The sequence below is a fragment of the Gallinula chloropus genome (assembly GCF_964237585.1).
Source record: "Gallinula chloropus genome assembly, chromosome: 8".
Lineage (NCBI taxonomy): Eukaryota > Metazoa > Chordata > Aves > Gruiformes > Rallidae > Gallinula > Gallinula chloropus.
In genome coordinates this window covers 2776684-2920862 of record NC_140093.1, presented here as the reverse complement: position 1 = coordinate 2920862, position 144179 = coordinate 2776684, and the positions used below count along the sequence as shown (strand labels likewise).

The 144179-nt window shown below is 45.0% G+C and overlaps 2 protein-coding genes across 2 annotated transcripts; one reads left to right on the top strand and one right to left on the bottom strand.

Moving 5' to 3' along the window:
- Positions 1 to 6802: 6802 nt before the first annotated feature.
- On the top strand, positions 6803 to 21911 carry FAM168B (family with sequence similarity 168 member B; the record flags this gene model as incomplete). Its single annotated transcript, XM_084267150.1, has 6 exons — positions 6803 to 6932; positions 13561 to 13641; positions 17108 to 17191; positions 19383 to 19525; positions 20492 to 20669; positions 21799 to 21911. The coding sequence occupies exons 2-6, from the start codon at positions 13572 to 13574 to the stop codon at positions 21909 to 21911; spliced, it is 588 nt and encodes a 195-aa protein (XP_084123276.1). The 5' UTR covers positions 6803 to 6932; positions 13561 to 13571.
- Positions 21912 to 37133: 15222 nt separating this feature from the next.
- ARHGEF4 (Rho guanine nucleotide exchange factor 4) lies at positions 37134 to 134038 on the bottom strand (the record flags this gene model as incomplete). The annotated part of the gene is made up of 11 exons (XM_084267444.1): positions 37134 to 37291; positions 38132 to 38209; positions 38691 to 38934; positions 39912 to 40043; positions 40497 to 40626; positions 44653 to 44885; positions 45477 to 45656; positions 46643 to 46837; positions 49376 to 49555; positions 79686 to 79825; positions 133984 to 134038. The coding sequence occupies 11 exons, from the start codon at positions 134036 to 134038 to the stop codon at positions 37134 to 37136; spliced, it is 1725 nt and encodes a 574-aa protein (XP_084123570.1).
- Positions 134039 to 144179: the final 10141 nt, after the last annotated feature.

The following is a 144179-nucleotide window of genomic DNA, read 5'->3' as shown; positions in this document are numbered from 1 at the left end:
GCAGGTCTGTAGAGCACATGGATGATGCTTTGCTGTGAGATGCAGCTTTTTGCTGTCCTACTGAGAATTAATCCTAATTTGTCCAAGTTTTAATCATCTGGAAAATTTAATCTCTCATATAGGCAACCTTGCCTTCCTAAAATTCATAGCTGGAATTTGCTAATGTTTCTACCTTCATAAAGTACCAGTTAGTCCCTGAGAACTCCTGCATGCTGCCTGATGCATGTACACCATCCCCATCTGTCTGCACCAGTCTACTGCTCCATCCAGGACTGGTGGCCCTTGGTCTCTGCCTGCCCTTCGCTTGGGTTCCATGTAGGCTGGGGACAAGAAGTGAAAGCAGACACCAAGAGCCAGAGAAAGGGAGAACGACTGTTCCATGAGACCTGCACATCTGGTTAGTGTCAGAGGGGTATGTAAGGCTTCGCAGTGTAAGGATGCAGAGCATGTTTTTAACAAAGCCCCAGACCTCTCTGGCATCCCTTCCAAACTTTGTCCTTTCCCATTTCCACCCCATCCACCTTACATCTCCAGAACACCGCTCCAGGTGGAATTGCAAATTAAGAATACAGGTTTGGGGTTTGGCCGGAGTAAGTGGTCTGCAGTGGGATCTTGTCAGTTGTTTTCCATTAGGAGAAACTGAGACTGAAGTAGGGTACTACTTTGATTTACCCTTTTTCTTTTCCAAAGAATATACCAAGGTCTGTTTCCTTGGGCGCAGGAGGAATTGAGCAAAGACAGTTTCTTTACTGATAGTGCATAATCTCTTCCAGTTAGCAGCTGGCCAGACACGTTCGTTCTGGCTGCGACCCTAAAGCCAGCCCTCCCTACCGGCGCTTTAGCTTCCTCTGGCTCCTCCATCAAATCCTCTGGAGCTGTTACTGTCCTGGACAGACGCACGCAATGCTGTCAGTCAGTGTCAGCCTGCCTACTGCTGCACCTGGATGCAGCTGTCAGTGAAAGCCCTTCACCCACACAGCTTGCATTGCGGAGCGCTCTTGGATGCCGTCTGTTTTTTGCGTGGTGGCACTTAGTGTTCTCTTGGTCTGTTCCATACAGAAATGTATTTCCTACATATGTCCTGCATAAAATACAGCTGTTTATATGTGTGAATTCCAGAACACAGTCCTTATCCACAACAGGGCATCATTTTGAAGAAAAAGATAAAAAATCCTCCCGGGTACACCAAAGTTAACATCACTGTGCAAAGATGAGCATACTGTTAACAAGAATTGCCAGCACCAGATGTGTCTGAAACATGCTCAAAGCTTAGGAGCACTAGAAAAATATTTACATTTTTCTCTTTTCTTGCTCCCAGATTCTAGGGACAGACTTTTGAACTGAAGCAAATACTTTCTGGTGATTTCTGCTCTAGTCCTGTTTCATAGTTTCCAGTAGACTGGAATGTGGGCAACATGGGCTAGTACCTGTAAAGCTCCTAACATCTTGCTGCTTGATTTAACTCGTTCTTTGTGGTAGTGCCTAGAGAAATAAATAGAATCAGGAATCGATGGCCTTAGTGATAAATAAGATCAAATATACTTTTTCCACTTTAGTAATGAACAAACAAAAAAGGGCAAGGAAATTAGTTTTGTTTTATATATGAAAATAATTACATTATTCTTCTTTCCTTCTTCACAACAACTCTGAATTAACCCTACTTCTCTGTCTTCTGCAATTCATTGGCACCAAATAAAAAGCAAGAGGTCAGTGGCAAGGAATATAAATTGGCTTCCTTTTCTAAGTGCTATTATTCTTACTCTTGATTCTAGTAAATATAGGACAGAATTGAATGTAACATTCCCTGACACTGGGGACTGTAACATCCTCTACTGACACCAGTTTGAACGATGATAAACACTTATCTGTGGCAGGTCACTTACCCTGAGGCTGGGGGTGGGGGATTCTAACTGGTTCTATGGAAAAATTTTTCTTGTTAAATTTTTAACAAAAGAATTTGTCTGTTTTATTTGTAGAGGCTCAGGGTGACTTACAGAACTATAAAACCCGAGCAGGTGTTCGCTGTGCCAGAACAACTGCTTTTGGCCAACTGGTCTGGGGAGCCTCTCTTCTCTGCTTTTGAAACCAAGGTTGATCATACAGCGCTTTTGACAGTATTCAGCAGAACTGTAGCTGATGATTTGCATCACTAAAATAAGCCACAGCAGTAATGAATGTTTGTAAAGCCCCACTAAATGCCACAGTGCAGTGGTATTGCTTGTTAGTGCTTACTAACTGAAACAAAATACGTGCTGCCTTCCTACTGGTTCTACCTTTGAGCAACCGTATACCTCACCTACAGGACCTGTGCACGTGGTGATCAGCAGGATGCGGTGGCTTAAAATCTGCTTCAGTTTAATGGAAAATAAATCTAACCAGTAGGTTGTGGATTTTACCCTGTAGGCTTATATTGCTCTGTATCATAACAGAATGGAGTTAAGTTGATTTATGAGGCTTTGATATTTACATACATTCCAACTTCTGTTTAATTTCATGTCTGTCTTCAATGTTTTTCACTCCTGGCTTTGGGGTGTTTGTGTGGGATCATTATGAAGTCCTTATCGTGTTTTCCGTGGCCCATTTTCAATCCCCTCTATGACGGAAATAGTATTTTGTCTGGCTATTTAACTGCCTAGATTAATTACTTTCATTATATTGTGCTTCAGAACTAAGAGCCAAGCTGACTGCCTGTAAAAACCCCTGCATATCACAGAGAAAGAAATGCTGCAGCGTAGCACACTTTCCTTACGATAGCTATGCATGGAGTAGGTACGTGCTGAGTGAAAATACTTGAGATGCCCATAAAACACACTCAAAAGCAACAGTTCTGTTGGCCAATAAATCTTTTGTGTCTGAACTTGAGTTAGATCTATGCTACAGCTGGTGTCCACATGGACTGTTTCTCTCAGAGGTTGTTGTGTATCTGATGAAGATCCCTGTGAGGGACTTACATGGAAATCCTCACAGAATTAAACTCACATAAAAAGGGAATGTGTCCACTATTGAGAGAGTCAGGGATAACAGCATTCTGAGATATTTTCCTATGGTTGATGTGTCAGCAGGGTTCTGGCAGATGCCCTCAAAAAATCCCATTTGCACATTTCTCCATCCTCATACCACCCTTAGACTTGAGTTTCTTGCCCAAAGTGTTAGATCAAAAAATACACTTTTGAAGACTTCAAATGATGGAGTGAGTGGTAAGACCTACAGAGATGGCACTTTGACCTTGTGGGAAAGGCTAAGAAGGAGAAGCATGAGAAGAACTCTTGAATGGTGAAGAAAGGGGTAGGAATGGAAGGAGCCAAAACCAAGAAATCCTTGTGAATATTCTTATAGCATTTGTCAGTCTTATTGAGGGCAATCAAAACTGCCTAAAATCTGCTTTTCAGTGAAGATGCAAACTCTTAAGGGTATTTTTTAAATTACCCGCTCATTTGAGACTGATGAACAACATTGGCAAGCTCTTAAAATCTATCCCAAATTAACATGACCCTGCACACGTGTCCATTGCTTGCTCTTACTTGGATGCCATTGTTTTGCATCCTTTAGACTTTATATTATGGCTTTAATATACACCCTACAACTCCACAGCACCAAACCCCACCAAACAGAGTATGAAGACGACAGTCAGTAACCATCTTTCTATCCATCCATCCATCCATCTGTGTGTTTATATACAGAACTGGGAAATAGCTCCCCGGTGCCACACTACTGCAGTAGCTCCTCACTGCCACTGGATGGGGGCTCCCCAAGTCAGCCACCGCCTCTTCAGGCAAGCCCAAAGTACTGTACGTGCCCAGATTTCCAAAGCACTTTGGGCCATGCCAGAGGAGACAGATGGCAGCAGTGCAGAATTGGGGAGGGAAGGGGGGGGGGGGGGGGGGGGGGGGGGGGGGGTGTGTCAAATACTGCAGAGTGCTCCACAAAGCATAGGAATTCATTTTGGAGCAAAGAGCAGCTTGCTGTAGCAGTACCTTTCCCTGTAGTACCTTCATTGTCACTTCCTCATCTCTAAAAATTGAGTCCCCTCTGACAGATACATGGAAATATTTAAGACTGCATCTTCCCAAGCAATTTTTTTGTACCGTTACTGTGGCTACAGCAGTGATGACCCCTCATGCCCCAGACAGGTCTCTTTCCTCTTACCCAGATGACACTCTGAGGAGAAGTATCGCGTTGTAGTGCTGAAGGCATTATTTCTGAGTCCTAGAATCACAGAATCGTTAAGGTCAGGAAAGACCTCCAAGATCATCTAGTCCAACCATCCCCCCACCGCTCATATTACTCACTGAACCATGTCCCTAAGTACCTCAGTCCAACCTTTCCTTGAACACCCTGAGGGACGGTGACTCCACCACCTCCCTGAGCACCCTGTTCCAACGCCCAACCACTCTTTCTGAGGACAAATTTCTCCTAATAAGTTGCTGTTATCCTCATTCTGTTCTCTTTTGTAACGTAGCTGGAGTCAGTGCCCCAGCTCTCCGTTTATTGCAGTATTCCTCTGCGGCTGACCAGTGTGATTGATGAGTGTCAGTGTGTGTTTCTGGGACACGGATTACAATAAAAGGGAGACATCTGAGGATAATTAGAAAAGAGCAAGCTGTCCTGTCATAAATGTCAGCAAGCTGTGAATCAATTTGCAATTCTGCCAGAGAGAACATCATCACCTCTACAGTTCACTGCTGAAACTATGACATTGTACAAGAGAAACATCAGCAAGTCTTCAGCTCTATTAGGTTTTAAAAATCATTGCCATCTTTTTGTATTTTTTTCCAATCGTGTTTCTATGTTTGTATGCTGACAAGGGCTGCATGCCATACAACCAAGCTACAGTTAATATATTCTCAGACTGATAATTGCACAAACCAGACAGCGATTGGCTTGTCTGTGTGCTGGCAGCACGTTAAGTTTGGACTGATGCTTTGTCATCTCTTTTGTATCAGCTTTTTTGTTTGGCTGGAGCATTTCCCACACAGTGTATGGTATTACCTCGTGGCACAAGTTTAAACTTAGCATTCAGGACAGTGTGCAGAGCGCCAGCTGGCAGCAAGGGTAATACCACTACGGTGATGAGAACTACGTGCGGTGGGAGCACTGGAAATGGTATTAATCACATTGCACATCCCTAAGCAAGGGAGATTTCAGTGAAGCAGTTACCCGAGTTCTGAGGTTCCTGAGGCACCTGTAATATCATTTGTGTGGGGTGTGTGGCCAGGGCTCAACTGGTTGTACTGGAGAGCTGCTTTAAGGAAAGGTCAGGAGTCTTCTATTGCTCCCCCTTTGGGATTTCAGGAGTTGTTGGTTTGCCTGTAATATTTGTCTGTCCAGACTGGGGGTTCTTACAGCAGTGGGGCCGCTGCCAGCATCACTCTCCCCAGAAGCACAGTGACTTAACTGTCCATGTGCAAACTGGGACTAATTAACACAGCACTTGCTGTCATGCTGGCAGTCCACTCCTGGGCAGTGTTAGACACAGTGCCTGTCAAGTCCACCTCTGAAGTCACGGCAGTTTGCACAGGCTGCTCTGGGCAGAGCCTCTCTGTTCAGGCTGCTTCCAGATGCTCAGTTGTGTTGGTTGAACAGCACTGAGGATTGCCAGGGCCAGGGGCTTTTCCACGGGCACGTGCATCATTTTCTTAAGGACCAGCAGTACGAGTTCTGCATAGCTGTCACTCTGGTCTCTTCTGACACATGCTAAAAAATGTCCACTGCCTCTGGGCAAAATTCACCTACCATACCCTGCTATCTTGTCCTGTTCTCAGCAGACACTTAGTGCTTTATCCAAAGGTTAATTCTGGATCTTTTAAGAGAAGTCTGAGTGTGCACTGAGGATTAAACCAGGACCTTGAGGGCTCCAGGCAGGTCTCAGTTGGGAGGCTGGCTTCCACCATCAGTTGGGCTGAGTTAGTTAGAGCACTCCCTACGGTCTGTTTTGCCTCGGCCGGTACAGTTCAGGTGCGCAGGGAGTGCCCGCTCCGAACAACAACCACTCCGCTCACGAGGAGCTGCCGCCCCGGCCGGCTGCCGGCACCCCCGGCCGACCCCTCACGTCTCCCCGGGCGCAGTGCCGACACGGCCCCTCGGGCTGCGGGCCCGCTCGGGGTGCGCCGCTCCCTCCCTCCCTCCCTCCCTCCCTCCCCGGCAGGGCCCGCAGCTACCGGTCCTCAGCTGGGGGTGCGGGCAGGGCGCGCTGCGGGGCCCGAAGGCGGCCGATCCCCCCGAGAGCCCCGTTCGGACAGGGACCGGGGCTGCGCGGGCGCTCGGCCGGGCCTTTCCACCGGCTCGCAGGGCGCCCGACCCCGCGCAGGCAGGAGAGGTCGCCGCAGGCGGACAGACCCCTCCCCGAAGGGGAGAGCAGAGCGCTCATGGCTGCGGGGCGCACCGCCGCCGGCGGCTTCTGCGGGAGGGAGGGAAGGATGCTGCATGCCCAGGCCCGCAGCCCCCGGGGAAGGGAGCGCCGCTGGGCAGCCCTGGCCAGGAGGGAGGCGGCCGCTGCCGCTGCCGCTGCCTGACGCAGCCCCGGGCTGGCCCGGGCCGCCGCCAGCCGCGCTCGCTGCGGGCCCGGCTCCGGCAGCAGCTCGGGGGGTGGGGCAAGGGGGGAACGTGCGCACGGGCTTCCGGGCACGTGACGGCAGCTTCCGCCCCCTCAGCTAGGTGCGCGCGCCTCTCCCCCGCGGAAGTGACGCAGGCCGCTAGGTCGGTGCGCAGTTGTTCGGTGAGGCCGGGCGCGGAGGAGCCGGAGTCGCCCGGCGGCCACTGCCCCCCCCCCCTCCCCCCGCCTCCCGCGCAGGCAGCGCCCGCCCGGCCCCGCCCGCCGCCCCGCCCCGCCGCCGCCTCCCGCACCCGCGTACGAACGGACGGACGCAGGAACGCACGCACGCAGTGAGACAGCCAGCGACGGCCGGGCCGCCACCACGAAGCACCGCAGCCCGGTGAGTGTGAGGCGCCGAGGCCCGCCGCGGGTGGCGCCGGCTTCCGGAGCCGCTCCTTCCTCCCCGCCGGGCCCGTTATGTAAGGCGGACCGGGCCCGCCGCCTCTCTCGCGGCCTGCGGCGCCGGCCTTTCGGGCGGGCCGCGTCGCTTCGCGGCTGCCCCTCAGGCTTCTTCGGCGGCGGCGCCATCCCGGGCCCGGCGGGGGGCGGGCCGCGGCGGCGCGGGCAGCGCTGCGGCCGATGCCGGGGGAGAGCGCCGCGGCCGGGCGGAGCGGCGAGTAACCTACAGCGCGGCGCGGGGCCGGGGGGGTTCTCGGTAACAGGTGTCCGCGGCCTTGGAGCGGCGGCAGGTGATGGGCCGGTGGAGGGGGCAGCGCCCGCCTCGCCGCACCGGAGCGCGCAGCGGCCGCCCTGGGGCTCGTCCCTTTTGCTCTCCGTCGCTGCCGGGAGCTCGGGTTACCTGTGCGGAGTAGGTAGACTTAGAATACGCGGGGCGGCTTTGCCGCCGCTTTCTTTGCGCGGGCTGAGGGTTGCCCGGTTGGTAACTTCGTAAAAACTTGGTGCGGCGTTACGGCGCGGAGCTTTGGTGTGGCATCCAGCGGATCCGGCAGCTGGACTTCCGAATAAATAGCATCAGTAAGCCTCGCCTGCCTGCGGGAGGCTGTGCATTGCCTGCCTGTGCCTGCATCTGCCTGGTTCCCTTTGTATCTGTGAGCTGGAGGAAGGAATAAAACGCTAGCTGTCTGTAGCTTCGAGGAAGAGTTGTGAGGCAAAAAGGTAAAAGGCCTGGTGCGAGCAGTGCTTTTCTAGAACCTTTGTGGCCAAGCCATAAGCACCAGCCAAATGATGAAACCTCTGCCCTTGGAAATGTGGAGAGTTGGGTTTTACATAAGGGGAGGTATGCAGCGCTCAGCATGAGAAGAGCTGGACTTAATTTGTTCTTAAATGTTCGGTAGTGGTGGTGTGCACGTTACCTAATTTGACTAGACTTTCTGTCTGCTCTAATATGGTGTTGTTGCAAGATGTATAATTGTTAATGCCATAAAACTTCTGTGCTTGTATAACGCACGCTTCCCAACCTGTATGTTCGGGGTAGTAATTACATGCCTTAACTTTCAGGTTAAAAAGTAGGAGGAATTAAGAGGCTTCTAGAGACTATATCTCAATTTGGAACTTGTGACAGTTTCCTCTTATTTCAGAAAGGAATGGGGAATAATCCAGAAATGATCATAATGAAAAAATGTTGTGTAGGAAAAAAATTTACTAAGAAGTAGTTCTTCAGGATTTAATTGAACAGTTCATGTAATGAAGTTTTGTTCTTCCAATTTGACTTTTTTCCACATAGTTTATTAACTTCCCCTAAATTTAGCAATAGGCTTCTAAGATTCTTATTGTGAGGAACTGACAGTTTTGCTGCACTACTCTGCTGCTTTGAAATAGGAATATGCACAGGCCAAAAGTTAGACAGGAGATGCAAGGATCAGAGCTGACTTTTATCCCCTCATGCAGTAGCAAGAGTAGAAATTGTAGCCTTTCAGAAATGCTGAGGTGTTCTACAGGTAGTGGGGGGGGCTCTGAAGAAGAAACCTCTTGGCAATATTCTGGGTTTTTTGAAGAATAGTGATGCCACAAATGTACTAATGAAGTTATTTCTAAGCAGTATCTTAGTATTAATTTTTTGGTGTAAGTTTTGTTTCTGTGAGTCACATACAGAATGAAGTCTGTTGTCTCTAATATATACTCATATTGTCTCTGTCCTCTACTGATACCGGGTATGGCTAGCACTGGTGTTAACATGTGTATTGCAACAGAAAAAAACCCATAACAAACCACTAGGCAACTGGGCTTACAGGTGAGAATTGTCTCCATTCAAAAGGATTAAAAAGTCTAAACTGCTTTATTCCTTTGTAGTAAAACAAAATGCACACAAAACAGAAGGGTGATTGCAGGTGTCTCATTCTTCCTCTTTTTATGACAAGAACATCTCGTAACCTCATCAGGGGAGGAAGACTTGTGTGTGGGTGATGCTTCCAGCTTTGTGTTTTACTTTGTGTTGTTGAAGTTGTTAATTGTCCTTTTCCAGGCTGCTGTTCTGCAACCTCAGTCTGTGCTGCAGGTATCCAGTCCTGCTTCCTTCCTTGCATGGCAGCTGGTGTTGTCTTAGCCATTTGGTGATGCATCTCATCTCCCTTCAGGCCAGTAGGAAGAAAACATAGCGACCCTCTGCCCAAACACTCCAGCAAACCCCAGAGTTTGGCCAGCCACCTTAGCTGATCTGACTCTCGGGTGGGTTAGAGCCGCAGTGCTGTCCTGGCGCAGGGAGTGGGGTTGCCTGTCAGAACCATGTCAGTTGTGCATCAGCCTTGATGTCAGCCGGGTTCAGTCATAGACCACTGTAAACCTGTGCCCTGTTCTGAACAGAGGCAGTGCTTGCTTCCTGCTAGAGCTCTCTGACCTTTTTTGAGGTCTTGGAGGAAGGGAAGAAATGAAGTGCGCACTACCTGCTGATACCACTGCAGCGTGGGATGTGTTTTAGATTTTGTTTTAGATTTTATGAAGTCTTGAATGCCAGCTGATTTGAGCCCCCCTCCCCCCCCTTTTTTTTAAGTAATTGTGACAAAAGTGCCTGGTGTTTGGCCTAGGATTTGCATTAAAGGACCTGTTTTGGTGGCTGAAATTTTAACGTAATGCCACCGAGACTTTAATCGTTGTCAGTTATTTGAAGAGCAGAAGTGCCCTGAACTACTTTATTTATTACTTGGCTGTGGAAATACCTTTTTTTTTTTTTTTTTTTTACTTTACAAAGTACAGGTATTTAGGAATTGTATTTTACTTTGGTTAAGCTTTAACTGGAAATCAGATGGATAAAATCGAGAATGTCACTAAGGTGGTAATGAACTTTAAGGAATTGTATGTAAGTGGAAACTGTGTTGTCCGTACAGTTTCATAGCAAACAGCATCCTAAAAGTATGCCAGGGTGGATAGGTGTTAAGTGTTGTAATGACTTCCACTGAGCCTGCTTAAGTTCCAAGAACGAAAGCGTTAGTGGACCACAGTAGTGTGCTTTAGGCAAGGTACCTGGAGATTCTTCCCCAATTCTTGTGATGGAACTGTCATAAAATGAGCACAAGGTGTTATATGGTAGGTCTCTGATAGCATTTCTACACAAAATGGAAAATAAATAGTAAGCAGATACCTGTTACGAAGGAATGTGTGGTTTATTGTTCAATGTTTGCATTAAATCATGAGTTTTTGCATGCAAATCTTAAAATGATTTGTACAAGTCTCTCCTAGAAATGTAGCAAGAAAATCTGTGTGCAAGAAGCATATCTGATTCAGAGTGCTGGAGCTTAGCAGCGGTTGGCCTTTGTGCTCAGCTTCCTGAAATGTGGATTTAGGAGGAGGAGGATTGTGGTGGTATATGTACCAAGATGGGATTTAACAGCCTTAATCAAAACTGAGTGTGATTGTGTGGCTTTGGCAAGAAAGAAAGGTGAAGCATTTACATTTCCCAAGCATGCTGGCATGCTCTTTAATCGGAGCATCTTAAGTAAGTATGATTGCCTTCAGCTGAAAGAATTAGTTGACTGTAATTTATCTGCAGTCGACTCTGTGCAATTTATATACAGATGATGCACAGTAGACACTTATTTACATAAACATTAACATGAGAATGCTTTGGAGGGGATGCCAACAAAAAGGTTGAAAGCCAGGATTCTTTGGGTTCACTTCATACTAGTTTCCCTGGCGTTTGATGTGGACTTTAAGAGTCACAGGGAAGTTGGCTACAAGGTTCCACATTTCAATGTAACAGGTCCAAGTGAAGTCACAGCAAGAGTGGGATGGTTGCAACCACTGGGTAATACTACGTAACTATACTTTGTGCATGTTGGGTCCTTCAGAGAAGACCTGGAAATAATTATTTTTAATTATAACTGGTCAGAAGTGTCTGCATACAGAAACTGTAAGTGCTTTTGTAGGCTGGTGGATCTGTGTTTCAGTAGTGAAAGGTAGAGTGTGAAAGTAGAAGTGGTGAAAGTGCATAACCTGTTCTTTGCGTGCACCAGGTGTGGGTGCATTTGAAGTGGAAGTTGATGTCATTTCCAGTAAGAGGCAGCCTGCAGGCTCCCAGTGCCATACGGTTTTCTTTCCCCTTACTTAAGTGGGATTCCTTTCTCTTAAACTGCATTTCAAGATGGAGTCTGAGTCTGACCACTTCTGTTAATATTCTGTACCTTTTCAGCTTTGTATGGCTGTTATGTTAAGTCATTCCCCAGAGTGTACGTCCTTGTGTTCCTTTGCAGTCATTGACTACTCATAATAGTCATGTTTGGGTTTTCCAATCTACTTTACCCAATAATAGTGGAAGGTTCCTGCAGGTTTTTCAGTCCTTTTCTTTCTTCTTATTGCCATTCAAAATGGTGAGAGGGTTGCCGGGTCATCTTTCACCCTAATTGATGTAGAGGGTGCAAGGAGGAGCAGCATATCTGTAGGGATAAGGTGCAGGAGAGTGCTGTTTATACTGGAGTAGAAGGCTGTAGCCTCTTTCCTTAACATCTTTACCTTGTGGCTTGGAAATGCTGAGACCAAAGGGAAGCTCGAACCTGTTACAGGTTTCCTAAGTTTAAAGACAAAGTGTGACAAATAAACAGTGCAAGAGGAGCAAGGATGCAAGTGAGTGGGAAATGCAGAATGATACTAGGGGAACAGACTAGAAGTTTTCAAGTAGACAAGAGTCCTTACTTAGAAAGGAGACTACATGGAAGGAAGACAGGAGTCTGCAGTGTTGCTGCGGTGAAATGCTAGTCTAGTAAAATCTGCCTGTTGGTTGTGGCACAACAAAGTTAATGCTGCTGAAACTCCAACTCCACAGGACTTGGTGGAAAATAATGCTTTATACTTGAAGCTGGCTAGTTTGCTGTAGAATACTTCCGAGGGGATCCTTGTCAAACTGCTGCTTTGATACTGGCCAGGTGATTAAAACGTGCTGCTCTGGAGAACTCTCTTCATAGTAAGATATGTAAATGGCAGGTGGTTTGCTTTTTAATTTGTTCTTTGTGGATGCTGATGTCTTGCTATGTAATCAGTTATGAAGCTGGAAAAAACACAAACTATTCTATTTTAAGTTAGAGTTATTGCTAAATGGGGGGTGGGGAGGAAGTCCAAGAAACGGGTGAATCTTGTAAAGCTTTTACATTAAGTTTGAGTATTTTCTGAAACTTGATGATAAACTTGGCAGCACTTACTTTCTGATTTCCTAATTTTGCACAAATAATAGTCTGGTGTGCTGGGTGCTGCTGAAACTCCTGGCACAGAGCTGTTGGTAGCATTAGTTTAAAAAGCGAGCTGCTCAGGCTTTGTGCAGTCACTTAACATAGGTTATCAGTGTAGCTGCACTGATAAACCTAAACTCAGACTCCTGCCATGGTGTGTTCTGTAACTGAACTAGCACCTGCGTAATGATGACTTTCTGCTTTACGCATTTTACTTAGAAAATTCAGTTACACTCCTTAAGACAGTTTGTTCAAGACAGCGTCTCAAGGTGTAGAAGAGGAAGTGACTCAAATATTAGATATTAACAGTTAATAGGAAAGTCTCATTTCACAGCGTGCCCTCCTGTCTTGCTGTCAGAGGCTATTTGAGTGAAAAATGGGTGCTTGCAGGAAGAGAAGTGGTAAATCTGTGAATACATGCAGAAAATCAGATGAGTGAAGATGTTTGGGTTAAAATAAGTAGGGTTTTGAGAAAATATTAGAGAAGGAGGTGCAAACAGTACTGTGGTAAGAGGTGGTACCTGCAGGGCTTGCTTGTGAACTGTGATGCAGTTATTTGTACTTCTAGAAGCACATAGATGTACTACAAAACTTGAGATGCATCTTCAGTGCCATTTTGTTTTCCTTGGTGTTTATGTACAAGATCCATTTTAAAAAGGAATTTGTTTTTATTCCTGCTGGTGATGCTCCCTGTGATGCTCATTTTTGGCATGTGAATACATAATTCAGAAATGACTGGACCTGTCTGTCAGCTTGCTGTAGGCTCCAAAGAACTTAGCATCAAGTAAGCAGATAAATAAATGTGATCTAGCTGTCTAATACAGAAAGTCCTTTTCCAGTTAGTTGTGTAATCTTTGGGCTGTTGACAGTTGATGAATGTAGTGCTGGTAAAGTTGTGGAATCCCAGGCTTGAAATGCCAGTAGTAACAGACCATAGGTATTTGCATCTCTTGACTGCCTGCTTCAAAAAAATAAATGAGATCAAACCAAGTAGATAGATGGTGATTGATAGATGACATGGGGGAGAAGTCCAACAGATGTGAACTCCTGCAGTGTGTTAAGAATTTGTGCACTGTGGGGGAGCTCCTAGGGATGGAAATATTTGAAAGCACCATCCACGACAGGGAATGTTTCATTCCTGAGACATTTTCTAGCCAATTGAGGGTTGTGATACTTTGAAACAAACTTCTGTAGTGTTTCTCTCTTGCTTGTAGCTACGGTTTTAATGTTGCTGCTTTTTCCTGTTACTTGTTCTGATAGCTTTCCCCCATTTCCAGTTCCATTTTAGTTGCTGAGATTTAAAGCTTTCCTTCCATTTGAATAAATACTTTTTTCTTTTTCCTTCTCCCAATTCAGTCACTGAAATCATGAATCCTGTGTATAGCCCTGGATCTTCTGGGGTTCCCTATGCAAACGCCAAAGGAATTGGTTATCCAGGTAAGTAACTGTTGTTTAATGCGTTGGTTACACTGATCTCTATTTGTAATCAAGAAGAAATAGTCACTTTTGAATGGCTTCATGTATGGTAATCTATTTTGGGAATTGGGTGGGTTTTTTAAATTTAAAAAGTGACATTCCAAGAGTGATGTTAGAAATATAACAGAGCAACTTGCTCCAGTATCTCTTCCAAAGCAGCTTATTTTAGGAGCTCTAATAATTACGCCCTGCATGAAGAGGAGTCATTCTATTTCTGCTGCTAGTTGGCTGGTGCTGTTAACCTTTCTATCCTCTAGATAGAGGAGTTTGCTATCTGTTTTATGACTGCCCAAAACAGAGCATCAAAGGTGGACCAAGAAAAAAGCCAAAAATTCTTTTGAAAATGAAACGTATTTCTTGCTTTCTCTGTTTCTCATTTGGCTTCAAGTTTCTCATCAGGGCTTTTCCTCACCATCTCCTAATGTATGTGTGAACACACTTCATTTTCGCTCTCCTCATAGTTCAGAAGTTGGATAATGCAGTAATAAATTTGGAGAGAACTATCCAGGAAGGCTGAAGAAGGGGACTGCCTGCCTCTCAGGCACTGCAAGCAGTGTGCCTTGATGCAGTTTTTTTTTTGTTTTTTTCAGATACCTGTGGGGTAAGGTAATCATTCCATCGTGGGAGAGGCTGGAGGGTCTTTCACCTCAGATCTTACCTATGTGATTTAGCTGGTGTCTGTGTTGGGAGCTAAAAATCATTCTGCACCATTGATGTTTTGTTCTTTGTAGCTGTGCTGTGTTTTCCTACTGGTATTTACAGGTTCTAAATGTGTTTCCCAGCCTAGGGAATGCGCTGGAGTTCCTGTTTCCCTGGTCTGCTTTTCTCTGCTCCTTCTAAACCCTGGTGCATCAGTGCATTTTCTTTACTGTTGACCTGATTGTCTCAAACCTTCTAATACTTATTTTGACTTTTCAGGAACTTTTAACTTTTCCTTCCAACAGGTGTACTTTTCTTGTTTCTACAGTATTTATGAGGGGAAAACAAAAACTGTTGTTGCAATGTTCTTAAGCCTACTGAGTGACTGAAATGGTGCAGTAATCACTCATAAAGCTGATGCCATGTAACCATAAGTCCTCTAGGGTAGTCTTAGTCTGTGTAACGATCTTACTTGTATGGACTACAGTAATATTATTGTATGGCCAGCAGCAGTGGTTTACTAATTAATATCAGCTACAGCATAATTATTCCTGTATTGGGAACAGATTTCTTTTTCAATGCTTTCTTTTTGCTCTAAAGATCATTATGAATTATTTAAATATAACTTGATATTTTTATCTATTCACTTGCAAAACAGATTTATATTAACCAGGGTTTCATTTGTACTTCTAACCATTTAAACGTTGTGTTGAAGATCTTGCTTGCGCTGATCGAAGTGGTACCTTAATTTACAAAGGAAGATATGCTATTGTAGCTTCATAAATATGTTTAAACAGCATTTCAGCTTCTAATCTGTTATTTTGCTGATATACATATTAGGCTACATACTGAATTATGTAAGGTACTGCGTATTTGCCAGTCTTCACGTGTTTGTAAATTAGCATAACTAAAATATATGGAGTCAAAGTAGAACTGTTACAGAAGTGCCCTGATTACAAGTTAATTGCTCAAAATTCTTCCTTACAGCAGTCAGTTTACCCTTAAATTCAGCCTAGTCAGTAAGGTCTGCAGTGTTACACTGCCACAGTTTACTGAGCTGCCTGGTTCAGGCTTAAAGATTGTGGAACAAACAGAAAGTGCACTTTCTGCAATGGAAAGACTTCCATTCTAGGAGTTGAAGGGCTGTTGTGTGACCAAGTCACCCTTCTTTGCTTCTCCTAATTTAAAAGCTACAGATTCTCTGTTCAGAGTAATTGAATTTACATGGGTTGCATGGCAGTAGAAAGTAACGAGCATATCACTAGGTGGAATATATTATTTATGAAGACCCTGTTTCTAAAGCTGTTGCATATTTAATAGCTGTTTATATTATACTACACCTATTTGAGGTTGTTGGATGGGTTTGCAGTAGCAAGAATCAATGTCCAAATGATCTCACATGGATGAAAGGTCTGTTGAGAAGGTAAAGCTGCTGCTTGTCATAGTTTTTCACAAACAACTTGTTTCTTGAGCAGCTCAGAGAGTTCTACTGTGGAGCTAAACCTGTGAGGAAAGGACTCATAATATGTACAGCATGAATAATGTTGCAGATGCCTAGTCAGATTGAGTAATGTGTAAAGCTGTACTAAAGCTTTTCATTAGCCCCTCGTGAATTTGACAACTTAAGAGCTATTTACACTCTGGAAAGTTGTTCTGAATGGGATATGTTAATTTTTACCTTTGATTTTTAAGCCTGATGCTTTCTTAGTCTTATCCATGTTGGCCACCTAATAGTAGTGCTAAGAGTCTATCACTTGATGTGTTTACAGAGTGCTTTGCAAAATTGTGTTAGAATGCACAGTCCTGAGGTAAGAAACTTATTAGGAATAATTGCTAAGGACTCTGGGAGTTACAGCAAAATAGGAACCCTTCAGATTTGAGTAACTGTTTAAAACTAGGAGCTTTAAGCCTTACCATGAGTATGCAAACTAGTAATTGCCTTTTATGTGGAGAAGTTGAATTCTTTGTATGTTGATAACAAAATGTGGCAGTAACTCCTGTCTTTCTAAATACAGACATTACTCAGCTTTACTATTTGGAATAATGTTAATAAGTTCCTGGAAAAAACTAAATAGCTATGACTAATTCAGAAATTTCACTCTTATAATCTAAACAAACTTCATACCTTTCAAGTAAGGACAGCTAATGCTGGTTTTTGCCCTACCTTGGAGGCGAGTATATCACCATGTTAGTTGAGCTGTAGTAGCTGTCATGTTGCAGTGTAGAAGTGTTCACCTGTCACTAACTTGGTCAGTATTAACTGTTATTGTACAGGCCTGAAACTGATGGGCTTGTTTAACATCAGAGTGGAATAAGAAATGTGCGTGAAATGCAAGGGGCATTTTGGACTACCTGAGGTTGCTTTGTACTCTTTACTTGGGATCTCTGTGGTCTGAAGAGTAGGAGTCACTCTGAAGTTTAGGGATTTATATCTGTCAAAAAGTCCCTTTTCTTCAGACGGCTCATTTTATGTACATTGGGTCCTAAACCTCAGGGCAGGGGAGGAGGGTTGCATAGTTGCACAAAACTTCACCCATCAAACGTGGCCAACTTTGAGATTTGCAGAAACAGGAATGTAAGGGCACTTGTGACTCCTTCGCTGATCCCTTCATCTAGCATTGGGTTTCAGGTGGCTTGGGAGAAGCCCAGTGTTTTACCTGAGGGGGTGGGATTGGAGGCCGTGGGAGCTTATCTCAGTTAATAGATGTACAATGAGAATCTTTGAGAGTAAAGTCTGGATAGATTGTCCAGTCATTTTAGAAAATAACTTTGATATTCTTTCTTCTAGCTGGCTTCCCAATGGGCTATGCAGCGGCTGCTCCTGCCTATTCCCCTAATATGTATCCTGGAGCAAATCCTACCTTCCAGACAGGTATGTGTAATAGGTGTGTCAGGACAGTAACCTGAAGTTTGAAAATGGTTAGAGCCAGGAATGAGGAAAAGCTGTAGGGATTTACAGTGACACTTACACAGCGGGGTAAGTTTTACATCACTTTGAATGTGAATCATAAAGAATCATCTAATAAAGTGAAATTAGTATAATTTGAAGTCACATTGCTTTCACCTTCAGAGAAGGTGTCACAGTTGAGGTTTACCTTAGTGATCTGTGTCTGCCTTCTGTGCTCTGCTGTACATATCATCAGTGTTCCTGCTGCTGTGCTGAGGAGTAGCTGTAGGTCTTGAGCCTAGGATCGGATAACTGGAAGGTGGGTCTAAACAGGAAGGCAGAATACCTCTTGTGCAGGTGTGCCACTTCACAAAAATGAAAGGTGAAGTGCCTGTGCAGCTGTGTCAGTGGGTTTTTAGAATGAGAGTGGTCTTAGTCTGAGGATGGAGCTGTGTTCCAATAGTGATACTTCCTGTACAGCATTTTGTAGCTTTTTCAATACATGTAGCTCCCCATACTAGAAATAAGTCAATTCCTCAGCATTCTTTCAAAAACCTAGGTTCACTAAAAACAAGTGTTCAGAGTAATTGCTGTGGTAGCTTTCTTTAGTGTCTTTAAAAGAAATTAAAAAACAAAAACCAAACCCACAACAAAAACAAAAGGCCCCCCAAGCCCCTGAAACCATAGTAAACCCGTTTCTTCATTAACATAACAATTTTCAGTTTGAAAGATGCAATGAAATTGGGAAGTCAGACTTCTCCAAAAGAAAGAAGGTCATCTGCTATCACCCTGTCTGCACAGACTGGTTTTTCACTACACAAATGCCAGTGTTCTGTGCTGTTGTGTTGAAGTTGGCACATTCTAGACAGTTTTTTAAAGCCAAGCTAATCTCTATTCAGATATTCTAACTTTTTTCCTATCATCAACAAGTGTGTAGTTTTCCTTCCTTGTGTTGTCTGTACAATTCCAACTAAATAGAAATCACGTCTGTGGATGTTGTGTCTCAGCATGATGGACCTGCATGAAATCCCAAGATCTTTTTAGCTTAGCTCAGGCTGGGGCCTTGATGTATTCTGAATAGGTCATGCCTGCTGTTTACTGCCCTAGATGTCTTTACTAGTGGCACTGCTGCTAACTATTTGTATCCCCACTCTGGCCACTAAGCCATGGTGTAATCTTGGGAGTGTAGCTTGCAGCAGCAATGGTGCTTTTTATAAATCTCCTCCATGCCTCATCAAACCCTTGCTTTATTGTCCTGAGACCTTGTTTGATGAGGGCTGGAGAAATGATGGAAGAACTGTCTTCAGGCAGAGTCTGAGCCAGCAGCTGCTTTTTACCCCTGTAAAAACTGAACAGTTCCAGTATTTACAAGGCAGACTGATTTGGGGTCTTGTAAATAGGAATGCACAGTTCTTTCTGGCATCTGAAATCTTACTGTAATCTGTAAAAAAAAAAAATTCTGTAGTGATAATTATGGATATGTCTGTAATACACAAAGATTTAAAGGTACTAAAGTGCCTTTGAAGTCTGCTTTGCAGTTGCTAAGATCTCTATGGCGCTTGTGTGTTAAAGGTATAGCCTTTTGTATTTATTTTAGTCAGTTCAAAAAATGCCAGAAAATGAATATGAATAAATGTAAGCTAAAGGAGAGAGTGTGGATTGTGTCTCTTTTCTGAAAACCTGTCTTGAGCTCTTTGTGATTCTGACTTCTGAAATTGTTCTTGTGCTGTAGCACCATTCTACAGAAGGTAACTGTGGGTTAGTTAATTGTTGCTGTGTTCTGCCAGTACAGTTTGGGATGCTTTGGGAACTGGGCTGATAGTAAGACATGCCAGATGCTGCTGTGCAGGAATGCTGCCTAATCAAAGTATTCAACAGTATTAGTACAAAAGTCCAAATCTATTTTTTTTAATTCCGTATCCATAGGTTTGGAGAGCAAATAGTGCAGAAGTGCAGTCAGTGTTTCATGCTGATTTGACTCGATACTGATAGCAGTCTGAAAATAATGCTTACATAAATAACAAAACCTGTGCTGGGATATTGAGACTGGCCTACTATGGACTCTTGAGGAGATTAAGGAATTTGGAAATTAAGGAAATTGTTAGCTGTGGCATTGGAAAGCAGTCTACTGACACTTGTTTCTCGTGTTGTTAATGCAGATTTACCTTTGTTTCAGGTTATACGCCAGGCACCCCATATAAAGTATCTTGTTCACCCACTAGTGGAGCAGTGCCACCATACTCTTCATCACCGAATCCCTACCAGACTGCTGTGTACCCAGTTCGAAGTGCCTACCCACAGCAGAATCCATATGCACAGGTACACGAACAGACCCAAGTGACTGGGCAGTATTTTGTTTACCTTGTATCTGCTTGAACTCTTACCTTTACATAACATTTATTTCTTCGTGGATGGAGAGCTTTTTTTAAGCTGCCTACAGTGAGAATTCTTAATACAGTGATTACAGAGCAAGTGTGTGTGTACTTTTACGTTCTCTTGCGTGACAGTTACTCTGCACTTGCTGGTATGTATTCAGTCTTTGAAGAGGCACAGAATTTTATAGTTTTTAACGTGTGTTGGGCACTATAGCTACCAAATCCTAATTGCATTTTGTCAAAAATTGTCATAAACTTGTGCTATTTTAAAGTTATTTTTTTAAAAGGAAGCCTCTGTTGTCATTACCAAGGTTTTTGCTAGGCAAGCTGTTGAAAACTACTAGGGAGGGAGAGGATTAAGACATCTCATTAAACATGTTCTGGGGAAAAGTTGGCCCTCTCTGCTGATTTGTGGCTTCACTACATGGAGGAATTTTGCCTGGCGTGTATGCAGCAGTTGAAGGGAATTAATAACATGAAACAAGGTTTATCCAATCTGCCCAGTGTATTTGGATTTGTTAGAACTTTTGGTTCTTTAACTAAAAGAAGCTGAATAAAAATTTCTGGAAGAATAGGAGAAGTTCTATCATGGATTAATATATGAAAAGATATGAAGCAAAGGGAATGATGAATGAGCCGTTATTGTTGAAGGTACAGTCAGCACTGGAGTAGTACAGAGGTCTCTGCTTTGAACGTTTTCCTAAATGCCTTAAAGGGGGCTAAATGTTAAAAAGTTTGCCAGTGAAACACAGTGGCAATAGTTGAAATACGTGTTTTGGCTTCTGCTCTGTAAATGCATTGCTGCTTTAGAACAATGCTTTTATTTTGATACATTTATTTTAAGATCCGATTTGTCTTCCCCACCAGGTACACTGTAATCACTTAATTTACCTTTTTTCCTCTCTAACAGCAAGGCACTTATTACACACAGCCTTTATATGCAGCACCACCCCACGTAATTCATCACACCACAGTTGTGCAGCCTAATGGCATGCCGGCAACTATGTATCCTGCTCCGATTCCACCACCGAGAGGAAATGGTGTGACTATGGGGATGGTGGCTGGGACTACTATGGCAATGTCAGCAGGTATGTGAACTTAGAACCTTGTGCTCTTTTGATGAAGCTCACCTTTCAGTTTGAGGCAGAACACAGCTGCATTGCAAAATTGTGATGCCAGAGGTGTACTGGGCAGAATCATGAAATAGTTTAGATGAGAAGGGAGTTCTTCAGGTCATCTAGTCCCACTACATAGGGTTGCAGTGATACTTTGCAGTGATTGTTCAGTGATAGTTTGATTGACTCTTAAGGGTGGAGATATTGCAGCCTGTCTTCAGATAGTAGCATGATGGTAAAATAGATTTTCTTTATATCTGTATGGAATTTAATTTACTCTTGCATCATTTACTTCTCATTTTACCAACGTCAAGAGTCTGACTTCCTACTCTCAATACATTTCTCTGTGTTGAAGGCTGAGGAAAATGCTGTCTTTACTGAGAGGGGTGTTATGCTTTGTTACTCAGTGGGTGTTAACTCACAAAGTAATGTCTGCTTCACTCAAAGATGCTCAGTTCAGTCATCTAAAAAACAAGAGCCATTAAATTCTTTTTGGATTCTAGTTATCTTTGTCAAACTTATAATTTACTTTGGGGAATCTCACACAGAGAGAAGCTGTGTGTCACAAACAGCTCGCATCGGAGTTTTTGATGTGGGCAAGCTTATCCTAGGTATCTGTTGCTGCTTCTACAAAGTGCTGTAGAATAAGACTTAAGATTCTGCTCTCTCAGCCTGTTTCTGAAGCCCCTTTGTCTGTAAAAACCTATCTGCAATAATGCAAACAAGAGCTAATATAGTCTGATTTATCAGCCAAGTTATCTCTACCATCGGATATTCTTATGGCATGTAAAGCCTGCTGTGTGAAAAAGTTTTGCAGTGAATAATGCTTATGTTGCAGGGTTTCTGCTAGAGCTACTTTCAAGTAATGAGTATCTTTGTGTGCATTGGACTGAACATCCTAATGATTCCCTTGCATAAATGTGTTGAAGGAAGACTGGGGCTCAAGTGCAAAATGGTAGTTATAACTTCTAATTGGAAGATGAGCAAGCTGTAACTGTTTTAAAAATTACCTCTCCCCACCCTTTTGTTATGGTGGGTTGTTTTTTTTTTCTTCTGTACTAGAATTCGTGCTAACTGAAGAAAAATGTTCTCTTCATCCTAGGTACTTTGTTGACAACTCATTCCCCAACTCCAGTAGCTCCTCATCCAGTTACTATGCCCACATATCGGGCTCCAGGAACACCAACCTATAGTTATGTGCCCCCACAGTGGTGATCATCCTGGCAGTCAGTGTAAGTTACCGATTTAGATCGAAAGCGGTTAATTTGTCTTATAAATGACAGCATTGCAGGTTCTTCAGGGAGATTGTTCAGAAGGTAAGCAGTCTGAAGTACTTTATTGTATTTGAATAAGAATACTCAAAAATTGTTGCTTGTGCAATAGCTGTTCCCTGCAAAGGAGAAGCCTAGTGGGACTTCTTCAGAAATCATGAACCGTTTTCGTGGTTCGTGATTGTTGAATACAAAAGAATGAGCCTCATGTCTGTCTTACTAAAACACACCTGGGACTAAACACATTCAGTACTTGTGGCTCGTTGGTACCTGCTGAGTTCAGTGGTACTGTGATTCCTGAATAAAGCAGTGTGTGTGACTTGTTGTATTATTGATTAGCTAAATACGCAGGCAAGGTAAGTGTTCTGCCTTGCTCTGAGAGTGAATCTTGCTCACAAGCTGCTGAAATAAATGCACAACCTGGAGTTGGTTTCATAGGTTCACTCTGTTTCGGGTAAGTCTCAGTTCATGCTTCTTACTGTCAGTAGGGAAAAGTTCTCTCTAGTGTGGTCCAAAATTTAGATCATGGATTCCAAGAAAATGAGTTAAATTTTGAAATTGCTCTAAAGTGGGTTGGATTTGGGGGGTGTAATGTGTGTCAAACTGACACAAAGCATAGCGGTTTTGGGATCCTCACTTGTATTTCTGGTTTTTTAACATAAATTGAGAACAGCTTCATTTGAAATAAAGGACTTGTGAGACCAATTCAGGAAGAAGTCTTCACTTTTAGTGCATTGAGTGTCTTCCAAAGTTAGCTTTGTTCTAGCTTTTTCTGGATCTGTTTCAGCAGTTAGGTGTCCAGCATTCTCGGATTACAGGTGTAATCACTAACTCCCTTTGTGATTGCAATGCAGTGTTGCTGCCATTACTACATTTTTCACTTTGCTTTGATGCCACCTATCAGCCTGCAGATCTGCAGCTTCACATACAACATTTCATCCAAGAGTGTCATATTACACAAGTATAAAAAAATGAGGTTTGCTGTTTCTATATGCAGGACTGCTGATAAAGGGTGTTTTATGCAGAATTTAATTAATATTGCACCTTCTCCTTAAGATAAAACTGCTGGTGACAACACAAAGCTGGAATGGATGCAACAGGGGAAAAGCGATGTAGTGAGTTTTTAATGTAGAAACCTGCAGATTTTGGTGTGAGGGGAGCGTCACGTCATGCCTGGTGTCTGCAGCCTGTGCATATCCACGTGGTGCGTGCACTGATAGGATGCTTTGCCACAGCCCAACAGTATTTCACGTAATTGAGACTATTTTCTACTTCTCTTTTTTCTATGCCCCTCTTAATGTAGGTTTGAAGATGGGAGATATGCAATCAAGAAATTGAGGTTTAAAAGTTGGTGCTGAAGCCCTCATGCCTCCTACCAGGACTTTTCTTCTGAATGCTTTCAACACTTGGCTAAACACTACTAATTCCTGATCACTGAAGATTTTCCAGTGCTGCATATCTTACATCTTGGAACTCCAGCAGTTAGTCTTAAAGCAAATCCTGTTTTGTGGACTGTCTTGCAATTTTTTAGCTAATTATAATGATAAAAAGGGAGTATAAATTTATTCTGATCCATATCTAGTTGAATGCATGTTAAAACACAAAAACAAAGCTTGCTCAATCTACCTGCAGTGACTGATGCAAAAACCATCATATGCAAATCCAAAGGAACCGAAAAGTATTTTACAACTTGTATCACTAATGCACTGTTGTAACGTATGCAGGGTCTTAAAGGGTAGAATCATAAAAGTGAATTTCTTTATAGAAAACCATAATATACATTAGGTAAGTGCTTCAGCCTTTTCAGGTTGACGGAGTCGCCAGTTTAAAAGGGGCGTATTTTTATTTAAGTGATGTATTTCTTTTCCAATTCAACTACTAAATTGGAGTGACTGGAAAATGAGTCAGGCTGTAGAAATCCCACACGCAATTAGTTTACTTCATACCTTTTCATTTTCATTATATGGATTCAGTGTTACACAGATGTTCTTAAGGATCAGAATGAAATGACAGAGGTAATGCTGTGTGTGCCAGTAAATAACGCAAACTTCCTTGAGGCAAAACTGGCTCTTAGGAATAGTAGGAGGTAATATCACCTGTGTAAGGAATTGCATGTCCTGGGGAGATATATATCCAGTGCTATCTTTCATGTGATGCAAGATGTGTCAAAGTGAGACTGCCACACAGACTGATAGAGAAACACTTTCCTTTAGTTCTCAGTTCAGGAAATCTGTGCTGTTTTTCCTAAAGATTGTTGTAGTCAGTTGAAAATGTATGTGCAGTTGATCCAGCTTGCTTTCCTGAAACTTAAGAACCGCTAGGGCTTTGTACAACAAACAGGAGGAGTTCAGCTGCATGTTCTTCTGAGGAAAGCTTGTGTGCCTGATGAGTATGTTAAAGGGGAACAAATTATTTCAACATGATTTCTTTATTAGCTACTTGCAGTATGGACTATGGAGTTGCTGTAGTAGGGCTGCCAGAGTATAGAGGTTTCAATTAGCTATTTTTTTTTCTCCTGAAAATATTTGTAACTGAACTAGGAGCCGTTTCTTGGTTACAGCATTTTGCTGTGTTCTCTTAGGTTTTGTTTGGATTTTTTTTTTTTTAAATTGCACTTGGAAGCATGTGAAATAAGACTGACTGCAGATTGGCATTTCATTGCAATGAGTTATTTCTGGTATTCTTTCTTGTAACTTCAATTTTTAAAAAGTACCTCAAAGCAAATGCTATGGGGATAAAGGGCTAGCCTAAGAACCCATTTGTATACCAAAATTGTTACAGGAGAGGTTTTAAATTTTTAAATTTGAATATTGCACATAAAATCAAGGTATTTCCTGAACCTGCAAGGCTTAAGATTCCAGAAAGATGCAATTTTCTTCTTTTTTGCATACATTCTGCCTGCAATAAATTACGCAGTAAATGGTTATAAAATGTTGTTCCCTTTTAAGCGTTTACACAGAGGTATATCAGGCTGTATCGTTCATGTAGGTTAACTTCCATTCAGAAGTAAATCCAAGTTGTGTATCTAGTTATGCTTTGTTTCGGGTGTTCTGCTCCTGTACAGACTGGGCAGCCGCTTCAGGAGAAGCGTCTGCTGGTTGAGTGCTGCCGTTCAGTACCCTGCCCTGGTGGGAGGCTTATGTCCCTCCGCAGCCACACCTGTGCCCCTGGGTGGTTTGAGCCTTCAGTGACTATTTTTTACCGTAAGCACTCTCCATGTTTTGTACTTCCTTTCCCCCTCCCCCCCCCCCTTTTTTTTTTTAAATAAAGTTTAGGTTTATTTTGCATGAATTGCTGTCAGTGGATGACCCCCCTTCTTTCTAATGCCTTGAACATAATGATGTTGTTGGAATTAGTACTTTAAACTTACTCATGAGCACTTACTGCAGCTTAGGGATTTCTGGATGTTTTTCTGTGGAGCAGAAAATGACCCCAGCAGAACTCCTCTGACTCTGTGCTGCTTCGTTCACGTCTGTTTAAGCATTGCGTTTGTATAGTACATCTGCAGCTTTGATTAGCCAGGGGTGCTGGAGAGCACAGTGGACAGTACCACAGGCCACTAGTCATTTTTAGCTACTAGAGAGTGATGTTTGGTTGTCTTAGCATGACTTTCACAAAGAGCTGAGGTATGAAACAGTGCTGTGTTGGGGAGAAGCTGTAAAGAACAAGCTCAAAGCTTTGCTGTCTCCTGTCTCGTTACCCAATAAACTAAAGCTTTGAAAATCGTAGGAGAGAATTTTGAATGCTGCAATAGATAACTAGCTAAGGAATGAATATTACTTCCTATATGTTTGCTCTAACTTCAGATTCCTGAATTTCATCTTGGAATTGGTCTCTGTATAATACTCCAGAACATTCAGGCAGTCTCACTTACTCGAGCACTTTTTTTTCTAAGTTGCATTATGGGATTCATCCACGAGGGGGAAACTGTACCTTTTGTAGGTACACCACACCTTCCAGTTCAGATCAGTTACAATGTACTGGGAGGGTGGAGCATGTCTCCAGTAGTTGATATGGAAAGTAACCAAAAGCACAGTGCAGGGGGACGGGGGCGGGGGGGAATACGTGTATATATAACTATCTTATTGGTATTTTGTTGAAAATAGTAGAAAGCATGGATATAAAACTGCGGTGGGGGAAACTGTACATCATTAAATAGGCGTTTACACAGTGAGGGTCTTATGAAACATTCTCTCCTGCTTTTTATATAACATTCCCTATTTAGAATTCCTTTATAAATAAATACGCAGTATGTGTTTGCACTAGAGCTCCTCAGCAAATGAAAAGCGCTAGTGCAGTAGAGACATTTCAGATCAAGCTTCTCTTTAAAAAAAATTTAAAAACCAACAAAAAAAAAAACCACAACCAAACAAAAAAACTTTTATGGCAGCTTTATATGATTAAAAAAATGTACTACTTTAAACCTGGAACTGAAAATAACTGTTGCAGCAATAACAAAGAGAAGTCCAAGAAATAATTTTTTTTAATTCAAATTTCAAGTGTTGAGTTTAGATAAAGTATTTTTAAAAAACTGAGGTATTCCCTATGTCAGCTGATAAAAGTGTCTTCTAAATGTAGCAGCAGCAAAAGAAAAATGGCTAATAATTGGCACGAAAAAATTGTAGCCTTAGTGGTGTGGTGGTTTCTAATGAAATGATGGGAAGGAAGACACAGAACCTACTACTAGATCTTGCTTATGCCTGTTGTAAACCATCTCCTGTTTGAAGTTTCTAGGAGACGTGCAGGAATGCTGTTCCAGAACGCTTCTTTTTGAGTGTACTATGCAAGTTAAATGCTTAGATGCAGTGGTAGATGGAAAAATCCTTTATTTTAGTTGAAGTCCTTCCTTGTATTGCTTCATCCACTGAAAAAATATCCCAAAACAACACAAAACACCACCACCACCACATCTTAGTGTTGTCTGAGAATAGTTCATGGTACAGAGTTGTATACCAGGGTACTCAACGTTGACTACTCTTCATGGAGTGTTCTGGCTTCACTGCTGCTTGGGTAGTAAGGCCACACAAGGTGTAGGAGCAAGGGGTGGTCAGAACTGACTGGCTTCCTGGTGCTGAAGCACAGTATTACATGCCATCCGTTTGGGTTTAGAACATACTTCTTGAATAGACAAGCACAGCGATCCAATACCGCTTAACTGTAGGCCTAAACTCATACCAGAGAGTAGTCAATACCACGTGTGTGAAATGGCCTGTCTTAGGAACACGAGCAATAGTGATGCTTCAGCTGGAGCTTGTGGGAAGGAGGACGGATGCTGTGGCCTCTGCGCGGTAATCCGTGGTTGCTCAGGACGAGGTTTGCGCTTCAGCGGTAGGAAACAGGCAGGTCCGTGTCCAGCCTTCTCCAACCGGTGTCACTGGCCACCCTGGGCATGTGCAGAGGGTCACAAGCAACCTGTCACTCCTTGGGTCATGCTGTTTGTGAACATCTGTCCGAGAGACAGAGATTTAAGCTCATTCGGATTGTTCTGGTCAAGAAGCATCAGCTTTCTAGTCCTGAACGCTACCAATGCTGAGCTTCCTGCCAGAGACCCTCGGATTGGACAGGGTAGGGATGCCAGTTAATAGGAACAGCTGCAGCAAAGGTAGGGTAGTTCTGTGCATCGAGCCTCGCCAAGAATCGAGTTTGTTCTGAGATCTCTGGAGTAGGGGGGGCTCCTTGAGCAGCCCGTGTACGCCTCTGTCTGGGGGAGTTGAGAGAAAAGTAAGGTGCATTGTAGAAAGAAGAGGGAAGAGGAGCAGTGCTTATCTGGGGACAAGGAAACCTTTTCTTGTGTGGGTTGAATAGAACTGAAACATCTGAATTCCACAGGTAGTGAGGGTCCATTTGTGATTAAACAAAATATTGTTAACAGCTGATGGGCTCTGAAGTTTCAACACCGAGAAAGTGAACGTGACTTTACTAAACTGTTGTGACTTTTGGGCACTTAGCAGGCAAACTGGGAAAGCTTTTTAGCTGGCTGCTGTACAGACTTGTTTTAAGTAGAATGGATTTGTTAGTGGGTTTTTTTATTGTAATGCTATTATTGGCTGCCCTCCTGTCTACGATTTGAAAAAGTGAGTGCATGCGATGGAAGTACAAGAGGCCCCAGTAATAGTTCTCCATGTTTATTATGAATAGACACAGGTTTCCTTTTTTTGACTTTTTTTTAAAAAACTGTCTTAAGAACAGTTGTATTGGTACTTTTTTTTTCAAGTTTAGGTCAATGTTGTCTTCCAGAATAAGTTTTAAGGCATCACTCACTCCTGCATTGAACTATCGCATCAACACCAAGAGTGGAGATTCCATTCTGAGCCAGTTCAATTGTGAAAATTCATACTTTTTTTATTTTTTATGCAATTCAATGAGTAGATGAGCTCAGATTTAAATTCTTAAAAGCACGTTTATTGTAACAAGAATTGTTATGTATTAATACTTCAGTTTTCAATAAAGATTGACTTGTGTTGCTTATCGTGTTTTTTTTCCTGCCGTCTTTGGTGACACCTTGTAGAAAAGATTCTGTGGCTGGGCAGCAGCCCCGTGTTTAAACTCTTTCAGCTAATGAAATGTGAAGATTGTTTGAAGCAAAGCAAAACATTTGAGTTGGTTTCTTCATGGCTAACAGACTTAGTAGAGGCTTCCCAGGGGGGAGTGAGCTGCTCCAAGTTACCCTGCCTAAGAGTCTGGTAAAGGTAGTGCAACCCTGCCTCATCCCTCTGAGGTATTTCCTGGGCTTTGTGGTTTCATTTTTTTATAGCTTAAAACAAGGAAAAATGGCACAGATGTAAACTATCACGGTGTTTTAGCACTTACTTGGTAGCAAATCAGTGCTGTTTCAGAGGTGACAGGCCTGGGCAGAAAGCTGTTACAAATCAGCGTCTTGAGTGTTCCTCTGAAGGAATAGAATTGAGTAGGTGTGAGGTGTCGGTGGTGTTTCCTATTTCTTTAGAGTGTGGGTGGGTGCAAGTGGCACTAATGTTAAAATGAAACTATCTATATTGGGAGGAACATAACTGTTTGAACTAACCAGCGATTTTCATTTCTTGTAGGTCTCCAAAAATAACAATAACTTACCTGGTAACGTTCCTGTGAAAGGCAGCGCATGTGGAAGAGGAAGGTGTAATGTCAGTAACTGTATTGATCCCCAGGGATAGTGTTTGGGTTCTGAGATTATTGCTACAGGTCTTGTGGGGTTGGGTTTTTTGTTCAGTCAAATAGTTGAGCTTCTGAAACAGTATTCAAGCACTAGCAATCCCATGAACAGGTATTGGTTCAGTGCATTTTACCTCAGGCTAATTGCTGGGCAGTTGTCCTGGGATCTCTTACTTTACAGGGAGATAGGTTTGGGGGTGGTTCTGCAGATCACTGGAGCTGGTAGAAGTTCAAACCAGTGGATTGCTGGAATCTGGGAGGATATAAAGGGAAATACCTTTTAATGATGCTGATCATTATTGAACTGGGGGGATTCCAGTGTAGCTGTTCTTGTGGTCTGTTGTGAACAATTGCTCTGTACTGTATCTGGCACTCACAGCAACACAGTACTGAATTTGTTTAAGTCTGTACGTGGTGTTTGTTTCTTGTTTTAAAATGTAACTGGAGAACTACCACAATGGTGAGTCAGTAACATGGTGATTTCTTTACCCTCTTGTGGTTCCTTTTGCAGTGACACTGGGATGCACGTTACTCTCCCACTTTGTGATGAGTGGCTGTTAGTTCTTGGCTGTGAAGGATAGATGTGTTGATTAAGAACTCCCTTGGTTAGTGATTGTTGGAAATAAGGCAAGTAACTAATTATGGACAAAAAGAAAGTTTGCTTTTTCTAACATCTTGTTCTAGGTTCTAAACTCCATGGCTTGCTGCAGGCAAAGTAACAGAAATAGTTCTGTTGGTGAACTTCCCTGGAATCAGGAGTGATGTGCTGATTATTACTTACCTGGGAGGTTTTCTTTGTGGGAACTGTGTGTCATACTGCTGGGGTAGAGGGTGCTACTGCATCACATGGATAAAATGTCTGATTTGTATGGGGAAGCTAAACAATCGCCTGGATTTTACTTCAAAATTCCTTAGGCTATTAGCTATCCTGTCACAGTCATCCAGAGTTGAAGGGGGTCCATGGGACTACTTTAAAATCAAATTTTAAAAAAATAATTGTAGAGCAGTAAGAGGTCTCTGGTAGCTGCAGGAAGTTGTTTTGTCTGTGTTGTGGAGAGAGTGGCAGACCCAAAGGGAAGGCTGAGCCTCATGAGTACAGGTAGTCACAGCTAACGACCTCAGTGGGCTCAGAGCTACTTCACATGTGAACTTGAGAAGACTGAGCAGCCCAACCATCAGCTTAGACTGGTGTGGCTGGACCTTCACTTTTGTGGTTGTTAATCTGTTTTGTAGTGTTCTGCAGTGCTTGTTCCTGTGAGACAGAAGGTAAACTGCATCGACAAGGTGATGCTTCAGAGAGGGAGGGGACACACCCCCTGCAGTTTTGCTCTTGCCAGCCTTACTGGAAGAGTTGTGATTGCGTGAACTTCGTGGTTGATGCCAAATGCTGTTCCCTCTTTTGGTGCTGATGTGGCTGGTGCTGGGGTAAGGTTTTCCTTGTGGTGGGATTTAGGTGGTGAGTGTATTGTTGCTGGAGGGTAAAGCAGAAAAATACCAAACCCAGGTAAAGGATGTGCAGGCAGGCTGTTGCCCTGAGGAGAAGGGGGGTGGACAGATAGAAGGAACTTCAGAGCAGAATACTGCTACACCCTCCATTTGATTATGGCTGATGTAAAGGCTTATTTTGTACACTCAGTAGTTAATGTTCTATGGGAGGATTACAGGATTAGACAAGAGTAAAGTTGATAGTGTGTTTATTTCCTATCTCACAAATGGACATGTAAACAATCGCACACAAAGGTATACAAGTCGGGGTTAAGGATCACAGGTATTTCATTTGCACAGGCTGTAAAACAGGCTGCTGCTTTGGTAGCAAAGTTGTGCAAAAGAAAAGCTCACTGCGTGCAGAGAGGAGTGGTGTTACAGGAGGGAAAATGTCAGGAGTGTCACAGGAAAAGAACCAGCAGCCTGAATTTTTCTTAAAACCACCAGCACTGCCAAAGCCACGGGACTTCAGTAATGTAGGTTGCTGCTGTTGTTAAGGAAATGTGGGAGACAGGGTGAGAACCAAAGTGTGGTGCAAGGTGTTAATCCCCAGGCAAGCAGGGTGGGATTGCTGTGAGCCGGGAAGGAGCATCCCTTGGCCTGAAGCTGTGTGTCTCTGAACAGCAAGTCAGGGGAGACCCAGGTCACTGCTGTTCTTGAGCTCCTGGTCAGCCCTCCTCTGACACCCCACCCAGATCTGCGTAGTGCTCGGTGGAAAGACTCAGGGGTGTGTTCTGGCTTCTGCCATGTCAGGTTTGTGACAGCCTCCTTGGGTTAGCCTAGCTCTGAAATGGGATGTGGAGTTGTCTCTGCTGCTTTGAAGGCTGATTCTCTCCCCTGCGCTGCCAAACTAAAAGAACACCACAGCACCTTCGGTGAGTTGAAGTCATCTGAAAGCATTTTTTAATTGATTTCTTTCCACTACCAAAAGCTGTTAGTCTTTAACCTGTTACTTACCTGAAGACCTGACCCTACAGCTTTTAGGCTGGGAGCTCTGGGGACAGGGACGTTCTTCTGGTAGGCTGGTATAGGGCATGGGAGTTGAGACCTTATGATCCTACCAACGTGGTACTGCTACTCCTTGGTAGCAATGGCAAGTCCTGCTTGCTGTGGTACTAAATTTCAGTAGCAGCAGGTACAGGCTGAGGTTCCAGTAATTGAATGAAGTGTGAGCAGCTCTGTTCTTAAAGCTTGAGGAATTGCTGTACTACCAGATTCACTGTGCAAACAGCTGCGGCAGTGCTGTATAACCCTCACTAGCAGGTACATGGCAAAACTTGACATGAGACTCAAATGACTGAAGTTATAACAGTAAAATAAGAAATGAGCACTTGCTGGAAGCTGTAATGCCTCACAGATGCTGACAAAGTTCTTAAGCAGTCTGTGTAGCAAGTAGTACAGTACTTGTTCAGGAGACTGGTATTTAAAATCAGCGGCCAGACTGACACCATGAAGGTGTGCTTCCATCGCAGTACATCTGGAGAGGCACATGGCCTGATATTTGACATATATTGCAAAAGATGACAGGCCTTTTTATTAAGAAAAGCTAATTTTTGGCATCCCAAGAAATGTAGCACTTTCAGTCTGAAGTTGAAATGCTCTTGGAATGTCTGTTACTTGTAGGTGCCTCGGTTTTCAGATGTCCCCATCAGTGACAGGGAGACCTGGCTTTGATGTTTCCAGGACGCTGTTTGGACACCCAGCAGCAGGCAGTCTGTGTGTCATGGGGCTTCTGGGTGACAGATGGACCTGCTGGTTTTGCAGATCTGGACCCTGGGCAGCTGGAATGACCTGAGCATGTAGCAGCGAGGAGATGGACTAGGCCAGACAAACAGGATTCCTCCCCACCCCACACCCCATCAGTCCTCAGGTAACGGCCAAAACAGATCTTACTGGCTGCTCTGTGAGAGTGGCTCTGGTTCTTGCTTTGATTTAGTGCAGAGACAGTTCGTGCTGCTTTAAATGCTATCAAAAATTGCAGCATAGGCATTTTTCTAACACATACACCCACCTTTTCTGAGTCACTTATTCCAAACTAATGGTTTAAAGGAGAGAATTGGGTTTTTTTGTCAGAGCTGAAACTCAGATTGTTTAGCAGCCTCTGGGTCTCTTCATTTTGCTGGTACTGTCAGCACATCCTTCCGAGTCGATCACATGCTTCACATAATTTGTGTCCATCTTGCCCAAGTGAAATCAGGGCAGACTCTGCTCATGAAGAAACATGGCTCTTTACACAAGAAGCTTCCTAGACAGATAGGTACAGAGGGGGGGGAAAGACACAGCCAAAACCCCTAAAAACCCCCAAGCAACCAAATCCAAACCACCCCAGATCAAATCTTCTTGTCCTTTTTGTGTAACTCGGTTCAGAAGTACTGTTGTTGGTAGTTAGCTGCTGCTATCCAGCTGTTCAGACTCATGTTGGGACCTTCAGTTGATTTCATGTGAAAACCTGCATTTCTGGCCATGCAGAAGGTTCCTTTCCAGAGGAGGAGGAGCAGGTGCTGCTTTTTCATGCTTCGCATGGACTCTTCTTGTGAATCTGGTAAGATTGTGTTGTCTGTTGTGCTCAGAACACAAGCTGTACTTGACCTGTTTTTCACATCCCAGAAACCCCTGTTACAGGTTCTAGATAGATGATGGCCTTGTACACAGATGCTTTCTGTCCTACACACACGTCATCCCTGGTAACTGTGTAATACAAAGGACTCCGTCCAAAATCCAGATGCCAGGGTGAAGAGGAGGGGATGGGGTGCTGGTTAGTCTCTTACCACTGTCTAACACACGTACATTTTACCACTTAATCTGTGACTTGGGGGACGAGGTACATTTTGTGTGTCTAATAATTTAAACCCAGCGATGTGGTACAGTTTGCTCAGGAAATAGCTTTTGTGGCTAAAGAATTGGGAAGTAAAGGATGGCGTGTCCTCCTCAGCATTACAAAGCGGTGTGTTGGCATGCCACTGCCTGGGTAGGTGTGCTGAGCAAAGTGAGTCTGATTCTTACCTGTTGCTGCTGGAATTCCACCTACTGTGGTACGAGGATTCCACCTTTTCAGTGTGACCAGCTTGTGTACCTGATGTCAGTCTTGCATAGGGGGTCGGATCCTAGCTCCAAATGTTTCTTGCAAGACTAGAATCCCAACTGAAGACATGATAGGTGAGCAGAAATTCTGTTTCTCCCCACCAGAAACAAATAACTTCATCAGCTGGTTTGGCCAGAGAGGTCTGGTTTGGCAGTTAGAATGACTTCTATCTGTTTCTCTCTACCTCTTTTGTGTGCACTGGTCAGGCATGGCGTAAGTTCTGGACAAGAGGCCAAACTGCTCATTTAAGCAACTTGCTGCATATACACCATTCAGAGTATTGCTGCACAGGTAATTAAGAGTAGTTGCTTAAGTGTGTTTTCACGGGGAGGGCAGGGGTGGCTTTTTATTGCCCTTTAAAGCTGCTTCACTTCAGGTTACTGTGCCACCGCCACCCTGTTTCAGTACAGTAGGTCCAGATTTGGACTGGAGTGACTTCAGTGTAGACATAAAGCTGAGCGTATAAAGCAACTTGCACATTAAACCAGAAGTTGCAGCAAGGGAAACAGTGGAGGTGAGAGCTTTTTCTGAATGGGGGCAGTGAGGTATTACTGAATGGACCCAGAGAGGCGTTGGGGGAAAATCACTGTCCTTGAGCACATGCAGGTGGCAACTGGACAAGTCCATGAGCAGCCTCATGCAGCTTCACAGCAGGGCTGTTCTTGAGAGGGGTGTGGGTTTGGGGGGAACTTGTCCCACAGTCCCTTCCAGCCTCGGGTTCACTGGTCCAATCCAGCATTCCTCCCCTATGACTGCAATGCTGATAAGCTCAGAAAATTGATTATTTCTGTGCCAACAGATGTTTCTTCCTGGCCAATCAAAACAAACATGGACAGGGGAAGGTGGGTGCAGACACTTGGGGTAAACACAAAACTCACAGTTGCCTGCTGTTACTGGGGGTGCTGGCTGTGCCTGTTTGACCCCAGTTGGGCTGGGGTGATACAGCAAGGGTAAGTTAGCAACATCCCCCTGGAGCATGGCCTTGCTGGGGTGGGGGGGGAGGCGGGGGGTGTGGAGTGGAAGCAGCACATCTTGGGCTTAAGCTTGTGCCTTAGGCAGCAGGCATAGGGTTGTGCCCCTGAAAGGTGAAGGGCTAGTGCGTGGGCAGTGGTGTGGGGGTGACTGGTGGTGTAAAAGGGCATTGGCTAACTGGTGCATTGGTGGGAACAGGGTCATTTGGTGGGTGGGTTCTTGTGGGGCTTTGGTTGGTTGGCTGGTTATTTCAGGTTGGGCAAGGCTGACCAGGGTAAGGCTGATAGTGCTGCTGTAACGCACCAGCAAGGGCTGGATATTAGTGGCGGCTGGTTTATTCTCACACACGCCCCACCTGTCTGGGCAGTGTTTGATGGCCACTCCTGCAAGGGCCCACGGGCTTGTTTTCCCAACTGCTGCATGCCAGTAAGGAATTAAAGGGGGGGGCAGTTGGGGTTTTTGTATTTAATTTTTTCACTAATGGCAGACCTGTAGCTGTGCTGATTCAGGACCCTGTGAGGTGACATCTCAAGCTTCTGCTTCCAGTAGGGTGAGCTCCATGTTCCTGTCTTGCATTGGGAGAGAGATGCACGCTTTCCATGGGCAAACATCCCTTGTGCTTCTGCATGGGGTGTGTGCGTGTGTGTCTGTCTCTGGTCACCACTCTGTAGGACTGTATTGAATGATGATGTCACAACTGGTCTTGCCTAAGAGAAGAACATGGCACTGTGTGTTCTCCCAGGAAGGACAGGGAGCAGGCTGCGGGGGTGGGCAGCCTCCAGGAGGAGCAACTATGTTCTCCTTCAAGTGTGTTTCTTGCTTCTTGGTGTTTGCTGTTACTCTTAAATTCCATATTGCTCCAAGTGGCCCTGCAGCTCTGAGGTGTCCTAGCCATGTTTTCCATGTAACTAACTAGCTGGGAGCTGGAGCCTTGCTGGTGAGCCTGTTAGTTATTAAGCTGCAAGAGCAGAATCACTATAGTGATGTTGAAGAGAAACAAGTTCACACGGATAGACATGGTGGAGACAAACACAGGCTGAGCATCACTTTTACAAGTTTCTTTATGAAATTAAATGTTGCCCCTGGTCTGGGGGAGGGAAACATAGTGCAAGAATGACTTTGTACATGCTACTGAATTCGGATATCCCTGGATGACCAGACTTTGGTCAGCTACAGCATCAACAAACACTGGCCTCTGAGCTCTGCAGTTAGTGCTCACTCTCACTAGCTGGGTGTTGGAATGAGCAGGTGGCTTGCTTCCTAAGCTAGGGAATTCAGTCAGTATGGCTTCTAACTCTGGCTATGGTAAGGCAAATCGTTCCTTCTGCTAACCAAGGTTTAAATTACTTATTTTTGGCCACAGTTTGAAACTTGGGTACTTCAAGTGAGGCTCTCAATGCCAAACTTAGGCCTCTTCAAAGTGGCTTCCCACTTTTTTTTAAAGGTCTCAAAAACCTGTAGTGACACCCTGGGAGTTTGCATAACAATTGTGGGTTTTAGGCTTTCAGAGTTGAGTTGCAGACTCTGAGTTCTGGAGCTGGGTTTGCAAATATTGACCTTTCTTATTAAAGAAAAAAAAAAAACCAAACCCAAAAAACAGACAAAACAGGCATCAAGTTAACAACATCTGACAAGAACAATTACAGACTTACAAAATACACAGTTCTGATTTTTACCATAAATAAACACATTACAAACAATGAGCATTTTCATTGGCCAGGAAATATGGCAGAATGACAGGCGAGGAGCTAAGGAATTGAGTATGGTATTAATTAGGCACATTTTTTTTTCTCTAACTTTAAAGTAACTCAAACCCACTAGAGAGATTCTTGAACTTTACTCATGCTGCAGGTTGATTGGCACAGTTCAATGTACGATAGTTCTTCAGTGGTGGTGAACCAGAGGAAAGGAGGTCACAGTGCGGTACTCACTGCTGTCTCGTCTGAGTGCCTGCGGAGGCTGACCCAGGTGGGTAGACGGGTGTAGGAGGATCATGTCTCTGAGAAACGTGGGGCGTGGGGGCGGGCCGGGAGCAGAGGGGGTCATTCCTCCGTGGAAACGCATCGTGTCAGCGACTGGAGTGCTGCTCTGAGCACGTCAGTGGACACGGCGCTGGCAGGCGGATCAGCTGCCAGACAGCGGGAGGGGTCACGGCGGGAAGGAGTGAGTCAAAGTACAGCCGACAGGACAGGTCTTTTCAGTCTGTCGGGCTCCCTCCTGTGAGCTCTTCCTGGAAGCTGCCTCCGGGGCGCTGTGCAAGCCTGGCTCCATGGCACCGCACAAATGCAGGTGTGTGAGCACACACCCGTGTCTCACCTCGGAGCCAGTGCGGTCAGTCTGCGAAATAAATAGGGAAGGCAGGAGCACGTGTGCCATCCTCTGTAAACAAAGGATTGGAAGAACCTGGGCTCCACCTCCCAGGACTGACGGATAAAGTGCTTTCTCAGAAGGGGTTCAGGCACAAACACGGGGCTGCCCTTACTTCCGGAAGGGCGTCAGCCTGCTGATGTTCTGCCAGAAGTTCGAGGGCTTGCGCTTGGGCTCTGCCAGCATGAAGACTTGCTGCTGAGGGAGTGTGGTAGGCAGAGTTGGATGCTTCTGACGCATCAGAAAGTCATAGTATGGCCTGGTGACGGCTGTGATGAGGAGGAGATGGGGAAGCATGTTAGTTGAGCACAGCTCCCTGGCCCAGTCCCTGACAAAGCTGCAGGGGGGTGAATTGTGTTTGTCTTTCTATTCCCCTCAGTTTCAGCACTGCCTTTTAGGATTGGAGATGACACTGTCCCAGAAGTGTGAAGCGTAACTGGCAGGGAGCCTGGCAGCAGGGCTGGAAAGCTGCAGCGTCTCCTCAGTGACAAACTTAGCTGGTGCCCGTGGGTGCTTTGAGACACCGCTGATGCCATGTGCCTCTGTCACCTGTTACAGCTTCCTGCACTGGATGGCTGAATGGTAGTGGCCAGTGCCTGCAGGCAGGGCTGGCTTATGGGATTCCGTGCACGGAACCACTTTGTCATGCCATCGTACCTGGATTTAAATAGTCAGCCAAAATCCTGGGCACAGCAGCCTGGGCAGGGCTGGCCCCGCTGCAGGGACCTTTATGACCCTCTCTGCATCAGTGGGATTACGACAAAATTAATGTTGCCTTTCCATAAAGGGCTTGCTGCACAGCTTGGAGAGCCCAGCTTCTAGGGCAAGGCTGTGAATGAGCCTTTGACCAGAAGCTGCCTGTGTGTATGTAAGTGGTTTGTGGCGTAGTGCTCAGCAGCTGGGCACAAAGCGCCTGGCCTGTGGTTAGGGCTGGGGCCTGAGACTGCTAGGAGCTGTGCTGCAGATAGATTGTCACCTCAGAGCTCACCCCTGGCTTTTGCCAGAGTTTAATGCCACCTCACTGGCACTATTCCTGTATTCTGTGTAGAACCAGGGCCCACCCCCGGCTCCCAGGTCTAGCAGCATTTACCTGCGTGGCTGTGACTCACCCTTAGGCTTCCCAGTGTGGTGCTGCTTGCTGGCATTCAGCATCGCCTGCTTTTTCTGCACCTCTGTGATTGAAAAGCCTTGAAGATAAAACAGAGTTTGTCAACAGCAGGTTGTCATTTTGTATCTCACAGGAAGACACCAGCCTAGGCAGTGTGGGAAATGCAGGGGTAGGAAGATGCCTGAGATGAGAGGTCACAAGCTAAAATTACTCCCAAAGCTGGAAGGGGCACACACTGCTCCCCCAGCCTGTGCTGCACTGCACAGCTCCTTCCCACCTCTCATGCAAGGCTTACTGCCTGCCCTCCACCCCCTCCCTGCCCTGGCTTTGCTCCAGACTAGCTGGGGTTCAATGCGTGGATCGCATGTCTGAATTAAGCAGGATTTGGGCAAAGTGATGAAAACCCTCTTTCACAATGAAAACTCCTGACTGAACATGTTCTGTATAGTTATTGCCAAGTTGTGGGCTCACACTGTACTGCAGAGTAACTGCAGCTGCCTGTGTGAGGTACTGACGAGCGAAGGGAAAAGCCTGCTGCCTCTCCGGCTCGCTTCCCGTACCTGTCTCCTGGTCGAGCTGCACCTGTCTCCTTTCGTTCTCAAAGGCCTTCAGCCAGCGCTGCTTCTGCTCGGGCTTCTTCGCGCAGAACAGGTGCGTTTCCTCCGTGTCGCGGCACTGCAACTTGAACGCGTTTTTCACGCTGATGTTGAAGTCCTTGTCTTTCCCATCCTCTACATCCAGGATCTCCATATCATCCATGTTGATCCGACTCTTATAATACAAGATGTCTCGACGCAGAAGGTCCTGTAAGAGTGATTACACAGACACATACAGATGTTCTGTCCCTGCCTGTGATAGGATGGAGCATTTACTCTTCCAGTCCTGTATGGAAAACCTGACAGTGGATTTGAATCTACAGCACAGCAGAGTATGGAGCTGTCGATGAGCTGACACCATTGGCAGTGAGGGGAATAGCTGCTTCTAGGGGTGGGGTCAGGAAGGGCATCACCTGCTGTGGGCTATCAGCTGCCCCAAAGAGCTCTGAACAAGAAGCAAGCCTGTGTTGTTAGACCAAGGCCTCATTAAGCCAGAGTCAGAAAATGGTGTTTGAATCCTACAGTGACAATTAGAAAGCTATATAAGAAGAAATCCTAATTGGCTTTTAGGCTTTTTTGTGTTGCCACATAAATTTGAGAGCAGGGCTAAACCAGTGAGGGTCTCACAGCTGAGTTACCTGTGGCTGCCTCTTTCCCATGGGTTATGCAGAAGGGGTATGGTCAGGTCTGAAATCCTGGAAAATTAACTGAAGTCTGGAAGATCATTTGCTTTATGAAGTAAGGTTTGTTTTATAACTTAGGCTATGAAAAATAGCACAGGATGTACTTCTAGCCTTACGTGATGTTCATATTGTCTTACTGACAGGGCCCACAACTCATCATCGAAGCTGAATGACATTCTAATTTCATGTGACAGTTGGAGAAAACATATTTAAATGAAAATGTTTGAGTTGTGTAAAATAGTTGCATGTGCCAGAAGCAGTGCAGCACTTTCCTCTCTTGCTGTAAGAGCCAGGCCATAGTTCTGTGGCTTACTGCTACAGCCAGGAGCACAGGCCACACCAGGATGGCAGAGAAAAGGCTGCAACTACTGCACATAAAAAAAAGGTCTCTGTGCCAGAAGCACGTATGTACGATGCCAGGAAGTGTTCAGCAAACAAAGGCATTCACTGAAATTCTGTAGCAGTGTAATACTTGGCATTTGTGCGTGGCTGGTGTGGTTACCTTCTTGCAGCAAACAAGCTGGTGGTCAAAGAGGAAGAACATCCTCTGTTGGCTCTTGGCCTGAGGGTGGGAGATTTTGGTTAATTCCCCAGAGTAGATGAGTTCTGAGCTTCTGACTAGGACATCTTCACCCTGAGAACAGTACAAAGAACAGGTTGGGCACAGCCATGTGACAAGGGGAGAAGCCAGCCAGTTGTGTTCTGGTCCAGTGCTGTGGTTTGGCTTGAGGATGAAAACAGTGTTGATAACACACGGCTTTTTAGTTGGTACCAAGCAGACATGGGCTTTTCACCTTCTCATACTGTTCTGCCAGTGGGCAGGGGGAAGGAGCCCAAGACATTGGGACGGGACACTGCCAGGCCAGCTGACCCCAGCTAGCCAAAGGTACACTGCATACTGTATGCTGTCATGCCCCAGAGGTAAGGGGGAGGTTGCCTGGGAGGTGGGGTTGGCTCAGGCATTAGCTGGGCATTGCCTCCAGGTGATGAGACATTGGGCTGCGCATCACTGGGTTGGTATATTCAGTTGATGACATCATTATTGCTTTTTACATCATACAGGTCATGGAGAAGGGAAGTCTCTTACCTCCCAGTCCTCTATTGAACTCTGCCACTGAGCAATTTTGTCGATGTTCTCCAGCCGCCGCTTCCTCTCATTGATGAGCCGAGCAACATTCTTCATGGCGTTTAAGGCGGCTTCCACGTCTTTAAAATCCCTGGGGTAGGGCAGAGGTGTTAGCCCCACAAACTGACCGGTGTGTCGTGTACCCAGGCTCCAAAGGAGCCCAGTCCAGCATGGCCTGGGCTGGGGAGCAGAAGTGCTGACTGCCACTTGAGTTCCCCCAGATGGTTTGTACTGGAAGTTATAGGTACGTGTGTCTGTGGGCAGCTTACAGCCTTGTACCAAATTCCAGCCAAATTTGTGGCAGGGAGGGGGTAAGCAAATAAATTCAGCCACAGAGGTGGAACTACGAGTTGCTGGAAGATCCTCCAGGACTTTCCAAGCCTTGGGATCTTTTCCCACAACATAATACCATAGATTCTGCACGCTGTATTTTTCTTACAAGGACTGATGCTGTCAGGCTTAGGCAAGGCAGGTCAGTAGTAACTGGCTTCTATTCGGATAGGAGCCAATGTTTAGTGTGGAACGATAGGACAGAAGCTGGGCTACCCTCCTCCGCACAGCACCTGCTGCCATCAGCCACCTCTGCTGAGTGTGGCATGGCTGGAAAGGAGCTGTTGTTCTGCACAACCTGTTTCTAACACAAGTTTCAAACACCTCTGCACTGCACTGAGGAGTTTTCTGTTAAGAGGTCAGCTTCAGAGCAGCATCACGCTTACAGAGCACGCGTAAACCCACTCTGAGAAATAGCAGTGCTGTAAGTAGGAAGGCTAAAAGCTTTATTTTTTTCATGCTTGATTTCTGTAGCTAATAATTTCACATGCTTAAGTGACAGAGTTACTTCAGCTGAGGGCAGTGCCTGCCCCCTGAAATGAGCAATGGATTTGGAGGATTTTGAGCTAGTGCGGATAAGGCACTAAGAGTGTGGGGCTTGACTGCTGTAGGCCAGAGCTTCCCACTGGGCAGAATTCATGCCCACTGCTCAGCCCTGTCAGTCACAGGGACATTGGGAAATATTCTACCAGTGCTTCGGGGAGAAAGTTTCCAACACCATGCTCACCAGAAGCATTTAACGCAGAACTGTGTGTGTGTGTGCATGCTGGTGTGTGCGCGCACGGGTGTGTGGGTGCGCGTACGGGTGTGGGTGTGGGGGTGCGCGTGCGGGTGTTTGGGTGCGCGTGCGGGTGGGTGGGTGTGGGGGTGCGCGTGCGGGTTTGTGTGCGCGCGGGTTGTGGGAGCGCGTACGGGTTTGTGCGCGCGCGGGTGGGTGGGTGGGTGTGCGCGGGTTTTTGCGCGTGCGGGTGTGGGTGCGCGTACGGGTGAGTGGTTGTGCGCACGCGGGTTTGTGCGCGTGCGGGTTGTGGGTGCGCGTACGGGCGAGTGGGTGTGCGCACGCGGGTTTGTGCGCGTGCGGGTGTGTGGGTGCGCGTACGGGTTTGTGCGCGTGCGGGTGGGTGGGTGTGCGTACGCGGGTTTGTGCGTGTGCGGGTGGGTGTGCGCACGCGGGTTTGTGCGCGTGCGGGTGGGTGTGTGTGGGTGCGCGTACGGGAGTGTGCGCGCACGGGAGTGTGGGTGCGCGTGCGGGTGGGTGGGTGTGCGCACGCGGGTTTGTGCGCGCGCGGGTGCGTGTGCGCACGCGGGTTTGTGCGCGTGCGGGTTGTGGGTGCGCGTACGGGCGAGTGGGTGTGCGCACGCGGGTTTGTGCGCGTGCGGGTTGTGGGTGCGCGTACGGGCGAGTGGGTGTGCGCAGCCGGGTTTGTGCGCGTGCGGGTGTGTGGGTGCGCGTACGGGTTTGTGCGCGCGCGGGTGGGTGGGTGTGCGCACGCGGGTTTGTGCGCGTGCGGGTGGGTGTGTGTGTGGGTGCGCGTACGGGAGTGTGGGTGCGCGTGCGGGTGCGTGCGCGTACGGGCGAGTGGGTGTGCGCACACGGGTTTGTGCGCGTGCTGGGTGTGTGGGTGCGCGTACAGGTTTGTGCGCGCGCGGGTTGGTGGGTGTGCGCACGCGGGTTTGTGCGCGTGCGGGTGTGTGGGTGCGCGTACAGGTTTGTGCGCGCGCGGGTTGGTATGTGTGCGCGCGCGGGTTTGTGCGCGTGCGGGTGTGTGGGTGCGCGTACGGGTGAGTGGGTGTGCGCACACGGGTTTGTGCGCGTGCGGGTGTGTGGGTGCGCGTACGGGTTTGTGCGCGTGCGGGTGGGTGGGTGTGCGCACGCGGGTTTGTGCGCGCGCGGGTGGGTGTGCGCACGCGGGTTTGTGCGCGTGCGGGTTGTGGGTGCGCGTACGGGCGAGTGGGTGTGCGCACGCGGGTTTGTGCGCGTGCGGGTTGTGGGTGCGCGTACGGGCGAGTGGGTGTGCGCACGCGGGTTTGTGCGCGTGCGGGTTGTGGGAGCGCGTACGGGTTTGTGCGCGCGCGGGTGGGTGGGTGTGCGCGGGTTTGTGCGCGCGCGGGTTTGTGCGCGTGCGGGTTGTGGGTGCGCGTACGGGTTTGTGCGCGCGCGGGTGGGTGTGCGCACGCGGGTTTGTGCGCGTGCGGGTGTGTGGGTGCGCGTACGGGTGAGTGGTTGTGCGCACGCGGGTTTGTGCGCGTGCGGGTGTGGGTGCGCGTACGGGTGAGTGGGTGTGCGCACACGGGTTTGTGCGCGTGCGGGTGTGTGGGTGCGCGTACGGGTTTGTGCGCGTGCGGGTGGGTGGGTGTGCGTACGCGGGTTTGTGCGCGTGCGGGTGGGTGTGTGTGGGTGCGCGTACGGGAGTGTGCGCGCACGGGAGTGTGGGTGCGCGTGCGGGTGGGTGGGTGTGCGCACGCGGGTTTGTGCGCGCGCGGGTGGGCGCACGCGGGTTTGTGCGGGTGCGCGTACGGGCGAGTGGGTGTGCGCGCGCGGGTGTGTGGGTGCGCGTACGGGCGAGTGGGTGTGCGCGCGCGGGTGGGTGGGTGTGCGCGCGCGGGTTTGTGCGCGTGCGGGTGGGTGTGTGTGTGGGTGCGCGTACGGGAGTGTGGGTGCGCGTACGGGAGTGTGCGCGCACGGGAGTGTGGGTGCGCGTGCGGGTGGGTGTGCGCACGCGGGTTTGTGCGCGCGCGGGTGGGCGCACGCGGGTTTGTGCGGGTGCGCGTACGGGCGAGTGGGTGTGCGCGCGCGGGTGTGTGGGTGCGCGTACGGGCGAGTGGGTGTGCGCCCGCGGGTGTGTGGGTGCGCGTACGGGTTTGTGCGCGCGCGGGTGGGTGGGTGTGCGCACGCGGGTTTGTGCGCGTGCGGGTGGGTGTGTGTGTGGGTGCGCGTACGGGAGTGTGGGTGCGCGTACGGGAGTGTGCGCGCACGGGAGTGTGGGTGCGCGTGCGGGTGGGTGTGCGCATGCGGGTTTGTGCGCGTGCGGGTGGGTGTGTGTGTGGGTGCGCGTACGGGTGGGTGCGCGTACGGGCGAGTGGGTGTGCGCACACGGGTTTGTGCGCGCGCAGGTTGGTGGGTGTGCGCACGCGGGTTTGTGCGCGGGTGTGTGGGTGCGCGTACGGGTGAGTGGGTGTGCGCACGCGGGTTTGTGCGCGTACGGGTGAGTGGGTGTGCGCACGCGGGTTTGTGCGCGTGCGGGTGTGGGTGCGCGTACGGGTGAGTGGGTGTGCGCACGCGGGTTTGTGCGCGCGCGTGCGGGTGGGTGCGCATGCGGGTGGGTGCGCGTGCGGTTGTGTGGGCGCGCGCGTGGGTGTGTGGGCGCACGCGGGTGGGTATGAGTGCATGCACGCGGGGTGTGGGTGTGTGGGTGCTTGCATGTGGGTGTGCGCGCGTGCTGGTGTGTGTGTGCAGGCGTTCTGGTGTGTGCGTGAGCATGCTGGTGGGTGTGTGCGTGCATGCTCGTGGGTGTGTGTGCTGGGGTGTGTGTGTGCTGGTATCACAGATATGTGGGCCAAATACACAAGAAAAGCACCATTATGAGGTGGCCTTTGCAACTCCAGGTCTAACACAGACAGGGAGCTGCAATGGAAAAATACCTTTTTTCCTTTCCTGCTTTGTACAAGGTGACACAGAAGTGTTGTGGCATCAGCTGCTTTTGGCACGCTGCCCTCCATGTTTGATTCTGCCCAAGTCCGCTTCCGCAAGACCAGTCTCGTCCCCTGTCCCCCTCCACTGACCTACCTGTGCTGGGGGTTGGTGTATTTGAGCAGCTCTGCCAGTTGCAGTGGGTATTTGCAGATTTTCTGCACCGGAGTCAGCAGAAACCCGTCCAGAGAGATGTCGATCATCTTCTGCAGCAGGCGGCAGGCTTCGAAGAAGTAGACGTACTTGTTCACCTTGGTGAGGCGGGACAGCTCCATGCAGGCGTTGGGGTGGTTGTTGCAGTACTCAGAGTATATCTGGAACTCGGTTTGCTGCAGGGGAAGTGAAGGGATTTACTGTCTGTGTTTGTTTGTTAGGTGCTGGCCTGGCTCCAGCTGCTTCCGTGCATTCACCTGTGGGTGCTACTCCTGTATCACTGGGGGCTGCTTGGCCATTTGTGTTTTCCCCAGGCTTGGAAGCCACGGGCCTAAAGCTGGGGCTGGGCAGGGTGTGTAATGAGTTACAGTACAGGCAGCTTATCTGGGAGACGGGGCCATGACCTGGAATTCCAGCCTGTGGGCTTACTGACCAGATCAGCAGCTGCTGATCCTGTACTGACCTGAAGATACCAGAGCTGTAAACAAGGGTCCAGCTCAAGACTTTGGAATCAAGCTACATTCTCTGCAGTAGCACAGTCTGGCAGGGAACATGGTGCGCAGAACCCCAGGCACTTCCAAAATGGTCTTTCCACAGCCACAAGAGCTGGAGGATGTTTGGTTGGGAGGTAATGAGGAGGGGGGTGATGATTACTTTGGTTGGGTGGGATTCTTTAACAAGAGCTTCAGTTCTAACAGATTGATCTCTAATTCCTCTGGCTTAATCCATGCTCAGCTACCCCTTCCCATGAAGTCAAAGTTACTTACATATTCCAAGAAGCAGGAGCCAACCTCACTCAAATGTGGGTGGTCTTTGTTGAATTTCTTCTCTAGTGCTTTAACGAATTTCTTCTGGCACCTGTAGATGTCCTCAATGTTCCCAAAGATTGTCTTCAGCTGATCTTCTGTAAACATGTCAGCTCTTTTGCGGCACTGCTTAATGTAACCCTGGGAGGAAACCAAATTGGAAAGCTTCCTGGGTGTTTGCTCCATTTTGGTTATCAACAGAAAATACCACAGACTGTAGTCAGGTGGTCATGTACCTGTACCCTTTTCCTCCACAGCTCACCCTGTTTTAGCTATTATTCCTTCTAATGTGACCAAAACCATGATGGAAATAGAATCTAAGCCACATTTATGTCACTGGCTGAAACGATACTGTAATCCACACTTGCAGGTGTCCCAGAGGAGCTTGGTCTCCTGTTAGAGACACCTTTATCTGTCTGCAGGGTGTTCTGACCCCAGCACTGCTCCACTGACAGATTCGGGCCAATTAAATCCAGTTGTGGATCTGTTTTGGATGCTCACATTTGGAAATGCCTGTCTGATCCAGGGAGATGGAGAGCAAAAAAACCACAGAGGGCACTCCGGGAGGGAAAGGCTGGTTCCTTGTGCTGCTTTGCCCCAGCAGCTCTCCCGGGAGGCTTTTTTGTGTCAGTGGAGAACTGCAGTCATGCAAACCTCTGACCCATCATCTTCATTTACCCCAGAGTGTCTTTTCCATAAGAGGTGTCTCAACACTCAGCATATTTGCAGGTGAAAGCCCTAATTGGCTGAATGTTCCCCAGTTGTTTTTATCTGAGCATGACTTGCCTGAAGGCTGGAGCTGCAGCCTGTATTACTGCAGAACACGTGTTAAAGAGGACAGCAATGCTAGACCTTTAGTTGTCTATGGCTTGGGAAATTCAATTAATTCCATTTAATCAGAGCCCAAGCGGGTGCTCCAAATACAGAGGCATTTGGGATATCGCTGTAATGAATTGTCTTCTGGTTTCTGAGCATGCAACACCATTCAGCAGAGGAGATGGCAATGGAAAAACAGTCTCATTTTTCAGAAAAGGAAAGTTTCCTGCTTAGGGTTGCTCGCTGGGCAAGAATGAGCCACACAGCCTTCACGTAAGGTCTTACAGTCATGTCCCCCTTTATTCCCTTACCTCACAAATGTCCTTCAGATGCTTGATGTAGTCTCTTTCTGTGCTTATGATCTCATTGATGACATTGGTCCTCATTTGATCTTTGGTGGTCTGCCCCATCCCAAAGCGTCGGGTGCCACTGCTGGAGTCGTCCTCTTTGCCACCCTCTACTTTCAGGGGATAATCTTCCATGGGCTCATCCTGGTTTACTCGGAGCTGTGCCAGACACACAAGATGTTCACCATTTGCATTGCTAAGCATGACTCCTCCAAGGAAAAGGAGTTTGGGACAATTGGCTGGCAGACAAAGATTGCACTAGGATAAGGTGTGAGGAGGGCTGCTACATGTGTATTACTTGTAGGCATCTCTTCCCCCACCACCACCCCCCGCCTCAGAGAAGCTATGGACAGACAGGCAGTTTGGGGAGGGTATTTTCAAGCCACAGCAGCCCCTGCTGTGTGACATGGGTGGTTTTTAGCAGGCATCTCTTGTAGACAGAAGTCCAGGAAGCTTACACACAAAATCAGGACAAGAAATGGTTTATCAAGTGAAATCTGCTTAGGGCCTTGCCAGGGGTGCGAGGGGTGGGGAGAACCAGTGAATAACTGGGGTTTTGTATAGCGTTACTGTTCTCACACAAATAACAGATGGCCTCTCAGCATCTGCTTCCCCAAGATTATTTAAAGATAATTTATTGTTAATATACAGGCAGATACAGATGCCAGCAGGCATATATATGTGTGGTAGGGAATGGCATTACATTACAAGGCTGTGTGGTTCCTCTGCAGTGCCCATCAGATGGCAGCACAGCATGAGCAGAGGAAGATCAGCGTTCTGGAGGCAACACCATCCCACCAAGGCTGTGTTGCCAGCAGTACCCGAGTACCTCAGTCACTAGCAGGCAGCTATCAGTGCATTTCACTCAGAAGCTTATTTTAATGTAGTAGCATCATAGCTCTTAGAGTGCTCATGGGAATACTTTGTACACAGTAGAAAGAATGACAAACACTGGAGTTGCCTGTGTACAACACCACAGAACTGCTTTAAACTTTTAATGCAGTTTCTTGTAGGCAGGCTCACTCACCACTCGATACATAAATCTACCTACAACCCAGAGCACAACCATCCCTTGTCAGCGTAGGAACAGACTACATTTACTCACCGTTCACGGCTGGGGAAGCCCTCAGGACGTGGCATCCTGGTTTTCCTTCACTGTGAGCAGAACTTTGGCTAGTCTGAAACTCAGACCTTGGCCTGAAACTTGTGTGGAGTAACCCAAGTCCCCAGGCGTACCAGCCAAGTGATAATTAGCCAAAAATCTTCACTGAGATGCTTGAGTAAGTGCTGTAATTACTCTGCTAAACGAACCTGTCACGCTGCATCCCTAATGGCTAGCAGTCCTCAGCCTTCCTCTGAAATGCTATTGCAGGTTTGTGCCAGCCAGCACAAGAAGTCAACTTATCAGTAACACGAAGGAAAAAAATATTCCTGTGTTTTGACTGCAAAAAAAACAGTTCCACTCCCCACCAGTGCCGAGAGCTTGGCCCTAGTAATCTTCCTGGCAAAAACCTCCCCTGTCTGTAACAACTACCCAGCACGACTGTCCCCTGCAATCTCTAATGGCATTGCAAAACTTTTACAGCACTACCTGCCCCACTTCTTGGAGGACTCTTGCTGCAGACAGATCACCTCATGTCACCTCCTCTGGTGCCTCACCTGGTTTTGGGTCACTTGTGATCTGAAGTGACCCGGATCAAGAGCTAAAGGGCTGAGAATCTCTGCCCTCAGGCACTGCTTTGCAGCCCCAGGAGCCTGCCCTGAGAGGGTGAGTGCACAGCAACGTTCCAGCCCAAGGACTGGAAAAAAGCCTTGCTCCTCACAGCAGGAAAGAGCACGCAGCAGTTACCCAGACTCTTGCTTTACCCCCGACCTGCACAGAGACTTCAGATGCATTTCACAATACTCTGTTGGGAACCAGTTCGGCCTCTGCCATGCACAGCCGGGAGTGGCTGGGCTGCTGTACAGAGCTATTTCTATATGCCTTTGTAGCTGGCACCTGGGGAGAGTCTTGGCCCACAAGTATTAGCATTTTATGTCTCCCTCCTCATCAGTTGCCCCACATGACCTCCAAGACATATCTGGTGGGTTTTCTGTCTGTTTTTAAATGCCTGGAATACAGTGCTGGGCCGCAGCCTGCTTGGAAAACACCAGGGCTAAGAGAAGGTGCATGCATGAGTCACAGTCCCCACGTTGGGATGTGGCATTGCACTGGACCCAGCACCAGATGGAGAAAGCTAAATTTGGTGCCATGGTCATGTACCCTGTCTGAAGTGGACACTGGAGAGGAAACCTCTGCCAGCTGCACCTGGGATTCTTCTAGGAGTGTTTGTTGCTCGGTCCTGACAGGGATCTGTGTGCTTGGGCACAAAAATTTGTATATGGGTAAGGAGGAGCCCAGGCTGCAAACTACCATGCAGGCAGCTCCCCAGTTGGACAGCTCAGCTCCTGAGACTGGAACTGAACCACCCTTGTGCTGATTTACTCATGTCAGTAGGGACCTTCTGCACACTGGTGGCAGCTCAGCCAGGAGAGCCTGGTGTACCATAGCCATGTGTAGAGGAATAGTGACAAGACATGTTGAACCAACTATATTTAGCAGTGAAAGTGCTCAGGAGTTACTACAGAACACTAAATCTGGAGAAAAAGAAACACTTGATGCTAATAGAAAGCCATAAAGAAACATCAAGCTCTTACCCGTACAAAGCTGGCTGGAAACCAGCCTTCGCTGTCCAGAATCCTCCCCCACCACCACTCCTTGTTGGTAGCATCCATCACTTCAATGACATCACCGGCCTTGAATCCCAGCTCTTGGTCATCCATGGTGACATGGTCCCAGAGGGCTTCTGCATACACCACACTGCCATCACTGATGAGCTGCAGACAGAACAAGTCAAACCGTAAGCTCCCCTCAAAAAAGCAGTGCAGTCACCCAGTGTGGCTGCAGCTTTCACCCCACTGCTGCTGAACCAAACAAGTGTTGATAGGGCAACATAAAAGGAGTTGGTGCTAGTCTGGCAGCTGCTCCAACTGACCTTGCCCTCAACAACCTTTACTCAGAATCACTGGGCCATGGTACACGTAAAGAACATAAATTTGGTGACTCCCTCAGCCAGCAAACAAGGCTCAGGGACACAACACTGGTGGAGGATGCTCCTGTGCTGCCAGTCCAGCCCTGCTTTGGAAAGCCTTGACATAAAACCTTGAGCATCATTGTTTGAAGACATACTTCAGAACAGAAAGCATTCTGAGGCCTCAGAGGTAGCCTAGGATGCACAGAATCTTAAGTCCTTAAGGTGGTTACACTTAGCACTTAAGCTGCTTAAATTAAGTCACCCAGAGAGTTTAAGTAATTACGCCTGGGGACAATGGTTGTTCACCCCATGTCCCGCAGAGGGCCTGCTCCAGGAAAAAAAGATCACCAACAACTAAAACATCCAACCCAACCCAACCCAAACAACAACCCACATGGCTAGAGGCTGTGAGTGGGTTCGTGAGCACAGTCATGATTGTGTCCACACCTGCCTAGTGCCATCCTGAACCATTCTTAGCTATGGTGCTGCAGTGCATCAGTAGGCTGGTCCTGCTGGCTGCTACAACAGAAGCGCCTGCCTGGTGCCACAGGTTTGTTGTGTCAGAGTCTCCTCTGAATTTCAACACCTGCAGAGTCCATGCAGAGGCTTCTCAGAGCCCAAGCATAACTGGATTTCTCTGAACCCCAAGGATTTCCCCAAGAAGGTAGCAGGTGTACTGGAGTCCTGCTCCAGTTCTGGAATGGCAGTGAAGCCCTGTCTTTCTTCAGGAAAACAGTGCAATGATAAATTTTGGGAAGACAACAGAAAGAGCAGTCTATGCAGGAGGAAAGACAAGGTGCACAAACCCCACTCGCCATGGTACAGCCATGCTGGGTCACACACTTATCTGTTGCTCTAGCTTATTGTTTTGCTGCTCCCCCCAGAAGAAAGATGCATACAGGAAAAGGATGGAAGGATCTGCAGTAAATCAGGAGAGAGTTGGAGGCATTTGAAAGAAAACTCGGAATATGCCTTTGGGTAGCCAGTGCCCCTTCTCTGAACCAGGCACAGCCCAGCGCCGTGGTTTTGCTGTGATAAAACAAACTGGATGATGGGGAAGGAGAGGATGAGAGGTTCCCACACAGCCAGTGTGTTGGCACCCCCATGCCGCCTCACAGCGTCCTTGCTGCCAGATTCTGCTCTCCAGAGAGGTGAGCAGTCGCTGTGCCGAGGTCCAGCAAGCAGGAAACGTTAAGGGACATGCTGCCATCGCACAGCCGGCCAGTGGCACCATAGAAAAACCAGCCAAGAGTCTGTAACGGTGTCTCACTTTTCTAAGCCTGGACAGCAAGGACAGGCTTTGATCCCAAGGTGAGAAGTAGCACCATTAGTCTGAGGAAACCAACCACCAAGAGACAGTGATGAATGCCCCACACAGCAGAGGCAGCTGCACCCAGCCAGTGGCAGGTATGTGTCCAAACAAGCTGTGGAGGGAAAGGGTGTTTGACTTGAGAACGAACACCTATGGCTGGTCGCGCTTTTTGTGCACAGTTCACTTACCAGGCACGCTGCACACAGTGCAACAAGCCTGAAGCATACCTGGCACCATGAACAAACCCCCTGTTCAGATTTCTTAAAAACCGGTAGGTCCCATGAGGCTTCCAGACACCCAAGCAGCGTTAGCTTTCTCCCGTAAGGCAGCCATGACCGGAACAGGGAAGAGAAGACGTAGATCAGCTATCGGATGTCAGGTACCGAACAACAGCTGGGCTGGGGATGACAGTGGATGTTCACTACTCCGGGCAACGAGCTCTGCTGCTGCTCTGAGCAACCAGCCGGTGCAGGACACATCCCTCTCTGCTAGCAGTGACTGTGCAGGGCACAGGCTGAGCCCAGCTTCTCCTCCTCAGGGCGAGCAGAGCAGCAATGGAGTGATGGGATGACTGGACAGGAGCCTGTTCATGCTGATCTCACACACTGTTGGGGAGGCACCTGAGCTCAGGTAAGCCAAAGTCATGCGGAGCTGCTGTTGTACCACGCTGAGTTATGTAGCCCTCTGGGGAAGGGCCGGCTGTTGCTTGGGAAACAGGCATATGCTACTAAATCTTTGGGAAGAGTGGCATTCAGTGGGCTTTTCAACATCCAGATTGTGACCAGCATATAAAGACCGTGACTGTTTAGGAGATGCAGCAGCAGCAGAGCACTGATGATGGGAAGGTATTAATAACTTACAGTGCCAGGCTGTCAGATCTCTGTGTCTCAATGAGAAGACAAGAGACCAAGCCTGATCTGGCATTAACAGCACGTTAGGGCTGATACGCCCAGCTCACAAGGGGTCAGGGCCACCTGGTTCTTTTCAGAGGCACCAAAAGCCACGTGGCTGACTAATCCTCAGCTAATATCACCTGCCCACTAATATTAATATCTTAGTAACTAAGATCTTAATGTTTCTCTATTCAGCAACAGAGATTCTGTGAACCAGAATTTGCCAAACGCAGCAAGGCACATCTCCGGCCTGGCCAAACAGGCACAGGGAAGTGGACAAGCCACTACCAGACAGTTGTTGTGCAACTGGGGCAATACCCCAAATACAGGCCAGGATTTGGTTAGCTCACACAACATTTGTAGGGAGGAATGATACATAGGGAATAAAGAAACAGATAAAGAGGGGAAAAAATATTTTAAATACACTTTGGATTGTCTCAGCTAATTTATGGAGCAGCACATGCAAGACCTCCCTGACCATGGGCTGACAGCTCTGCCCAGACTCCTTGGCACTGCTTCGGTCTGTGCTGGTGCACTGGGGACAGGGGCAGAGGAGCAGGCACCAAGGCTGGAAGGTGTTTAATGATCATCTCACTCAGCGCTCAGTTTTCTGTCAGCCCTCACTCTGCACCACTCTGAACCTTACACTATTTTTTCAATTGTATCTGGCCCCAATTCCTTGGCTGATACAAAAATACCAAATCTACCCAGTGTCATGATCCTTCTCCCAGAGCAAACACTGGAGGGTTGCTCTGAACCTGGACTGACACTTTCATGGCACAGAAGCACCTACGGTACGGTGCATCACCGCCGCAAGCAGAGCTGCTCCAGCTGGGCAGCGCGTGCTGCAGCAGCATCTCAGAGGAGCATCCTGTTACTGGGGAAAAAAAGGGTCAGGACTCTCACTCCCTATCCCAGGAAGGATAAAACACACCCACAGCTAAAAAGGTGTTTTACAAACCGTGCTAGAGCCTGGCAACCAAACAGCTGTATGGTGAGAGCTGCTTATCCGCCAGGGAAGAGAAGCATGTATTAAAGGGAATGCTCACTATTTCCAAGCACAACAGCTCCTAGGTTCAAAAGGCACACCTTACCACAGGCTTTGAAGGTCTTTGCAATCAAAGCAAGGTCTGAAAAACAGCTATTCGTTTGAAAAACAGCACATTTAGGTGCTAGCTTTGTCCTGTCAAGGTCAACTCAGTACAAGTTCCTGAAGAGCCCCAAACCAGCCTCCAGCCAAGAAACATTAGAAGACAGAGAAGGCAAACCCAGGCACCCCACAGCTGCTTTAGCTCCTGCAGCTGGCAGCAGTAAAAACAAACAAAATTTGGCTATTTTTTCTTTGTTTATAACAATCTTGAAGTTTATAGACAGCAGTGTTTGCAACCCAAAGGCAGTACCAACACCGGTGCTCTGAAACTGAAAACTGCAGCTGCATTCCCTGTAGCCCAGCTACGGCCTCGCCACTCACTCAGGCACAGCAGATGCCAAGGGAAAACGGTGCTGGTGCAGATTGCCCAATGTGTGAGGGAAAGATGAGGGGGGGGAAGGATCGCTGCATTACTGCCCCAAGCAATGCCTATGCACAGGCTGCCAAACAGGAGACACAGCCAGGGCTCCTGCATATAGCTGCCCCAAATTAAGTCCAATACACATGGACAAACAGACGCAGCCTGCCAAGGGCCACATCTGTGGGTTGTTTGCACTCCAGCTACTCGGCCCCTGCTTGTCTCTGGCTGGACACCTTGATATAATTACCTCATATGTCCTGGTCTTGTTCTGACAGGAGCTCCAGGCAATATTAACAGAGATAAAAGATCTCGACAACTTACAGAAGGAGGGATGAAGATGCCTTTAGGAAATATTTATCTTTGAGCTACTGGGTTCTATTTGAATAAAATTTGGATGGCTTTCTGTTGATAATTTCAAGTATGCTGGAGCTGAAAAACGAACCCAGGAGCAAAAGATACCAGGAACAGGGCAGGTAGGGGAGAAGGTGCCAATAAAACAGAATTTACTTTGCAGCTCTGTGTCCCTAAAATAGGCACGATCCATGAAGGGCACCTGAACCCAGGCTCTCCCTGGGGAACTGAAATGGTTGATGAGAAGCCTGTACCCATTGCTCGGCCCCCTCAGAACTTGTCTGTTACACGCTGAAGCTGGTCTGGGTCAGCACATCAAACATCTGAGCCCTGCAGCAGTCCTGACCCCAGGACAGTTTGCTCTTGCTTCCTCTCAAAACTTTTAGTTTCACCATTTAATGATGGAAAACAGAGATTAAATTGATCTCACAGAGCTTCTGTCATCCCAACAGCAGGCACTGAGTCTGAATGAGTTATCTTGGTTGTCTTTATGAAGCATCTCATCTCCCCTTTGTGGAAAGAGACGGGCACCCCAGGAAAGGGCTCCTCTTAGGCATCTAAGCACGATGAATTAACTGAGTGCCTGAGAGTCCTGTCTCCCTTCACTGCCAGGGAGGAATTTGGGCTAGCTAAGACATGCTGTCTGGCTGCAGGGTGCCAGAACCACTGACACAACACCACAGCCACACCAAACACTTCACTGCTTCTTGCCACTCCACTGTCTACACGTTTCATGGTGACACAAGCCCACATGGGCAGTGGGCTTCAGAAGCACGTCCCTGCACACCATGCCCCCATGGAAGCCAGGCCATCGGCATTCGTTGCCCTTCTGCCTACTGTGCCAGCTGCATGTCTTCTCACCACAGATTTAGGATAGTGGAGAACTCTCAGGCATTTAGCAAACACTGCAAATCTCCATTCAAAGTGTTCTAATTTGACAATGATTCTCCTTAACAAATCTGAGATGTCAGTCAACCAAGATCCTAATCCAGTATGCTACACTGGTATTCCAGAGTGCTGCTTTTTAAATTGGTGCCTCTAGTCAAACTCCTCATGTGACATCCAGTACAGCTGCCTCCATTTACCAAACATTCAAAAATTGTCATCACATTTATTTGCTAAGAACTATTTTCCACACAACCATTCTGACTGGCATTAATTACATTATTCCTTTTTATTTATATCATCTTAGTCTTGATTCCCCCTCTGAAGCCATTTAAACAGATGGGAAGAGGAGGAGGGTCCCCCCCGCAGCAGGCAAGGAGAAGCTTTGAAAGCTCCTTTATCAAGTGCTAAGGAGGAGGGCAGCAGCCCATGTAGAAAGCAGAGGTGGCAGAGCTGTGCTCCCATGTCACCTCAGCCTGCGTGTGAAGAGCGCAGCCTGAGCGCGCGTGCTGGGTGCATGTCCGGCTGAGCCCAGCTCCATGTGGTTTTTCAAACTCCAGAGTGATGCAGGAAGTTCTCAGTTCCTCCCCTGCAAGACGGGAGCTGGTTGTTACTATAATGCAAACCACATCAACTGAATTTGGCTTTAGACCAGTTTGCTTTTGGCTGAAACAGGCCAGGAAAGTCCTTACGGAAAAGTGGGGCTAGCTACCTGTAGCTGAGTAAGACACCTACTGATCCAACTCCTATCAGTGCCCTCAGCACCCCAACCATCACTCCCCCATGACCTCTATATGTCAAGGGAGTTGGTTAATTTTGGGAACTAACATTCTTAGGTGTTGGCATAAAGAAACAAGAGGAGCAAAGCCCTTCTCAAGCCTGTCAGTACTCTGCAAAAGGGTTTTTTGTACCACGTTTTATAATTACACTATGCAGTGGCTGGCAGTGCATAGAGTAAGTAAAGCTGTACAAGAGCTTTCATTTTAACCTTTCATACCAATATCCTTATTTAAGCCTAGGTCTGTAAGATGGTTATTTCCTGGTATATGTGGAATACATTTTCCCTCTAAACAAGCTGGCGCAGTGCTGAACGACAGGGTGACAGAATGTCAAATGAAATGTAACAGCAGCAATACCCAACACTAATGGCTGCTGAAATGAGCTGCTCCTCAGGAATGTCTCTGCAGACAGAGGTAAGCAAACATCGGCCTGCCCCACGAGGGCCAGAGAGGCTGAATGTCAGGAGCGGCTCGGGAAGAAAGCAGGAAGGGGAGAATTAGACAAGGCACAAGAAGCAGTATGAATCAAAAGCAGCCAGAGTTTCTAGGCCAGTAGAAGCTAAACAGACCTTGAAACTACAATAGAGAAAGGTGGGTGGAGGCTGGCCATGAGATGAAGGCTTACAAAATGGCTATGGGTAACGCAGGGCCAGTGGGTGCCCAGGGAAACTGCCAGGCAGTTCAGTACAAAAGCAGTACTTTTTCCCTGTGGCGCATAATTAAGCTGTGCTACAGGATGCAACAAAGCAAAACACATAGATGATTTAAAGAGATAAAGGAAATGCATGTCCTTCAAGGCCATTTAAACACATCACATCTGGATATAGGCCACTGGGGATCCTAACCACACCTGGGAAGACACACAAGGGCCACAAGAGCCAGGCCACACTCGCATCTATTCCTGAGCAGTTACCCCAGGTCACAGGCACAAGTGGCTGCCCCTGTGGAGCTGGTCTTAGGACTTCAGGGTAGTACAAAACACAAAAGAAATGCAGACAATTCATATTATCCACAAGTATTTCTAGGAAATGGCAAGCCCCAAAAATGTTAACTTGACAGGGACAGGTATGTTCCCTGAGGCTCAGCAACACTCTCCTTCAGGTAGAAAATTAGCACTTGCCATCACAGTAATTACAAAGCCATTAGGACATCATCTGGGGCAGGGCTGTCATCCTCCTGGCCGGGACTCCTCCGGCAGAGGTAAGTGTAGCACTTCACACAGCTTCAATGTAACAGACCCCACACACTTCATCCTCCCCATGCAACTGTCAGTAGGCACATGGAGGAAGGTCAGTCCTCCTGGAGTAGCCATTCATCCCTACCACACAGATGTCCAACTCCTGGTCTTTTTCCCCCCATAAAAGGGAGAATGAAAGCATACGCAGGGAAACCTGGCTGTCCAGGCATGGTTTGGGAGGCTTTCAGGGAGAAAGAGCCCCTGGACACAGGTTACAGGGGTAACATGCTGCATCCTCACTCAAAAATGTTCAGAAAGGCCTTTAAAATTAAGAGCTCAAAGGACCCCAAAAACTCCTTAGTGCTCAAAGCCAGAGAACTTAAGTCATTCCAAAGCTCTAAATCAGCTTAAACAGCTTAAACTCATTTAAGGCCTTAAAGTGTTTTAAGCATTTTAAACCCATCTAAAGCCTTAAAGTGGCTTAAGGAGCTTGAAATACTCTAAGGCTTAAAAGTGGTTTAAGTATCTTTAACTTTTGGCTAACCCACCCCTCACACCTCTCCCAGTTGTGTGGCACCCATTACACCGGGATAAGGTAGGATCCAAGTGCCAAAGTCCTATTTACCCCAAACAGCCCAGATCTCAGCCAGAACCACCCATTTTACCGCCCTTCCCAGCTATTCCAGGGTGCTTTGGGAGCACTGAGCCCCTCTCCCCTGGCTCAGCCCAAACACCATGTCCCGTGGCTGGCAGCTCTGACCGCAGCGGCTGGAGGCAGGTGCACACACATCTACTCGGAGGTTTGTAACAGGGCTGGGGGGGCTAATGCCATAACTACACCTGGAAATCAGCCAAGCATTTGCACTCTTGCCCTATTTTCTTCGGTTTCAGACTGGAAAGGAGTGAGGCCTGGGGCTGGACTATCAGGTTTGAACAAGACCTTGACCTTGGGCCAACACAGCTACGAAGTTTCTAAGTTCCAGTTCCAGTTCTAGATGAAAAGTGTGTTGGGCAGTCTGACTCTTCACCTCACCAGCACTGTGAAGTCTACGTTCACTGCAGAATGAGAAGCATACCTGGTTAACACAGCTTTTACTTTTTCTGATGCCTTGACTTCAACTGTGCAACCCAGGGATGGCAATAGCCCAGGATGTTTCTGTTAGATTGTTCTCACATGGAAGAGTGATGGTTGATGTATCTTTTTTACATTACCATTTCTCAAGCACCCAAACAGAAATTATTTTCTTTAGAAAATTTTACTTTACATTATGTTAGCATATTTTTATGCCACTGATGCTACCAGCTCACCCCATTCCCCTCCTGGTGCTGCCTGATGCATTACCCTTCCTCTATGCACTCCTACCAGCACATCCCCTTGGGACATTCCCCATCCTTTTCCCTCTGTGCAGGACAGCTCCTGATCCCATTGCCTCTCCCATGACTGAATTTTGAGATTTTTTTTCTTTCTACCTTCTTTTTTCTTCTTCTTTCACCATTATTTCTTTGGACAAGTGAGGAGTACACCATACAGATCCCCCAGGACAACGTATACCCAACAGTTCAGCTGCAGCTGATCTCACAAAGGGATTTATTGAGGATAAATTTTGAATCCAGGCTCTTTGCAGAAGAAAAGGAAAGGGAACCATGCAGTGCCCAGAGCTCTCTGCTTGCTGTTGACTGTTGCTGTTCCCTTCCCCCCAAAGATACAGCAAGTTAGAGAATCAGTTATAGCTTGAAGGAAAATTAATCTAAATTTGTTTTACAAATAAGGTTAAAGAAAACATTGTAGAGCAGATACAAACTGTGTTGCTAGCAAACCGCTCTGAATCATCAAAAGGTCAGCATCTCATGGGCTCGCAGCGGGCAGCAAGCCAGAAATACAGCACATGGTTTTCCTTTTCAAGTGTGTACATGATTTAATTTTAATGGCACATACTGCAGAGAACACGCTCAAATGACTTTTATTGCTCCTATCTCCTATAAAATATCTCCCTTGGATTAACAGCACTGTGCCACAGTCTGTACAGCACTGGTAGGTGCTGGTGGACATGCTGGGCCAACAGAGATTGCTTAGCAGTTTCCATGACCTGGCTCTCAAAGACAGTCTCCCTGCCTCCAAAAAAGCACACACAGCTGAGTTCCTGCTTCCTTTCCTCACCTTCTGCAGAAACTCTGCAAGTTTTTGGTGACCCAAGACTGAGGAATTCTACCCCACCACTACCATGTTTCCAGTGATCACGTGCTGGGGACCCAGTGCAGAGATGCTGGTTTAGATCCCTTATTCACTGAACTACTGAACTCAGAATTGCTGTCTGCCCTTTTCTTTGAAAATGGGGCAGACAAAAATCTGAATATCAGCTACAGAGAAAGAAAAGAACAAAAGACCTTGGTAACATCTCACTGTCAGGCAAAGGAGGCTGACTAGCCTTTGTTTTTGGGTAGTGTGTGTAAATATAAAAATGAGTCATTTCTTTTGTAGTCCCTACAGAAGGTTCTCCAAGCTAAGTTCACTTAAAAACAAAATTAAAACACCAGCCTTTTCATATGGCGAGCGTACTGTGCTAGGTGAAGCAGACTGATTCAAGAAGCAGCAGGTTGCTTGGATCTTCTGAGACCCTGCATTATTATGCTTCTGAATACATACATTTTAATCATTTGTCTCAAGTCCACGTCATCTGGATGAAGAGACCTAATGGCCTGAACAAGCTAAAGCCTCAAACCACAACCACCTTCCTGTTGCCAAGACCACACTGCAAACAAGCCCTCTAAGTATGGGGCAACTGAAGCACCTGCTGATCCTGCTGCAGAACATGGCTCTGTCAGTCCAAATAGGAAAAGTTCAACACATCTCCTGTTCCCCACAGGTCCTCATTTTAATCACCTCGACCTCCTGCACAACTGTAGTGGCCACAGGCTTTTCAGTATGACAAAGCAGTCTTGCCAAAGCAGCTCCATGCAGAGCACATTCCGGTAAATCAGGCAGCAACGGGGTACTGCAGTCCCCGGCTCTCCTCTCTCATGTCTAGTGGGAATCTTCTCACTACATAATTAGATAGCGCTTCCTAGAATCTAGTATAACAAGCCCTGGCTCCTGGGCGCTACGGGTGTGAACTGGGATACTAAAAATACTGAGTCATGACTTCTTAATCTCCTGCTGGAACGATTTCATTTGGTGAGGTGAGGAAAGCTGTGTTAGGCTGCTGCTGAGAGGTCCTGGTGTGGCTCTCAGACTCACATGTGACGCCTATATGCAGCGTTTGCATTGCCTTACAGAGATTGCCTCAACTCTGCAGACCTCAACTTGCCAAGGCTGGACAAGATCAGGATTCAAAACAACCAGGAGCAGTCAAATCCAGCTCTGCTATTCAGTCCCAAGTCACATTTCCACAAAGACTACAGACACTGGGCCTATCAATAACATTCACAGTGGTCACTGGAACTGGCACAGTTTAGCAGGAGACAACATTATTCTGTTGGTCGCCTAAATGGGTGTGACACTTAACAAGCACAAGATTTCTAACTATGGATACTGTGGGGGTTTGGTCCATGCCCTGTGTCACCTTGGCTTCACCAGCAGCCTGCCCAGGACAGGAACTGCTGCAGGAAGGGGTGGGGGGGGGGTTGGGGTGTTGAAGGCAGACCCTGTTTCCCCGTTCCCACTGGTGGAGACTTCAATTGTTCTGCCACCAAGGGACAGCAGGGACTCAGGTACCTGAGGTGAAACTGTGACTTTCTGGAGGAAACAGCATGCTGGAAGGGACTGCACTACAGTGTCCCTCCCTGGAGGAAGAAGGGGAAGATGTGGGACCTCAGTGCTGCAGTGGGATGCATCAGTGCAGAGCCCTGCACCAGGCCCCTTGTTCCTTGTTCAGCTCATCTGCTGCAAGGAAGAGCAAACTCCCAAACTTCCCTCTTTGTGGTCCTCTATACCTGACCAACTCCTCAGCTTAAAGATTCAGCAACATCCCCTTGGTAGTGAGTGAAGCATTTTTCTTTCAGCGTTACCAGCAGAGCTGAGCTATCAGTTTTACCCAGCACCAAGGCAGAAGGCTTGCACATGTGCAACAGGCTGGGGAATGACACTCTGGGCCTTCAGCAGGGCCACCCTATCGCCTCAAGTCCCGTTTCCACCACTGCCAAGCACAGACACAGAGAGGGTGCACTATACATGTCAACCACAGTCATACCTGGAGTAATCTCAGCCAAAGAACAAAGATTCAAATATGACATCATTTTATTCCAGAGTTCCCAGCACATGCTGTAGTTAACAAGCCCAGTGACATGGCATAAATAACATGTACTCATCCCCTCTCAAAATTTTTCTTCACCCTGTGTTATGGGATTTCTCCTGTGAGGTTTTTGGGTTATCTTTTCTTTAAATCAGAACACTGGGAGCATTAATTAAAAGTAATTGTTGATGGTATCTTCCTAAATACTTACTGTGTTTCTTATCTGGCCAGCTCATGCCTTAGATTCCAAGAATAAATCACAATGATAGCAGATATCACATATCACCACAGAAATGAGTTTGGCCTGGGAGAACAAATTAAGAGGAGATAGAATCTAAAACTCAGATATCCCTTTGGAAATGATGTTTTGGTCTCCTGTTTGTAGATGCTCTTTGTAAAGCAGCAGCAGAGCAAAGCTCTTGCCTGTTAAATGTTCTAGTGAGCTTGCCCTGCACAGAGGCAACACAAACCACCCATGCTGAGCTCCTTACAGACAAGTTTTAGACACTAGAAAGCCAATGTGAGGTCGGACACTCTGCCTCCAGTGCAGCATACAGCCCCATGCCCTCAGCTTCACAGCACCAAGCAGCACCCTGAGCTTGGCCACGCATCCAGAGTACACCTGCACAGCACTGGCAGCACAGGGAAGAGAGCAGAGGTGCAGGTCTTACTCTGCACCCCAGGGAGGAGAAGTCCAGCTGCCACAAAAAGGCCTGGCTGACACAACCTGGTCCACAGCAGGAACAGAGAGCACAGCGGGCTCCCCAAGCACTTTGCAGAGGAGCAGTGACTGTGTGGCTCTCTCTTTCTGGGCCATGCTGTTCCCTCCCTGGGGCTGTGGCCCAAATGCCATGGCAAAGCCCAATGCTCAGATGGCTGTGGGGTAGGCAATCACAGCCTCCCTGCAGAGCACCCATCTCTCGTGTCAAATAAGTACACTGAAAGCAAAGGAAAAAAGCCAACTTGGTTGACAGAAATGCCAAGAAATGCCAAAGGCCTGTCCTTCCCCTCTGTTCTATCGCCATCCTGCACATGATTCAAGGATCCTTCACCAGCTTTACTTTTCCTGGTCTTTCTCAGCCATTGCAGTGTCTTCAGCCAAGACTGGAGGCAGGTTTGAACGAGTCACAACTAATACCATACCCATTAACACTTACATTTCTACCGCAGCTGCCAGCTGAAGGTATACGGCTGTAGCTGAAGTTGAGGAAGGAGAAGAACATTGGGTTCCCCATAACAAACTCAACACAGCTGCTTCAGGATTCGTTATGTATCAAACAGATAAGCAGTGAGAAAGGTAAAATTCACCTAACACTGAACCATTAAGAGGAAAAGTGTTCCCAGGCTCTCAGCAACTGACGTTAGTACCTGCAACAGGCAGCGTTACAACACACCTCTCCAAGGAGCACTCTGTAATCCTGCCATTTGTATTATCAACATTTTTAAATGCAAGAAAAATTACTTTTGTACCAACTACTCTGGTACAAAGATGGTGAAATTGCCCCATACAAGGGTGATGCACATTTCCCCATGTAGGGTAGCGGGAGGCAATTTCACCAGGGGCTGCATCACCTTTTTTCATAATACTCTTCTCTTACAGGTGGTCCCTCACTGTCCTGGACTCTCCACAGCCCTTGAAGAAAACAGTTCTTTGCCTTACTACTGCTGCAGCATGCAGGTCTCCTCCTTCTGGGGAAGTCTTGGGTTTTTAACTGCGACATTTCCCAGCAAGGAGCTGCGCTGTGACAAGCAATGTGGCAGCTCTGCACCTCAGAAGCTTTAACTGCCCAGACTCACGTTATTCCCAAGACATTTTCTCTCTAGCGTGAGGCCGTGAGCATCTTGGGGCCCTGGCTCAGCTGTTCACAAGACACTCCTCCACCTCCCATGACACACGCTGGCTGCTTCTGCACAAGCTTCCATGCCTCAAAGAGGCAACAGCAAATGGCTCTGGCTCCCAGAGACCCGGCTGCTGTAGCTGGGCAGAGCAAAGGGAATTTCTCAGAAATAAGGATGCTACACCCGGTACGGTGTAGATGTGGAAAAGGTAGGCCAGAGAGAGAAGGGAAAGAGGAGTTTGCAGCACTGGGGGAGCACTTGCCTGCTCACAGCAGGACTGTGCCTGCCTCGGAGCCCATCATCACCAGGGTTTGTTCTGAATGCCTTTCGAACCCCGCAGACCTTTAAGCAGCAGCTGGAATAAAGCATCTCCAGACTGAGCAAGCAGCAGCTAGCAGAAAGCAAATTACTTCAATCACCACAAGACCAGCCTTCAGCTACCAAATTAGTTTTGCAGAGCACTAAATATAAAGAAGTTGTTCCTAGAAAACTTCCTGCAGCACCTTTCTGGGCAGTGTGTAACAGGCAGCCACAGTCCACAGCTACAGTCCAGTTCAGTGGCCAAAGCCACCCAAGGAGCATTTCAGTGACATGACACTGAACTAAGCAGGAGCACGAGTCTCTCTATGACTCTCAGTTCAGCCTTGGTGGGCAGACACTTGTGCTCAGTCCACCAGTAGCCCTGCATGGCTTAAGCATAGAGCCAAACACTTGGGTTACGAACAGAGTTGACCTACCAGATACTCTCCAGAGCAACTTGCGTACGTGCAGACCCGGTGCACAACCACAGCTCTCATCTACTGTCAGACATGGTTTGTACCTTTTCAAGATAGAGAAAGGTGAGAGAGCAGTAACTGACAGCCTGACCACACTGCAGGGGCAGCCATGATGCTGAGGCCTGTTAGTGCTCCCACTGCTGTAGAGAGCAAAACACTCACCAACTAGATGAGGGGCGAGAGCTTCTGAATGCTCAAGCACTTTCAGAGCCTGCTCAAACCTTGTACATGATCTGGCCTCACAAGCAGCTGCCAAAAGCTTTCCATCACTAATACCTAAGACCCCAAAAATGTACTTTGGTTTCCCAGCGGTCACTTGAAGACTGAGCTATAGTTTCACTTGTCCTTTCCAATAAACAATCTTTTTTCCACCTTATGCCATAAAGTTCTGAGTCCAGCTGTAATTAAGACCAGACAAAAAGTTCAGAGGGGAGAGAAAGGAGATTTGTTTGAAAGTCAGTGCTGTATACTGAGGCTTGGGTTAGTTTGTTTGGGTTTTTTTAAATGGTAACTTCAGAAAGCAATGTATGCTGGATGATGCCAGTGACTGTTTATTACAGTGCCTGGCTAACAGAATTAATAGCCTGTTTTTAGTTTTTTTAGTAATTGGAAACTGTTCATGCACGTAAGAGTTTCCCATGAAAGTGCAGAGCGCTGGGGCTTGCTGCTGCCCCACATCCAGCATGGCAGGAGACTCTCCTCTCACAGGGAGAAGGATGTTCCATGCTCAGATGTAACAGAAAGGAGCTCAGCAAGTGCCAATTTCATTTCTTTGTGTGCTAAAGTGACATGGCTTATACAGAACAATAATGTAATACACACAATCACATAAATAACTGGTACAGAATACATCACTCAGGTTGACAGAGACAACATCACTGCCCGGCCTTCCTTGACATCAGATCAGACTCAAGAAGCCATAAGCATTTGGGTCTGAAAGGACTGCAGAAACTTCAACCAACAGCACCAGAAAATGGGCTGCCCTCATGAAAGCTGTACTTGAACTGCAGATTACCTAACACACAAAATGAAGGATCCTGCTGAATTTTAAGGGCTTGGATATTGTGCAGAGTCTCCAGCACAAATGCAAGCAGCGTCATTAAGAACAGAGCACTGTGGCTTCTTTTCCAGTCAGTCTTCCTCCAGGAATCGGTCTCCTTCAGTGCCATCAAGTAGAGGGTCGCTCCACTGAGGTCCCAGTGCCCAGACCTGGAAGTGCTGTGGCACACAGGGTCGCCAACAGAAAGTCATCGAGGTGAGCAGGCCTGAAGCGAGCACACTGCTTCGCTGCCCTTCCCTCCTAACAGGCCTACAGGAGTGCTCCTTCAGTCGCTTCCCCGCTCTGCAAGGCTACTGCTGGCCAGGGAGAAGCACGTGGCCTGCAAGCAGCATCCTGTGCTGTGGCTCTGCCAGCCATTTTAATATACGTAGTGGATAAGCACTGAGATTTAATAAAGGAAACAGGATAAAAGCCAACAAAACACTCCTTCCACACTGCTGCAGTGTTTATTCAGTCCGAATTCCTGATGCATGCTATTGATCAATCACTGACTAATTGGGCATTACTCATGCCACCGCACAGCGCAGTGTTCACCGTGGCAGAGCAGCGGAGGCATTACGGGGTTCAGCTGTTTACAGCAGGTGTTTACATGTAGCAGGTCCTTGTGTAAGGGCTTGTTACAGGATGATTGTCCCTCTGCGAACAAATCAGCAGCACTTTGGGCTTCTCCAGGGCTGGGAAGTGCTACGTACAGGCACAGTATTGTCATCCTCAGGAACTGAGGCAGATTAGTGCCACGGAGAGCGGTTATGATTAAGCAGGTTTAGGTCTGTTACCTCCTTCCCTTTCTCTGGTTTAACGGTGATCCAAACCGCAAGGCACAGGTGATGACAGGAAGAGAGTCAGGGGAGCAGGGTGGGGAAGGTGACGATTAAAAAAACAAAGGGGGGATACTCTGAGACACACAGTTACCGTAACAGCAGACAAGCAGACCAGAGGCAGACAACGACAAGCTGACCTGCTGATTTGTCTCCCAGTCCTGGAAACCCCCATGCACCACACCACTACCGGCAGTCCTCCTTCAGTGAAATGCCAAAAGAAACATCAGCACCACGTTGACAATGATGAGGAAGAGCAGGATGACAAAGACCACTACCCGCTGTGTCTCCGGGTTCATGTTGCAGCGGAGGAAGGTGTGAAGCGCGCTCCATTTGTGCCTGCTCCGGTCGGGGACCTTTGCCATGGCTTCAGCCCCCGGGAAAAAAAAACGAAAAAGAAAAAAAAAGCAAAAAACGCAGCAGGCTTCTTAAGTGCCCACTGCACAGCCCACAGCGGGGGCACGCATGGGGCAGAGCCTCGCGAACAAAAGCTGGCTTGCAGCTCTCAAAAGCAGAAGTCTAAATGGCTCGACACAGCCATCGCTGGTCCCGCACAGCACGTGTGCCAAAACGCCCCCTCCCCACCCCCTATCTCCGGGGGCCGCTCAGCAGCACAGCCGTGCCTTCCCACGCCGTCTTTGCCGAAGGACCCGCCGCCATCGCTTCAGCAGCAGGAAGACATTGAATTCCTGCTCGCCGAGAGCCGGAGCTGCAGCCCGGCTGCGATCCGGGCTGCCAGGGAGCGGCGCGGCGATTTGCTGGGCGCCGTCTCCAGGATACGCGCGGCCCGTAGCAACGCGGCGAGCGCCGGCCCGGCCGCCGTGCGCAGGACAGGCTTTGAAGGAGGGGCAGGAGCGGATTAGGAGGCTGCCGCTTTAAATCCTTCCACCCGCGCTAAAAGCGTGCCGCCAGCAGCAGCGACGACGGCTGCCAGGAGGCAAATCCCGCCGCCCGTGCGGCAGCGCCGGGGCGCGGAGGGCGCACGCACAGCTCCCCGCACGCCGAGCAGCAACAAGCTGCTGGGTGCCTGCGAGAAGGTGGGGTGCGGAGGGGGGCGGGGGGCGGCCCTCTGACTGGGGGGCCAGGAGAAGCAGCTCGACCCTGTTAACCACTTCTGGCAGGTTGTCTCTGCCAACACCTCCCTGGGGCTGAGGCACGGAACCCCCAAACCTCTGCCACCAGCAAACCTCTCCTCAGCCCTGCAGAACCCTGAGGGTGCTTTTACAAACGCTGGACTGTGAAGTTCACCGAGCACCGAGATGCCTGGGGTACACTCACAGATACTCCCGCCTAAGCACAGCTCCCACCAACATCTGATGGGGATGAAAAGACTCCTCCTTGGAAAGGTCAGGGGCAGATCTTGGAGATCCCCTTTCACAGGCAGACTCTTTGACTATAGTTGCAGCCTGTCTCTTGCCTCTAGCCAGCAAAGAGGAGCCCAACTTTAACTCAACAGCCAACTCTCAGAAAGGAAGAGAACACAGAATTCAGGACCTTCATTGGCAGGAAGTAGTTCTACATCTTCCAGTTCTCACCTGGTCACATCACATACCCCATCATGAAACTGAGACACATGAATCCATCAATCCAGCCCCTGGGCTAGGTGACAGACCAGCTAGTGCATGGAGCTGAGTGCAAAGAGGATGACTCTGCACTTTAATCAATAGTTTCAAACATGAAAAAAATATCCCAAACCACAATATGCAGACACACACACACACGTTCCCAGAAGCAGGAACCAGAGGTCATGGCTCCCCCCTTACACATTCTGACTGCTAAACACCCATGGTAGCATCCATCTCCAGGAAGGGTGATGAGGGAGCAGCCCCAGATGTGAGTACCAACAGAATCCCTGAGATGCTGTCACCATCAAGACAATGCATATAAAAAGCCCTGTCTTTCTGCAGATGTTAGTACATCAATGCCCATAATGTGTCTTGAAAATCTGTGTATCTCCTGTATGTGTCCTGGAGGACAGCAGGTGAGAGATTTAGAAGGGAAAAGGTTTAAGAGCTATAGCCTGGCTGGGTACTTTCTTTTGTATTTTCCCCAAATTGTGCTAACCTCAGCAGGGGTTACATAGAAAGCACAAAGCAGCCAAACAACTTCCACTGTCTCCTTATGCTACTGTAATGCTTAAGTTAGCTGTCTTTTTTAGGCATTCCAGAACTCAAGTACAGAATTACTTCAGTTTGCTGATTTCTGAACTTACAGATCTTGCAAATCTCCTTGATCTAGCCTAAATAGAGAACAAGGGGAATAATGCACAGGATGGAGCAGAACTACTCATATGGAGCAAACTACTGGGAACCACAAGCTGCCCCAGATCCCAGATGTTTTTGCATTTTTGGCCTGCATTCACTTAATGGTTTCAAAAGCCCAATTCTCCCTGCCATGTGCACCACAGTATAATACTTAGGTCCCTACGCCTGCAGGCTGCCATTTAATGGAAGTTCTTTAAGTCCACAGTTGGCTCAGCATCGCATTGTTCGACTCTGGAGCAAATACCTGACTTTGAAGGCTTTTCATGAACAGACTGAGTTTGGGCATAAACCACTGAATGGTATTTAGGAGAGATACAGATCTTCAGGAGGAGCTACTCATGGCAAATAGGAAGGACAATCACATACACTTCTTTGAAACCTGCACAGCAAGTACCATCTTCTCTAGTCACTTAGTTACACTGAAGAGAAATAGATAAACTCCAGTGATCCACCAAGATACATGCTGGTGAGTCAGGCTGGCAGAGGTATATTATTGGTGCCACAGGATATCGGGCAATTTCTAAACCCCATGATGATGTAATTCTCCAGTGAACTCCTAAAATCTTTGCCACTTGGGAACATGCTCAAGCAACTGAAAGTGAAGGCACAGAAAATTTGACTGACACCTTAACAGGAAAAGTAGTTTACTTCTTGGGCATTGCTCTGAGACTGTTTGGAAGGAGAAGTTGGGAGGAAACTGATACCGTGATGAGAATACAGAAAAAGAGAGATGCAGAACTGGAACGGACGGTGCATTTTCACCTAACATTGTTGGAGCTGATTCCAAGACAAACATCCTAAGCCAAGCTATGTTCCTTTACAAAGTGCCCTCCTGCACTACACTGCCTGGGCACACACAACATGTTTACCTTGTGTACATCTTGTGTACACAATGAATGATAAGATCCAGCCACCCTTCTGATCCCCACAGTGAATAAGCAAGCATGAGTAGAAACTGATCTCCACAAGGACAAGAATAGCAGAGTGACTCTAGATGTGACCTGGCTTTTGTTTTCGCCCCCACACAGTGAATCCCCTGACATGGTCCTTACAGAGCCTCTGCAACTCAAAGTGCTTTGCAGTGCAGGTGGTGGGGGGGGTGCTCTCCAGCTACTGCTGCACGCTGCTGAACACCACGTGGCATTTATGGACAGAAAGCAAGCCTTGTTCTTATTCCTCACTGATCAGATGTGCTGTAGGTGGCATCAGCAAGAGATTAAATAACTGTATGTTTTACCTTGCGGCTTGTAATAGAGCGCGATTTAGTTTCTATAACTATCACCCAGGGAGCATATTCCAAGTAAGTGTTGCACAATCTTCATCGGAATCTAATTTGCAATTGTAATAATTTACTTCCAATCCTTCCTCTAAGAGCCATCTTCAGCCAGGGCTGCACCAAGGGAAGAACACTGCCACTCGATCGAATGGCACAAGTGGTGGGCACGGAGCAGCCTCTAAGGCCTGATGGCTTCTAAAGCCACACTGCAGTCACAGGAGATGGTTAGTGACCAAACCTTTAGAGAGGAGTTATTCAAGCACCCCCCAGTCTAATATTAGATAAAGCAGAAAGACACCTCCCTTTACTTTTCATCAAAAGGATAGTGTTTATTGTTGAGCCCTTTCTCATCACCTTGCCTGTACATGCAGCGTATGGTGCCTAAGCCTAGGAGACTGTTTCAGATGTCAGCGTTAGGAGTCCAGGAATATACAAACCCACTTGCTGCCAAATGAAAAGAGCATTTCAATATTGTAGCAGCAACTGAAAGGCACACACATAACCGTGAAAAATTAATAGCTGTAATGAAAAGCACAGGCACTTCAGCAGAATGGGCAAATAACTGACCGAGGAGATGACAAGCGGGGAAGTTATATCCAGTGCTCGGGAAAAGCCAAGACGGGTGTCCTGGGAGCCACCTGCACCTTTCCCCTCCCTCAGGAGGGCAGAACTGGAGAGCAAGACCAAGCAGTAGGCTGGATTCCACGTGAAAGCACATTTTCAGGACTTCCTATGTTTGACTTAGCAGAAACAGGGTTGCCCTTGCTACAAGACACACAATGCAATTCAACTCCACTTAAAAGCCAAGGACGTGTTGGTATTGTAAGCACAAATAAACTGTGCTCTAAACATCTCTAGAGGGAAAAAGAACACTCTTACTGGGTCATTTATCAACAGCCCCTCTCCAGCTAGGTGAAGAATGTGTTAAAATACTAACAAGTAGCAAAGGCAGGAGAAGCAGCACTAGAATTGAGCCTGGATTAGACCCACCTGATACACAACCATGTACTTTTTGGTCCAGCCATGCTGCCTCATTCTCTGCAAAGGGCACAGAGCATAGACAAAGCAGTCAGCTCTGCAATGGGTTTGCCTCTCTTCAACAGGGCTTTACCTACCATACAAACCCAGCACAGGCAAATACTAACTTCCTTGCAGGTTTTCCTAAGATGTTCCTACATTGGATATCGTCTGAGGTGGTGTTACTCTTTTTACACCAGTTGGCATCACTGGCTGTTCAGATGCTATATATACAGAGCTACAGAGGAAGAGAACATATTCAGCGCACACAGAAACCTTCAAGAGTTCAACAGCTGCAGGAATGACTTTTACTTTGATCTATATGACTGCTTCCCCCCCACCCTTTAACCTTTCTTTGACAGAAAAATCACCGAATTGTTACTGCCCTTTCATAACACAGAGCTGTTGAAAAGCTACTATTACAAGTTTATTCTTTAATAGAATAACCCCAAATAACACCGGGGCAACTGACTGATTTCAAATGCATCTTTCAAACCCAGGCTCTGAGTGGACGTTCAATGGACAAATTTTGTATTCAGTTTTCAGTTCAGCAGCTGAAAACAAGGACTGAGAATGAAATGGTGAGGGGCAAGCATTGGAAATCAATCCACAAAAAACCAACTTTCCTTAACTCCCAAATATCCCACCAGTGCACTTTCCCCTGCATCCAAACTAAGCAACTACCAGCCCTGCCATGCTTTGACCTGACCCTCGGCAGCAGCCACAGCTAACACCTCCCACAAGGATGGAATTCACTACCCAGCCACAGCCAGCAAGCATCAGAACAAGCACAGCTTCCTACACTGTGTGTGGCCATGTATTTCTAAAATGGAAAGCTGTCTGTCAGAGGGCCCCAGTTTGCTCTGAATGTTACAGTGTGTAACGCTGTGTTACTAGAGCACAGTTACTCCCACTGCCTGTTTCTCTAGCTAGTACTGCATGGTTCAAGCCCACACAGCTTTCACAGCCAGTGCTTCCCTGGATAGTTTACTTGTGCAATACTGCCAAAATGTTACAAGTTGTTCTCTTGCTTGAGCACTGAGATTCAAGAGATAATTATCAATGGAAAGAAATTCAGCCTGACAGTTTCTTTGTGCAATGCACAGATTAAGATGTGGCCGCATTGTGTGCTGCAAGAAAAGCAGCCGTTTAAACGGGCCACCCTGACAACCAGAAGAAAAAGAAGGGACAGACTCTTCTTAGCAACCAGGCTTTTGCTTCCAGACTCTACTAACGCTAAAAAATCTCCCAAAATTCTCCTAAAGCAAGTTTTATTTTCAAGAACAGCAACAATAAGTATTAACACATTCGAAGCATCTGGGAATTACTGTCATGGCCTAGAGCTCTGGGTGTCAGCAGAACGGTGTTGCTGCTGCGAGCCACGTACCGACACAACACATCCCACGCGCCTCTGAGCTGAGGCAAGGGAGCTTCCAGCATCACACGCAGATGATGACACATTTCCAGGGTGGGTTGGGATAACACAGAAAGACAAGGAATGGGCTTCATTTGGGCACTATGTGGGCTGGAAGAGAGAAAGAAGGGAGAAACAGAGGCAGGGAAATACTCTGGGGAGAAGTCAGGGAAAGGAGAGAGGGAACAGGAACGTGTAGAGCTGTGGGAGCTGAAGCAGCCAAGCTCGGAGGAAGCTGCAGTGAAGCCAGTGAAAATAGATAAAGCAGGTGAGAGGAAGGGGATGAGTAACAGGGCAAGGTGAGTGACAACAGGAATGTGGTGACTAACACGGGCTAGAGGAAGATGCATAATGCACAGAGGTGAAAAAACCCTGAAAGATAATCCCTGTCAGAGTTTTTAAGAGAGGTGGCTGGAGGGGGGAGGAACAGGAGAAACCTTTATTTTTCAGTAGTTTCTAGACCATAAGACTCCTTTCCTTCCAACTACAGAGTTTTCAAGAAAGCCATGTGGTTTGGGGCTGGCTGGCATGTTCTGTAGAGCCCCTAGTTCAGCCAGCAGGCCAGAAAAAAAGCACGCTCTGAAAAATGAGTCTTGATGGGCTGTTGCCCAAAAGCCTGTCCCATAAACCAAGAAATTAGTAACAATTAAGATACAGCTCATAAGCAGACTTGGTAGGAGGCTTCCAAGATGACCAGCAAGGCCAGGATGGGAACTTTACAGCCCTGACAGTAAACGAACGAGGCGCCGTTCTGCTTTACTAGCGAGGCCTCCGTTAGGGACAGAGGAATGTGCAAAACAGAACAGTCAGTCTGCACCGGGCTGCTCGAGAAGCCTGCCTGCTTTTGCCAGTGCCAGTCAGCCAGAAGAAGGCTCCTCTCTGAAGATTACAGATAAAACTGGCTGGAAGTGAGATTGGAAAAAAATAAAATAACCCCATCGGCATCTTTCTAGGTCACTGCTCTCTACAACTGCACGTGCCCCTCAGCCCACAGCTTCAAGGAAGAAACTGCACTTGATGTTCGGCTGTGGGAAAGCAGCACAGCTCTACTCCTGTCCTCCCCGGCGCTCATCACAGCCCTCGACACGACCCCATGCAAATCTGCCTGACAAGTACGTGGCTCCCGGAGGTGTGCCAGCCAGGCCCTGCTGCCAGGGACAAAGGCTGCTCTGTCCGCCTGCCTGCGTGTGCCGGGGGTGGGAGGACCGGGGTTAATGCAAGTAACATTTCCTCCTTTTGCTGCAGGGGGTGGGCGTAGGGCTGCCCTGCGCCGGAGCAGTGGCTCTCCCCAGGCATGCTGAGGGCACGGAGCGAGGGCTGGCCCCGGGAGCCCCAGAGGGATGGGGGAATCTTTCCATGAGCCTCAGGAAAAGTGGGCTTGGCACTTGAGCAGCTTGTTTATTCTCGCTGATCTTTCTTCCCTCTACATGTCCCACAGTTTTGCTGCTTTTATCAGAATGGTAATATAAAACCTCAAGGAATATGCCAATGCCTTCACTGCATTGAAGTGTGGCTCAATTTGCTGCTAACTCAGCTCCCAGTTTTCTGAGTGTAGGACAAGGGACCTTGGGCACTTGACAGGGCTGAAGCTAACTGAGAAGATCTTTTTAGGGATTAACAGTGCTCTCTGAAGGGCCAGAAAAGTCAGGATGGATTTTATTTTTCCGCCACAGGGTTCAAATGTCTTCTGGGGATTAGGGGGAAAAAAAACAACTTTGCAGAGAGGAGCTAGCTTAAATCAGGGTTTGGAGAGAAGAAAATGAATCCAAGAAATGTTCTGTTATCAAAACCATGCTGAGAGGAACCTGAGGCACAAGTAAAGTATAAAACCAGATATATTCACTCCTCTGTCTCTATACAAACACTTAAACCTGGAATAACCTCTACACTAACCTTTACCCAGCATTCCTACTTTGTCACATTCCTTCTTTATCCCCTTCTCTCAGCAAATCTTCGTACTCCAACATCCACTTTGTTACTGTGCTGTTATCCATCAGAGGTGTTTATTGAACTAGCAAAGTGGGGCACGGACATCCCAAAGACTATTTTTAAAATAAAGACATTGGCAGAGTGAATTGTAACAGCAAGATTCTGCAGAGCAGACTTGGTTTTGCACACCATCAGGCTACCATTTCAAGCAGGAGTAATCAATCACAGTTTAATTTATGCTACACTTCTTGTAGCATCTTGTGGCAAGTCAGATCTTGGCATGGGTGCAAATACTGCAGTGCTTCTCATGCTCTTATTACCACAGAACAGCGGTGGGGAGTTGAAAGCAAGGCTCCCACTTCACATGTGAATGGTGAAACTGCTCATCCGCACAGGTTGTCCCTGGCTGGCATTGCACAGGGTCTGATCAGGGAGCTCCACAGTCAGGTCCTGCAGGCAACACTGGTTGAAAGTGGCAGATTAGAAAGCCTGTGATAGGTGCATGTGAGGTGCAGGTAGGGACAAGCAGAACTTCAGAGGTTTAGTGCCTGCCTGCCACCCTAACTCAAGTGCATCAGAACAAGGACTTGAAGATCTCAGTGGCGCCATGGTAGGGGGCCCTTGTGTGCTAGAAGTGGCAGGCAGGAAGCCAAGACCATCTCCAAATGTAACCCTTAACCCTACAGGATGCAATGCCACTGGTATGGATTAAAAGAGCTCTCTTCCTGAGATGCCGAAGTATTGGAAGTTGGTTGCAGCCTTTACCATAAAAAGACTACCACCTCTAGACATGCCATGTTTTCTTTAAGCAGTGGAGAGCATCAGACAGAGTTCCAGGATACACTGGATAGAAGACAGGCAGACTTTGACATGATTCAGCACAAGTAACTTCAGGAGCTAAAACATTGTTGGAACATTTTTTCTCCAAGGGGAAAACTGTTGGTGGAGCCAAGCCTCCCTCTACACCCCAGTATCTGGGAATATATATAACTCCAGCAAACACAGGCATTATTCAGAGTCCCCTAATGCTCACAGGCTACCATTAGCAAGCGTTACCAGCTGTTAGTCTTTACAATTTAACAGCTAGCAGGGCTGATATAAGGACTCCAATGCTGTCACCCTGTCTCCTGTTATTTCCTTTGAGTGATGTATTTAGATGTTTTGCAACCACAAATGAAAGTTTGGGCAGTACCTTCCTCCTTTAAACACGTCAGGGTGTGTGTGGGTATACACCTGTGTCCACAAAGAGGTGAAACTCAGAGACTACCTCCCCTGCTCTGCTTCTTCAGTTTAGCTCCTCCAAGAGGTTATGTCCATTCAAAGACTGGCCCCATAACCCAGTCACGCCCTTACATGTCTGCAGGGGCTCTTCTACTGTGACACCTCAGTTCTTTTTTTTAGGAATTAAAACTATGACAGACACCATTCTTGACATATAGTATTCTTGCCCCAAGAACTAAGCTAAGCCTGAGGGGTTTTTGTTTGTTCCTAATGAGTATCAGAGCTGTTTAGGGAAACCATGGGTCTAGTAAAAAAGGTTATATGTTTTATAGAAATGCTTCTGTGGGGGTTGAATGCCTGCTGGTGATCTGTGTGTATGCTGCAGACTGTATCCTAGATGGTACAGAAGCTACCTTACACATAGGTGTAGGAACAAGCATTTGGATTGCTAAGGGCTCGCTGCATGACCACAAGCACGAAAGCTTATCTCATTTCTCACCCCTTTCCAAAAATCCCCAATATCCACTTGCAAGGTAGTCTGATGCCGATGACCTACAATGCTGAGAGTTACACTGGCTTCCATCACCCACCCTCTCTTCATCTTCAGCCTGCTGAGGGAGGATCCCTTGTGCAGGGGATGACCAAGTCCTAACGCTGACAAGGGCATGAGAAAGTGGCTCAGAGCAGCCAAAACTGCCATGGTAGAAAGAAAAAAATATGGCTCTGGTGGCCCCTGGGACCACTTAGCTCCTGATCCTGATGTTTGATGAGGCATAATTGCTATAGAGTATTTGAATACATTGTTTTGCTCTTAACTCATTGCAAAAAGCCTTCCGAAATGACCTTAGAAGTTTGTAGACCTGAGAACTGTAAAAACTAAAAATCCATGAGGCAGTAAAGGAAGTTACAGTTCTGACTCCATGCTCTGAACATTTGTATCTGAGCCCTGTACAAAGTTACGCAAGCACTTGGGATCCAGTAAAGATTTATGTCCATCAGGGAACATTATTTCTTGTCCTTGACAGCACCAAGCTTCACACAGTACACTGCAAATCAATCACGGTTGCTGCTTCTGGACCAGAGTTGTCAACCTTGGTTGCAAAAATATGTAAAACACAAAAGCAGGAATTGAGCCCATCGGGCAAATGAAAGGGGGGTAATATCTGTTAACTGGTTTCTATTTGCTTTAGGATCAGTATACCCACATTAAGATATAAAAGCAGTAATAAATCTCCACTCCCAGATTACATAGGAATGTTATTTATTGCTTCCATATGATCAATAATTCTAATTCTGTTTTCAGTTTGGAAGTCTGTTGTGACCACAGCTTATTCAACCTCTTCTGTACTCTTAAAAAGGAGGATGACAACATTTCCCAGCATTTTTTCCTGTCTTTTGAAATTTGTCCTCAGTACACATGAGATTTCTATTAACTGGAGTGTAGAGAGATAATGTGAAAAATGCCATCAAGGTTATTACTCATGTTTAACAAAATTAAAATATGTTGCTCTAATTTCATCTGCATTAACATTTTATGAGTTTTATAGTGGTTGTTTTTTTTTTTTTAAAAAAAAAACCAGAAACCTCACACCAAACAAACCAGTTTACATGCCCGTCCTGGTTAAAATTGGCCGTGCTTGGAGGAGCACTGGGTGAGCCTAGAGCAGCTTCCCCATGAGTAATCAAAGAGTTTAGAACAAGAATAATGCCCCAGTTGAACTGCTCAGTAAGACAGAGAGGACTGCTACTGTATCTGCTCCCTTTGGTATGTGGCACATATTGTTTATGCCACTCCCTGAACATTTTTCTATATAAATTACTCTTAAATCCAAAGCATGTGTGTTGGAACTAATTAGTTCAATTGCATCCCGTCAACAAGCACTGGCTGGCACAAACTTCTGAACATACTACAGTATTGTCACTGTGAAACACAAGGCGATGGTGTCACATGTCTGAGTAAAAAATCCCGTCCCACTGAAACCAGAGCCGGGCATTTCCTCGGGAACAAGTCTTCACATACCAGATTCCAAACTTATCAAACACAGAGCCGTAAGAGATAAGGGAAAAAAACTCCCAACCACCAAACAGGGAGTCTTGCTGATACTTCCCAAATGTTTAGTGCTCTGCTTGCACAAGGTGTGGCTAGAACTGTGCATCCAGGGCTGTGAGGAGCCAAACACTCCCCATGTTGAACTGCAATAGCATTTCTTCCAAAGCAGAACAACATGTGGGCCCTTTGCGCTGTGGGACAGCAACCCCCCTCTGTACACATCAGATATCTCCAAGCAAACAGGCCTAAGCCTACCTGCCCAGGCCAATTACTTGATAAGCACTATAGTTTTCCTCATTATCACCATGAGCACTTGAGGGCTGGGCAGGCAGGCGTTTCATATGCCTAATCCCTCATGTTCTTGACTTCAGTGTACATATAACTCATTTCATGAGGCTTGTCCTGTATGTAGTATTTCTGCACTGGCAGGACAGAACCACAATGCATTTCCAGTAGAGATTTTTCTCTTACCACATTTTACCTAATCATACTGTGGAAGCAAAAAGAAACAAGGATATGTACTTTGTGTTTTTTCCAGATAAAGAAAACTCCACCAAGTGCAATCTAAACACAAAATTCCCATTTCAAAAGCAGCAAGAATGCATTTGAAAAAATGTCAAACAGATGCCCCAGGAAAAGGACTTCACCTGCCTCTCTTCTCATCCCAAACCCTTATTATTACTTTTTGATTGATCTTCCTTGGCTCTTTCACACTCTCACGCTGATCTGAAGTGGGTTCTATATAACCTTCCCAGCTTTATTTTATCCCTCTAGACTTCCTGCCAATAGATTATTCTAGTTTTATGAAAAGTTTCTTTTTTATTTCACAACCATTTCCTCTCAATCCAAAATGAGCTGAAACTCAGTGGTTGGGTGTTTTGGTTTTTAATGTGACACTTGGTCTGCCAAATGCCTTTAAAATGTATTTCAACCTCTGTTTATTTGAAAGTTGCTTCTTCCAAGAAGGCTAAGAATAATGCAGTTACCATAGTTTCCTTATCCCCAAATAAAATGCAATTTGGAATACAATAAAACAAAGACAAGGCTACTCACAAAATGTGACTAAATGTTTGGATGTTGATACCATTGCCCTACATCACTACTAGCACTACTATGGAAAATACTCAAGATTAATCAATACCCAGCTTTTGGTCCAGCAGGGAAGAGGACGATAAGCCTGTCTGATTGCCAGCTATTGGAGATATTTCCATTCCAACACTTAAGAAGTCTGTTCATGGAAAATCCCTACCTCACAGATTTAGTATTTCATCTCAGACTCTGTATTTTGCTGTACTTCAGGAAGTGGTTGTGTAGGAAAGCACTTTGTCAAGGCTCACTGAAGCTAAGTGATGGATTAATTACCCATAGGAACCAGTTGAGAAAGTAAATAATGTACTGCCTGTTCTTGCAGTTTTGCTGACCCCTAAACAGGCAAGTTTCCAGAGAACAAGCCAAAAATAATCTCTTTTCTTTCAGTCAAGTGGCAAACAAAACCCCCTCTACACTTCAAAGACTATACAGGTTACACCTGCTTTGGATACGTCCATGTCCTTTCTTGATTACAAGTTAAATGACGGAATTTTACTCTAAGAAAACAAACTTTTAGGGAAAGAAAGAAAAAGTAATTGCTTTCAGTAATAACTAATAATGAAAGAGAAAACCACAACATGCATGATGGACATACAGACCCACTGCCGAATTATTTTTCTTTTCTGAATCTAAAGAGTTGGAAATATTTTCTTTTAAAAAGTAAAATAATGTGCTTTTTCCTTTAAAAAGGAAGCAAAAATCCCAAAGATGTTCTATTTGATGAGACGCACTAAGATGCCTTACCAAGGCAGCCACCTGAATGGGAGGGAAGCAGATTCTTCCTCCCGCACCCTCAATGCACACTGTGGGACTGACGCCTGTCTTGACTAGGACTCCCACAAACATGCCAGGTAAAGGCAGGAGAATGCAACTCTAGATTTTTCTGGCCTTTTATTAATGTTTGCTTACCAGTGACCACATCCCAAAACAGCTGAGGTTATGTCAAAAAGCTCTAATCATGGCTTGATAGCCCAAGGATGTAAACAAGAAGGAAAGGAAATATAGCAAGTCTCTTCCTTGACTTAGGGCAGTAGTCAGGGATTCTGAGCAGCAGGAGCAGGAAAACAGCTAGAAGAGCATTTGCTTCTGCTATTTTGGAAAAAAAGCTGTTCTCCACACTGCGCAGCTCTCTGGGGCTTTTGCAGACCCTAGAAGTACATACCAACCATACAGGCACAGAGCTTCACTCAACACAGCTTCAGTTATAGCTTAGTCACAAGAAAATACAATACATCTTTTATCCTTCCATCTTTTTGCCTTGCATCTTGTGAAGGTCATATAATGTTAACAGAGTATAGGGGGAAGGAGAAAGAAGATGTAAGAATGCAAGAGATCACTCATATGGTGAACATGCACCACTCTTCCAATGAAAAAGCTTATTAGTTTACTCCACTGAAAAATCATTCTAACAGGATGCCAGTTCTAATGCATTAGACAAAGTCATTGTACTTTGGAAGAAAAACCATCTTAAATCCTGTTAATATGTTGCTCATCACATCAGCTAAATTAAGTAGCACATTTTTAAATTGCTGATCTAAGCTAATCAGCATCAGCACTATAAAAGAAAACAGCTAAAAGCACTGAGGAAAAAAGGCATAGCTTTCACAGCCTTAGAGCTAATTCACTGGGGAGCAGGGAAAAGCAGTGAAGACCAAGCCTACATTAAACTTTGCACCCTTCTCATCTACCGAGAAAACAGTATGCAGACCAGGTTTGTTCAGCATTTCTTTTGGCCTGACCAGGCTGCTCATTAATAGTTTTAAACTTCCTGTCCAAAAAACCTACGAATTACCTGCTCAGGACCTGTGGCTCTGCATTACCCTGCATCGTTGTTCTGTCATTACCCAGTGTCCTGGTTCTGGCCAGGCCAGAGTTAACCACCCCAACCAGGATACCCAGTTTTAAGTGGTACCCACAGTAAATGACATTTGAAGCCTCATCCACTTTGTCATTATCAGTTTGGTTGTTGTTCTCTCTTACAGCTCACCACAAGATCTAGCATCCTCCCTTATCCCACCTGTCAGAAACCAAACAGCACAATACCTCATTGATGGCAAGCTGCTCTCCGCCTCCCCCAGGGTGGCCATAGCGATGGTTGGAGCTCCGGAAGTCTTCATACAGGTCCTCCTCGCTTCCCACATCATCTGTTAGAGCTGTCTTATCCAGTGCCCCATCAGTGATCACTGCAACAATAAGAAGAACAAATTGGTATAGACCACAAGATCCTTAGCAGCCCTGTGTCAATTATATGAGCTTGGCTGGAGTGAGGGACAGCGTAACACAGCCTAAAGGAAGAAAAGACAAGGAAAGTACAAAGGCAATTTCAGGACACAATTCCAGCCTATCCCATGGCCTTTTTTCTCCATTCAGGTTTTGTTACCATAAATGATTTGGCCTTTTTCTAGACTGGAAAGTATGATTTTGAAAAAAATCAACATGTAGCAAAGAAAAGAGCAAGTAAGAGTAAGAAAAAAGGTACAGGGCAGATATGACACAAACACTTCGTTCTGTGTTTGCTGTGCTGACAGAAAACTTGACTAGGTAACAAGCTCGTGTCTGCTAGTTCACACCTTGATGATTATCATTTAACAAGAATAACAGACAAAGGAAACTCAGTCTTTTTTGACAAGAATTCACCTTCCTCTTTGTCCACACATTTATTTAATTTGAAAACTTTTTTGGTTTGGTTTGGGTTTTTTGCCTATGAGGGTGTTTGCTACAGAAGTATCCGTTATTAGCACAGGAAGACCTTTCTGCTCAGCACAGCCCCAAACAAGCTGCAGGTAACAAAGGGTTACCAATCTGTAGTTAGAAAAAGCATTCAAATCTCAAGATAAAAGCATAAGCCTGAGAGAAATAAAAATATCATGTTTATGCTCCTTGCACAGAAGAAAATAGCATTTCACTTGTTTCACAGGCAAGAACCTTTTCCCAAGGTCTCCTCAAGGTATTAAGCAAATACCCTTCAGTGGCATGTTGACCAATCACTCATTCACCCCATACACATACAGGCTACTGAGCATAAACTTTCTGTTCTCAGAATCTGTGAAAATGTCAATGATTAAAGAAAACAGTTGCTGACATATTCATGCAGATTAGCAACTGCTAGGACAACAGTTTCCATGACAAAGAGGTGGGCTTCACCAAGATTTCTATGAAGCAAGCAGCTAACACAAATACGGGGCTGAGAACAACAGCCAATTTTACTTTAACAGACTTGATGTGGCTACAGTAGTAGCCAAGAAAACACAGGTATTGCTATCAGCACTCCTGCTGACAGTATTGGCAGTCCACTTTCCACATGATGTCATATCCAAAATCTCTGCAGAACAGGTGGGGGGAAAAATCCCCCAAACAATAAAAACTTTGAACTTGATCTTGTACATCTTAGATAGGAAAAACAGAGTCTGGGGACACATCCTCCTGGTCTGAAGCCCTCCTTTCACTCCATAATGCAAGCACATCTTAGGAACCTCATTGTGTCAAGGGACCAAGAAAAAGTGCTTAAGGGTTCATTAGCTTATCAGTACCTGAAAGCAAAGCTTCCCAGCAATGCAGTGCTGACAGCACAGTGCTGTCACACATTACAGCACGACCTGCAAAGATCCTCCTCATCAATGCTTTCATTACATGTGATGTTCTGTTAAGGCTGCATCACTTGATTATTTCTAATAACAGGGAGGTGTAAATTCAGCACAGCAGCAGCTATTGGTTCGTTGCAGTAACTTGACAGCGAAATGATTTGAGTACGAGCTATTTTTGAACTAAATACCAATTGTTTGTGCTTTGAACTTGATAAATATGCAAGACATAGCAAAGATGTGTTCATTGTCTAAACCTGGAATGCCACTCAATATCGATGGCAGTTCGAGACACGGAGGTGCATGTGAGCTTCTGATTAAAGCAGAGTTTTCTGGGGAGCTGTGTACCTACCCAGCCATTCAACTCTAAGTGACACTTCACCAAAAAGAAATATAAAACTTCAAGCGTTCTCATGGCTTTGCTCTGACACATTAGGTCATTACACAGAAGTTCTCTACCGAATACCTACCAGTGTGTAGATAACATATGAAGCAGTTCTGGGGCTAAGGGCTAACCCATTAATATAAAACTCAAAACCAGCTGGAATGCCACTGATAGTATCATTTTATGCAGATTGCCTATGGTTTGCCCTTAGTTTTTTTAAAGAACATTACAATACTGCTGTTTGCTCACACACTGTCTGAATACCATTTCAGTATATTAGTACAGCAACAAAAACAAATTACAAATGTTTTTCAAGAACAAATAAAAATAAATCATTTGTAAGAAGGGAGTTAGCAGCCAATTCAAAATTTTCTTTGCATCCTTCTGATCTCATTCTTTTCCTCTATTTTATGCACAGCTCCATCGCTTTTGCCTTATGCATCACTGTTTTCACCACTAAAAGTAATTTGCAGCTTAAAAATATTCATTGACATCTTTAAAGCTTTTGGTTTTTCCTCCCCACGTTTTCCTATTTGTTCTGTGATTGGTGCTAAGATGAAAAAGCAAAAGCTCCAGGGAGATATTTATCTGTATTACTTAAAATGCTCTATACCTCTGCTAAGTGCCTTGAAAGCTGTGTTTGCTTTTACTAGAGGTCTGTTTTTCTTCTCTGAACTTACCAAGCTCATCAATTGTCTTCAGTTTCAAAACCTGCTACTGCATTTTGGACTAGTTTTCCAGGCATAAAAGTCCTCATGGATGTATTTTACCAAACCCCACAGTTCAGTCACATGAAAGTTCTCAATCCTTGAGGAAGAATGGCCCATGATAGCTGTTACACACTTTCCCCAAAGTAACTAATGTACCAGGGAAAATAAAACTAATGAAAAATAAGGATTTGCTCTGAAGCAGCTTACAGGAGAGACATGATTACAAATAAATAAATGAAACAGTAGACTGGAATGGTGACCCAATGCACTAGAAATCCATCAAGGAAGCAGGAAAATGAAGGCTTTTAATGTAGGTAGTGAGTCAACATGCGCTGCATAAACTAGGTCAAGTAGAAAAGAAGCAAGCACTACACAAAAATCTTTAAAGACAAGATAGCAGAGATTGCTGAAATAGTCTATCAGCTTCAACAGCACAGTACTAGTTGGACAGGCGGCTATTAAGCCACACAGTAGTTGACTCGAATGCCTCATGTCCACCCCCCCAAATGCTCATCTCCATTTCACAGTGAAATCTACATCTGGCTTCCCCATGTCTCTCTGAAACCACTGACCTGACCTGTCCCTGGCAATCAGGCAACACCAAAAAACAACATTCTGTCAAAAAATAACGCCAAGCATCCAATTAGCTCAAGCAGATTTCTCCATATTTTATACGGCTGCCCTGATAAATATGGCAACAAATCCCATACACAGGAACACAGGGAGGGGCTGTCACCAACATTTAGTACTACAACCGTCTGTGCAAGTATTAAAACTCTGCTTTGTACCGTTGTTAGTCCAAACCCAAGCCTGGGATTTATGTCATTAAACTACAAAAGCAGATGGATAATTCTAGCAATTAGTAGCTCATGAAAGAATGCTGCACAAACCCTTTTCTATGCATTTGAACAGAGAATAAAGTGTCAAGAGCCTGACTCTGCAAAGAAATATCTTGAGGATATGGAGCAGCAAAAGCCGTACAAAGAATGGCACTGAAAAGTCAATCTGTGCTCAGGTGTGTGAGCAGACAGTGCTGAGACAGGCTAGATCCAAGGGCAGTCACAAAAAAGGAGAAGAATTCTGTTAAAAAGTCAAACCATTGGAGCTGTTACCAGCTCTGTGGTTTCACACAGAAGAGCATCCATGCCTGCAGCGAGAGACAAGCCACACAACGGTCGCAGTACAAACCACAGCCGTACAACTCGGAGCCACCCTGGGCAGTGGCGGCCGGATGCCTCCTGGTTACAGGGAAGTGTGGACAGGCAGCCACCTGTAAGGCAGACTGTGATCAAGCCTGTCTGACACTAGAGAACAAAACAGTAGGGCTACCCTGGGATGGCCTTGATAAGTCACAGCCAGAGGATGACAGGGATTAAAAAAAATGAGAGAAACCTTGTGCTGTTCATCTACCTGGAAGGGAACCAAAAGAGGCTGGGATTAGATGATCTACTGTAAGTCACTGACTAAAAAATGAGTATTAACTGTAGTCCAGAGTTCAGTTAAGACTAACGTCACTTCGTACAGGTGACAGTGCTCACCATGTCTGAGCTCCTCTCCTCTCTCAAAAGATGGACCTGCTTTATGCATGTTAAGAGCCAAGAATTAGTGAACACAAGTTGCTGTTGGCCAAAAAAAAAATTTACTTCCACCAAAATAAATAAATACAAGAAATAATCTGCCTGCTTACTGGAGAAACACAGAATAAATTTCTAGAACGGTTTCTTCAGAGCAGCTGGGCACTACAGCCCCAAATCTAGCTGAGTCTCTTAGCAGAGATCTCTCAAAGTCACATAGGATTGTGTCTCACTGCAGTAAATTTCAGTAGCTCTCCCTTAGTGAGAAGCTCCAGCCACGTCCCTGGGTCAAAAGCCTGAACAATGACCCAGGACTGATGAAAAACGGGCTAGAGGCAATTTCCCCAAAGTTGGGTTATCTATTTTCGCTTGACTTACAGTCTACACTTTCTAGGCTTAAGGCTGGGACAGGAATGTGTGATGATTACAGACAGCTTTGAAGTCCAAGAGCACCCACAGTTTATTAAAAGCACATTAATGACAAAGGGAACAACTTCTGTTTATTTGAAGTATCTCTTTCAAGTGTGTTTTTTCAGTACCACATTCACACGTTTAATTTGTCTCTGTAGCATTTACATTTAAAATAATTCACCAAAATAACAGTAGGAGACTGATTTACACTCACAGAGTGAATTAATTCAGAGCTAACAACATCATTCCCTCTGCCTCACTGAGCAGAGGCTGCTGTGGTTGTGCACAGTGCTCACACAAAGTGCACTGTAGCTGGTGAAGGGAGTAGTCCAAGACATTTAGGATGATAAACAAGTGAAAGGGCTGCGTGGGCCCGGGAAACCAAACCCAGGCTGCCCCGGGAAACCAAGCCCAGGTGAAAAGAGCCCTTCCACCCTCCCCTTCACCCACTCTGAGCTGCTAAACCCTCATCTCACATAGGAAGAGATGCCACAGCAGTACTGCAGCTTCCATCGGCCCTGTTGTGTATTATGTGCTTCATTTATCAGCTGCTTGATATACAGAGGTCCCTATGCAGCCGCCACAGTAAAATCCATCAGAGTGATGTCATCCCACTTCTGCCCCAGCAGTGCAATTCTCCAGCTCTTTGCTGTGTTGATGGACCCTTTCACATCATTCTGCTTATGGTTGTGGGCCAGTTTAACAGGAAGAGGGAAGTCTGGAGGGGAATTGGCAACAAGGGAACAATGACCAGTTAGTATGAGCTTCATGAAGGGGAAAAAAATCCAAACAACTAAGGACATGGGCCTGCACAGACAAGCCTTAGAGGGCTACAGTTCTCACGATGGCATTTCCAAGCAGGTAATGAAACTGTGTTCAGTGAACATCTGAGGGGAAAAAGAACGAAGTATGGGGAGGAGAGGCTGAAAATATTTAAGTGGAGAAAGCAAGCTTCATCGCCTCCATTTTAAAGAAACACTAAGAAGGGAAAAGATTCAACATAACAACATTAACATTTTGGTATAATGCCACAAATGGAACTGCTGTTGTGAATGAAACAAATTCCTAATTAGCTGAGGCAAAGAGCAAATCCATGCTCAAAAACAAAAAGGACACAGCGCTTCAATGGAAGGCTGTGCACAGGGCCTCTGTGGGTCTGCTGGGTGCATCACCCAGGGTAACATTCATCAGCAATAATGCACTGAGCCACCCACTCAGGTTTCAAGAGTTTTTAAATCCTAATTAGAATCTAAATGACTTGCAGGGAGGCTTAAGGGAGTTTTCAGCTCTCTCGGGTAGCAGAGATAATTATGGGGAAGAGAGATGCGGATTATGAATGGCTCTGCAGCTCCGACTCCCACGTTACCACTTGCTATGCACTTGCAGCTTGGTCCGCTTTACCTTGGCAGACATGCGGCAGAAAGCTGCCCCCAGCCCCTTCCTTGCTTGCTGAGGGATGTTAGGAGTGAGAGAAAAAAGGGGGAGCAGTTTAACTAGATTTGAAGGAGAGTGGAAACAATGGAAAAAGCAGATAGGAAGCCACATAAATGCAGTTTCTTGATCAAAACTCTGATCCTTTGTTAAAAAGCCCCTCTCCTGTACTACAAAGTATTAATTCTCCAGCCACGTTCCCGTCACAGCTGCCGACTTGGAAAAAAGCAGCCATGTCCTCCTGCTTAACGTACTTGTTGTTTATTTGCTCAGGTCTGATTACTCATCCATACCGACCTGTTTGCTCTCGTTCTTCAGATGGATGTCTTTGGAAATGCTATTTACTTTATGTCTGAACGATGTTGAACATGATGGGGCCAATTTGAGTTCAGTCCTTTAAGCTGTACCACAATCTAAACATTCAATCAAATGGCAGCAATCAAAACCAGCAGACAAATCCCTTCAAGTCTGGAGGCATGTTCTTTACCATATCCTTGGTAGGATGTCCTGGTTGGAATATCAGGCATGTCATTTACTGCTCCCCAACAACAAGTTTTATTAATTGGTGAAGCTGCTATTTAAGGTGTGTGTGTGGGAGGTGATGATGAAGTAATCCATCATAATTTTTTGAAAGTTTCCTCTGTGGAAGACTAAAACAGTTCTGTTTCTTGTTTCTAACAGGTAACAAACACTGACATTCCAAACTCATGCTGAATTTCTACCTGTCCATTTAACTCTGCTTCTTAGCCCTGTGCCTGCTATGCCTTGAAGTAAAAGTCAAACCCAGACCAAGCTTCCCTCCCTTGAAGTGGAAAACAACAACAACAATGCTGCCCCTTCATCAGACAATTGCCTCCCAAAATACTGACAGGCTGCTGGCTGGGAGACTGTGTATCTGACACTGTCTAGTAGAGCACAATCAGAATCAATTCAGATCAACAACAACCTTGGATAAGCTTTCAGCTCACCTGCAAAAATGAAAATACTACGTCCATGTCTCCACGTCCACCCATTCTTACCCAAAAGTGCAACAACAACTGAGGAAATTGAAGCAAATGAGACAGGAAATCAGAACAATAGTTATTTACAGCTGACAACACCTACTTCAGCAAACATAGGAGGTACAAGCAACATCAAAGGGTGTTAGTGCAGCTGACAAGCCTGAAAAACGTGAATTTGAAAGGGTTTTGTCAGTAGGATTTCAGGCATTTTTTTAACATTTATTTTGAGAAAAGCATCTGCTCCAGCTTTTCAAAACCTTATAGGCACATCCCACAAGTTGGAAGATCAGCAAGCTGGCCATAAAAAAAAGCCCCACCATTCTTTGGAACGATTCCCTCCCCCCCCCCCCCCCCCCCCGACTGCCCTGCCTGATCTCAACCCTCTACATGTGCCGTCGCTCCGAACAGCCACACTGGGGCTTCTCTTGCCCTTTGCTTGCCTGTGACACTTGCCTGCAGGAACATGCAAACAGAGAAGCCACACTACGTACTGCTACCAAGGCTCACTGCTTTGCCCTTATTCCATCTGAGTTATCTGAGCCAAAGCCCTGCTTCATGCCCAAACAAACTGTGTTTTAACCTTTTTTCCCTCCTCCACAAAGCAAACAAAAAAGGCCCCGAACAATTTGGACAAAACCAATGCTTCCAGTCATCACCAGTCCTCAAATGAAGACCTTGAATAGAAAACGTGTTCCTGTATTCCCTCAGGAATTCCCTCTGCAGCTACTTTCCTGGGACCTAATTGGAGTTTTCTTACTGCAAGTGCTGTTACCTCCCAAATCTCATGCTGCTCTTGTCTGTTTTAATTATATTGATTTAGCTGTGACGTTTGCTTCACCTCTAAAACAACTTACTAAGAACACTCACAGAAGAGTGTCAGAAACCCAAGCTTTCATAGTGCCTCCTTTCTTGTACCTGTTACTTTATTAAACAAAGGAAAGAATGTAAACATGCTGTAGGAAATTCTGGTTGATTTATATCTTCAAAGGTGCTTTTATTATGTCTTTCTATCCCTGTACACCTCACAAGACCAAGAACTCAGAAGTGAAGTCTTTGCTAAAGCTTCTGTTGCCATGAAGCATACAGTTAGCTTCAATCTTAAATCACAGGCTTAGAACAAGAAAATTCCACTATATGTTAAGCTTTAACTACTGGCCTGGAAAAGGCCACACTGTAAAGAAAGGCTGAAGTTATTGTTACAAAGAATTGCCACTAGGAAGTAAAAAAAAAAATCATATCACATAAGTCTTTAAAACACTGCACCCCATCATTCCAACTTTGCATGGAAACATCAATTTCATGATGTTATTTTCATGCCAGTCAAACCTGGCACTGGATTAAAAAAGCCCTAAAAAACCCAAATGGAGTTATCTGCACTATAACTTGAACAATAAAGAAGGAAGAGTTGTCTTGAGAAGAATTTAAAACCTTTGGGAGTGCAGCCCTTCAGTTAAGACACAGCTGTTCAAGCCCAGAACCTGGACCGAGGCGGGTGGGCAAGCCCAGAGCCAGCTGGCTGACAGGACAAGTAACATGGGCACACGCTGTTTCCCGCAGAGTCAGCACTACAAGCCACTGCTTGGCTCTTCTGAAAAGCAGGCTGTTTATGGAAGTGTCTGAAGATGGGTTTAAGAGGCTGACTCCGAACACTGCATTTAAAAAATGTGACCTTTGTTTTTTCCCAGAATTCTGCATAATGCCATAAATCTCATCTTTATCTTTGTGAAGCTATCCAGGCTGACAAGTGGCTTATATCTATGACCTTGTACCACAGAAGTAATTAAAAATGAATGCCATGAGAAGACTGTCAATTGCTCTTGTGCATTATCAAATAGAAGTCTCAAGGGGCAGCAAGATTGTTTTGTTGACATTAGTTTGAATGACCAGACTTCATGTAACACTCAACAGGTCTGTTGATTTCATGCTGGGGTATAGTATTTTCATTAAACATACTGGTAAAACTGCTTTGCCTTTAGGAAATCCCTCTGTCTCTATATTTTAATCTGAGTTCTAAGAAAATCCCTGACATCAAACTACCAAATATTTCTGGAGGGAAAACAGGAAATCAAGGATTAATAATATTTAACTACAACTGCCACATCGCTGAGGGTCCGGGCTCCGTGCGGCACACACGTTTGAGTCACATGACACGACACACAGGAGGCAAGGTCAGGCTCTGAGTTAGTCAGGGTTGTTCTCTGGTGTTACTCTGAGCAGATCTGTGGGATCAGCTCTGAGCAAGTTACAGCAGAGATGACATGGCCAAGTGTAATCCAGTCTTCATATTCTGAGTAGACAAAGGCACAAGAGCATCTCCACTGGAGGATGGGTGCAGAATAGAAGGGTGCCACACCAGTTTGGAGGGACCTCATGGGCAGAGACAAGGTGGAAATTTCACACTCACTCTGAGGTTGCCTATGTACAGCTCTGTGAGGATGAACTTCACTGCCAGAGGTCAGGACTGACTGTTTTAACATCCAGTACAGCTGCATCACCTGTGTTGAAGACCAGCTCTACAAACTACTGGAAAAAGGTTGGAACACAGAGATGACCTGAATGGGGTGATGTCCTCACTGCATGGCTGGAGTGTGCTTCACACCAGTTCCACCAGTAGTCTCCACACCAGTCAGCCCTCATCACCTCGCCTCCCCAAGGCTTCCAGAATTCCCTGCCAGTGATTGATATGAAAGTGAAATAACTTCAAACCTTATACAGGCAGCAATATTCTTAGGAAATATATTTAAGAACTCAAGGACAGGCCTTGAGCCTTATACACTGCGCACTGTTCATACTGTAGTGGGAACAGGGCTGTCTACTGCAAAGCATTTGCTCCCTGGGAATCTGGAGGTACAGATGTGACATATTACTGCAGATAAAATTTAAAGAATTAAGCTCAAAATACTGAGCCCGTTGATTGATGAACCCCAATACACTTTCAAATATCATAGGGGGAAAAAATGTAAAAAGAAACTTTGCATTCAATAATTTAAGTTTCCCTGGAAACTGGTGTGAGGAGGTACTTCATTTCAGAGTGTTTTCACAACATTCAGCTCCAGGTCTGAACTGTAGCTGAACGCATCAGATGCAATCTCACCTTACAGAAAAAAAACTCTTCCAAGAAAAACACTATTCCTCTTGGAATTCATCAAACATTCAATTCAAAGCCACTATTAATCATCCCTTTAAAAGGAGATAGCATTCTGGCAAGGTCATACTGGTCAGGGTGCCTTTAACAGTTAAATTCCTTACTTAGAATGTTTACAAGGAAATAAGAATAGCAGAATTGGTAAGATCAGCATTTCAGCAGACCAGGAGCCTGAGACGCTAAGTGTGCATTTTGAACCATGAATTCAAACGACACATTACTGCTTACAGGCCATCGGATGCAACACAGAATATTTTGGAAGCTTTAGAGACTGACTGAAAGTTGAACCCGTCCCCAGCTGGAGATGGCAAAATGAAATGGCAGCAATGTATTAAAACAGACAGCAATGTGATCTCAATACTGACTAATAAAGAGCAGCGCTGATTAGCAGTGACCAAACCAAACAGGGTCGCTAATGGGGTAAGAGAAGATGAAGCCTTTCCAGAAGTCGCATTACCTAAAGTGAGTCTACCCTCCTTTTGACCAGCACACATAGTGTACAAATGCAGCTCGACCTAAGACATGTATCACAGAATCATAGACTGGTCTGGGTTGGAAGGGACCCCAAGGATCATAAAGTTGCAACCCCCTGCCACAGGCAGGGACACCAACCTCCAGGCCTGGAGCTACACAAGGTTGCCCAGGGCCCCATCCAATGGGGCCTTGAACACCCCCAGGGATGGGGCATCCACCCCCTCTCTGGGCAGCCTGTTCCAGCACCTCACCACTCTCTCTGCTGTAGAAACACAGCTGAAGGAGCCAAAACAATCTTTGCAGATCTGACACTAGCAGTGGAATTTGCAAAATCAAAACCAGCTAGAACAAGGACTGTGCCTTCCAGAGACTCTTACAAGTTCTAGTGCACAGCATTGGTCAACAAACCTGCAACTCTTTATCAATCCTTTGAACTTATAAAAACCCCCAAATAATCTTTTCACTTAAAGGCAGATGTGGCCCCTTTCGGTGATCAGCCAAAATTTAAACCATCTAATTCCACAGTGCCGCTCTTATTGTTTCCATTTACGAATTCATTTTTATTTAGATCCCATATGCCACAGGAAAATGCTTTGTTTCTGAAAAGAAATTGTACATTTACTATTTCCCAACCCTCAGCTTTTCCAAAGCTTCTCAAAAACCCCAAATAACTTGATCCACTCCCTGCTCCAGACTCCAGGCTTACAATTACAGAAGCATGTTCCAGTTTTCCAAACATCTCTGCAGCTTCAGTCTATCCAACAGACGGGCTGGGAATAAAAACAACAAATCCAAGCCCCATGTCTAGCTTCCAACAGTGCTCAACGTATAAAATTTCCTTTATCCTCAAACACACTGAAGGATGTAATGTGGTTTACCAGTTACACAATGATTTGGGCCTTCAGTGTCTAAATACCACCGTTCTTCCAATCTAAAGCAAATGGTGAAGGAATTCTTCCATTAAAACTTGCCAATTTAAAAGTTTAAATTTAAATTCACTTTATTTTCCAAAGACTTTATACCTGATGCATGTTTATGTAGGATGATCAATCTGAGTGTCCAGTTTCTCCTTTCCCTGCCAATTTAGCCAAGGTGAATTCTCTATCTTTGCAGCCAAATTTTTGCCTATGAGTTTTAGTCTCACATATCAAAATTTGATCTTTTGAACAAAGCAACCAAAATTCTCAAGGCTCAAATCCTATTGATGAGTAGTCTTAGTAGCTTTATTCCATTTTCAAATAAAGTTGCAAGGAAAAACAAAAACAACACCCAGGTTTACAAACAGATTATTTTCCCCAAAGAGAAAACTGCTACAGAGCAGGATGTGGTTGGGGTATGTTAAAAAAAAAAATAAAAAGAAAAAAGGAATGCAAAGGCTACTTATAAGTATCCATGTACTTGAAGTTGGCTGATGACATAGCCTGCATGAAGGGTAAAACCAAAATCTGTCAGTTTAGATTATATTTCTATTAAACCAAGCTGCTGGCTTATTCCTCTGTTCATCTTGAATGGTTCCATGCAGCAGCATCTTCCTTTTACATAAGGCATAGCTGTTGTCTGTGTCTTGTAGATTTAAATGATTATTTTTATTTTCACCTTTGGTGGTATTCCCCTGCACCAGAAGCCCAACTTCATCATTTCTGAGTGACAGACTATGCAATGCAGGATTATTAGATCAAAGGATACCACTGAAGTATCAATAAAAGGAGTCCCCTAGGAGACTACTGTCAAAAGATATAAATTTCTTCCTTCAGTATGAAAAAACCCTCAACAAAATACCTCTAAACCAAATTCCCAGATGATGCCCATCCAGACTGGAAAGCCATCTATCTTTGCTTTGACAGTGACCAGTACTCTCAGCACCAAAGACATTTATTTTATTTGATAAGTATGAAGTGTGCAGAGAGTGACCTGGAGAGACCAAGAGGAGGGAGAAACCAGCAGGGCAAGGCACACACTACATGCCATACTGCCATGCACACCATGGCATGTCTGAAGTGGCTCTCCCTAACATTCACTCCACCAGATTTCTCCCTGGACACTGTCACAGGAGATACTGGTCCACCGTGTCTCTGTTTTTATAAAATGCAGAGCTCAGGGACAGAGGAGAATAGAGAGGGTATTGCTGCTATATTCTAAAGGAGCTTTAAAAGAGGATTATTCTAGTGATTAAAATCAGTGAGTGAGGCACGTAGCCCATACTGGGGGTCATGGAAGTTTAGCATGCTATAAACTCATGACAAGAAATGAGGATGCATTTTAAGTTCACGAGGCCACGCGGGTGCAGCAGTGATGGATATTCCACACACAGACGGTTGGCATTTGGCACACTGCATGCAGAATGTATGGCTGAACTGCAGCACACAGGCTCAGCCTGACTTGGGGGCAATGCTGCAATGCAGTGCCTTTGTCATAGCCTAGAAAAGCAAAATGATTAACAGACCTCATGCCTTACTCTTGCTGGAGATAGCCAGTGTTGCCAGCAACTGCAGTCCCGTACAGGGTGATGGCAGGCAAACGCAAAGTGGATACATACTCTATCCATATAGGTGTGTCCCTTCCAGTCACAAACTACCCCAAAGTAAACACACAAATCTTTATAAATTTGCTTTTTGTTTATATCAGCAAACTGTGTTGACCCTCTGTTCTCCCCTTCTTTCCCCCAGTTCTGCAGTGACCAGAAAAAAACCACAAAGGATGAGGGAAACATCACCATGTAGCAACCCCCCAACCTTCACCTTCCTTAGCCTTGTAGAGTTCTAGCTTTCACCGTGTTAGACAGCAGCCCCTTCCCAGAGGCTGTCACGCAGCTGCCACAGCCATTATACACAGAGCTGATGTATATAGATCTCCTCACAATCCTGCTTCCTCGCACCTTGATTAATTACATTTCTGTCTGCCTCCTTTCCTTTCAAACGCAAACACAAAGGACAGGCTCCAAACATGGGACTTTCTTCCCCTCTCGACGCCCTTTCTGAACTCAGCAGGTGCAATTCTACTGAAGGCAGGAAACCACCATTTCTAGACTACATTCCTGGCATCTGCTTATCTTCCCTGCTGAAAACAGGGCGGATGTCATCAAAGCGTATCACAACTTAAACAATCCCCTTGACCCCAGTATCCCTTCGCCGTAAATACAGCCTGAGCTTGTCTGAACTGGAAATTGTTGTTCTTGGGAATAATCACTCCGTACACATCCCTGTCCCCAATCGATTCCAGGACACATTTTCTGAGCTGTAGGAGGTTTCAGTATTAAGCTCACAGTAACCTTACAGGTTTAAGCTCATTCTCTTCCCCAAACCGCACAGATCCCTGATTGTGTAATGCTAGAAATGCCAACAGGAAAACAATCAAAATGGGCACAACTGCTTGTCTGCCATCAGTACAGCCTGGCATTCCCCGTCAGAGGAAGGCTCAAAGCTCTCTCAGAGGTGAAAGAAAAATGCTCTCTCTGTTTGAATCTTTTAATGGTGGGGGCAAACAGAACAGATGAATTTAAAATTATTGGCAGAGACATTATGAAAAGTATTATAATTAGTATTCCCAGTCCACAGCAACAAAATAGCATCCTTTGATCTTTCCTTTCCAGATTTTGGCAGGATTTGGCAACATTCTGCAGTGGCTGGAATCACCAAAAGTATGAGCTGTCACTTAGGAACAGGCTTGAGTGACAGAAGCCAGGAACCTTTGGCACTCAGGTATTACGGTCATGGATAATCACAGGTCCAACAACTCCACCACTAATCTGCAACTTCACTTTTTAGCCAACCACAGTTTAATCCAGCTTTTTAGGAGGCAGAACAGCTTGTTACTCTTCTGAGCAATGGGTTCTGGGATCGAAAGCAAAAGCTGGGGTTGATGAAGTAATCATAGATTTTCTCAGTTTCAGAACGATGACAACTGAAGAACTGACCTGGAAATTGTGAGGAGGAGAAGGCCTCTGCACTTCCAGCGTACACAGGAATGGCTGTATATGAAATACATTTGCTACCTGTGGCCCCAGCTATTGCTAGAACATGTGAAAAGCTGACCTGTGAAATCAGTCGAACCCAGGCGAGAGCTGAGCATGGTCTGTGCGAGGATGGATTCTTGACCTAACTACCCTTTTCCTCTCCTTTTGGGGACTGGAAATAGTGTGAACCCCATCTCACCACAACTGATGCTCAACTGCATGTCCACCTTGTCCCTTACAATAATTGCAATTACATGTCCTTCTTGAATATAAATCAAAATGCAGCTTCAGGAAGAGAAGTTTTCTGTGGCTTGTTTGGGTTTGGGGTTTTTTTGGTTGGTTGTTTTTTGTTTGGTGGGGTTTTTTGGTTTTGGTTTTTAACACTTGCATCTAATTCAACCTCCTGTCAATATTTTTTCCTAGGCACAAAAGGCAACATTTTCAACAAGATCACAGAATTAGTTACCTGGAAATATGAGTTTTAGGAAGAAAAAATTCTCATGTGGAAGTTCCAGATATTTACACAGTCGAGAACACAACCCCCAAAATTATACAGTGTGCAAAGAGAGCCCAGAGCAGGCACTATCCCTAAGCCATCATAAAGGCAAGATCACACCAGGAGTTAGCAGCAAGAGAAGTGGGCATGCAGGACTGCTCAGTGGACTCACAGCTTGTCTTCCAGCAGAAAGAAAGCAGCAGCAGTTTTATCTTGTATCTGCAAGCAAAGGAGAGGAAGGGTGCAGGCTGCATCCTATTGTGACAGATCTGACTTGCCCAAAAAGGACTCACAGTGCAAAACAGTTTTCCCCCCAGTTTGACTCTGAATCATCACAATTACATCGTTTGCCTTCCCCACACTAAGGCCCATCTACAAACAGAAAATTCACTTCTGCTTTTAAGAAAAGAACTGGAAAATTTGTACTCTGCCTATACCCTTCTCCAACCATAATCCTCTCTCTGGAACACCATCAAAGTTCTTTTCCCCCCGATGACAAAAGATCCATCTCCCAACATCCAGGCAGGGCAAAATAGTTGCTGAATACACTGTTAGCACAGTGCAGCTACCCCACCATATAAGCCTCTAAGAGTATGCCACTCCTCATTCCTTTAATTGAATTTATTCCTCTTAATCCACCAGCTTTCCTCCTCAGAATCACTAGATAAACACCACAGGGAAGAGAGGATCTTTGACCAACTCAACATACTCTACCCTTGCATCATCTGTAGGCTTGTTCACAAGGCGATACCAGCAAGATACTCTGCTTGTTTTCCTGCTGGGGGAAGCATGTCCCCCAGCCCCATAGCTACAGTTAGTGTTCTGTAGGAAGGCCAGATTTCCCCTTGCTATCGCGCAACCTAATATAACTACAATCAATCTCCCCTGCAGCAAGGCACTGGGCCTTGGAAACTTTATATGAAAACACATAAATTTGTTCCAGAAACCAGTCTGAAACAATTCAATTACTGGAACAAGTCCCTTCAGTCTCTAACAGATTGTACTTTTCCAGTGAGAAGCAACAAGCAAATTTTAGCTTGTGAGAACAAGTTGTAAATTGTATTCCCATCCCTCATGAACAGCTCATAGCGACTCCTAATGAGAAGGATGTTTCGAGCCTGCTTCAGTGTTCTCTTGGTCCAGCAGCTGATTTACATCTGTTTCTATCATTCCCCAGTTATCTCTGTGCAGACCACGTCTGCAGTTGAATGCAGCTACTTAGAGCAAATACTCAACAACACAGAGATGGCCCCAGAGGCATCACAGCAGAATCTGGACCCCTCAGGCCCCGTGGGTATACAACACCATTTTTAGTAGTTGCTGACCCGTGTTAGAGAAAGAACAGGGTCAGGAAGGCAAGAAAACGCAGACGTAGCAGTGTTGCTGGAAGACAGTCAGTGCGTGAGACAAGCCACCAAAATTGTGTGTACCATTAACTACTGAGCAGTGCTGTGCTGCTGAAAACATTCCTTGATAATGTCTGGCATCTGGATTCTGTTTCCCACACACCAGGAACTGCTGATGTCAATAAAAAGGTTAAATGCTATCATATCTAAGTTAGTCACGAGCTATGGCTTTTGTTCATTTTTGGAACAGAATGGAAACTCACTGCAGAGAAGTGTCTCCAAGATGGGGTACTATGCCACCTAGAACCCCAGACTTCACCTTGCTCCTTACTTGCCTTGGGTAGTTTGAATTATCATTGGGATCACCCAAATAGCCTTTCAGTTTTACAACTGTCACAACTCAAACATCTATACAATGTGTCACTGAAAGTGGAAAGGAGAGCCTGTAAAGCCATCTTCATCCTTTACAAACATCTAAAATGTTTCTAAATACATAACAACTTAGCAAGAAATATCTTGAAACCGTAGCTGTGCCCCTAACTATGCAGAAAGGATTTAGTCCAACTTTATCCAGCGTAACAAATACTGGAACACAACCAAAGTTATTTAGTGTGTAGTAACAGAACAAAAAGATCAATGAAACCAATTACTTGAACTGCCTCTCAAAGCATAGGTGGCGGCCTGGTGTTCATTCTGACCTTGTTTACAAAAGGCAAGACTGGAATGGAACCTCAGAAAGTCTTCCTGCCAGTCCACTTGATGCAAAGCTGAATCAACAGCCACAGTAGCTTTTGAGAGAGGTTTCCCCAACCTTCTTCTCAAGATCTTCATGACTGAAACTTTATAGACTCTGCAATTAATCTTTTCACTCAAATTTACATGAAATACGGGCACTGTGTTGCTCGGCACCAGTAGGCATTGGTCCCTTCAGCAAAGTTCAGCATTATTCCTCAGAAAAGGTGACACACACCTGCTCTATAAACCCAGCACAACATGTTCTAGCACAATCCCACTCCATGATTTGGAAGCTGTCTTATTCACTGTGCCTCACTTGCTCTGCATTGACCACACAAAGAACAGTCACTGGTGTCAACTTTGGCCTGAACTTTCCACATACTCCTCTTGAGTTCCACTGAACCTGGGCATCTCTCCTTTTCTCTTGTTTACTGCAGCACAGCAGATCCTGGGAAGAGGCCTTAGTGGGTGCAGGAGACACTCCTGCCACTGAATGGGTTTTTTTTCAGTAAAAAACTAAGTAGAAAAAGCCCAGAGCCAGATCCTTGCCTTACAGAGTCACAGAGCTTGATCTGCTCTCTGTGATGCAGAAGAGCAGACAGAGTACTCCTTTCCCCTTTTACTTCTCAGTTAGCTTCACTATAAATGTGATGGCACCAATAAACATCCACAGCAAGAGCTCGTTTGCCCAAACTAATTAACTGCTGCCACCAAATCACCCTGTAGTATTTTCACTAGGAAAGCACAGCCTCTGCTGCTGTGTGACATTTCACTTTTAATGGCATTCAGTCACCAGCAAACACTCTGCAGATTTTATTATCTGCGTTGGTTAAAGTTCCCCCTCTAGATAAAACAGGGGCCCTGTCAAATGCCATCGTAGGGGCACAGGGTTAAGAAGCAGCTACTCGACTCCTGCTGCAGCAGAGGCTGGGGTCAAGGGGAGCTGCCTAAATGTTCATACCAAGGGCTTGGTACATGCTGGCTCCCCCGGCTCCCAAAGGCGAGAGGACATGGGAAGCAGGGCTTTAAGACAATCTGATGCAGCACAGCAGTTCAAGCAGTCAGCGGGGCACAGCAGGGAGGGAGGAATGCTTAGGGCAGGAATTCATGCTGAGCAGAATACTCCCACTCAGCCTCATCTCCAGCCAAGCAGAACAGGGAGCGGTTCCGTCCGAGGGAGCAGAACAGCTCTCAGCCTAGAGCCATCACTGGATTTTGAAAGCTCTTGACCGGCCAAGGTTTGGTCTGAGTGATATTCACCTGTGCAAACAAATGACAGAACACTTGCACTGGATAATGCTGTCTTGCTCCAATACATGGCTGCCCTGAAGACAGCCGTTTGCAGCTGGAGCACAACTTCTAGCCTCGCTTCAAGCACCATTAAGAAACTGGTCTGGCCAAGTCACTGTTTGTGTTTTATTCTCTCAATAAATATGCCGCTTGATTTTGCTGGGATACAGCACCATGCCCATGCTGTGGGGTGCAGACCAGACGATTCAAGAGCCTAAAGCCTCTCTGCAATACAAGCCACTTAGCTGATGCTGAGTTAGGGCCAGTTGAGAATTGTGTTTGGCTTGCACCAAAATTTTACTGCTCTCTTGAATCCTATGATGGGCAGTGCACCAGGGCAGCAAACACAACAGCTTTTTGAGTTGTACCACATCTAGCACATTGTGGCTACCAGTACAAGAAGGCTGGGCCAGCGTCAGGAATGAAGGTGTTAATTTAAGTGACCATCCCAGCTTTCAGTCACAGCACCTACATCAGGAAGCACAAGGTGATTTTAATGTTTTAATTCAAGACTGGAAGGATCAATACCCAAGTCAGCCCATGATGACCTAGCTCCAAGAAGCATGGATACATCAATTCGCTGTTTCAGCCAAGTTGATTAGCCAGGCTGTTAATCGCTGTCCCTGTCACAACCTGGTTGCCAAGATCTAACCCACACAGACATACGTGCTCATGTGTAGCTACCATGGAAGTCTCTGTTTTCATGGGTAGAAGTTAACTTCCAAGCTTTCTGTCCACATATCTTTCCAGGAAAGAAATACCAGACTCCAATAAAATTCTGGTAAATCAGGGCCCACAAATAAACCAAAATTGAATGTCACAGGCTAAACAGTGACTCCTTTGCTCACCTTAGTATATAACTCCTCTCTGCAGTTGTGCCTTGTAAACCACTGATGTGTCACAAGTGAGTAAGGGCTCAGTAGCCTGGGTAAGCAGATTCCGATTCATATTGTGCTCAGCACAGTCCAGAACAGAATCCAGCCTGTCTCCCAGCCCCAGGTCCCGGGAACATGACCTCAGTAGCTCTCTTACATTAGCTCTACATCTTTAATTTTGCTCCAGTTTTCAGTATAGCCTTGCAATCAAGTACAGTAAGTGGGGACCGTGAGCTCAGAAGATGTGGTAGTTTAGAGTTTTCTGATCTTGCTCAAGCAAGCCATGTTTTCAGAGAACTGGGAGTATGCCAGAAAAGGGTGCTCAAACTGCAGACTAATTTTTAAAAATCACTGAAGAAGACATTCCTCCATTCATATGATTTAGACCATAACCGCAGCTTTGATCTCTTCCACATTTCTCTTCAGTGAGGAGAAAGAGAAGTGATCATCAGCACAAGAACTCGGACACTTCCTGGAATTGTTGGGGTTTAATGCAAATGCATAAAATCCAGGCATTGCTAAGCTTTTTGCAATATAATCCCAAAGCTGCTTACAGGCCACTCAAAATAAAATTGGTTTTGTGTTTGCCTGGTTACAATAAACATGCAATAACCTCTCAGATGCCAGTGCCAAAGAATACGAATGTGCCTCAATGTACATGTGTTATATAAAGCAATACACTGTCATTAAAACAAAGCTCTCCAGAAGTCACGTCTTAGTCATGGTCTATAATCTTGCCTTGGAAGCCATTTTGCTGCCCATTTACTCCAAGAATACAATTACTTTTTGCTGCATGAGGTGCTCAGTATGAACATGTTCCAAAACTCTAACAGAAGGCTTTTTCCAAAACAAGCTTTGAATGGCTCCTCGTGTTCCTAGCATGCAGCGAGACTTCAGAGTCAGCCACACCACCACTCTGCTGGGCACCTTAAGGGCACACACCCTCTGCTAGGTGGGAGTACACAAGGGGCCAAACTACGATACAAGGCTGACAGTAGAAAGCAGAGACAGGCAAAGCAATTTGCTGGTAACAGCACTGAAACTGAAGCAAGACCTCGTTCTTACTCATGTAGGTTTTGCTGCACCACTAACTCACGTGTGTCATTACCCACAATCACGCTCAGACGGGACTAAACATTAATTTCTGCTAGTTCCCCTGCTGTACTCCCTGGTAAAATAGCTCTGTGAGCTCTTTAACACTGGGAGAGAGACTCAGCATCATGGCTTCTGTACACAGGCCTGAAAGCTCACTTGGTTTTGTAATCATTTTATACAACTGCTATCAGCCCTGACAGCATCCTTTCAGATTACCATGTCCCCAGACACGCAGATAGGAAAGACTTGCCTAAGGTTCTTCTACCACTCGTAAAAATATTAATAAAAATACCTAAGCAAGGGCTTGACTTCATTGCCATAGATCAAATGAAAAGGCAACTTTGCAAGAAGCCTGGCCAGAAAGATTACATTTTATTGATCTGGTTATTGTCTGATCAGGACAGCAGCAGGACTTACATTCATGGTATACAGCCCAGGCATTTAGAGATGATTTGCCCTCTTAAGGCATATTTGTCTCCACAGTCTGCTTGTCCCACACAGACTGGATGAGGCTGTGGACTGCTGCAGAAGGAAGCCCAGACAGGGGAATGGCCACACATGGTTCCCCTGAAGGAAAGAGTGCAGCAAACCCCTGAACTTACGCTTTGAAGAAAGGAAGCAAAAGCTGGGGCCATTTGGTGGTCCTCCCATTGCTGTGCCTCAGCTTTGCTGTCTTGCCAGGCAGCAGCAGCCACCCAGAATGCCTGCACACCCCCCTATATGCCCGTAAAATAGGAACGACACTAAAGCCAGCAAACTGGGTCACATACCCAGCAGTAATCACTATGGAGAAAGAAAAGAGCAAGGGAAAAGACAATGCCCAGAACCAAATGCTGGGGTGCCAGAACCACACACTTTAGTGCTTCAAAATACCCACAGAATTAGCTCTCTGTAATTCCGTCTGCACATCATCCCTTCAGCCGTACGCACACCAGGACACTCCTCTGATTTTTCCTGGGAATATGAAAGCTTTGCCAACAGTCACGTTCGGGATGTGCATCACAAGCTTCCTACTGCACACAGACATGCTGTTTGGCTAGCAGCAGGCCAGGATGTTATTGTTCTCATGGACTCATGCTGGTAAGAAGCCCTCCCTCCACCCAAACCCACAAAAAAAAAAGCCCTCTCAAAGTTAGAATTTTTATACTTCCCAGTTTTCAAATCCCTCCATCCTAGACACATCACAGATGCTGAACAAGCGTCAGAGACTCACGGACTGCAACATGGCACTCTGTGGTCCTGTACTTAGCTACAGCTTGCTCGTGTTGGAACTCCAAATGCTTGCAGTGCCCCTGGGTTTATGCAGTCCCCATTCTCATTATTTAGGCAACTTGGGACAAACCAGGAAAACAAAACATAAAAGAGAAAAATAAACCCAAACCCAACACTGAAGAAGCCTTTTCTAGTCTTACTGTAAATGCATCAAGAGACTGTGGAAACATTCCAGTTAGGAATAACAGAAAAGTATGGAGGTTTGGCTTGAAGAGACTTAATTAGCTTCATCCAGAAGAAATAGTTCAAAACAGATTGTAAGTCGCACCCACAATTTATCGTAGAAAACCTGGACTTAAAACTGCACCACCCTCGATGTGCAAATATTTGGGCTCACAAATGAATTCTCTAAGACAATTTAACCAGATGTTTTCCCTGTGGCAATCCTTGGGTATATAAAACATAAGCCTTAAATCTGTTTTAGATGCATATTGTCATTGTATATATTGGGATTCACCATCCTGTATTTGCTAATAGAAGGATGAACTCCTCTCCTACAAACTAAGGGTCCAGGAACCACAGAAAACAGAAACAGAAGACAGCGTTTGAGAGAGGAGTAGCAGATAGCTCCAGGCTGGGGCTAGGACTGAGGTGAGAAGGATTCTTAGCCTATGCTTTCTAACTGCTATTTTTCTGACATTGCTTCAGATTTTCAGTATCCCAGCTATAAAGACATTCCTCTTAAAAGTAGCATGGCAGTGAGAATAAAAAGACAGGTCTCCTTTAACAGCATGCACATCGTAAGGAAATCCAAAGCAAAGGCACTCAAATCCCAATTACGCTGTAACATTTATGCTGCAGTTAACATCATGTTATCTTGGCAGACACTAAACCCTTGTTTTAAACTTCAGCTGAACATGAAATATGGCTAAAAACTCAAGTTGATTAGTAAACTGTGAGTCACAGTTTGTGTCTCAACCAGAGAGGAATCTGTCCACGGAATCTTTGAGCCTGTAACCTGGCTGCTATAGGATGGGAATCCAAACAGATCAGTGAATGATTAGTCCAACCTCCCATGTTCACTAATAGGGATTTCTTGTTTGATGCACAAAACACAAGTGAATTCTATTCTTTTTTGGAAATCAAAGCGAAAATTAGATCCAATAATTCAAAGAAATCACCTTAACATGATGGCTGACAGATCACTAACTACCATTTTGAACACTGAGTAAAAACTACTTTTTTTTTAATTGACTCCCTAAGACAAGGGTAGTCCTGTGCTGATCTCAGCACAAGTAACCAAAGACGTGCTAGGAAGGCTGGAATTCGGTTCTCCTCCTGCACAGCTTAAGTTAACATGTAGCCTCTTCTGCCATCAGATCTGTTTAGCCTCTTTAGATGTAAGCAAATCTCAAGGAATGCAAAGAATTAGACAGGCCTATTAATATAGGGCCTAGAAGCTCAAAAATCTCAACTTCATGTTAGCTATAATTGTCAGAAAAGCATGTGAGAGAGAGGCTGCCAGGTGCTTTAATTCAAACATCTTAATTGTTCAAGGTGTTTCTGGAAGAAATTTGCCATTCTGATTGAAAATGCAATGTTAAGAGTCTCTTCAGTGCAAAAGAACCACTAAATTATGGCCATTTTAATTATTGCTTGACTTTGAACATCCCCACATCTCTAGTACTTGAGCCTTTTTTGCTCAGAAACATCTGTCTCATGGATTACCTGAGGATTCCCTTTGCTCTATGATCACAAAAGCTAACAGGAGTCTGAAAATTCCCACAAGAGCGAATTATATTTAAAGGGGACATACTCTGTGAGGAGACCTCCCACAGGTCAGAGGAAGCTGAGGTTCTTTTCAGCCATTGGCATAAAATTCAGAAAGAACAAGGTGTCCTTGTTTGAGGAAATAACCTTCAATGCCAAGGCCCAGTTCTCCTGGCACAGAGGAGGCCCCCTGTGACAAGCAGAGCAATAGGGGCTTCTCGGAAGAGAAATGCCTGTGTAACTTGAGGGTAGAGAGGGAGAAGCTATTCAACTGGAAGGACAACCCTGGCACAAGGACAAATGTGTACAAACCTGCTGTAAGGAAATTTGGGACTAGGAAGATGTTTTACTTGCAGAAGGCTTGCAACAATCCAAGCAGTAAGGTCACAGAATAGCCTCCTGACCAGCAGTGGTGAGGGCAGGACAACCCAACTGATTTAAAGACACTGCTGGGAAATAGGTTAGAGCATCCCAGGATGGTGCTGACTGAAAGAGTAAATGGAGACTGTTATTTGCAATTGTAAGATGCTGACTCAGCAAGTCCCCAATGGTTCTGTATTTGCTTTTAAAATGAATTGACAATTTAAGGATCAATCACCACTTAAAAAATCCCAAAACAAACCCAAAAAACCTCATAACCAAAGCGGCCAAGTTGGACACAGTGCCAAACTCTACTGCCTGCAATGAGATTGGTGCTGCTCTGCTGCATGTTACAGACCATTCCACGTACCTGTCAGGATGCTACCTTGTCATGCACAGGGAGAATTGTAGGGGAGCCATACGTATAGGCAGGGCAGACCAAGAGTACTCTACCAAGCACTTGGTACTGAGCTGTACCTCGGGGCTTCTTTCTGACTGCATGCAAGGCATTCAAACCCCTGTCTTGGCACCCTCAAATAATAGGTACATAAAATCCCTTATCTATCAGGTGTTATTGGACGATGTACAGGAAAGGATCATTAAACTGACAGGGAATGTGGATACTTCAGTTTGCCAGGGTATGGCTCCAGCTTCTTTAAAACTACTATTTTTATCTATACAATGCTAAATCAATAAAATGTTCTGATAACATAAGTCTTGCAGGGAAATGTACCCTAGAACTTAATAAAGATTAAAGAAATAAGACCCTGTTCTCATTTTATTTCTCTAGTCTAAATAAATTGGTCAAATTTCCTTTCTGCAGACCTCTTCACCCATCCAAGGAAAAGCTGCAGCCAGGGCTATAACTCTTGCCTGCACAGTTCTATCCTTTAACATGCCTCAGGGTACAATATTTCTGGCTGGCTAGGGGATATAAAACTGGAATCTTTTTCAGCTTTTCATGCAAGTCTGAGGCGCTGCCTGCACTACAAAATGTTGTTCCACATGGTTTTGCTGCAGCCATTTCCTGGTTTGATTGAAACCCAGCAGTTCTTTCTCGTTTCCTTCAAAGAAACACATAAGTTCCAACTTGTAAAGGATGAGTGCAAGGGGGGAAAGAGGTCCAATCTTCTATTTATCATTCTCTGTCCTCCTCCAATTGCTTTATCGCCTACACAAGGTCTCCCTGAATGCTCACTGTTGAGGGCTCCTCTTTCTGGTAGCTGGTCTTTCACTGTAGGACTCCTGGCTGAAGATCAGAGCCTACCCTAGTGAGCAGAGCAGAAAGCCAAAAAAGCAGCTTTCCTCAAACTACAGAGGAGGCATGGCTCGCTTGCTTGCCGCCTCCTCAAACTCTGGGTGGGAGGCACTGGCAAACAGAAGCACACTTGGGCTGCTGCAGGACTCCCACTTGTGGGCTGAAGCAATACTAAGCAAGCGCCTAAACAATGGAGTCTTAATTACCGCAGCTCTGCTGCCCAAACAAGGAGTGCAGTTTGAGAGCATGGCTGATAAGAGCTAGCTAACAGGCTGAAGAACAGACATCTGTAGTCTGTCAAAGAGCTAACCAAGGTCTGTACCAAATACACCCAACATACTACGTGCAGGTTGAAAAGTGCCCAAATACGGTATTCAGAAGCGTCCAACACAAACAGAACCTAGTCACAGCTTAGACTGGAGCTTCACACGTACCACTGCAGAAGTGCACCGCAGATGGTGAAAGCTTATAGAAGAAATAGAAAGAAACACAAGATAAGGAACTGACAATATATATATGATAGCAAGTCAAAGCTTAGATCTGCCCACTGAACTGAAGGGTTTCACTGTACATCATCTCGCCAAGAGCACAGTGTTATCTTTCTATCCACCATTTTTGAATATGAAACCTGCCTTACGCTGAGTTTGGAGGTGCGCCAGGCTAAACCATGATCCCCAGGACTTTAGAACAGCCAACTACAGCCAGCAGATGATAAACACCACTCTGAAATTTCAACAGGAGGACAGAAGCAAGCAGGAGAGCCAGACTCGCAAAGAAGCGGCTACTACAGATTTAATGTCTGTAGTCTGATGCCATCTCCCTCACTCCACTAGTGTGAAAGCAGTAGGTAGAGATGACAGAACTGTGAAAAAGCTTACTTTCTATTTAGAATTTCCTGGTACAATTGAACTTACAAACATACACAGTCAGTTAGGAAACACAGATGTAGAAAACTTCTTTCTGCTCCGACAATACATATGATAAACAGCCCAGCTGTGGTATGAGAGGAAAAGTCCCTCTGAACATCTGCAGGTTAATTCTGTGAAACAGCTTCTAGCTTTCCTTCCTGTCTCAGGGGAATCATTACTTATTTGCCAGGATCATACTTCTGATCCATCTCATGTACAGACCCACCACATAGAACTACACGGGTGAGAAGATGCTCTGCTAAAACTTCTCATGTATAGGAAATGTAAAGAGGTCTTTGAGGATAGAATCCTTTTGGTGGAACGAAGCATCTGTGATAGCTTCACAATAAAGACTGGATCGAAACACTAACCTAGTTTTCAATGGAGCTGAGATTTCCCTGTGAGTAGGGTGAGCATCTGTTGTGTTCTCCGCAGGAGTTAATAGAAGACAACAATATGTTCCCTGGAAAGATTTGAGATTTGCCAAGAAAAAAATATGACACACTACTTCTTCAGGTATGTTTTATAGCCCTGACCCTTGTTTGCAGGGAAATTTTTATCCTAAATTTGTAGTCAAGTTCAGAGTGTTTTAGGCATTTTGAGCTTATTGAATCACAAACCCTATGTTGAATTTTCTTCAGTCATCTTGTTCTTTGTTCACACATGCACGCGTGTACAACGCTGGCTAACCTTGTGATCTCACCATAATAAACTTCCCAAAAGTATGTGCTTCTCTAAACACACCACAGCTATGCAGCCTTCTTGTGCTAAGTTTTTGAAGATTTTTTTTTTTTAAATTCACATTGGTTTTGATCCACACTGCATTTAGCTTCAATAGCCCATTGTAGGCATTTCCTTATCACAGTAAATCTTGCAACAGGAATGCACAAACCACTGTTGTCACCATGCCTCTTTATACTGTGAAGAATTCCAGTGTTTGATTAGCTGTTAATAACATCTCAGTTGTGTATTTCTGTCTGGCAAGAAAAGATACCAACACATCCCAGAAACTGAAAACCAAAGAAGAACATCCAACAGAAACCCCCAGTGTTTTCCCAAGTTAAAAGAAAAATATTACAAGAAAACTCAAATAAGGAATTTGGGACAGACAAGATGGAATGAAATGAAATATTAATTTTTAACAAAATCCAATATCTATCTATATATATGCTTTTAATATACTGATGGTAAATATGATGCATATGTAATGGTGATAACAGGGTAGGCTTAAAATCTGTAAGAATTCTTTTATGCAAATTCCAGATCCCTGTGACCTGCTTTAAATTGGAATTTAGACCAGGAGGCTACATGCACAGAGCACTGCTGATATTCTTCAGCTGTAAAATCCTACCCACAAAACCTGCTAGGTAAGCTCTAAGTTTCCAATAATATATAAAGATCAAAACAAGAGAACATGAAAAGTTAAGGTTTTGGGTTGGGTTTTTTGGTAGAAAACATCACGATCTCAGAGATAACACATCAGCTCTTTAGGTGAAGTGGTGAATGCAAAGGCAGAGTTTGATCAATATCTGAACAGCATCGCTAGCAAAAAATGTAATGGTGCTGCAGTTTCTGTTCAATGGGGCTTTGGAATTCAAGTCAGAAGGTGGGAATTGAAAGTTAACTCATTGCTTACTATGGCATTGCATTTGTCTCCTCAGTTCTCCAGAAGAGTCTTCCACCGATGCTCAGAAGAAGGGTATAGCAGCCATGTATCACACAACAAAAACCTCACTCTCTCTGAGAGAAATGATGTGTCTCTGGCTCAAACAATCTCTTTCATACAGAGAAGGGATTGAAAGAGCAAGTGCTATAGCATGGTATTTGTATACCTTTCCAGCAAGACATCAGCAAGTAATACAGGAGGGATTTCCCAGCTGAAAGATGTACAGCTTCATAACAGCTGCATAACAGGATGCAAACCATAGCCCCCACTAGGCACTAGCCAGCAACTAGTACTTACTTCACCAAGATGACACAAAACTGCACTTCTGGCACTACCTTCTCCTTCAGCATCCTTTTCTCATTAAAAAAAAGAGTCAGTGAAATTATAGACCAAAACTGTCTCCACCACTGTGTTACTTAAGCTGAGAGCTGACAACAAATCAGCTGATATGAAGTAAACCATCAGCTCTTTCCAGTGAAATCAGAGAAATCAGGTTGTGTCTGGAGGGAGTGAAAGGCTGTTTGTAAGGCACCTGTAGCTTAAGCTACTTTCACAAGAGGAAAACATCAGAGTTCAGCAGATTTGTAGAACTAGGACAGCATTTGTGATTATATAGATGCTACAACTAGTAACTTCTTGTCCTTGCCTTCATTTTCCACACTATGGCCAACAATGCCTTCAGGACAGAATTGAATCACATAGTTGACTGATTAACAGCCCTCAAACCAAGTCAAAAAGGCACTGTCAGGGCTGAACTCTCGCCTTGAAAAAGGATGAGATAATTCTAAAATTAAAAGAAAAGAAGGGAGAGATTTGCTGTAACAGACAGGTAGTCAAATGAAGTGTGACACGTCATCCCTAGAGGAAGGGAAACTGGCAGCCTGGCTGGCTTTTCCTCGTGACAACCCCGGGATATATGACTATCTCAGCAGAGAATAGAAAGAGCTGCTATACTTGTCTGTATCACTGCAGCCCAATTTAATTAGCAGTCTGCTAAAGAGCTAAATTCCATAACCAATAGTGATACAAGGGATCCAGCAGCACAACAGAAAAGAATGTGCAGTGTTCTTTCAGACTAGCTGACTAATCCACTTTGGGGATGAATGTTCCAATGAGCATTTCTGGCTTCCAGGTTCCAAAAATATGGGAGGCAGCAAGGAAGATGCTTGCTATTCATTTCTGCCTGCTGACCAGACTGCTCTTTCCCTTTGCCAATCTGCCATCACATTAGGCATCTTATTTGCATAAAATAATATAGAAGGGACTATATACAGTGTGGGTTATATAGTCCTATATCAAGATATGACATCACAGATCAGTTGCAAACTGCTGAATGGTTCCCTCTGGACATCTTGGATAGCACCATCCAGGGGAAGAGGAAATAAGGGTGATTCACAAATCTTTCACAGGCATTATCTCCCCACTAGCTACTGCACTGATATGCTCTGTCCAGTACTATCCTCCCCTTGCTGAAACCAACAGATTTTGGATTGCATCCAGAACTCAGGAAGCAAAGGTATGCCAGCATCAAAACAGTGAACTAAGGTCTGACTTGCTCATGCAGCATGAAGATCCTTGATTAGTTGAGGAGGAAATGTAATTCAGCTGCCCAGTGCCAGACCACATCCAGTTTCGAATTCCAGGGTGAAGTATCTGTGACTTGTTAAAAGATCAAAGTTGGAATGTAGCTGTCTGGCACAGGACTTGTCCTCACATTCTGATTTGCCTCTCGACTACTAATACCTTAAATAGTTTTCTTAAAAATAAAAAAAGAAAAAAAAAAAAAAAGAAAAAGGGAAGTTCAAATAGACAGGAAAAAAAGCTCTTGAAAGTCCTGGTCTTCACAACTGAGACTCTACATTGTCCTGTAGGGTTTGACATAATCTCTTGTTTTAATATCATCTTTGTTTTTTCCCCAACTTACTTTTCTTCTTGCTTTAAAGTAACAGGTGACAAAATTTGGCTGAAAGGCTGTTAAAACATTTTCAGATCTATGTCAGGAGACTTGTTAGTTCCCTAAATAAAACACTTAGCACAGAGGTATTCTGAAACAGAGGGGGGCTACTTGTCCCTTCTGCCCCATGCTGTTGTATAGCCTTTCAAAGATTCTGGATTGTGTGCTGCTGGTGTGACACAAAGAACTGTCACCAAGCCAGCATAAGCAATAATTCAGTTATTCATACGCCTGCATCACCTGGTAAAAGAGATCTATCTGAAATAGCATTTCATTCTCTTAAAGTGAAGAATTTCACCTATTACTGAAGAGGTCCATTGCTGCGATGCAGACAAGGGTGTGGGAGAGCAGGCACAGGAACACTTAGCTGGAAAAGTTAAAATTTCAATTAAACCTCAAAAAGGTAGCCCCAAACTGATTTTCTCTACTAAGGCCAACACAACAAAGCACAGAATCACAGCCAATGTGTGGGAATCAGTCTGTCCTGTATTGACTACAGACCCTTCCCATCTTTCAGCCTGTAGAGACAGCAGAACATTTCCCATTGCTTCCTTCAGACTTACTGAGGTGCTGCAGCAGGTCAGTTTGTTTGAAGTCGAGCAGAGGCACCAGTGTTGACTGACAGTGTCACTGCAGCCATTTGCATGAGTGTGACTCCTCTCTACTAAAGCTACACAAAATGGAAAAGCTGTTCTTTGCCAGGGAAACAAAACAAAAAGCCAGCCTAGTTCAAAAGTCTCCTTCTGAGCAGTTCCCCTCAGACTTCCCTTTTCTGCAGTACTAATTAGCACACTCAGCCTGAAGGTCTGTCCCAAAGGAAGCTCATACTCCACAAATTCCCTGTAGCATCTGACAGGCAAACAAGGGACATGCAGTCAGCTTCTGGAACTGCATTATTAGTGATGTGTGCAGGAAAAACATTTCAAGTGCTGGCTTAAGGGATGGAGAGAAGAGTATATATACACACACACTTCAACAAAATCAGCAGTGTATCTGCCCATTCAGACTGCAGCCCACAACTGGAATTGCTCATGGTGCTTGTGACAAGTGTGAGCGGAAGCACATATACCACCAGAAGTATGACCCTGCTGAAAGATGGATACCAGACCCAAGTTTGGTTTTGCAGAATAAGCCCTCTGGAAAATTGATTGTGCTGCTTTGGTGGTCACCAAGAAATCCAGTTCCTGCCTGAAGCTCTCAAATACTTGGACAGACCTGAAAGTTATTCCCTAGCAACCTCTCTTCCAAGACAAACCAGAATGGTTTTAGCCTCGGTGTTCTGAAGATCTCTTTCAGCTGAAAAAGTCAGCACTAGTTTCAACAGCCTCCAACAGCCTCCTGAAATACCACTCTGTTTTGTGAGACTCCTCTCACTATTTATTTACCACTGACAATGCACTGATGCACCAAGTTCTCTCTAGTAAGAGAGAATTGGCCTTACCAGAGGTTACCATATTAACGGGCATTTGGCCAAAACCTGGTGATGAAGTCGTGTGTCTGCAAAACAGGTTTAAATCACTGCAATTCACAACCACTTCAGTGGTTAACAGCACAATCAGTTGAACTAGATCTGCAGTCAGAAGCACATGTTACTTCTGACTAGAAACAGTAATAGTGCTCATAGGTAAGGGATGGGAGCTATAAAACTCATGCATCATGTTAATACAATTGAAGTCAACAATTCCATTTACCAAAAACTCTGTCACCAAGACAGAAAGAAACCACCAGAAAAACTAAAGAAACACTCCTTAAGAATTGACTTTTTATTTTTTTAGGCAAAATATAAATTTATATTTAGGACAACAAAACCCTTCAGCCACCTTTGCCACTAAATTTCCTAGTCTGTGTTGTCTTCTTGCTTAAAAGAAGGACACCAACATCATGTAAAAGATGTCTGTGCCTCTTCCTAGGCTGTGCTCTGTGGAACAGAGCTGTCATCTCCACATTTTATAACACTTGGCAGCAAACCCACATTCCTTGTGCATCACAGACTTCCCCTAAGGCCATCAAGTGTGTTGGGTATGGACAACACAGGGTTAGGGCTTCCAATTATAAACCCAGATCTACTCACACTTTCTGTGGATGAGAGATGCAGATCCCATGATAGGCATGTACACTACCCATGCACAGGATTATCAGCTCTGCATACCTACAGTATCAGGGGACCTTCACTGTTTCAGTAAGATTTTTGACCCATTTTTCTTTGTGAAATCGTGACCTACATTCTATATGTAATTTCCAGAGTAATAAAAATACCTCAAAACCTCAATATAAATCTTTCTGAGATATTGAAATCTTTCAATCTGGTAAATATGCTGTGCAGTATAAATTTGTATTGTAGTTGCTGACCAGCTTGGAGCAGGAGACAGGAGGTGCTGAGGTTCAGACATACTGTGTTGAACTTGGGTTCAAACACACTTCTCTCAAGAAACTCTCTAGAAGAACCAGCAATCACAGAGAGCAGGATGCAAACACTCTGGCTGCAGATCAACATTGTAGATTGAAACTGACAAAGAGAACACCCCAAGGCATGCATTCAAAAGAAAATGAAGTAATAAATGACTTAAGGGGTAAATTATAATCTCATAGAAAATACTATAGTAAAAGGCTGTTCCTCAGATTTAATGGTGCCATTAAATAACATGCCTACTAAGCAAAGGCTGGTCAGACAATGTATGTTTCTTCAGTGCTTCTGAAATGGGTCAATGAATTGGTCTTGGCAAATGGGCTCAGACATGATCAACTAACCTGCTTTCCATAGGAAAAAGGCCAGTTGTTCTGATGGCACAGTGCAACATAACTAAGCATTTACAGAAAGCTCAGAAAGGAAGATATGGCTGTAAATACCATAATTCTTCCTTCTCCCTATCCTTTGCTTCATCAAAAATCAAAGTGGATGGGAGAAGGCACCTGTAGTAGAGAAGAGGTCACAACATAACTCTATCATCATCTCCCTCATTATTTAAAGAAATTGGATATGAATCTTAAAGGCTTCAGGAACGAGTGCACAAGTCAGAATCCAGCTTACAATGGCCCATGGTTTTGTTTCTGAAGCAAACATTCCAGGGCATCTACAGATATGAATATAAAAATACTGATTCAATCCCAGAATTTCAGTTGAACTGCCATAAATCTGAAAATGTCCCTGTTATACTGTATAACCTACACTGCATCCCCTCACTGCATGTTACCTTTGCATAGGGAACAGATTTTGGTAGTTTCAGACCATACACATATATCTGGCTTTAGTGATTCTGAGATTAGTTTGAAATCCACCCTCTTACTCTCACATTCCCCAGATAACTTTTTCCCAGCACTAATCCAGAAATAGCAAGTGGTTTCTAGGTGGTCAGAGAATGAAAGGGGCAAAGAACTGTGGGAATTTCAGATAGAGCTTGTCTCTGGCTATTAGACAGTGAAAGAAGTTGAGAAGCCAAAAAGAGGTCAGCTAAAAAAAGAGGTATTCCTCACTCCATTATGCAAACTGAATTTATTCAAGTAGAAAAATCTCTGAAAAAAAGCCTTTTCCTAGCAGGGCTGCTGTGGCCCATTGCTACAGTCAATTCCTCTGGGTCTGAACTCTGACCATGGGGAATTAAATTCTGCTTCACAATAAAACCATGAATAGCCTGTCCCACTGAATAGTCTGTCCTACTGAATAGTCTGTTCTTCAGCAAACACTCGTGCTATACAATACTTCAGTATTTCTTTCTCTCCTTTCTTAAAAGAACAGTCATGCCTACCTCTTTCATCAGACATTCCTTTCTCTTTCAGACATCAAAACCTAAATACCTAGAAATGAAAGAGGGTGGATCTGGATGAAAAGGAAGACGACAAGACAGGAAACGGAGCCAACAAGCTGCTGCCTAGCTGTGGACACAGGGGAGTCACACAGAACACTGAGAAGGAAACGGAATTAATTCATGTTCTTGCTGTGATCACTTTATTTCAGGGTTAGCAAGGGCATGTCCCCAAATGGCACCTTTGGCCCTGATGGGAAGTAGGCACTTCAGAAACATCAGTAGGCTGCCAAACCCTTTAAAGTGTTTATTGTCTGGAGAGCAGGTGGAGCAAAGGCAGAGGCTGCCAGAGCTGTCTACAGGAGCTCATGGTTCTTTAGCCCTATTTAGGAAGGAAACTCTTGGGATGAATTGATGAACCTACTCCAGAGCCTGACAAGAAACCCCCATTTGTGTTTATAACGATGAGGACACTTGTTCCCAGGGTAGGGCTGAGACATGCTCTGCATAACATGGCTAAATAAAGTTTTGCTATCTACCTGAGAAGCTGACCCAGCTGAGCAACTCCATAAACGGTACCAGACCAAACTCTGTGACCCTACAGCATCACAGAGAACAACAAACAGCTCTTGCTCTTCCTGTCAGTAAGAACTGCATCCTTGGAGCTCAATAATTTAAAAATGCAAATCAAAGCTTTAAATAAAGAGTGGGAAGTATGATTTTGAAGTAGGAATCATTCTTATTGTCTGAAACAAAAGCACGTTTGATCAACTCTGTTTTAACTAAAACATAATCCTGTTAAATTTACAGAACTAATGTAACCACAGGAAGGTGATATGGTGCTGATTAATACTTACTACACACCAAGAAATCCAGTAATGTCTTCAACTGATGACCACATCCCAAGTCTTTATTTCTACCTCAAACATTGGGAAGTAGCTTTTTTTAATCATGTTTTGAAACCTTACTGGAAAACCACAATTACAAGCACTGAATTGCCCCAATCTTAATTCAGGTCAAGCCTCTGTTAATTTTGGTCAGTGGTAGCATTATAATGCCCTGATATATAAAAGGTTTTACAGTTAAGTTCTGTGATTGTAAAATGCCATCAACTAAGGCAGTATATTAAACTAAAAATCAAGGGCAGTGCTTTCATCTTCCAGTTAGTTGTCACTATCAGGAATAAAACCCAGGTGGTCATCAACCCGAGACAGTGAGACATTGTCCTCTAATCTGAAACATGGCACTAAGGGGTGTTGGAGTCATAGAGACTCTTGGGCAAAATACAAACTGGAATATTTTGTCTTTTTACTGTAAGACATTGGAGTTTGAAAGCAGCCTTCAACTTACTGTGGGTGATATGTTCTGCACAAGTGGGATCAAACTGCACATTTCACTGTTCTCAGTGAAGTTGACCAGAGCCAAGAGCAGCTGTGAGCAGGGCAGAATGTGGAACAATTTCTGTGCAATCCAAGTAAACCAACCAAATAACCAAAACCAAAACCCGCAGAAGACGGTTACACAGCTTGTCCAATTTCTAAATTGAAAACAACTCCCTCTGCACCATACAAACTGGGTCCTGAACTTCTCATGTTCTTATGCCCTTCCTCTTCACAGGTCACAGTATAACACATAACAAAAAGTATCATGCTTTCATAGTGAAGTGTCTTCAAAGAGGTGGGTAAAGCCAAATCAGTATTTGTAATCCTGGGTTTCCTGGGGATTGTAGGCAGTAATACAGTTTCCTCAGAGTAAGGGCCTTTGAACGATGCATTTGGTCTGTAGTATTTTCTCAAAAGTACACATTTAGATCAGACTTTGGGCTGATTGATTTTTACTTTGTTATAGTTGTTTCTTCCCAAATATACTTTACATCAAGGTTCCCAGGCTCCTTATTTTTCAGAGCCAAGTAGTGAATTAGCTTCCCAGGTGCCAAAGTGATTAACTATGTTCTCTGCAACTGCTGCAGCCAAAGTTCTGCAGTTCTGTCTCCCATAACATCTGCACAAAGAGAGCTGAATGCTTTCCTTCTATTACTGAAAATAGGAGCGATAAGATATCCCACTGGGCTTCCCCCTTCCACAATAAATTACGCCTGTCTCTAGATCAACCCTCTGGATTTTTCTTTCATCGTTAGTGCAACCAAATTCCATAACACTAAAGAAAATAGCATGGCTGAACTCAGAACATAAATTAGTCTCAGAAAATGAACAAATTGAGCAAGTACATCTTCATTTCTACAGTAAACATTAATAAAATAGAAAAAATAAGCTGTCACACTGGCTTAGGAGGCAAATGCTTTTACCTTCTTCATCTCTGCTATGGCTTTAGGGATTACAGTCCTTTTCTGTATTCCACTGTAGATGTCAAGCTCAGATTTTATAGATGCTCTAAATTCAGTTCCCCAGTTAAGAGTCATTATCATTAAACATTCTTATTCCTCTCAAAGCAAAACTGCAAAGAATTATTCAAGAGTTCAGCCGGCATATGTAAAAAGGGGCACCAAAGATTGTTGATTTTGGTTAGTCTAATGTCCCATTTGCAACAAGAGTTCTGGTGCCCGTTTAAGAATGGCAACAGGGCATTGTCTACAAGGACTTTCCATCTGTCCCTCTCCCATCCCAGGGCCACATGGGCAGCCCATCAGATCAAACAAAGAGCGTGAACACAAAACAGGCGCCTCCCAGAAAAGATGTCCATATGTGGTGATCATGCTCAGAAGGCAAGGTATCCTATATATTCTTAGTCAAAGATGATGGAATAAATTTCATTCAGAACATAGGCTCCACTAAGCAATCATGGTTAAGTGACACAGGAAAGGCTACACAAACTTAAGTGGTTTACATGTCCCCCCAACCAAGGTCACACAACACAACCAGTAAGAGGGACAGAACGTCCTCCCAGCACAGACTGAACCCAACACAGAGATCCACCACTCTACTGAGAGCACTTAAAGTCTTTTGCTTGTAAATCTCCAGACAGCACAGAACTTCAGGAAACCCACGCATGGAAAATAGTCTCTTCAATCTCTTTCAGCTTTAGTGACCAAGACTTAGCATGTACAGGAGCCAATACTGCTAACCCACAGATGAGAACACCAAGGTAAGCAGGGATTAGGGCTCAGATTAATCTAATTTAATTCCACTCAAGTTCCCATGCTCTGAATTTGTAAGATATCTAGCTCAAGGCCTTCATGAATGACCAACTACCAGAGGATTTTCCATGGTAAGTGGTGGTCTTTTTGATCTAGCTAACAAGACAGCCAGCCACTGGCTTGTTGCTCTAGGGACTGAACTATGTCCTTCCTCTGGCAGACATTCCAATATGAAAAGCTAATTCCTTGATTTGTGAGGGCTAATTGGAAACCTTGGGGAAATTATATTAAACACAGTATTAAAAGCCCTCATTTTTCAGGCAGAAATGTCCCAAGACAAAACCCACCATTTTTCACTGCCTCACAGTCTCTGCTGCTACTGCTAGAGAGAGAATGTACAAAATTGAGAAGTCCAGCACAGGAATATAAGACATATGGACAGAACAGAATTCCTGGGACATCAATCTATCTCCTGCTATTGCTAATAAACCTCCAATAATTCTCATCCATAAAAGGATGCTTCATTTTAGAATTGAGATACAGTCTTTTTCTGACATCAAAAAATACTGTCACTATAAATAAAGCACAGTCCTCCTCAAGTCCTTGCAGCTTTGTGTGCTAGCTTTTGTATTTATTGCCTCATCAAGTGTGAAACTGAACTGGATACCAACCACTCCTTCAATTCCTTTCTGCCTGAGCAAAGGTTAAATGCCTCCGCCTGTGGGTCTGTAGGAGGGGATACAACCAGCTATACCAGCCTGAGAGTGAGCATATCCACTCTTAACCTGAGGCACAAGACAGTCACTGGAAAGGTCCACTGATGGAAAGATATTCCAATCTTAATCGCAAACCCCATGCTGTATTACACTAATCTTATGCTTGTCTTGTTCTGTCCTTACTTTATCCAGTCTCCCAAGCAACAACCATCACAAAGCAGAGGTAAGATTATTTTAAGTCATAAATTAGCATTAACTGTAAATGACTGACCACCAAGTCTGTACTTTACAAAATTCCTCACTGGATGCAGACCAAATCTATGCTACAGGCATCCAATTCATATGGCAGAGTATTTTCCTTTCCAGCACTGAGTGCTCCACCTTCAACTCTTCTGCATGTTTGCCTCTTTTTTTTTTTTAGATTTCAATCTTTTTTTTTACTTTCCAATTAAGAGCTTTCTCCACCCCAACCAATTAACTCACACATTATAACAGTGAGAAGTTGCCCATTTTAAAACATCAGCACTTCCTGCTGATGCCACAAAAAGTCTTCACTCCTGTGTCCTCAAATATGGCAAACTGTTTTTTCTGTTACCTCATGCCAATTGCTTGTTCACCGAGCAAGTCACCAACTTCAAACACGTTTCCTTGAAGGCCAATAATAGGAGATCCGGACATGGAACAACTAAATGGACTTTACTTCTTGTGGTTATAAGTTCACATAAAGGCAAAGCCATTAAAGTTAGATTTGAAATGGAATGTCAAAGGATAGCACAAATAGTTTTATGGAAAGCATTACTGCATAGAGAAGAGAGTGAGTAGAGGTAAAAGAAACACAACTTACATAGTACGTACAATTGCTACTTCTCTACAACTGTATTCAGCTGCTGGAGGAGAACTAATTTAATCAGTCATAAGAAGAGCTAATCACAGAATCACCTTCCAGAGCATGAGGATCTCAGAATGCAAATGAGACACCTGATGTGAAAATCACTGTTTTGGATAGTTTTAAGAGTTGAACAGAGCAAGATTTAGTGAGTCAGAGCTAACTCCTCAGGCAAATTAGCTTTTAATTTTCCATGTCGCTTTATATTATGCAACTGGTTTGGAAACTTGCCCTTTCCCTAAGATAGCATCTTTCTCACCCTCAAGAGGTGATTCTTCTGATAACATCAGTATTTCTGTTACCATCTTCTGCACCCTTACCTTCTCTCACTCAGAAGCACCCAGCCAGCTAGTAAATCCCATTTCCTCACTGATGTTACAAGTGTCACAGGCTCCACAGCATATATCAGAATTAGTCAGAAGCCAGGGAGGTGTGAATCTGATTACAACGCTTTATATTGCTCCTCCTGAATAGGCCTCCCAACCCTTAGATTCTGGCTGCTGTAAGCATTTCTGGACAACTGAAGATGCCTGCCATAACTGCAGCCAGACACACGCAGACCGGATACACCAGATAACAGGGTGAACTCACTGTGTGAAGCTGGCGAGAGCTGCAACGTATAACCGAGGACAAAAGTAGCTCGTGTGTCAAATGCCTCATGCTGCTAAATAACAGAGTTGGACTTTCTCTATAAACCAATTTGGCAGCCTACAATAGGGATGATGACATTTTTGCATTTGGCATTTTCTGCTTCTGCACTATATCAAATTTTGTACTTGTGTTTAAAGAAGCCAGCTAAGGACAGCAAGCACACACCTTCGTAAAAAGGTCAGCTTGCAAACTGCCTGCATTTTCTGTTACAGCCACTGTGCAGCTCAACAGAACAGATATCCAGGTTCTCAGTGATTTCTTCATTTCTGCACCTTTTCTGCTACGCTACTAAAACACTGAGCATGCCTACGATAGTCACTTGGGGTTTGCATCAAGGGTGGTCCCAAGCAAAAACCAAAAAAGACCAAAAACCCACACAAAACAACCAACAAAACCACCCAAAAAAGCAACAGAAGTGCTCTATATGGCTATTGTGAGGTATAAAAATAAAGTTCACCAGAGGGATGAACCAAAAGCAGCTAATTTGCCCTCCTTCCCTGGCCGAGGCTTCTTGATATGGAATGATTACTTCATAAGGTTTGGAACAGCTGCAAAGGACACTTTACTTCAAGAATATGTATATAAAAATGACTTTTAAAAAGGAAAATATTTCTTCTTAAGGTGTTCTCCAATTTCAAACATGAAAAACTGCCTGGGAACTTGTTCTGACTATACCTCATGTTTTGTTCATTCCATTACTGAACCATAACCACATCCTGCAGACAGGAACCATCCAGGGCTCTCATCATCAGTGCCCAGGGCAGCAACATCGACATGGTTATCCCTAATCAAGAGAATGATCTTTCTAGAAAGTAGGAAGAGAGATTAAGATACACTTTATTAAATGGTACCTAGTAATCAATAAATAATGGCATCTAAAGTATTGCCCATGTTTCATTTGCCACGCCAATTAAGGGCCACGTTCACATAATTTGTTTTCAGCATTTGGATTTATCAGGTGATATATATTAAGTTCCAGGTTGCTGCTGGTTTTGAACAGCAGCAGTAGTGTGGGTTCCATAACCCTAACCTGTCAGTGCTTACACGGTGCCCAGTTTGTGCTAGGGCCCCAGAACTCCGAAGGAAGCAGCAGCTCTCTCAGGCAGAGCAGCTGGTGCAGATAAGCAGCTAAAAAAAACAAGATGATGATCTTAATCTTGCAAATTTCTGCACAAACTGAAAATCCTTCCAATCTGGTTCCCTCGTACATGTACACACACACACAAAACACCAGAAAACAGACTACTGAATCAAAATCTTAAACAAAACCACAACAAACAAAAAACCCCAAGCAAACAAATAAAATCAACCCCACACCACCACCCCAACATGATTGCTTTACTTAAAATTCAAATATGTAATGTAGCATTTGAGAAGTGCAGTTTTGGGAAGCTCTAATTACAAACACCTTTTACCACCCTAATGTGGATTGTTTATATGCCAGAATCTGGAAAGCTGATTAATGAATAAACATTCCTGAAATCTGAAAAGATTAAAGCACTTACAAATGGCTGAGAGCACAGCAGGGGGGGATTCTGTGTAAATCCTGCCCTTCCTTCTCAGAGGGGGATCTGGAGTGCAGGGCAAAGTTGCCATGCAGGGACAGGAACTACCTTTACTTGCATTCTGTCCAATCTGCAGGGCCTGTCATGGTAAGTGAAGATTTTAGCTATGGAACCAGAAAAGGCCATCCTTACCTGCAGCCTGACTGAGATGAGTTTTGGATCCTGCTGAATACATAACCAGACGGTACTAGAAACTGCATGGCTTTTAGTAAGGGCGTACCAGCCCCTACTCGCATGTTTAATAGGGAAATTTAAAAAATAAATCAAATATCTGATTAAAAGCATTGAAATATACGCCCACCATATCCAAGATCCACAGGGAGGAGGAGGAACTCCTCCCACAGATCCAGGCACTAGAGGAAAGAACCCCGCAGAGCTCACTTTCGAGTTGCAGGATGCAGCTTCCCTCACTGCTTCTGAAGTTTCTTGTCTTCTCACTCCTCTTGGCACGAAGCTGAGAAGCTCCCTGTAGCAACAGGCTGTGAAAATACTCTAAACATGAGTACTAGCAAATAGATCCAACATTCATTCTTCTAGTTACAGCTGATGACCTGTGTTGAGGGAAGTGCAGGGTGGCCTGGCAGCAGCAGAAGGAACACTAGGCATAAAGTCTGACAAAATTGCTACCTTCTACCCTCTAATTTCACCTTCATTAACCCTTCAATATTACTTTTTTCCCTGTGTTCAGGAGAAAATATTCGGCGCTGACATTTCCAGCTACAGTGTTCAAATGGAGAGCACAAAGGATGTGGGTTTTCCTACCATTTACAGAATTGTACGTGGATTTTCTCTTTGCAGAAACATGCAAGATCTCCTATGAACTAGAAACACATGGTAGAAGGGACCGAGCAGAGATGTTCCTGCTCTGCAGTGGTGCTAATCAGTAGCACATTAACTATGTAGGAGGCATCTATTGTAACTGGGGACACTATCTTGTGTGCTGTTCAGTAATGCTCTGTGGTAATGTCCAAATGTTGGGTATTGTTTTACATAATTCTTTCAATACCAGCTCAAAACAACTAATCCAACAGCTGCATGCCTTCCAACTGATGCTAAGAAACTGAAAAACAAGTATTATGACTGTCTGAACAGTGAGACCAGGTCTCCTCCTTTCTCACCCATCATCCTTCTGATCTTTCTGTACAGAACAAAGCTGCTCTGCTACGGATGTGTCAATACACCATTTCCATGACAACAGCCTAGGATGTGCCAAATATAGACATTTGACTTCAGCAAACAGAGAAGGAAGAGACACTTGACTAGAGGGCGTTCCGCTGCACTGCATTTAAACCCAGTTCCTTCCTTATGGCTGTGGGCAAACACTCACAGAAGAATCAATGGCAACCCTCTGACATAATGATGCTCTTGGATATTGACCACATTCCTAGAGGAGGGAAGCAGATGGAGAGCTTCAACCTAACTTCTCCAGTATAAGCAGGTGAGTATTAATTGCTGATGAAGGGAGGTTTAAATTTAATTTCCTACCCTTATTTTGAAAGAACCAAGGCTTATACACTCATTTCATTTCACAGAATCACAGAGGAAGGGACCTTTAAAGGTCATCTAATCCAACTCCCCTGCAGTGAGCAGGGACACCTTTAACTAGATCAGGTTGCTTAGAACTTCATCAAGGCTGTGGTAGTTTTGGCAGGTTAGGGTGATGGTTGGACTTGATGATCTAAAGGGTCCGTTCCAACCAAGACAATTCTATAAAGCCTGACCTTGAATGCCTCCAGGGATGGGGCCTCCACTACCTCTCTGGGCACCCTGTTCCAGTGTTTCACCACCCTCACAATGAAGACCTTCTTCCTAAGGTCTAACCTAAACCTGCCCTACTATAGTTTAAAACCATTGCCCCTCATCCTATTGCTCCATGGCCTTACAAACCATCCTTCCCCAGGTTTCCTCTACGCCCCTTCAGGTACTCTAAGGTCTCCCCAAACCCTTCCTTTCTCCAGGCTGAACAAGCCCAACCCTTAGTCTGTCTTCATAGGAGAGGTGTTCCATCCCTCTGATCATCTTTGTGGCCTCCTCTGGACTCACACCAACAGCTCTATGTCTGTCTTGTACTGGGGACCCCAGAGCTGGATGCAGTACTGCAGGTGGGGGTCTCATGAGAGCTGGTCATGCTTCTTTTGAAGCAGCCCAGGATTCACTGTCTTTCTGGGCTGTGAGCACACATTGCTGGGTCATATTGAGCTTCTTGTCCACCAAGCCCCCACAAGTCCTTCTCATCAGGGCTGCTCTCAATCCATTCTCCACCCAGTCTGTATTTGCTTGAGATATCCCTGACCTGTATGAAGGATCTCACACTTGGTCTTGTTGAACTTCATGAGGTCCATGCAGGACTTCATGGGGACCCTCTAGATGACATCACTTCTCTCCAGCACATCAACCACACCACATACCTTGGTGTTCTTGGCAAATTTGCTGAGGGTGCACTCCAACCCATTCCCCATATCACCAAAGATGGTAAACAGAGCTGGTCCCAATACCAAGCTGAGGACCACCACTCACAACAGGAAAACCCTGAAGACACTCCCAGTCACATGGCTCTAAGATCCTGGATCACTGCTATGCAGGGAACCAGGAAATTCCAACCTGCAGCAGAGCCAGAGCTCTTTCTATGGCCTTTGTAGGGTACTTGAGGAACATTTTTGGTCTATGGCCCAGCTCTGTTTTCCTTTTGATTATCTTACAGACACTGCTTAGCAACCCACACAAGATTGTCCTTTGTACTTAGGCTTCATAGGGGAGGAAAACAGAGCAGGAATGAAGCTAATGTGCCTGCCTGCCACAAAGAGCACAGAGTTAGTAACTGCCAAAACCCCTTTCCCCCAAGCATTCCTATCTACTTCCAGAGTCTGTCCCCAGAACCTCCCAAAGTCTTGCTACCTCAGGTGTTTTGACAGGAAGCAAGTAGTCTGGATCAGTGTTTACAGGAGAAAGCCCTTTTTAAAGTGTAATGCTTTAAACTGCAATAATTGCTAGCTCAACATCTTTTGTGCACCATGGGCTGGGTGGCAAGGGAAGGCATTCACAACCCCAGGATGCTGTGTTTGAACTGTTGTCCATGGGATTTACTCAGGAGTGCTCATTTGAACAAGGAACAAGCACACCAGCCTCTCATGTGGGTTTCTGGGATTCATAGTTACAGTAGTGCAGCAGTGAAACGTAGGCTGCTGTGCCTGATATCACAGGTCCCTTCTCTGCCACAACTTGTTTCTCACTGAACACTATAAATAGAGAGGCTGAATGAGTCTCAGCACATACAGTACAGGAACCACATAAAAGGCTTGACCGAAGAGCACATAGCCTTGGTGCTTTCTAGAGACACTTCAGACAAGTCTTCAGCTTTGCATAATCTATTTGTGCAACCACATCCCTCTCCCACGCACACCATGGCTGGGGCCATAATACAGCTAATAGCAGACATTACCCTCAGAAAAGCACGGAGCAGTTGCTAACTCCCACTTCCCACTGGCATGCTTAGCAAGTGCAGAAACGTGCAGCAAGAGGCCACAAAACCCCTCCACAAACAAAATACACCACACGATTCATAGCCTAGGAAAAGAATCAAATGCTATTTCAGAGCTTTAGGCTTCAAACACTGTCTGTACCAGCAGGTCACCATGTATGATGAACTACAAGATCTGTTGCAACTCCAACCCATCTTACCACAATTCCACAAAGCCTCATCTCCAAATACATGCTCACCTGATCAATAGAGAGCAACCTGGGAGGCTCGTGGTGATCCAACAGTCAGCAAACCTGCCCCTCAGGGCCAATGCAGGAAAGATTTGCTTCTGTTTTCAGTATATTTCATCTACCTACTTCTCTTGACAAGGAAAGTACTTGTCAGATAAAGCTTCAGATGTGATACCAGTTGCTTGGCTACCCACAAGAAGAAGGATGATCATTAAGGTGGTTAGGACTCAAAAACCCCAGCATATTAAAGTCAGCCAGGACTCAGCTGACAAGCAGTGCAAACGAGACTGCAAGGAAAACACGGATGTGGGTCCAGCCAAAGGCCAGACTTTATTAAGGCACCTGAGCACGTGACATACACGGAGAGGCTGAGTGAGCTGGGACTGACCAGCCTGGAGAAGGGAAGGCCCAGGTCTGAACAATGTGCACACACAGCTGATGGGAGGGGGTGTAGAAGACAGAGCCAGACTCTGCTCAGTGGTGGCTGACAAAAGGACAAGAAATGGACACAAACTGAAATACAGTAAATTCTATTCAAACACTTTTTTTCTTTAATGTGAGGGTGATCACAGCCTGGAATAGGTTGCCCAGGAAGGTTATGGAGTCTCCATTCATGGAGATATTAAAACTTGACTGGCTACCCGCAGTAGGTGATCCTGTTTTGAGCAGGGGTTTGGACTAGACAGTCTCAAAAGTACCTAAATCATTCTGAGATTCAGGGTGGAAGAAAGATCTGGGGATTGGACTCAATGATCTCTTGAGGTTCCTTCCAACCCTACAATTCTGTGTGTGAATCTGCTTTAGAAGCCCTGAAGCAAAACCAGAACTTTCTACAGCAGGCAAGGTTTTCAGGAACAGCCTGCTGCAGAGGATGCTTCAGTTTTCCAGGACTCTGGAAACGAGAGCATGATTAAAGAAAATGGATATCAATTATACAAGTTAGTCTCCTTGCCAAATACAGTGGTACAGGGAGAGGCTTCCTTTCCCTGCTGCTGCTGTACCAGAGAAGGGGGTCAACAGCCGTCATAGCGAGCCACACAAGTCAAAGTGCCATTAAAACCTTTGTCATAAGTAAAGGCTGGGAAGTAGCTGGAAGAAATGACTTCTGCCCTTATCTGCATACAGTTTGCACTTCACTGAGACTAAGACCTCACTGAACTGTCCCTTCTTTACTCAATATGATAAAGAAACTGGGTCAGTCATCTGCAAAGTTAAAGCACTGGTGCCACTACGCATCAGTGAACGCTCTAGCAGAAGTTTAAAGCATAAGAATAGGTGACAAGTCTCCTAACAAGTGGGCAGAATGATCCTCCTCTGCATTGGTACTACACTCCCATAAAAAACAGAAGTCATCCTCATCTTTTAGTTTTATTGCAACTTAACATCTTTGCAACCAAGATGCTGTTCTCAAAAAATGGAAACTGAAAATAGGAAAGGCAGAGCCTGAGGGGAAGGTGGAATGCCAGGCTGCACTCCCCTTCCCTATTCAGAAAAAACTTGAATTTGGCCAGTCTTCACACTCATCTACGTTTATGATTCCAGAGACATCAAGAGTGATTAAGATGAGTCAAAAGTCATGAACTGGCCATTATTAATTCAGCAGATTTTTAAATAATTCTGTTCAAGTATCGAGTCACAGGCTTGAAAAGCTGTGACATTTCTTTGTCTTGCCCTTGGAAGTACATTCTTTTTCGTCAGGAAATTCTCCAGATCAGAGAAGTTACCTACAGCAGCCAGACCATCACAACCGAATGCTTGAAAGATGCATAATCTGTCCTACATACAATCACTTTGGAGACTTCCTTCAGTGCTTAGAGATGACAGTCAAGTGGTACTTGGGGGCCAAGTGCAAGCCCCAGGTGTCCCGTGCGTGCTCTCATGTGGGTCAGAAAAAGCAGCATGAGCATTCTAACACTTCACAGGTGAGCATTACACCACCACAGATGCACAGGAGACAGCTTGACCAAACCCCCCCAGAATTCAGCGTATGAAGAGTACTGACATTAAGCCAGCTTGAAACAGCACTGCCAGGCAATAGATTTGCAGCAGTAGAAAGACTGTGGTGAAGCTCAGAATTGGGACCAGAAATAGCCCAAAATAAATTGTTTTGTGCTCTCTAAAGCAAGCTGACAGATCCAATCAACAAGTTTCAGTACAGATGGTTTCTGCATATTTTTAATTTATTCAGGCTTTTAAGGCTGATAAGAATGCCACGTTTCAAACTGATCCAAACCCACTGTTTCAGAGTATTAGTAACGCTGTGTTTTCATAATAAACTCTCTTAAAAGGTTTATTGTCAGAGCTTCTTTCAGGCATGCAGGGCAGGTTTTTGCCTTGAGCAGGATGTACCCATCAGTGACCTCAAGCTGACATACAGCTCTGCTTGGGGATGGTGCCCTCCTGCCAGAGCACCAGTCGAGTCTGCAGGAGCCAAGCCAACTGAGAAGCTACTCAGTGCTCCAAAGAACAGCTCCAGATACCATGCTATCATTTTATTTTCTTTTCCAGGTCACTCTGTATCATCAGAAATTGAGGCCCTTTGAATATATCCATACAACAAAACCTGTGTAATAACCACACGAGCGGTTCTGCCTGCTCCAGGACTACAGAACAACCCAGGCCTGGAGCTCAGAGTGCCTTACTCTTGGATTATACTCCTGCCTTCAGCATCCTGCTCTAATCTTCCAATTGCAGATACTTCATAACCGAAACCAAGGTCTGGTCTGAACACTTCAGGCTTACATATTTCAAACCAACTCCGACTCGACCACTGTAGCACACAGCGCTGCACAGGGCTGACTGGTGGGCTTCCCTCCAGCCTCACAGCCGGACTGTGTCCAGCCTCCACACAGTACAGCCGAGCGGTGTGTTACCTGAGGCAGCCATGAAGTCACACACCAGAAGCTCCAGGGGCCCTCGGGATGCACCTTTTCAGGTGAGACTGATTCTCACTGCGTGCAGCACCGGATCGCTGCAGCCATTCCCATACGGCTTGCTTTATTATTATTATTCAATAATTTTGTTGATTACGCTTTTCCTCCTCCTAATTTGTATTGGCCTTTATTTTTCTAAAGATCACTGCAAGAAATAACCTCAGTGACAGCTCTAAGAACAGGGAGCCATGTCCAATTAGCACACATGCTGTTTCTAGTCTTCCTATTCTTCTCAAAAGGATCTAGGAACTGCAGTTTCTAAATGCCAAGTGTGTCTTTCTGCATGTTTAGTGATCTTCATGCTTAGCTGAGAGCTTTTAACATCTGGCATGGAAAAACTTCATTGGCAAAAGGAGAGCACAGGTAGCTTAATCTGACCCATTAAAATAGATCATTTGGCATTACTATTGGGCCTCCCAGCACATCATCTTGTTGCCTACCTTTTTAAGGACCAAAAAAAAAAAAGTGCCACTTCATGGAAACTATTTCCATTAGCCAAAAGGGAAACTTGCTGTTTCAGTCCCATGTAGAAACACATCTCTGCTAGCTGTTATGAAAACATAGCCAGTCTTATCTTTATTGTCAACAGAAACACTACAGTGATGTTCTAGTATTTTTTTATTTCAAAAAAATAAAAATCAAAGCTCTGTTTTCCTGATGTTTCTGAAACAAAAAGTTCTTTTTCAAGTTATTTTATACTCCAATGTTTTTTTACGTTCCAATAAAACAGGATGGTACCAAATAGCTTAACAGTACATTTGAAATGGATTTCAAATGGTTATTTAGGCATTTATTAGATCCCTTAATAATAGTTTTGAAAGAATCCTTATCTTTAACCATCGTTAGATAAACAAATTTAGAGCCCAAATCTAGAAACACTCTTTTTTGAGATACCTCACAGTTTTAATAATAAGCATGTGGAATATTCTAAGCTTAACCAGTGAACTGCATATATACACACACTCAAACATGAGATAAAAGAGAATTCAACAGAACTCGAACTCAATCACACTGGCAAAGCAATTGCTCACTCTTTGCCCATACTCCACAGCAAAAATACATCACTCGAGCTCTTCCGAGCAAACATCACAGACCAGGAAATCTCTTGCTCCTCGATTAGAAGGGATTGAGAATAACATCAGCAAAACTTTATACCTGTTTAGGCAAACATACCCTGAGGTATATTTGTAGTGACAACTGCCAACACTTGTATGTTCACACAGTATAATCCAAGACAGTTAACCAGTTGCAAACTGTGGCCCACCCAATCTAATGTCTTGCTTTCACATGCAGAGACACAAGCCAACGGAGGCTTTCAACACTCAGGAAGACACCTCACCTACTGACTCTGGGTTTGCTCAGAAGAACAATATCCTGGGCAGTTGAGTCCAGCCAGCTCTCCCTAGCACTTTCAGGCAAACTGCTGCACTACTTAGCTGGTTTAACAAACCTTAAACCACAAAGGATTCTGAGATGAGGCAAGCTTCTAATTAAAGTAGAAACCTCCATAGATAATTACTGACCCTCAGAAGAAAGCTATATTTCTCTAATCCTTCAAAGCTACTTCTGGTGATTCAGACGACTTGGAAGAACAAGACTTTAATAGGGAATAAGCTTAATTACAGACAAGCTTTGTAGGATAAAAGATACATCCTCATGGCAAAGAAAAAGCATAATTCATACCTATATTGTTTAACAAAATGTACTGCAATGCAGTAACAGTGAAGCTTCATCATGTGTGGGCAACAATTATACACAATTGGTCAGTTTCTTCATGACCATGGGACATACACACTATAGGCCTGCATGTTATAACCTCATTTTTAACCTACATGAAGTAGTTCCAGATAACCCAAATGAACAGGCACACTCAGCTACTCCCAACCCTACCCAAAGGAAGACAATGGAAGGGTCAGGTAGGCTTCAGGGTACTACCTCCTTCCCACTTTCATTTACTCTCTTGGACTGTGCAAGTCTCCTGCTGCAAGATGCTGTGATGCTGGTAGTACCCAAATCAGGTGGCTTAAAGCTGTTTCACTTCCATCTCAAAAAATAACAGTAACTGAAGCATGGGTATACCTGAGAGAAGCGTTGGTTTGGAAGGCTGCTTTGTAGGTGACCGAATATTTGAGGAAATAGAGCCTCAAAAGATGTCACATTCCTCAAAAGAGATAGTAATCATAACCTATGTGTTCTTTGCAGGCTTTGTTTTGAAAGCAGAGAAGAAAAGAATTAAGATGATGTACCTGACAAGGGTGTACAACTGGGGGGGTGTCACAGTATCGCTTACCAAAGACACTGGGGAAATATCACACCCAAAGAATTACATTTTTCCCCTCTGCAAACACAGCACCAGCGAAGATGGGAACATTTATCTCTTGGGAGGGACAGGTGGTAACCTGTGCCTCATGGGGACATGATGAGAATTAGCGTTAAGCCCTTTTAAAACAAAACAAAAAACCCCAAATCAACTAACCACTCCCTGTGGTTAGCTGAACTTACAGAAACTGATTCTGCTGCAGACAGGTACAGAAACAAGATTAGACTTTTCTATCTACATTAACACTATTTTCTATTCTTTTTTATGGCAAACTGTATTGCTAAAGGATGTCTTGCTCTGAAAAAACATTTATTTAAGTATATTAAGAATACTAAATGTGCTAGGTGGCCAAGTTTACACACACTTAACACTTCCTCACGTTGCATTCCCTAGAATGAACTCAGCTGCTATTAATGTAGCTGCCCTCACTCTTTGAGCTTGATGCCAAGTCACAGTTCAGTGACACTCAACACGTTATTTGGAAGATGTGTTTTCAAATAAGACATCTTTGCTTAAGCTTTAGGGCAGCTCGTTAGTTCAGCCAAGAGATTTTAATCTTGTAATTCTTCCTCAAAAGTTCAGGGTCTCCTTTAGGTTTACCAAGCTGTATCAGTCACCATTACAAATGAATCCACACAGAGAGAAAAATCAAAGTTAATTTAGCATGGAGTGTTGTATTTTATTTTTTATCTCATTGATTAATTGTTCAGAAGATGAGTGGAAGTTATTCTGGCAGGTGACACAGGAAATATATGGGGAAGGAGGGAACACATAGGACATGCTACAATGCAATCAATGATTCCAACAGAAACATCCTAGCTCACAATTTGCCAACTCAAGGGTGAAACAGAACATCAACATGCTGTAGTGTATGCTCTGAAGCACTAGCTCCCTCTGAACCCCACAGCCCCCCTCCGCTCTCCTTTAGAAGCATTCAAAAACACTTTGAACCTTAAATCAATCTCCTGTGGTGTGACCTCTTTAACTCCTGCTGACTAGGTGACCCTAGAGAAAGAAGGGTCAGTAGAATTATGCACTGCAGTCCATGAAAACAGCTGCAGACATCAGGACCAAACAGGCACGGCTAGGGGAAGAACAAGGAAAAAGAAAAAGCTCAAAAGAAAACCTCTCACCAAACAAGAAGCATGCAAAGTATTTGCCACAGCTCTAGTACTGGCTCCCTCATCAGCCACAACAGTGAAATGAATGACTTGAAAAAAACCTTTCTAAAAACAACACATTTTTTTTTCCTCTTTTAAAGCTCTAAATGGAAAAAAAAAAACCCAAACCCAACCAAGAACCAAACAACTCCCCACCCATACTCTATGTTTGCTTGTTTGTTTAAAGGTCGTATACCCAAGGCTAGCAGATGAGCATATCTGCCTATCAGGGACCACAGAACTGTGGGGAGGCACATAGAAGTGTAGCCTGTACAATTAAATTGCTACATATGCACAAATACACAGAAGATCTCTTTCAGAAACTATGGCAACTGCTAGTCCACCGAGTTGTGACTCCCCCTTTGTACCTTTCTTTGCTCTTCTCGTCCTTTCCGACTTGGAAAAGCAACAGAATAAGCAGAGGTATTAATGAGGTCGAGATTGGTCCTGCAACAAAGGAGCTGGAAAAGCAGAGACCTACTCACAAGCCTGAATCTGGAACTACTCTAAAGGAAACAAACTTCAGTAGAGTTGTACAAGCATGATGAATGGGATACAGGCAGCATGAACCTGGGACACAAAACCTTGCCTAGGAAACCAGGGTTAGAGTGCCCATAGTCCCATGGAATCACTTGCTGGAGCACTGTCACAACTGACCTTTAACTTGGATGCCTCACTTCTTTTTGTCCAGCAGAGATACTTAAGGCAGGATTCTCAGAACTGCTGAGCAACCCCAGCTTCCACTCTCTTTCTCACTGGGAGTACTACACCAGCCAAGCACTTGGAAATTGCTTATAAGTATTTTAAATAGCAAGGCTAATCTCCAAGTATCGAACTATATGTACCTCTTTTTTCCTATCCTAAATTAAACTCTGAAAGCCTCTTGGGCCCTCTGTGAGGGTTACTGATGCTTATGAAGTCCTCTGGCATCCTCAGATAGAGAACTGCAAAACATTCCCTTGTTTCATGTTTGTATTTAGCCTCAGGGAGAAGGGCCTCCTCACGTAATGTATATTGACATTTAGACCAAAATGCCATGGACTGATATTAAAACACAGTAGATTTTTTCCACTTCATACAAATCTGAACTATGACTTTTGCATAATTTTTGCAAATGGCATTTGCACAGAAGTTTGTGCTGTAACAACGGGTCTTTTTCAATTCTGCATCACATTTAACATCCCCTTTTGATCAGTATGTTACAAGAAAGTCAGTAAAATGAAAGGAATCCTACTACATGATGCAGAGGGAGATTACTTACCAAAGACAGATTTTTCCCCTTGTGAACCTGGAAAAATGCTACTGGTCTCATCTACATAGGGAATGTCAATTTGTGTTTCTGAAATCACACACTGTCAAATACATACATGTGTAAACATACTACACGTCTGCCTTTTCACACTCTGGGAATCCAAATTACGCAGAAGAGAAACTAACAGCTGCATCCCACTTGTACTGCAGACCTCTCGCCTCCTTTCACCTCCGCTTTTCAGTCACTTAAATTTGGTTTCTTTCTAATCTTCTCTGAAGTCTTAAAAAGCAAGAGAAACAGTACAAAGATCCCTATGAAGAAGTTCGTGCACACACTGGAGGAAGTAGCCCAAAATCCTGTCTGCCAAGTCCAGTCTACCTATCCAGCCTTAAGGCCACTGCTGGAAATGAAGAATCCCTTTAAAACAGAGAATAGGGACTGACTCACCTTCCAGCCTTTTTTAATGCAGCATAGAGCTGTTCATAGCAAAATTTCCACACAGTTTGTCCTTTTTTTTTTCAACTCCTTGATGTGACACATGCCAAGAGACTGGAGACTCCCTGCCCCTCCAAGGTGAGGACACTGCCATGCATTCCAATTCCCACTACTTGCTATTGCTCCACCTGGTTTTTATGGTTCTTTTAATCAGTGTATTAAGTTTTACTGAGCACATGCTTTAAACAAATCCTGCCTCACTCCTCTGGCAGCCAATTGACAGTGATGGTGAAGAGCAGTTCTCCTACTACAGGTGCCTCAGTTTAATCCAAAGATTCCAAATAGCAGAGAATCAAAACAAATCCTAATTTAGGATTAGTTTTTAATCCTAAATTCTGATCTGAATTTTGTTAGTAGTTAGAGGCAAACTGCTCAGACATCTTTAGTACATGACAAGATGCTTACCAAGCATTGTATTTTGGGGCAGCAAGAACCTTGAAGTTCAGTGATCTGCTTTTATTATTGTATTGATATATCAATACTGTAATTATGAAACTTAATTTGGTTTCTCCCTGTCCTCAGTCTGTCCTTACCATTTTCTATTCTATTTCCTTTCATCTCTGCATTTCCTGCTAAATGCATGCAGTATCCACAAAATGACACTATGACTTTGGAACAAGAATATTATGGAAATGACAGAGCATTTAGAAAGAAACTTAGCTGCAAAGCTTGCTTTTCCTATTAACCTTACTTCTTTTACATCACTGTATGTCATTTTTATCAACTGACCTGACTAAGCCCAAGAATGCATCCACGGAAGACAGCAAATCCTCTAAGACAGAGGGGACCGAACTACCGCTACTGCCCCACAAGCGACTCGGAGTAGTAGTTTGGAAAGGATCCCACACCTATGCCAGAGTTTATGCTGAGAATTAGTTCCATTACCTGTTACAAGTGAAAAATGAGTGAACAGATGCTACCAAGATGCAGAATTGCATCCTCTCGTATTCGCAACCCAGATCTTTCCCCAAAACAGAGTTCCAATGGCCTCATCTCACCCTAAGGCTTTTTTCCTGCCCCTGCACTCTCAGGACACTAAACTGTAGGTGTTTAGTGTTTCTTGGCCACCTAAAAGGTCTGATATGGGGGGTCAGAAAGATGGATAGGCTGGCCACCCTGCTGTAGTCCTTTTCTGTAACATAGTACAGTTACTCTCACTTCAGCAGAGGACTCCAGAGCAGCAACTGAGGCTTTTTGCTAAACAGCCCCAAATCTGCAGTAGTAGATGGAATAACAAGACCTTTAAATAATTCCAAGTGTATTTGACAAAAACATTACACAGAACTACACCTAAAATTCTTCCCAAGCCTTGCCTCTAGCTGGTAGCACGGAGTATTTTCACTAAGGAAATGGCAGTCAGTGGTGGCTTGAAGGCACTTGTCTGAATTTATCTAAGAGAACTATTTTGCTGCAGATCTACTAAAAATCCCTCTAAACAGCAACCATCAAGAAACAAACTGAACAACCCAGAAATCACGGGCCATTAAAATCATTGCCAGGCTCCTTTGCTGGTGACAGTTGGGAATGAGAAATCTTCTTTCCCCTGTTTGCAGCAAATTCAAACCCTATATAGGCACATCAGTTATTAAAAACTAGAATACCAGACCCAGGAAAGCTGAGTCAGAACAGATCCAGGCTGTATGAACATGCCTCCAAAATCTCTGGTTCAAAAAGGAATTAAATGAAGGACGGGAAAACAGAAGCCGAACTTGAGCAGCTGGCTCAGGGAACTGCCTTTTGCTCTTTCAGTATGCAGCAGCACAAACCTACCTAGCCCTCATCTGCTGCACAGCATCTCACTTGGGCATTTTCTAAAGGCAGCAATACTCTACACCGGCATTTACACAGAGCAATGCCACCTCTAATGTTGGGCTCCACATAATTAAGCTGAAATAAGAAACATTGTTCCAAAAGGAAAGGACAGCTTTAATCAGATAGAAGCCTAAGCACTGTTTCCAAAGCCATTAAGAACCTATTTCTTGCCTTCTGACTTTATTAAGGGCATATGTCATTTTGTTCCAGCTGTAAGTCTGCAGGGGGGACAACTAGCAAACACTGAATATTTTGGTTATTTCTCATTACTAGAGAAACTGCATTTCCAAATTATATACTTTTTCCAAAAGGTTTGATATGATTTCTCAAGGTCAGAGCAATATCACAGAGCAGGTTTTTTAATAAAAAAAGTCCCTTACCTGTAGCAGAGTGAAGACTCTCCAAGCTCCAGTATCGGGACAGGACGCCTCTCATCCCACCACCGCCACACACCACCCCACTGCTGTCTGAATCTGAACCCGGTGAGAGCCCAGAGCTTCCACTGCTACTGCAGTTTTCTCCACTGTGTGCCCCACTGGACTCACTGGGGCACTGCTGGGTCCTCATGCAGGCAGGTAAGAGGGAGAGCCAGGGGCTCTGCTCTGCTGGGGGAGGAAAAGGGCAAAGCGCTCTGTAGCTGCTTGCAGGGTAGTGGTACCTGGCAGTGCTGCCTGAGGACTGAACTGGATTCCTATCCTCCTCTCTGCTTGTCTCGATGCATCCTGACATCATAGGGGTCCACTAAGGAGGCTCCCTCTGTGGCAGCTCAACTGCTCTCAGCTGCAGCTTCTAGCAGGTGATTTTTATTAAAGCCAATTTCAAGGCATTATATAAAGCAAGGGTGGGACAGAGACCTTTCCTCCTAATTTAGCAGAGCTGTCAGATTAAAAATAAATAAGTGGGAATAGTAGAATTTCATGTATTTTAAAAATGCCCAAGTGAGAGAGACCTTGTGTTATCTGCTTCCCCTGAGAACTCAGCAAGGACTTAACATATAAACTAATCATATTTAGAACTGGCTGCGGCTGCTGCTATTAAAAACTATTTTTGTAAGTCCTCAGAAAAAGAATTCAAAATGAAATAAAAGCCAGAAAAACACAGACTGAGATCTGGGATGTTGCAGCTGGGAGCTTTGAAAAACCACTTAGCATCCACTCCCAGACTGTAGCCCTGGGATGGTCCATATTACAGTGTGTGATCTTTGTAAGAGCCCTCAGTCCCAAGTGAAACAGCATCACTAGCTACTTTTTAATTAGAAAGTATTATATTCTTATTACCTAACATGTGATTCTCTCTAAAAAGAATTCTGAAAGAATACTGTTTTTCTGAGAACACAGAAATACCCGTGTTATTTTAACAACTTTGAGACACCACAGACATTTTACGATAAAGGACATTTCCAGACTGCTGCTCTGCTCAAACACCCACCTTGCTATGGCAGATTTCCTAACTACCAAAAGCATTTCAGAAAAGCCACATGTTTTGTACCAGGTACAGCAGAAAAGATTTTAAAACTCATGTTAGTTACCAGAACAAATGAGATGAGAATTAGATTGCTTCTGAGTAGGATTAGCCAGGTCAGCTCGAAGTTAGCCAGGTGAGACTCTGTCATTAGGGGTTTGGACTGAAGTAAACCAGGAGTTCAGCTCCACTAGCACTGGTGGGACCATGACAACCACCCTTACGTGGGACACAACAGAGTATGCTGGGAAATATCAAACCACTCTACCATTTGCAAAATGTCTAGGGACCCAAACCCAAAACTAGGAGCCTAATTTCACAGAGGAATTGAGAATCCTTGCTTTACTATTTCTGTGCAAGGTAATTCTGTCCGGAGTAAATAAGTCCACGTTACTATATGGCCATCAGAGCCTCCTCTGACAGAGAGACCCCTCTGACTTTCCTTCACGATCTGTGCAATAGCAGTGTTATTTTGGACTTTTGTTTTACTGAGTACTTCCTAGAAGAAAAAAACCTTTGCCCTCCATCACTGCAGGTTACTACAAAGCATCCAACAATGCTGAAACAACTTTTGAGTCCTTAAATATTTCAGCTACTCCTTACAAGATAGGTCCCTGCAGTAGGAGCAAAAATAGCATTTCTACAGTGGCCTGTAAGAAAAAAATTCCTTCAATTATCTTCTGAATACAGCTACTTAGACAAAAATATCTTCCACTAATGCCTCCCAAAACAGAAATGGAAAAATGTTCTCTATTTGACTGCAGTAGAACCACACTTCTGTGTTGATCTGGTCCTTCCAGGCCTCCTAGAACTTCCTGGATTAAAATACAAATGGAGATAAACACTTCTTGCTCATAGTAACGAGGGAGAAGGCAAGTTAAGCATTAACAACAAAGATGTATGCAGCTGTTCTGTGGATGCAGAATTGCACTGAGAAGAGGAAGGGACAGTACAGCTCTTCTGACACGAAAGGTGCTAAGGAGAGACTATGATTCAGTCCTAATTATCCTACACCTTCTCCTTGAAATCCGTCCTTGGCACATGAAGTGTTTCCTTACTTCTTGTACCTGTATCCGTCCTTGACTGAACTACTAAACCCAACATTATTTACTGAGGCTCTGTAGCAACTGCCCTTGCCTGGGAGATCTTTGGCCTCAACGTGCTTAAATCACTCCATCTGTTCCTCAGCTAACCCTCCTCCTCTCTGGACTGAATGCTCTTGGCAAATACCAAGAGATGTTTATTCAGTGCCAGAGACAACAGTGCTGCAATCCTAGCTGAAGGTGCTACAGAGCATGTCATATGTATGAGGCATTTTCTAATATAATGGAAAGAGAGGAAAAATACTGCAAAGCCAGGCTGTGGAAAGCACAATATTGTATCAGAGTTCATAACTGTGACCCATCACAGAGGGAGTCCACCTGACTTACAGGGTTGGTTTGGTGGGGTTTTTTCTGTTTTTTGTTTATTTGGTTTTTTCTTTGTTAAATCCACATAGAGATTTTCTTCTGTGACACTAGAGAAGTTAGCTAAAGTTACCTGTAGTACTGTAGAATACCTGCTTAATAGTCACCAAGGCTATTGAGTTTTGATTCCAACTTTTTGAGGCTTCACAACTGACTCCAATTACAGATTGAGGATATCGCTTTGCAGCCTGAGCAAGGTAGTGAAGACAGCCTGAGCCTTGGACAGCCTAATTCTAAACATCTGTTGGATTTTTTAGTCTCTTTTGGGTTCTCCTTTAGTCTCATAGCTGTGAGCAGCTGTTGCCAGAATCATTCAGGATTTGTTAGGATGTTTCTTTACGCCATGGAAAGTTTTTATGGGCACGGTGGCTCTTTCACCTCAGTCACTAACACGCACAATCCCACTCACCTCACTAAGACAAGTTTGCAAGAACTCAGCCACCACTTGACCCCAGCTTTTAAGGTTAGATGAAAATCTCTGAGGGAGCACATGTTACCAAAGACCTCACAGAGCACAAATATTTGTGGCTCTCGTTAAACTGAATCAAGATTTACATAGCAGGTCTAATCTTCCTGTGATTCAGAGGCAAAGTGAAAAATACAGGAGGCAACACGATCGGTTTTTCGCACTTTAATTCAGTGGTACTTCCATGGGTTAATGAGCATGGAATGGACATTTCACGCTACAGGTACAATGATACACTTCCAAGGACTTCTTTCTGTGTTCCTTCAAGAACTTAAATTACAATAATGGAATAAATAACTCAGCTTGTTATTTTGCTGAACTACAGGACTGCTAAATATTTATAAGCTATAACGAAGTCCTGTTACTAAGCTGTTATTTTCCCTCTTGAATAGATTTCTCCAATGACTGTCAAACATCTTCACATTAACTTTTGCCAAGTGCAAGCTTAATAGCCCATCTATAGCTGGGAAAAAAAGATGAAAGCTGGCCACATGATGTTGAGTAAACAAACAGTCCCTTTGCCTCTGAGAAATACTTTCCACTAAACCAGTGAGGCCAGAGGACAGCTCAGTATCACTAAGTGGTCACTGTTTTCCAGAGTATCTACAACAGATTCAGACTTTGAGAACTTGGCTTGCCTATTCTCACTGCTTATGTGACATTTCTAAGGCCACCAGCATGTTCATCATACGTATACATCAGTGCAAATGAATTCGTGCCTCTCTGATTGGCATAGCCAACACCAATGCCCTGGTGGAGCTCCTGGGCATCTCTTGTAGTTATCCAGTGGCAGGAAATTTAAAGATCTGAGGCTGTTTAAATACAAGACGCAGGGAAAATTGCCAGAAAGATTCAGTCTGTCTTTAAATAACAATTTTAAATAATACAGGGTTAGGATTTGCCATAGGACAGCTACAAAGCTGATCTTGTAATACACTAGTTACAATTTTCTCCCTCTGAGGATATGACAAATCCTGAAAGTTCAGAGGCATACGAGTGACCCTATCCTAAAGTTTCACAGAGTCATGGAGAGGTAGTGTGGGGGGAAACATCTGGGAAAAGGTACCAAGGGCAGGCAGAAGAACAGAAGGGCCTCCAGCTGAGAAGCAAGAAGGCAGCGAGAGCAGGGGCTTAAAGAACTATGTCTCCAACGCTCAGCCAATTACTCGTGTCTGGCTATCACTGTGTCACCTTGTGATTGCCTCCTGCTGAAAAGTCCCTGTGGAAGAGCTCAGAGATGGCAGCACCTCCCCAGGAAGTTCTCTCAGCTCTAGGCCTGTAGGCTAGTAACTCCCACACTTAGAACTGCTTTTGTCCTAGCTTCAGCCCAGTCATAGCTGCGTTCTCACAGCTGCATCCACTGTCCATCAAACAGCTTCCCAGTAACATCCCCAATTTTAGGCAGTATCTTCAAGTTACAAATAAACAGATATCAGACTCCGGAGAAAGATGGGAAAGGAGAAAGTAAGATAGCCTAAAGACAGCCATGCCAGTTTCACTCTAGCTCAGCCTATTCGAATGCTGCTGTAAACCAAGGCAGCAAGGGACAGATGCGTACTGTAAGGCATGAATGAAGAGAGAACCAGGCAAATGGGCATAACCAGAGAACTAAAAGGGAAAGACACTTGATATTCATCAATACGACCTGCCAACATATACGGTGCAGCCCTGAAGGTCCTTCCAACATGTTCAAACATTCTTGATGTTTAAGCCAGACAGCTAACTTTGCTAACCTCAAGGGAGGTGCATATGTGTGCTTACATATGTTGGTGGGGTTGATCAACCTCTATACTTCTCTGGAGGAGGCTCAGGTCTCCCTCAGTCTTTGCTGAATACAAAATTAGCACCACCTCAGCTGCTCTTTATTTTGCAGATGTTAGAGCCATCTACTGGTTCTTACAGTTTTCTCAAGTGGCTGCTCTGGACAGAAAAGGTGGCAGGAATGCAGTCTGCAAAACTTGATCAGGGACCAAGAGCACCACAGTACGCCTGATCCCAACTGCTGGGATATCCACATGACTGGTTTGAGCCTGCCTCATTTCTCCCAGCACGACAAAGGCAGAGAGAACAATGTCTCAGTGCTCTAGTGCCAGTGACTAGTCAGAAGAAGCTATCAAGCATGGCAGACACAGCTTTAAAATTAAGCTTTTCTCCCAGCTCTTGTGGCGTGTTCCATTTGGGAACAGCCTGCCTCACCTAAAACAGCAATTTGTGCCCAGCTGAGCTCTTGTCTTCAGCTCACAGGCAGATGCAAGGCAGAAGCCTCATAGCTGTGCAGGGCACCTCTTGGCTGGGGTCAGGACAGTCATCTTCATACCTGAAGAACTAGAGAGGACTCTGAAATACCACACTCCCCACAGCTGCTGCAGCACTCCATGCACAAGGTGGCCTCATGCAGACTCTGGGAGTGAGAATTTTATCCGTATTTTCAACATGGGAGGCTACAGTACCACTGTATTGCACAATACTTTCCTATCCAGTGTCTCTTATGACTGAAGCATACACTAGGATCATTAACACAAGGGGTTGGAATTTTAGGAATCTTAAAATTAAATGAAATTTAGTTTTATGTTCATGTTAAATGACCTACAGCTCTGTCAAAAGCAACAGGTACCACACAAAGCTGTGCAAGAATCAGAGAGCATTCTGCTGCACTACTGCTGCCTCAAGGACATCCCCAATACTAAAACTGATCCAACAATTTAAGATTATTGCTCCAGTAATTTGCAGTTTTCTTCCCAGCCACATCCTACTACAGGAAAGACACATACACACACTCATCACCCCAAAATGCTTCACACAAAGCTTCAAACAGCAGCTAACAGAGATGGCAGCTGTAGCAGCATTACAGTACCTCCTCTGCTCATCGCTTTCCTGCTCCACTAGCTCTCTTCCACTGGTGATGGAAAAAGAGTTCTGCTGCATTTTTTTTGTTTGTTTTGCTGTATTTAGACAGAAATTCTTGAGGTCTGGGCTTAGGTCCTGGTCTAAAATTTGCTTGTACGTACCTCAGGAATATTGTCTGGAAGATTCAGGTTTCATGCCCCATTTCTACAGAGTACATAAACACCTACAGCACTCCCAACTGGTCAGTCTACATTTACCCCCTGTATTCATCCTCCAAAATTCACATTTATTTTTTAACTCACTCATGTCCTGGTTGGGAACTATGAAATTTGTATCAGCTGTGGCTCAGAATTTACTTCTGTGACAGTGGTGCTAATGTCAGAGATGCACAGACAATTTGCCAATGATGGGTTTCCATCCGGGATTTCCAAGAAACAAAGCTGCAGCTTTTTTAATTCAGCCAGGGAGTTTGTCCTAAGTGTTAGGGTAACACCAGATGCTTGTGACAGCATCAAAGCCCTCAGTGCTGAGAGAGCAGTGGCAGGGCTCTTGACACCACAATAACAAGTAGTTTGTTTACTTATTTCCAGATGAAGGCTCCTGACACCGTGCCTGAGTTGTACAAAGTGTCAGAAAGCAAACCAGTTTCACGTGACAAAATATTATGACCATTCAACTCTGATGTAATTAGCACAATGTTGTAGTCCCTTAATTAGGTGATTCCAGCAGTTTTTACTCAGTGGTACAAGGAGACTTTCTGCGGCAGAAATGGCAGCTTGGCACCCAACTGTGGTTGGCTTTTCCTGGCTAGATTCCTATGCACCAAACAACTCTTCTGCAGTCTGCTTCTCTTATCCCACCCCAGAGTGCTACGAGAGAGATATCTGCAGTGTTTGGGCAGGCACTGTCAGATGGAGCATTTAAAAAGCTGGCGAAGATACATCTCACTATTTAATAATCTGTGCAACTTAAAATTTGATTCTGAGAAAGCGCCAGTCATTGGAAATGGAGCAGACACGACACTTCATGCACATTCCTCATGAAAATACAGCATACTTGTTCTTTAGGATGATTTATTTAAAGTACAGGAAACTTCTATCTCTAGAGGCTCATTTAGTTGCTCTAGTGCCTAATTAGCAATTTGAAAGGAACCTCACCATACCTACCGTAGTGCTCTCCAGCAAACACAAGTCTGTTCCATCTGCAGAAATCTAATTCAAGAGTGTGATATATATGGAATCATCCTAGGTGAGACAGAGTTCTCTGTCTTCTACGTCAAGCACACCAGCATTGCCATAAGCAATCTTCACTAAGAAACTGACCATTGCCTTTAAAGAGCACTTTGATTATTCATGCAGGGAGAAAACAAACCAGAATATGAAAAGCACATGGAAGAATTCACTCTAAAGCAGATTTCTGGACAGATATGGATGCAGCATTCCACATATATAAGTCAGAATACTTATCACGTAGTTTCCATACTCAATAAACCAGAGCTTAATTCTTTCATAATTCATGTCCAACTAAGACTTGAGTACGCACCAGGAGAGGAGATGCGCCGTTTCCAGCCCACGCAGTCTAAGCCTGTCGGAGTGCTCTGGGAAAATGGATGCAGTTTCAGTGGCAGGATGTCAAAGGCAACAGCAGATGTGATGGATGGACTTATTCCAGCCTGCAACAAGAGAGGGAAAACAGAGCCAATAAATGTTAAACCTAGATGCCCTGGAGGGCAAAATACAGTGTTCATCACAGCACACCTCTTTCCACCTCTGATGCCTGCTCATGTAAGTAAGTAGTACATTAGTAGATACATATGGCTGGAGAGGTTAGAAAAGAGTGAAAATGCAGGGAAAACTGTAAGTTATTAAGAACAGACATGGATAACCCAGTACTGGACTCATACTTCACACACTACCACACGTATCTACATTCACAGAAAGTTTTGCTTCTTCCTATGAAGTTTGTCTAGTGGGATATCTAGTGGGAGGGAGACACATAATCACCCCAACAAGTCACCCCTCAGCTACTGTTTCACACAACTCCACGACTTATAATTCCTGTTCTGGTATTTAACATGTAAATAAAGGTTTTTCCTTCAGAAATTTGTTCGTACCTGTCCTCAGTAATACAGGATTTGGATAACACAACATTCTTCTCTACTTTTGTAGGAGTGGGGTCTCTTGTTCTCTTCTCTACCTGGCTAATTGATTTTACAAAACTTACAGAACTTTATGAACCTTTGAAAACTCTGTACCAGTGCCAGATCTCATTGAATTAATAATTTTGGCTGATTTAGGGAGGAAAATGTATAGATAAATACACGTGGCTCATGACTTCTAATAAACATAATAAAATAAACAAAACCACAAGATTTTTTAAGAAATCATACAAGCCACTGTCATAAAGGTACTCCAGCCCCCCCCCCCCCCCCCCCCCTCGGACTAACCCAGTCTTTCATGCAGAATTCAGCTGTTTTGAAAATAAAATTCATCAACAAAATCCAAAATGTAAACAAGGTTGTTCTTTTCTGTGTCAAAACCAATATTTTCTGCCAATCTTGCCACATCAAGAGATTTCCAATGTTTCCCATCTCCTCTCATCCACCGTGCAACAGAAATGATGTCTGCTTGGTCTAGGGAAACGAGACCAACATTCCCCTGCTACTTCACCAGGGAATTGCAAGATACTGGGCAGGGTACTGCAAGAATATAGGTCAGCTGACAGCGAGCAACACAGACTTGCCAACCTCACTGAAACTCATACCACTTAAAACATAACACAGGTACACTTTTATTCCTCTTCCCTTCTCTCTCTTTTCTCCATCCCATACCTCCTATTGCTGGCACACAGAGCAGATGCCAATGACTGCAGGCAACTGGGAGATCAGCTGGTCAGCAAGCACTGGTCCCAGGAGTGTAGGCATTTTTCATCTCGGTATTGTTACTGCCCCTTCTTTTTGCTGCTGTGACGTCCAGTTACAATATATTCATCCTTCACTGAACCAAGAACGTGGATATAGAGGTCCAGTAGTTTATCTAGGATCTTACCTTCTCCCTGCCAGCTCATCCTATGTCCCATGAGCATAATGGCTGCTGACTACCCTTGATGCTGAAGCCTCTTCTCTACAAGATGGCAATTAGTCAAAACATCCTTCCTAAACTAAATGGCAAACTAAGCCTGATGAATAGACACACAGAACCCAAGCAGCCGAGTGCTGCTCTGTTCCCGGTTTTGCCTCACTCTTCCTGGAGTTACTTTGCTAAAACAAAGAGAAGACAGCCAATACGTTGGCACAAACCACCATCTCCTGCATGAACCCTGTTCAAATTAACCTGAGCGGCGCCTGTTGGCTGAGCAGTCGCAGCAGGGCCCCAGTGGGAGCACACGCTCTTCCAGTGGCAATGAAATTAAGCGAAACAGGCAACTTACAGAGCAACAGCTCTGAAAAGGCCAAAGCTAAAGTCCAGATTATACACATGACAGGTGATAGAATGCATTATTGTTCTGTTTAGGACTAGGAAGAATATTGAAGAAGCCTTAGGGCTTCTCTGATAAAAACTGCAAGCTTCTTATTAATCTCCAGTGTATCTGAGCAAATTTCAGGTGCCGGCATCAGTTGATTTCTACAGCAGGGAAGCCAGGCCTGTACAACCCAGAGTCAGGAGAAGCAGCATTTTCAGACACTTCAGTAACACATGAGCAGGGTTTTCCCCTGCCTACCAGGGAGGGGAGGGGAAATAAGGGACCAGAGCATAGTAAAGACCCTCTCTTGTGTATTCTCTGCTTGAGGTTCAATAGGGTTATTTCTATGCCCTTACACACAGCAGTGCAGTCCCTGGGAGAGGTATTTACTCATAGTCTGTCTGCGCCTTGTTGGGTGCACCACAGGGGGAGACTTATCTCAATCAATCCCCTCTCCAAAGGGTGTTCATTACTCTCTTAAAGTGTATCCAAGGTGCTCACAGTGCTCATAACCATGGTAGTGTGCAGCAAAATTTAATTCGCTTATTTGAGATGGGGTAAATCACATTTCCCAGAGTGATATTCAGGACAATAAGCTAAAGATCTGTTTTTCACAGCTTCACATTTCTCTTTCAAAATAAAAGAGAAAGCTTTTTCTGCATGATGCCCCCTCTGGGCACAGTCCCCTGATGGGCCTTTTAGGAATCTCTCTAATTTGGCAGTGCAAAAACTGTGCTCTAACAAATGTATGTAGAAGCCATGTCTGTGCTTCTCTTGCTGTGGACCAGGGAGACATCAAGCTAAACAGTCTGGTTTTAACTTTCTGTCACATTAGGAGAGAACAAGATGGGAGCAGACAGGCAGTTCAGAGACA